This window comes from Nyctereutes procyonoides, unplaced genomic scaffold (assembly GCF_905146905.1).
Source record: "Nyctereutes procyonoides isolate TBG_1078 unplaced genomic scaffold, NYPRO_anot_genome, whole genome shotgun sequence".
In the NCBI taxonomy this organism is placed as follows: Eukaryota; Metazoa; Chordata; class Mammalia; order Carnivora; family Canidae; genus Nyctereutes; species Nyctereutes procyonoides.
Genome location: NW_026575052.1, coordinates 25,087,546 through 25,231,724, shown reverse-complemented (window position 1 = coordinate 25,231,724; position 144,179 = coordinate 25,087,546). Strand labels below are relative to the sequence as shown.

Below are 144,179 nucleotides of genomic sequence, written 5' to 3'. Positions count from 1 at the left end.
CTAGCTGAGCTGTCCGATCCCGGGAGGCGTGAACGGGTGCCCTCTAGGGCATGGATGGGAGAAAAGCTGCTTCATGCTCATCTTCAGGGCGACAGACCTGGAAGTACCAGGAGAGGCCATAAAGTCCCCAGAGCAGGTGGGTGGGATGGGCGAGGGGACAGAAGTGGGAATGTGAAGGTGGTCAGTGATGGCAGGGCAAGCAGTAGTCCACACTCTGTAGACCTCACAAAGAGTACCCCATGCCCGAGGCATAGCTTCTTCCTCCTTCTATACCCTCTACCCCCAAGGTGAAAGCTGAGTGGTCTTAGGGCAAGGGCAGGTGGTCTTATGGCAGGGGCAGGTAAGTCTTAAGGCAAGAGCAGGTGGTCTTGGGGCAAGAGAAGGTGGTCGTAACACCAGGGCGGGTGGTCTTAGGGCAAGAGAAGGTGGTCTTGGGGCAAGAGAAGGTGGTCGTAACACCAGGGCGGGTGGTCTTAATGCCAGGGTAGGTGGTCTTAGGGCAGGGGCAGGTGGTCTTATGGCAAGGGCAGGTGGTCTAGGGGCAAGGGCAGGGAAACTAGGGAGTGGGGCTCAGGGTAGTGATTTTTCTCTCCCCCCTCTTCATGGCAAACACCATCACGGTCTCCTTCTAGTTTCTTTTTTTTTTTCCCCAACATTTTTATTTACTTATTTGAGAAAGAGAGAGAGAGAGCACAAGTGGGAGAGGGACAGAAGAACAAGCAGACTCCCTATTCAGCCCGATGTGGGGCTTGATCCCAGGACACTGAGATCATGACCTGAGCCTGACCGACTGAGCCACCCAGGTGTCCCACCTTCTAGTTTTTAGGAGACTGCTGAGCCCTGGCTTCCCTGATATGATAAGCCAGCACAGTGACACTAACTTCCACACTAACTGAGTGGGGGCTTCAGATCCTGGCCCTGTCGCCTACTGGCTGTGTTACCTTGGGCTGACGTGTGCCCGTTTTCTCTTCTATATACAGTGGGGCTTATCGTAGTATTTATCTCACAGAGTAGTTGCAAGGCGTGAAAGCCTCATGACGATGAAGTGCCTCTGCAGTGTCTGGCATGCACTAAATACCCATGGGTCCTTGCAACATTTTTGGCAGTCCTTCCTTCATTGAGCATTTATTGGTTGTAAGTACCAAGTATTATTTCATATAACACTCACCATTATTATTATTATTTTAAGATTTTATTTATTTATTCATGAGAGGCACACAGAGAGAGGCAGAGACATAGGCAGAGGGAGAATTAGGCTTGTTGTGGGGGCCCCGATGTGGGACCTGATCCCAGGACCCAGGATCAGGACCTGAGCCAAAGGCAGATGCTCAACCACTGAGCCACCCAGGTTCCCCTACCACGCCTGCCCCCCCATTCTACAGTTTAAAGACTTGATGCGGGATCCCTGGGTGGCGCAGCGGTTTGGCGCCTGCCTTTGGCCCAGGGCGCGATCCTGGAGACCCGGGATCGAATCCCATGTCAGGCTCCCGGTGCATGGAGCCTGCTTCTCCCTCTGCCTGTGTCTCTGCCTCTCTCTCTCTCTGTGACTATCATAAATAAATAAATAAATAAATAAATAAATAAATAAATAAATACTTGATGCCGGCAATTGTTAAATGTTTTGTTCATGGTTGCATGGATAGGATGGGACAGAAAAGGGGAGTTTGAACCCAGATCTGGGCTGGCTCCAGGGCACACACTCTTACTCACTGTTCTTTCTGGGTGGCTCAGCATCTCCATCTCCGGTCCCCACCTTCCTCATCCTCCCCACCTCCTGACTGTCCCCCCACCGCCACACTAGCTCCCCATCTCAGCAGGGCCCTGTCCCCTCTGTGGCTGGGGACCTGGAGGCTGTGGCTGATGCAGCCTGAACAACAGCCTGGTCTGCTGGTAGCCACTGTCTTCTCCAGTCTTTCCTCCCACCCCGCTCCCCGACACCCACCGCACCCACTGCCTCTGGGACCTGCCCCAACACCACCCTCTCTCCTGTTTTCCTTCTCCTCCCCCCATTGCCGTCCTTTCCATCTGTCCAAGCCTCCTCCACTTAGTGCTGCATCCTGCTCACTTCCCCTCCTCCTGCAGCTCCAAGAACCCTCCCCTCGATGCCTCCAGCATCACCCCTGCCTCCCAAGTCACACAGGTTAGTGACAGAACAAGAACCTGGACCCTGGCTCCTGACACATGGTCCAGGGCTCCTCTTCCCACAGCCAAACAGCCCGCAGCCTCTCTGTGGGGCGTTTATCAGACTGGGCACACCTGAGGGCAGGAGACGTGGGATGGGGAAGCTGAGATGCGGAGCCAGGCCAGGAACATTCAGACGGGCCGGATCTGGGTGCTGATGGAGCCCAAGAGAGGTCAGCATCGGGTCACTCCTGCTTGTTCCAAGGGACAGTCGCGTGCTGCCCACAGAGAGGTGTGGGCTGGAGCTCCAATCGCCCTGGTGCTGCCCCAGCCCTGCCCCAGCACCCGCTATGCGTGCGTGGGGAGTGACTCATGCGGGGCCGACCTGCTGGCCTCAGAGGACAGGCCATCAGAGAGAAGGGGAGACCGTACTTCTATTGCGTGTGGCCCGAGAGCAGGCCTCGGAGCCCAGGACACCTGCTGCAGGGCTTCAGGGCCCGGGGGCCCGGGGGCACGGGAGACTCTCAGGGGCTGCGTTGGGAGGCCAAGGCTGCCCCCAGAGGCCTGACTGAGTGCTACCTGGGTTGTAGCAACAAATCCCAGCGTGGGGACTGTCTGCCTGACAGTGTCCTGGGCAGTCCTGGGGCTGGGGAAGGGGCCGTGCAAGGGCACGATGCTTCTCCCCAAGGTTTTCCAAATTTCACCAATCATTGCTATTCATTTTGTTAGTAATACTCCCTCCTTTTTTTCTCCCTGTCCTCTACCCCACTCCTAACAGGACCTCCTCTGACGCCCCAGATCACCCTGAGGCTGGGGCAGCCAGAGCTTAGAGGGGCCTCACCACACTCTGCTGAAGCAGAGTGGCCCAGCCAGTCACTGAGAGGGTCCGTGGTCAAGGGTCACACCAGTCCTACTCTAGGGGGACCTAGAATCAGACTGGGGGAGAGGCTGGCCACATTTCCCTGTCCCTTTAACCTTGACTGCTGAAAAGCAAGTTCCAACCTGGTCTCACGGCTGATCCCCATCTCACCAGAGGGAAGCTGGGCTTGGGGACCATCTTCCAGCCCAAACAGTGTCCAGTGCAATCGAAGGATGGCCTTTCTTCTCAGTTTATTTTTACATTTACCATCTAGTTATGACAATGATTTTGGTTTTCCACATATGATGGTGATAGAAAGTTTCTCTCATTATTTATGACTTTTAACTTTAAGATTTTTGAAAGAACGAAATATCTCAGGCTTTTGTAGGAAGACAGACATTGTAGAACAAACAGCTAGCTAGCTTCAGAAACAAAAACATTAGCGATATGATTGAAGTCTGTGTGTACTCCTTCCCAGGTATAACTCTCTCCTCCCTCCTGCCTGGCCAACCACTGTCCTTAAGTAGCATTGATTGTTCTCAAGTGTGAATCTATGCTTTCACTAGGTAGACAGACAGACAGACAGACAGATACAAAAATATATATGGGAGAAATATATATACATATATATACAAAAAATATATGTATCTCCTATACATAAGGAAATATATAAATATATATCCCTAAAATTATAAATGTGTATCCCTAAAATTATTACATATTGGCAGCTGACACTCAAACAATGCAGGTTTTTATTTCAGGTCCACTTACATGCTGATTTTTTACAATACAGTTTTGTGAATATATTTTTCTTCCTTAGGGTTTGTTTTCTTTCTTCCTTCCTTCCTTCTTTCTTTCTCTTTCTTTCTTTCTTTCTTTCTTTCTTTCTTTCTTTCTTTCTTTCTTTCTTTCTTTCAAAAATGATTTTATTTGTTTATTTGAGAGAGAGAGCATGAGCAGCGGGGAGAGGGAGAAGCAGGCTCCCCACAGAGCAGGAAGCCCAACGCAGGGCTCGATCCCAGGACCCTGGGATCATGACCTGAGCTGCAGGCAGATGCTTAACCAACTGAGCCACCTAGGCACCCCTTAGGATTTTCTTAATAACACTTTCTTTTCTCTAGCTTACTTTATTGAAAGCATACAGTACATAATTCATATAGCATACCAAATATGTGTTAACCAACTGTTGTGTGTTATTGGTAACGCTTCCATCAACAGTAGGCCATTAGTGATGGTCAAGGGTCAAGTCTTTGTGTATGTGCCTGTGAAGCTTAATACACACAGGAAAGTGCACTAATCACAAGTGCACTTCCTACATCCATAAAGTCGACACTCAGACCAGCACCCCAGAAGTCCCCTTTGTCCCCTCTCCGTAGTTTATATCCTCCATCCTCCCCCAAAAGTAACCACTCCCTTGACCTCTAATAGCATAGTCTCCTTTTGCCTGTCTAAACAATAGAAAGTATCATTTTGTGCATGTTTCAAGTTTATACAAACGGCATCATTCTGCTTGGCAAATGTTCTTGAGATGTTTCCATGTTGATACTTGAGCTTCCTTTTAAAAATAAATATATTTAATTAAGAAAAGTGAGTTGATTTCAAGGAGAAAACACCAAGGGCATCCTAGGACAAGCTGGACCTTGGGTGTCAGAATTTAGAAAACATCGAATCTGACTCCACTATCTTCCCCTTTTACAGGTGTGAAAACTGAGGCCAGAGGGGTGAGAGCCGGGGTCACTCTGCAAGTTCAGCTGGGACAAAGGCCTGCACCCCAAATGCTGGAGGCCAGGGATCTTTTCCACGATGTCAGGTTGGCAAGAAACATCTCCCTCCACCCAGCCCCGCAGCAACAGATAGCGACTCTATTTCCGAGCCAAGGTTAGTGCTTAACTTTGAACTGCAGAAAGTAAACTGTTTTCATTGAATTGTTTGAACATGAAGCCTGGGATGGGGGTGGTATGGTGTTGTGGGGACAAGTCAGCTGTCCAGCCTTCAAAGTTATGACAAGTCTTCCACTTGGCAGCCCACCTCGGTGACCTATATTTTAATATGTGCTATTAGATTATTGCTAATGAGACATTTTAGGGATAAAAGAATTATGCTCGCTGCTGGGGCTGCGGTAAAAGTACAATTGAATTAAGGGCTGAAATTGTTTAGGACTCTGCTAGACAACCTGTCCCCCAGGCTGGGCCTGAATGGAGAGATTAAGCTTTAGAAATTACACAGGAAAAATAAGTATAATTGATCTAAGGTAACTTCACTCGTCTAAATTAAATAATGTGATTGTTACCGGCAGAAAGGATCGGGATGAGGAGCTGGACGGAAAAGGCTCGCTATCTGCAAACAAAGTTATAAGTAAAAGCCCCAGGGAATTGACTTTTTCCTGACAAGCTGAACACCCTCCTGATGACTTTGAGAGTCCACTGGGGCATTAGCAGCAAATGGACCCAGTCTGAGTGTCCTAGAATCTGAGGTTTGGCAGGGACCCCCGAGCACCGTCCTCACCATCCCCTACCTAACACAGGAGCCCTCCCAGCCCCCCAGCTGGGTGCTGGTGCCGCCCCCATCCCTTGAGGCAGGCTGGCCAGTGTCATCACTCTTGGTTAGAGGACATTTCTCTGTGGGTGGCTGGCCGGCTGCTTTTGGGAAGCTTGTGTCCACCCACAAGAGTCCTGCCCCCAGACCACCAGAGGTCAGGTCCACCCAATAGCCCGCACAAGCTCCCGCTCCCCTCCCGTGCCGTCGCTGAGCACGGCACAGCTGCGTGTGCAGCGGCCGCCCGAGGCCAGCTCTCCGGCGGGTGCGACATTTGTCCACCTGCCGGAGACCCGAGGCTTATCTCCAGGGAGCTCAGCGGCTGAAGAAGAGAAGCGGCTCCCCTCTCTGGCCTAAGCGTTTGCACTCCACCACACTTCCCTTGATTCTAGGTCATTAGCGGGGGACGACATTAGTCCTGTGTTCATAAAATGGCAGATGCTGTCATCAGGAGTCTCCCTGCTAACCTGGGAGGGCAGGGACTTCTTGCCTCTTCCATCTGTCTCTGGTCAGCTACGCTGGCCTCCCCCGGCTCCTGCCTGTCCTACCCCTGGGCAACCTAGTGGGCTGCTTGGAGCATGAGGCTTGGGGACTCTCAACTTCCCCCTAAATATTGCCGCATGGAATGCCTTCGAGCCCACTGTTAACTCTTTTTTTTTTTTAATTCCAATTAGTTAATATACAGTGTTATATTAGTTGCAGGTATAGAATATAGTGATTTAACACTTCCATACGTTACTCAGTGTTCATCATGATAAATGGACTCAATCCCCATCACCTGTTTCACCTGCCCCCCCTCAACGCCCCCCCTGGTAACCATCAGTTTGTTCTCTGTAGTTAAGAGTCTGGGTTTCTTTGGGTTTTTTTCTGGCGTCCTTTTTCTTTGTTTGTTTCTTGAATTCCACTTGTGAGTGAAATCATCTGGTGTTTGTCTTTCTCTGGACTGACTAACTTCACTTAGCAGAACACTCTCTAGCTCCCTTCATGTTGCAAATGGCAAGATTTCATTCTTTTTGATGGCTAAGTTACATTCCACTGTATATATGTACCGCCTTTCTTCATCCATTCGTCAGTTGCTGGACACTTGGGCTGCTTTCATATCTTGGCTATTGTACATAATGCTGCTATCAACATACCGGTGCCTGTATCTTCCAAATTAGTGTTTCATAATCATTGTGTAAGTACTCAGTAGTGGGATTGCTGGATCATATGGTAATTCTATTTTTTAATTTACAGAGGAACCTTCATACTTTCTTCCATAACAGCTGCACCACTTTGCATTCCTACCAGCAGTGCACCAGTGTTCCCCTTTCTCCGCATCCTTGCCAATACCTGGTATTACTTGTGTTGTCGGTTTTAGCCATTCTGACAGGTGTGAAGTGATATCTCATTGTGGTTTTGATTTGCATTGCCCTGATGATAAGTGATGTTGAGCATCTTTTTATGTCTGTTGGCCATCTGGATGTCTTCTTTGGGAAAATGTCTGTTCATGTCTTCTGCCCTTTTTATATTGGATTATTTACGTTTTTGGTGTTGAGTTGTATCCATTCCTTATATATGTTAGATACTACCCCTTACCAGAGATGTCATTTGTAAATACCTTCTCCCATCCCGTAGGTTGCTTTTTTGTATTGTAGATGGTTTCCTCTGTGTCACCCTCCAGATTAGAGTACGTAGATACAGGGGAGTTCCTCCTTCCTGCCATCCTTTCTTTTTTCTTTTTTTTTTAATTTTTATTTATTTATGATAGAGAGAGAGAGAGAGAGAGAGGCAGAGACACAGGCAGAGGGAGAAGCAGGCTCCATGCACCGGGAGCCCGACGTGGGACTCGATCCCGGGTCTCCAGCACGCTGGGCCAAAGGCAGGCGCTAAACCGCTGCGCCACCCAGGGATCCCCCTGCCATCCTTTCTATTTTTCTTCTCCCCACCTCCCTTGGCCCCTTCCTCCCTCCTCCCTTCCTGAGGAACTGCTGTGTGTCAAGGACAGTGCTCTACACAGGACCATAGTGGTAAACAAGACAGTGAGGCCCCTGCTTAAACTCAAGGAGAGGGTAAAGTCTGAAACAAATAAACAAGCACCTGAATAAGACAGCAAGAGATATTGAGAAGTGCTTGAAGAGCCACACCAGGGTGTGGGGTAACTCAGAAAGCCTGGGAGGGGGCGCTCTGGGCTGGGCAGGCACTCACAGAAGCCTCTCTGGGGCCTCCCAACTTAAGAGACTGGAGGATGAGATGGCCTCAGCCCTCCAGAGAGCAGAGAGAAGAAACTGAGGCAGAGAAAGCTCGTGCAGGTGGAATGGGCCAAACAGCAGGAAGCGCAGGAGGGAAGGAGATGGCGGGAGAAGGGGGGAGCGGGCAGGAAATGGCCTGATTTTAAGGCACCTGTTGGCCACTGTGGGGAGGATGGCGCGTCCTGAGGAAGCCATCGGGAAGGCTGCGTGGAGGAGGACACGAGGGAGGATGTATTTAAAGAGTCTGGCTGGTGTGTGCAGAGTGTCCGGAGGTTCTGGAGTCACCAGGAGGGATGAGGGTCTGTGAGGAAGAACGGCTGAGGCCCTCCCAGGCAGGAGGAGGAGGACCGGCGGGAAAGCACAGTCTGGGGACATTTTCTGATTCTGAGAAAACGCAAAGAGTCACTTGGAGAGTAAGTGGATGTGCTCTCGCTAGTTCTTTAGAGACATGACTGCCCTGGCCCGGAAAACTGTCCACCTTGCCTTGCTGGGAAACCATCCTGGGGTCCCTTCTCTGCCCTTCAAAGAGAGACAAACTGGATCAGCTTCGAAGACGACCGGCCCCTCGGGCACCCAAGGGTGGTTCGCTCTTTGGATGGTTCTGTGAACAGGGCAGAGCGCAGATTTTGGCTGCTCCTAGCGTATCTCTAAATTTCGTCAACGAAAAAGTGTCAGTTTGTGGAACAGGAGGGACCTCTGTTCCTCCAAAGCCTGTTACTGCATTGGAGAGACTCTTGTAGGGAGTCCCAGAGAGATTGTCCCTTAAAGCAGAAACACAAGCTCGACCTTTATTTCTTTTTTTTATTTTTTAAAGATTTTGTTTATTTATTCATGAGAGACGCACAGAGAGAGAGGCAGAGACACAGGCAGAGAGAGAAGCAGGCTCCCTGCGAGGAGCCCAATGCGGGACTCGATCCCAGGACCCTAAGATCACATCCTAAGCGGAAGGCAGACGCTCAACCACTGAGCCCCCAGGTGCCCCCAAGCTCGACCTTTAGCAGAACTTCTTTCTCTGTGAATTCAGGAAGGAAAATGAATGGATTCAATCCTCCTGTGCACTTGGCACAGGGTCTACTCTTCAGGTCTCAGCTTTTCCATCTGTATAATGGGTAAAATGATTGTCAGTGTTCACTCCTGTCTGACATCTGTGTCCTTACTGAAAGGACAGACGAGTGGTAAACTTAGGGATATCATAACCAGGAGCAAAGTAGACAATTTTGAGCAAATGGTCAGCCGTCTGCCCATCTAATTATGTCCTGGGGTGGGGGGGCTGCCAGTGACCAGGCAAGACTCAAATGGGCAGGGCAGGCCAGGGGCAGGATGGGCTTGCTGCCACAGAGGACCCACATATCAATGTGTCGTTACATTTTCCCCACTTCTCCGGTTGGGGTCTTTGCAAAGCTTTCATTCTTTATCCATTGTCTGCTTTTCTTTTTATTTTTAATTTTTGTTGTTGTTGTTGTTAACCTTCTGACATTGATATTAGCTTGGTGACTCAGCCATTTGACATTAGTTCCAGACTCTGTGCCCTATCTGCCCTTTCTCTTTCCTGCTTCTCAGAAGCCCAGCTTGCACTTTGGCCCTTCGGGGGCCACAAATGTTGTCAACGACTCCCTGCTACCTTATTCTTTGAAGGGCTGTGGTTCTGCAGGTCTCCTTCCACTCATTGTATTTCATGAGCTGATGGCCCCAAGTCCCATTTTGAGAGTAGAAAGAGTATTCTGAAGTTGCTGCAAATTTTCTAAAACAACACCAAGATCTCCAAATAAAGCAGGTCAGTTGAACATCACAAGATAAATCACAAGATTTCTAGGACGGAGGCGGTGCCAGAGTTCATCCAAAAGTAGCATTTCCTCTCCACTATATCATCCCTGAGCAGTGGCCATTTAACATATGCTTGTATGCCTCCTAGGACAGAGTGCTTCCTTCTTGCAAAGGCAACCAGTTCCACCTTCAGAGAAGGTGGGAGTTGTTAGGGAGTCCTTTGGTCAAGCTGCTGGCCCTGGGTCTAGCCCTTGGAGCCACACGAAGAAAGGTGGCTCGCTCTTTCTATACAACAATGCTGCAGATATTGGAGGACAGGGATGCAAGTCTTTCTCCCCTACCCCAACAACCCCCACTCCAACCTTGGGTTCTATCTTCTCTGGGCCAAGCATCCAGCCCTGCTGCCTTTAAGTATTAAGAAACTTGATTCCAAATCACAACTTCTGGAGTTGTCTTTGGAATTCAGCAGCTGCCAGGGACATCAAGCCTAATGGCCTAAGAGGCCATGGGGACACATTCCTCCCCCGCCCCACCCCTGCCCCCCAACCCAGTCATTGACTTTCTCAGGTCTCGTTGATCCAGTTTGCATTGATCACATCCCAGTGAAACACAAACATTCACACCGCTCCACCAGCCCCGAGAGACCCGCCTGTCGTCTCCAACTGGGGACAGGCTATAACCATTTGTGATAGCTTACGAAGGTGCCCAAGGATCACTGAAGCAGCTGTGCCATTGATGGGCCAGATGTCAGGGTCAGTGATAGAAGGAGTCACCTGTTACAGGGAGCTCTGTCTGGCCACTCTGAGTTTTAAGGAAGGCACGAGCTTTCCAGTTGACTCCAGACTCCCTACTTCTCGTTGACCCTACATTTCTGCCCACCTCTGTGCTATTGGAGAGTCTGCAGCCCCTTCCCTGGCATTTCCACTTCTCTGGCCCCAGCATGGCACCATGGTGGTGGTGCTTTCTGAGAAAGACATGCCACTGTTCTCTGCAAGAGCACCCGGGGCTATCCATGCACACCCACCTCCCTAGCCATCCTTGGCTCTCCATTTGGACTCCTACTATGTGCGTGTTGCTGGGTGTTTCCTGACCAGGTCAAGTGCCTTTGGCCCTCCTGGTCTCTGCATATATCATGCCCTCTCCATAAGGCCCCTTCCCACCCCTCTGTCTGCTAAACACATAAACACCTGCGTGATCGGCTTTGAATGCGATTCCAGATTTTCCCTGAGTGCAGGGGCCATGCAGACCGTTTATTCTCTGAGCCCCCTTTGACCAAGAGGTGGGTTCACTCTTGCACTTCTCCCACATGGAAGCAAGAAAAAGCACAGACTGAGCACTCAACAGAACTTATCAGCTCCTTGTGATCTCAGACCCACACTAGTGAAAGATAAGAAAATACTATCTATTCGAATCACAGTTATTGTTACCCCTTAAAGGACTTGAGAGTTTTAGTGTGTATTCACATCCATGGTGTCCTTTAATATCATGCAAGTAGAAACTGGAGAAGCAAATGAGAAAAAGTAGGTCAGGCTACAGAACCAGAAGAAGTCTCCAGCGTGATGCCCCTCTGGGAGGAATATGGCCCATCTCAAGTGCGGGCCTGGTATTCCGAGGTCATGAAGGAAGACTGGGCCGACCTAACTCAGCATACCCCGATTCCTAAAAACCCTGTCTGGGGTGGCCTACCATGGGTAGCGAGATCCAGCCCAGGATCTAGGGCCTCTGAACTGGGGGTCCCAGTGTGAACCCTGGGGCATCCAGGCCAAACCTCGGGAGCAGTTGGCAACAGGCAGCTTCTCCACTTTGGTAAGTGAGACATAGACTGGGGACAGATGACATACTCAAATCTCCCGGCGGTTTCTTTGTGTATGGAAGTGTGGCCTCTACTATTTTGGGGGCAAGCAACAGTTTCTGTGAGCTGAGGTGAGGAGAGTAGCATTAGTCCTTGGGCCAGACCCACGCTTTGCTCTAGGAGGGAGCACTTTGGTTCTTCATCTTACAGATGGAAACTGAGCCCCCACCAACTGTTCTTAGGATGAACCAGTGAAGAAACGTAGACACAGAGGCTCACCTTTGAGAGGTGTTCACAGAATTGGTGTCTCTCGACAAGATCTTGCCCTGGTAGACTGACTGTTTTTCCCCTAAATGTGGAAGAAGTGAAGGTGCTGTATCTTTGGGTTTTAGGTCTTTTCTCACAACAGATTACAAGATCAGAGGGTTTCCTGTCCAGCAGCCCCTTGCCCAACACACACACATCAACTTCTGGTCTCTCCCTTGTGCTGGAGGAGAGGCTCCAGAAAGAACTGAACTTAGCATGGCGCGGCATTCCCTGATCTTATCTAAGGGGGAAGAGCCATGGTTGGGGGAATTGGGACTTATGGGATCGTCAGACCCAGGCTGTGAGGGGTAAAGAGGGGATGCACCCCTGAAGGAGCCCACTGCTCCCATCCACAACCCTGGGTCTCCACTGGGAGGAGGAGTGCTCCTCCTCCCTCTGGGCTCCTGGGGAGAAATGGGGGGTGCTGCAGGGCTCCCCTCTGAGGGAGTGAAGCCAGCCCACCACAGCGCCTGTGCTGAGTAAGGTGGTCAGTAAGTGTGGAAGAGCCTCCTGAATGGTGAGGCTCTGGAAACCAGTTTCAAGTATTTGTTTTCTGCTATCGAATTCCCTCCTCAAAGCCTCAAGATCTCAACATGTTTTGTAGAGCACAGCGCCTTGGTGTGAACTGTGCTTTGAGGAACCAGGGGATGGTGGTGTCCACTCTTGGGCAAAGAGCGTAGAGGCAGGGCAGTAGCCCTGGGGAGTGAAGAGGCTGGGTGGGGGCCAAAGGGAGGGGTGACAGGTGCCTGTAGGATGGATGGGCTGGATACGTATGCCCAACTTGGGGTTTCCCAGAAAGGCTAGGGCTCTCACCTCACAAGAAACATGGGTTTTTCATAGTTCCAAACAGCTGAGCCACCCAGGGATCCCCGGGTTTTTCATAGTTCCAGAAGATGAAGTCTTAACTGCTATCGTAGTTTGCTTTCCTAGCCTGTGACGCAGATTTGACACAGTAGGTTATATCTGGGAGGTGACCCGAGGAAGCAGGAGTGAGGGAAGAGGATGAGCGACCCAGGGAAACAAGAAAGGCCAATATAAGGGGGGGGGGGCAAAGAAAGAGGGGGTGTTATCAGTGTTTTGCTGTGAGCAGCAGGGGTTTAATTCTGCTAGTTCCTTCCAGAAGCTCTTTGCACAGAGGGGCCCCCAACATTGTCCCCTGAGATATGGAAGGCAGGACATGTACCAAACAGCTCCCACCATCCACCACCCGCCTTGGATGAGGGCCAACAGCATCAACTCCCCCTGCCCACAGATCAGGTCAGGAGGGCTCCCTGCCAGGCATCCCAGAAGATCATGGACAGAAAGCAGAAAGGTGCCCTGTGCCCTCTTGAGGTAATGTGCTGCCTGCAAAAGGTGAGTCTGGGCCCCCAAGAATGTGCTCCATTGCTGCTGAGGCTGAAATCAGAGGAGTGGCCATGATGCTGAGCATTAAATGTGTCCCCACCTGGCAACAAATACCAGAATCTTCCTCACTTCTAGCCTTTGCTGTCTCCCAGCTGATGGCCGAAGGATGACGTCAGTGACAAAAGCAGTTGAGGTGTTGCCACAAATGACCCAAGACGAACAGGACTCCCCAGAACCCTCTGGTCCACTCAGAGGTCCCTGAAGGGGTGAATATGGGTGCTGTCTGGTGTTCCCTCGTTCCGCTTGGCCTGTGTGCTGCTGCTCGAATGCACCGGCCTATCTGGGCCCAAAGCTGAGGACCCTGAGAGCTGCCATTTACTTTTTTCTTCCCTGAAGAGGAGAGAATGTTGTGAGAAGTTCCAGAGTAGGCTGGAGGCTTTCCGGTGGCTTTTCCTTTTTTTCAGAACCTCTGGTGCGATCCTAATTGGGAGTATTATTTTTTTCTTACATGACATGACCCCAGCCTTTGACTAAATCCACTCAGTTCAAATGATATATTGACCTTTGGATTTTTCTTCCCTCCTATTATTAGTTACAGAAAAAAATAACAAAGTTGATTCCTCTTGGAATGGATTTATTAGTGGATGTTGGGGATTAGCAAGAAGCCATCACCGAGCTTTCCTTTGAACTTAAGGGGGAAAAAAAATAATTGGTTTGATTCAAGCTTTAGAAAATAAGCTTGATTTTTTTTTTTTTTCCGCTACAGTGTGGAGTTCTGGTTCATGTCACATCCCATGTGATAAGACTGAAAAACGTGCTTGTTCTGAGGAAGACAATTTATATTCCTCAGAAATTGTTGATAGGGTGTTGAGTACCCAGCGCCTGGTACGTGGGGCGAGCTCCAGTGCCCCACCCACCACCCGGTCCACCTGCACCGAGAGCTGTTGCGTGGCCACACCTGGGCTCCATCCAAGTGTCCCTTCATTGTGTGTCTCCTTGGCTGCTGTCTGGAGGCGGTGAGAAGGCTGAGCTACTAGTCTTTCCCAGTCCCCCTGCTCTTACCTCTGCCTCTCTCAATACCTCCGTAAAAAGGGGGTCCCAGGGTATGAGAAGGACAACCTGGGCAAGATCTCTGCTGAACTCTGAGGTCCTTGGGAGGAAGATATCCCATTATAGTCATCTCAGTCCCCCGGTCTTCCAAAGCTCAGACAATGATGTCGGCTTTCAAGGTAAGACTCTATGTAGGATGTTATACTTTGAAAGGTTTTCTTTCTCATTCTCTCAGTCCCTGTCACTGGCTCTCTGTAGCGCATGCGCGCGCGCGCACACACACACACACACACACACACACACGGGTTTGGTCTGAACTGACTCGCTCAAGCTCAGGGACAGTATGCAGATAAATATCCCCTTTTTACTGAGAAGGACAATAAGTCACTGAATGATCACAGGGACTAGAATCTAAGTATCCTGACCCCACTCTCTTTTCTCTGCATTACAGGCCCACTTAGAAAACGGTGAGCCGAGGCCAGCATGGGGGGTGGGACTGGGGAGGCCTGAGCGCTCGTGCTGGCACCCCTGGACTCTGTCCCATGCTGTCATTCTCCGCAGCCTCTTGCAATGAGCGGGTCTCCCCCTCCCTCAGATGTGCGTAGAAGCCCTGGCCCCAAGCCTGGCCATCAAGCTCTCTGGAAACAAACAAATCTTTTCCTCCCAGCCCAGAACGCTCAATCTCTCCTCTTATGCTGACCCCACCCCGGGGAGCCATGCGTCATTGCTGTCATTGCTGTCAACAAGAGGCCCGGGCTGGGTGACCGCCACAGGAATTCATCCATAAATGCAGACAATGGCTGAGGAAATGCGGGCCTTTCATGTGGCTCAAGGGCAGCCTTGGGGGCGACCAGAGCAAAGGGGGTCTCCATCCCAGGTCAGATTACCACTCCCACCCTTGGCGCATGGCCTGTCTGGAGCCATCTCCTCTCATTGGCTCTCTCCAGGGGGCCTCTGAGGTAGACAAAGCCAGGATTAGGATTTCCTTTTAGAGATGCAGAGACTGAGGCTTGGAGGGAGAAATTGAAGCAGCTTGGGGTGCTGTGGGGGACTCAGAGCTGACTTGAGGTGTAGGGGACTTGGAAGCCTAGGCTGGCTCTGACCCTAGAGCAGAACCCAGCAGTGACTTCACCTCACAGGGTCCCCGCTTCCTCCTTTGCAAAAGGGGGGATTACTTCTTTTGAGACACAGCTTGGAGCCAAAGAAGTAACTTCTTTCTTGGCAGTACTTTGAGAATTATTTAAAAAAAAAAAATCATACCTCACTTTTTGGCCCCATTATTCAAATGACCTACTGAATCAGTGGATGAGTGAAGACACAGCCAAGGTGCATTTGTGGCTGTTCTGAGTGAGCTCAAGCTAAGAACACAATCATTCTCAGAAAATTCTCCTTTCTCGGAGGACCAGAGATCCATAGAACATACCATAGGACCAATGATCTGGTTCCTTCGGAGCCATTTATGGATTATGTCTAAACGTTCCCATAACTGTTCTCCATTTGCCAAAGATGATGGGGAAAGAGGTCATTTGGGCAGGTTTATAGGTGCCTCCCCAGCAGGTTGGGTTTCTGTTTCCGTACAATTTAAACAGTCAAGTTGTCACTGGGGAAGGTGACATTGCTCCTCTCTTGGGATTTCTATGTTTTTTTTTTTTTTTCCACTACAAAACCCTCAGGTTGAGAGTATATCATGAAATATCATGGCAAGGTGGAAAAAGGAATGATAGGCCTCCCTATGTGGTAGAATTTGGACGGGCGGACAATGCAGCATGGCAAGATGAGGCCAGGGCACTAGGGAGGGCGCAGGGATCAGTGAACAAGAATTGCATTTTACTGCAGATTGGCTTGTTTTTTTTTTTCCTTTAAGAGTTTATTTATTTATTCATGAGAGACACAGAGAGAGGCAGAGACATACACAGAGGGAGAAGCAGGGTCCCTGCAGGGAACCCGATGTGGGACTCCATCCCAGGACCCCAGGATCATGACCTGAGCCAAAGGCAGATGCTCAACCGCTGAGCTACCCAGGTGTCCCTTGATTTTTCTGAGACAATACCTGAGTTCAAATAAATGAGTTGTATCAGAAAGCTCTCTTAGCCTTCGGAGTTTTTCAGCAGGCCCATCAACGCTCCTCAAGGGCTTGTGTTTACCATTCAAGGGAAATGGTTTTTTCCTGACAATGATGTGGAGCACAGAGATTTCACTTTAATTAACTCAATTTAATTTGGAGCACCTTCTCCCTGAAAACCCTGGTTAGGAGATGACTGACCTCATGAAATCTGGAAAAATGTGCAAGTATAGTATATATTGTGAATATTTTTTCACTGAAGAAAACTCTATGTGTAGGTGGAAAATAAGTATTTAGGGAAAAAGACTGTCCAAGCGTCTGCCAGCAGAAGAATGGATAAGGCAATTAGGTAATTCTTAGAACAGAATCCTATCATGTGATAGTATTTGTCAATATAGATGAACTTCAGTTATATTCTGCAAAAGAGATTGGACAACAGAGTACATAAATTATGTGCAAAGTATGTACTTCATAATTTCATTTATAGGATTTTTTAGAACAGGCCAGCTAATCTGTAGTGATAGAAATTAAAAGATTGTTTTAATTCGGTCGTTTCTGTGGTGATGGGGATTGCTGAGGGTAAAGGGATTTTATGAGAACTTTTTGAGATAAGGGGAAGGTTCACATGAGGGTATCCAGTTAGATCTGTACATTTCAACATGCGTATATTTTATTTTAAATAACTATAAAAATTACAATAAAGTGCATGAATGACTTTTCCCTAAAGATTCAGCTGTTTTATAATATTCATTTTACTCTTTGCATTTCTGTGTTACAAGTTAATGCTCAACAACCTTTCGCTGTTTACCTCAATTCTCTTAATCTTTAGGTGTGTCTTAGATCTTCTGTTTTGAGTGTATTGAATGGAATGTATTATAAATTCTTACCGCTATCAAATACAAAAGAAATGAGTAACAAATATAAAATTCATTGGAAATGCATTTTGATAAGATAGGTAGGATTTCTCTCTACGTCATGCATCTGTTCACAAGTATTGCTTATTGCTACAATCATTCATGGTTCCTCATCAGTACATTCCTATTTTTATTTTTATGGATATAAACCCTGAAAAAAGCTTATTTGCATATGTAAGAGGTAGGAGTGGAAGGATTTGTTATAGAAAATTATTTTTAAGTTATTTGCCAAAAATCAGTTAGTAATCTATTATTAAAGATTTGAGGGGCGCCTGGGTGGTTGTCAGTTAAGCATCTGCCTTTGGCTCAGGTCATGAGCTCAGGCTCCTGGGATTAAGTCCCGCATCCTGCTGCGTATTCAGCAGGTCTACTCCCTCTCCCTCTGCCGCTGCCCCCCACTCATGTGCCCTCTCTCACTCTGCAATTTCCCTCAAATAAATAAATAAAATCTTTATTAAAAAAAGATTATTTGTAATGATCCACCAACTAACAAGTTGCTTGATCCTCCTTCAATTTCTTTGAAAGTAAATAATTAAAACCATTACCATTAAAGACATAAATAAATTAAATAACATCAAGTATTTTTTAATCAATTAGTTTCCCATTCACCTTCTTAATAACCCTATCAGTATTTCAAATCGTTCCTTTGTCCAGGTTCCAGATCCAAGGTATTCTTACTTACACACCTGGAGTAAGGTAGGATTTTAAGATTCAGAATAGGTGAGAGGCGCACTTTTTTTTTGTAAAGAATAGGACATGTAACTGGGGAAGAGGTCTCTTTGAAAGCAAAGCAATTAATTTTAAGAGGTCAGTGTCCCTGGTATCTTTCCACTCCAACCCAACTAGATTTCTGTGAATTCCATGAATAAGCCTTGGTTTCCCCTGTACATTTTGTTCTTTCTGGAAGAAACACGCCCTCCTCCCCTCTTCGACTTCTACTCCTCTTTCCTGACACAAGGAGGACTTCCTCCATCACGATCCATTACAGGTGTCTTTTTACATCTTCCCAATGTACCTGTACTTTCCTGTTCTGTAACCTCATCATGGTAGTTACTACTTCTTAATGATTTGTCTCCACAAGACTATGTATCCCATGAGGATAAGGACTGTTTGTTCTGTTCACCATTGTATCCTCGGGTATCTGTATCAGGACCTGGCAGTAATTACCTGCTCAATACATACTTATAACCTGAATTTAAATGAATGAAGAAGGTAAGAAGAGCAGAGTAGAGATCTTTCTCCAGGCTTGCTATTATTCCACGGTCCGCTTTATATTTGCACGATTTCACTTTGTATTAATTACTAAAGCTTTATAATACAGGTTTATATCAGATGTGGCAAGCCCCCATATCAAATGCATTCAAACTGTCTTTTCAATTCAGAACTTCTTACTATTTGTAACCCTCTGTACTTCTTATTCTTTTTTTTTTTAAAGATTTTATTTATTTATTTGACACAGAGAAAGAGAGCATAAGCAGGAGGAGTAGCGGGCAGAGGGAGAAGCAGACTTCCTGTAGAGTAGGGAGCTGGATGTGGGGTTTGATCCCAGGACTCTGCGATCATAACCTGAGCCCAAGGCAGACATTTAAACGACTGAGCCACCCAGGTGCCCCTAGTACTTCCATATACATTTTACAATAAGCTTTATAGAATCAGCTTGTCTGTTACACACACACACACACACACACACACACACACCCACCACAAAAGGATCTTGACTGTAATTGCTCAAATTTATAGAACTACTGGTGGAAATTTTTACATAGTTATCATATCAAGTCAGCCTATACATTTAATTAGATCTTCCTGTGCTTTCCATATGGTCCTTATCCAACATATTTTTACTCATATTTCATAATTTCATCCATAAAGATTTTACAAATATGTTTTAGATTTATTTTCAGATATCTTTCTTTTCAATATTTCCTTTCCTAGTGATTGATTACTAGTGCATAGAAATGCAATTTATGGATATCAGTCTCTCTTATTCATTCTAATAATTTATCTGTAGAGTCCCTTAAATTATTTATACCTTATATTTTCCTTGATCTTTTCCCAATTTGCCTATGCCTGCCAAGACCTCCACTCCAACAGTAACCAGAAGCAGTACAGCAGACATTCTTGTCTTCTTTCTGATTCTGAAGAAATGCTTTTATAATCCACTGTGATTTTGCTAGAGGTTTCTGGTAGATAATCAGGTTAAAGAATTTTCTTTCAGGACGCCTGGGTGGCTCAGCGGTTGAGCATCAGCCTTTGGCTCGGGGCATGAAGCAGGGAGCAGGCTCCCTGCAGGGATCCCAATGTGGGACTTGATCCTAGGAACCTGGGATCATGGCCTGAGCCAAAGACAGACGTTCAACCGCTGAGCCACCCAGGCGTCCCTAAATAAATAAAATCTTAAAAAAAGTAAAGAAGTTTCTTTCTGTTCCTAGATGGTCATGAAGAATAAAGCACAGATTTCTGGAAAACATCTTTTCTGAGTTTATTGTGATAATACAATTTTTATTTCATTACACATTTGTGGTGGGGAGCATAATAGCCACCCTCAAAAATGTCCATGTACTAATTCCTGGAACCTGTGAATATGTCTGTTGCTTTACATGGCAAAAGGGAATTAAAGTTGTAGATAGAATTAGAGTTGCTAATCAACTGACCTTAAAATCAAGACCTGGTGTGCCTTTTAAAGTGGAAGAAGAGGTCAGAATTATGTGATGTGAGAAAAGCCTATCTTTTCTAGCTTCAGAGATGGAAATGGGGGGCAGAAGCCAAAGAATATCGGTGACCTCTAGAAGCTGCAAATGGCAAAAAAAAGGTTCTCCTCTTCTGTCTCCAGAAGGAGGGAATATAGCCTTGCTGACACCTTGATTTTAGCCCAGTGGGGCCCAGTGACATCAAGAGTATGGTAACAAATTTGTATCATATAAGTCACTGAGCTTATGGTGAATTGTTATAGATGTGATAGGAAACTAATACAGTATTAATTTTATAAAAAATATTTTCTAATATTAAACTATCTTTGTATTCCTAGAATACATCCAAATTGATCATGAATTATTTGATACTTTGTTGGATTGGACATAATAATTGAATCTATATTCATACATAAGGCAGAATAATTACTGATCATTCTCATACTGGCCTCATATCAAGGTTATTTTTCTGTGTTAAAGTATGTATAATATTGGGATTCTCTGTTTCTTGAAGATTTATTTTTTTAATATTTTATTTATTTGTTATTAGAGAGAGAGAGGCAGAGACACAGGCAGAGGGAGAAGCAGGCTCCACGCAGGGAGCCTGACATGGGACCCGATCGCGGGTCTCCAGGATCACCCCGGGCTGAATGCAGGCACTAAACTGCTGAGCCAACCAGTCTGCCCCTGTTTCTTGAACATTTAAAACTTGTCTATAACACCACCTGTGGTTACTTGGGGGGTGATTTTTTCTTATTAAATTTCTATAATGATTATAGAACTATTCAGGATTTCTCTTTATTGAGTGTCTCAATTTGGCTAGCATCCTTAATAGAATGCTGAGTTTTGTTCTACTGGGTAGTTGATTTACTTGCAGATCATCACATAAACTTTAACCTAATCTTCACACCTATACAAGAATTAACTCAAAATCATCACAGATAATTATAAAATGTAAAATGCAAAACCATAAAACTTCCAGAGAAAAATATATGAGAAAGTCTTTGGGTTCTATGGGTAGGCAAAGAATTTTTAGATTTGACACCAACAAGCATAATTTTTTATAAAGCAAAGACTGACCAGCTGGGTATCATCAAAATCAAACTCTTTTTGCCATAAAAGACCTTAGAAGAAGATAAAAAGACAAGCTACACATTGGGAGAAAATACTTGCAAATCACATATCTGCCAAAGAAGTATCTAGAATATATAAAAAATTCCCAAAATCCAAGAGTAAAATCAAAATAAAATAATCCATTTAAAATAGGGGCATAAGATATGAAAAGACATTTACCATAGAGGATATACAGATGATAAATAAGCACCTGAAAAGATGTTCAACATTATTAGCCATGAGGAATAATTTTTTATTTAGAATATATAGGATATATAGAATAAAAAATATATTATTTTTATAGAATAAAAAATATATTATTTTTTATCCTAGCCACTCTGACAGATGGATATATGGCTAGAATAAAAAATAGTGGCCACACCAAATACTACAAGGATGTGGAGGAATGAGATCACTCATTGCTGGCATGAATGTAAAATGGTACAGCCACTGTGAATAGTTTGGTGGTTCCTTAAAAAAAAAAAAAAAAAAAAGAACATTCTATACAATGCTCTGTTAGTCAGCAATCTCACTTCTAGGCATTTATCCCAGAGAAATGAAAGCTTATGTTCACACAAAGCCTGTACATAAATATTTATAATAGTTTTACTCATAATAATAATAAATAGGAAACAGCCCAGATATCTATCAGTGGGTGAAGGCTGAAATAAACTGTGGTATGTCCATGTCATGGAATAGATAGGAAAAAATTCTTGATAGAATCAGCAACCTGAATGAATCTCCAGAGAAATACACTGAGCAAAAAGAACCAGTTCCCCCAAAGTTATATACTGTTTGATTCCATTGGTGTAATGTTCTTGAAGTGACAAAACTACAGACATGGAGAGTAGATGAGTGGTTGTCAGAGACTAAGGAGGGGTGGGAATGGGAGGGAAGGGGAGTGGCTATAAAGAGCAAAATGAGGACTCCTTGTGGTGGTGGAAATGTCCTGTGTCTTGACTGTATCAACGTCATTACCCTGGCTGTGATATTTGACAGTAGTTAAAATTGGGGAAAACCATAATAAAATTTCTCAACACTAGTACTAAAGAAAAAATGTAAAAAAAAAAAAATAAGTCTGATGATAAAAATACACTATATACAAGAGAACCATGAAGAGGATTATTTCTAATTTCTCATCAGACACAATGAAAGGAAGAGGACAACAGAATCTTTACAATATTGAAAGAAAAAAGGAAGTCAACACAGAATTCTGTATCTGGCAAAAACAAGTCTTCAATGCAAAATAAAGACATATTTAGACAAAGAAAGCAGAAGGAATTTATTGTCAGGAGTTTGGTACCTAAAGACTTTGTTCCAGGACATTCTTCAGGTTGAGGGAAAATGATGGAAGGGTGAAATCATAAAAAAAAAAAAATTGAAATAGGGTAGCCCGGGTGGCTCAGCTGTTTAGCGCCGCCTTCAGCCTAGGGCTTGATCCTGGAGACCCGGGATCGAGTCCCATATTGAACTCCCTGCGTGGAGCCTGCTTCTCCCTCTGCCTGTGTCTCTGCCTCTCTCTCTCTCTCTCTCTCTGTCTCTGTGTGTCTCTCATGAATAAATAAATAAAATCTTTAAAAAAATTGAAGTAGTGCTGGAAATATTAAATATGCAGATAAATAGACCTTTTTCTCAAGTTTTTACTTGACTGTTTAGAACAAAAATGATATGTGTCTTGTGGGGTTGGAAACACATCGAAGATATGTGACCATAGTACAAATGATAGGATGGGAGGGAATGGAAGCATATTGTAAGCTTCCTATGTTATAAGTGAAAAAATATGCTAATATTTGAAAGTAGACAATTAAGAGAAAGGTATGTTGTAAGCTTTGGAGTAACCACTACAAGTAAGTAAAATAAGTATTAGCTGATAAGCCAAAAGAAAATATGAAGTGACAAAATACTAAAAAAAAAATTAGTTCAGAAGTCCGAAAAGAGAAAAGATCAAAGAACAGATGGAACAAATAGAAAACAAAAAGCAAGATATAGACTCAGATCCAATCATATAAATGATTACATTAAATGAAAGTAGACCAAATGCTCCAGTTAGAAGACAGAAATTGCCAGGCAAGATAAAAAGTAAGAGCCGAGTGACCACAGAATGATCCACTCCTTTAAGAGATGCATAGTAAGTATAAAGACACAGATGGGTTAAAAGAAGGAAGGAAGGGGGCAGCCCCTGTGGCTCTGCGGTTTAGCACCACCTTCGGCCCAGGGCGTGATCCTGGAGACCCGGGATTGAGTCCCACATCAGGCTCCCCACAGGGAGCCTGCTTCTCCCTCTCTCTCTCTCTCTGTGTGTCTCTCATGAATAAATAAATAAAATCTTAAAAAAAAAAGAAGGAAGGAAAAAGATAAAGCATGCAAACACTAGTCCTAAGAAAGCTGGCATGGTTGAGCAATTACTTAATAACACGACAAGCAGTGTTACTGGAATAGAAGAGAAATACTCCTAATGACAAAAGGGTCAGGTAATCAAAGTGACATAACAATCAAAAATGATTATGAGACTAATGGCAGAACTTCAGACAAACTGACAGCTGATAAAACCATACTGCCAGAGATTTCACCATCCCTCTTTCAATAACTGCTAGAACAAATAGGTGAAAAAACTCAGCAAAGTCTAAGAGGACTTCTTGAGTTATCAACTAACTGGATTTTACTTATATTTATAGAACATTACCCAGCAATTGTAGGATCCTCATTCCTTACAAGTACCCAGGGGACATTTGCCAAGACGCACCGTAGTCTGGGCCATAAAATGAGTCTTAAGACATGGGATAAGGGACGCCTGGGTGGCTCAGTGGTTGAGCATCTGCCTTCAGCTCGGATTGTGATCCTGGGTCCCGGGATCGAGTCCCACTTTGGGCTCCCTGCGTGGAGCCTGCTTCTCCCTCTGCCTGTGTCTCTGCCTCTCTCTCTCTCTCTGTCTCTGTCTCTGTCTCTGTCTCTGTCTCTGTCTCTCATGAAAAAAACAAAAACACATGGAAAAGAACAGACAAGCAAAAAAATAAAAACGATCAGTGGGAAGGTTTTTTTTCACCCCCAGCCTAGAACCCGGGCCAAGACAGAAACATTTCCTCAGTCCTCCTTTGCCAGAAGCTGAATTCTTCTGGTCTAGTCTGTCCCCAAGAGGATAGCCCTTCCTATGTCCCCGGAGATCTGAGTCTCAAATCCCCACGTCACACGAGACCCTTGTCTTCTGCCTCGCAAGCCGCAAAATACCAAGCCTCTTTGTGATGGAGACTGACAGACGTCCCCGTGTCACCCGGAACCTTTAAGTTTTCGCATAGTTCTGGTTTCCCGACTCTTCATTTTTGGCCCTGCCAGGGTTTCCTTCGGTATTTTGCAGGCTCAGCTACGTCTCGGATGTGTTTGTGACATTTTGCTCAGCATTCTACGGGTTTTGTGGCCAGAGGGTTCTCAGATGATCTCGTGTATCCATGTTTTTGGAAACGGAAACCTGTCATATGATCCCTTAGTTATACTATGGGTTCCAGTTGCCTTGGCCTGATCAGAAGTCCCCTCACGTAAGGCCAGACAGCTGTGGGTCTGAGTTCCAGCCCTGGCACTTGCCGGTTTATGTAACTCGACTAAGCAGCCGCTGTGAGTCCAGTTCTACGGGAGCTGCAGGGATTTCGTAATGTCAGGAAACATTACATTTTGTTTGTAAAATTAAATGTTGTAAAGAGGACCTCTGCTCCATCTGATGCCAGGCACGATAAGGAAAACATTATCATTGTTCATTCACCACGTAGTGCTCGCTCATGTCGGGCATACCTTCTAAGCGGTGGGAGTAACAGGCAGTAAACATATAAACAATTTCTCAGAAGTTTAAGTCTAACAACGAGGGTAACAGGACTACAAACCTCTGAGACAGGGAGAGCTCATTTGCTCAGGCAGTGGGGGATTCCTATCTGAGGACATGACGTTTGATTTAAAATCGGAATAAACACAAACACCTTGGGGCACCTGGATGGCTCAGCGGTTGAGCGTCTGCCTTTGGCTCAGGTCATGATCCTGAGGTCCTGGGACCTAGTCCTGCATCGGGCTCCCTGTGGGGAACCTGCTTCTGCTTCTGCCTGTGTCTCTGCCTCTCTCTCTCTCTGTCTGTTTTTCATGAATACATAAAGTCTTTTTTTTTTTAATTTTTATTTATTTATGATAGGCACACAGTGAGAGAGAGAGAGGCAGAGACACAGGCAGAGGGAGAAGCAGGCTCCGTGCACCGGGAGCCTGACGTGGGATTCGATCCCGGGTCTCCAGGATCGCGCCCTGGGCCAAAGGCAGGCGCTAAACCGCTGCGCCACCCAGGGATCCCCGAATACATAAAGTCTTAAAAAAAAACCAAACATCTTAAAAATTAGGTTTGATGGTAGCCCAACTCTGAGCATACTTTTAAAAAAAAGCACTGAATTGCACACGTTAAATGGTTGAATTGTATGATGTGTGAATCATCTCAATGAAGCTTTTTATTTTTATTGTTATTATTTTTTAATCTGAATGAAGAAGAGAGAGCCAGGTGAGAAGACATCCAGTACAGAAACCCCTGAGGCTGGAAGGGGGTTTAGTCAATATGAGGAAAAGAAAGAGTGGGTGGTGAGAGTTTAGTGGATGGGGGACAGAAGACGGTTGAGATCTGGACCTCCAGAGGGGAGCCGGACCCCATAAGGCCTTGTGGACCATGTTGAATATTTGGGATTGCATCCAAATTGCAATGGGTGGCTTTTGAAAGAATTTAACTGGATAAATGATAACTGGTTTATGTTTTGGGCATCCACTGTACTCTGTCTGGCAAGGGAATTTATAGGAGGGCAATGGTATGAGCGAGAACAGCAAAGGGGATGCTCCACAACAATGAGAATGAAGGTCCTAGATATTCCAATCCTTAGTCTTTAATTCCCTCAAACTCAACCTTCTTGATCATGTAACATTATTCTGAGAGCAGAGATGTGACTAAAAGGGGACCCACAACAAAGGGACCCATAAAAAGTAGAGATCTTGGGCAGCCCTGGCGGCCCAGCGGTTTAGCGCTGCCTTCAGCCCGGGGCGTGATCCTGTAGACCCAGGACCGAGTCCCACGTCAGGCTCCCTGCATGGAGCCTGCTTCACCCTCTGCCTGTGTCTCTCCCTCTTGCTCTCTAAATAAATAAATAAATAAATAAATAAATAAATAAATAAATAAATAAATAAATAAATCTTTAAAAAAAAAAAGTAGATATCTCATGCTCCTTCACTATCCACAAAGGAAAAGATTATTCGCTAGGATCCTGAAGTTGATCTTGCCATTGGTTTACAGTAACTTGGATTATTCATAAGAGAAGGCATCTGGATTTTCAGCTGACCTATCCTGGGCCTCCTTCACATCTTTTCCCACTTCAACCACTGCTTCGAACCATTTTGAACTCTCTTCCATTTAAGAACTCAGTCAAGGAACACCTAGGTGGATCAGTGGTTGAGTGTTTGTTTGCCTTTGGCTCAGGGCATGATCCTTGGGTCCCGGGGTCTTGGGGTCTTAGGATCAAGTCCCACATTGGGCTCCCCTCAAGGAACCTGCTTGTCCCTCTGCTTATGTCTATGCCTCTCTCTCTCATGAACAAATAAATACAATCTTGAAAAAAAAAAAAAGAACTCAGTCAAAATTTGATATCTAGAACCCACATGTAGGAAAATATTTAGCAGACATTAATATATAAACTCTATAAAGATCAGGCAATGCAGGCAGCCCGGGCGGCACAGCGGTTTAGCACCACCTTCGGCCCGGGAGACCCGGGATCGAGTCCCACATCAGGCTCCCTGCATGAAGCCTGCTTCTCCCTCTGCCTGTGTCTCTGCCTCTCTCTCTCTGTGTGTCTCTCATGAATAAATGAATAAAATCTTAAAAAAAGATCAGGCAATGGTGATGCTATATGTAAATAATTAGAAGGGTGGCCTTTGTAGGCAGACAAAATTAGTATTCATTCCAAGCTCTGCCATTTAATGAATAGACTTAAGGATAATTCTAAACTTTGTTCAGTAAAACCAGGGACACCAGTACTTATGTTTCTAAGTCTTTAAATGAATTGATATTTGTAAATTATTTATCATAATACCTAATACATGTAAGCACTCCAGATTGTGGCCATTGTTGCTTTGTTATTACTTATTATAATAATTTGTCTCTTATTTTTACAAAGGGGAAAATAAATATTTTTTAAAAGATGACATATACTTACCTTTTTGGGGGAGGAGGGACAGAGGGAGCAAAAGAGAGAATCTTTAGAGACTCCATACCCCGTGCAGAACCCAGCTTGGGATTCGATTCCACAACCTTGAGATCATGACTTGAACCAAAATCAAGAGTTGGCTTCTTAACTGAGCCACCCAAATGCTCCAGAATGTACTTACCTTTCTTTTTTTCTTTCTTTCTTTCTCTTCTTTCTTTCTTTCTTTCTTTCTTTCTTTCTTTCTTTCTTTCTTTCTCTCTCTTCTTTCTTTCTTTCTTTCTTTCTTTCTTTCTTTCTTTCTCTTTCCTTCCTTCCTTCCTTCCTTCCTTCTTCCTTCCTTCCTTCTTCCTTCCTTCCTTCCTTCCTTCCTTCCTTCCTTCCTTTTTTTTCTCTCTCTCTCCCTTCCTTTCTTACTTTCTTTCCCTCCCTTCCTTCCTTCCTTCCTTCCTTCCTTCCTTCCTTCCTTCCTTTTTTTTTTTCTCTCTCTCCCTTCCTTTCTTACTTTCTCTCTCCCTTCCTTCCTTCATTTCTTTTTCTTTCTTTCTTTCTTTCTTTCTTTCTTTCTTTCTTTCTTTCTTTCCTTTCTTTTTCTCTTTCTTTCTTTCTTTCTTTCTTTCTTTCTTTCTTTCTTTCTTTCTTTCTTTCTTTCTTCTTTCTTTCTTTCTTTTTCTTTCAGATTTTATTTATTTGAGACAGAGCACAAGCAAGAGGAGCAGCATAGGGAGAGTGAGAAGCAGACTCCCTGCTGAGCAGGAGCTCGATGCAGGACTTGATCCCAGGACCCTGGAATCATGACCTAAGTTGAAGGCAGATGTTTGTTTTTTTTTTTTTTAATAAATTAATTTTTATTGGTGTTCAATTTACCAACATACAGAATAACACCCAGTGCTCATCCCGTCAAGTGTCCCCCTCAGTGCCCGTCACCCATTCACCCCCACCCCCCCCTCCTCCCCCTCCACCACCCCTAGTTCGTTTCCCAGAGTTAGGAGTCTTTATGTTCTGTGTCCCTTTCTGATATTTCCCACACATTTCTTCTCCCTTCCCTTATATTCCCTTTCACTATTATTGAAGGCAGATGTTTAATCAACTGTGCTACCTAGGTGCCCTTGTATTTACCTTTAAAAGACATGAACTTGTGACCTTCTATATGATGTTAAAATGACCATACTCTATATAATTTGGGATAACAGTATCAATTTTTTTTTTGAATTCAGAAAGCATAAATAAATCCCTTGGCAAACTATTCCTAATGATGAACCATTATGGGGTATTGAGTTATTTGTAATATATCACAAAATGAAAGCCAAACTCACATGTTCAGTAATAGAAGAATATTAAATATAGTGCCTATAGCTACCTGAAGGAATACTAGGGACACTGAAAAATTTACATTTACAGGATATTTTAATGGCCTTGTAAAAGGTTACATTCCAAGTTAAAAGAGCAGAATGTAAAGTAATGTATACATTGTTATCTTGAGACCATAAGAGTATCTAGAAAAAAGGGTGAAATAAAACATGTCAGAAAATTAGTAATTGTGGAATTGGGGTGATGGAAGCAACCATGGTTTTTTCTGTCCTTTTTTAAAAAAAATATTTTCTAATGTACATAGATTCTTTTATAAGCATGAAAAGAAAATGATACAGTTCACATGTTAGAAAAAAAATAGCAAACTGGTGTCCCAGTGTAGGAGAGCCAGCTTGTCAGAGCACGCTGCTCCTCACACATGCTTGAGAAGTTTATCGATTATCTAGAAACAAGTGCTACATTGAACAGACTAAAAGGAACACAAACTCTATTACCTTATTTCCTCAAGTTTGTGAGGTGTATATTGAATATATATCAAGCACTTTGTGCAGGCCTTCACCTCTATCAGACCACAAGTAGTACGGATTTAACACTCTGGCATAACAGATTAACAACACCAAAAAACCCTGAAGTGTATCCAAGAGAACAGAAAAGTGGGAGAAAAAGATCCTAAGTATGTCTGCTTTCCTAGGGAATGGTTTCTTACTGGTGACTTTTTATCCTATTTAGTGATTGCTATATACAAATACTCAAGGAAGTCTTACAATTTTTTAATGTTTTATTTTTAATGTCTTACAATTTTTAAAATATTTTATTTTATTGAGAGCACCTGAGCAGGGAGAGGGGCAGAGGGAGAGGGAGAACCTCAAGCAGACTGTTTCAAGCACAGAACCCAACTTGGACCTTCAGATCATGACCTGAACCCCAAAAATCAAGAGTGGGAAGTTGACCCAACTTAGCCATGCTGGCACCCCTACATAAGGATTTTTGGGGAAGGGAGCCCTCCTATCCACCCTGTTCAGAGTGCCAATTACCCACCTTGCATTTGTAATAGCGTGATGGGGACAGCTCCCGAGTCTGGGAATCTGGTATCTGTACTGCTGTGCCCCATGCCAACAGCAGCCTACATGACACAGTCTATTTTACGTATCTGTGATAGGTACCACCACTAGCAATCACAGCCAGCCTTCTAAAATTCTAGAAGCAGTGGCTGAGGAACATGAAATTCACATAATGCTAGCAGTTTGGTACATAAGCATGCAGCACCTCATTATCCTGCAACAGGGCTGTTCTGATTGAAATTTTTCTGACTTATAGGACTTAGGACCTAGTATTTCTCATTTCAAAGAGTAACCTATTTTTTTTCAAATGATTATAGGAAATCACAGTGCATTTAACTGACTTAATGAAATTTAATTCCTAACTTCAAGTTCTCAGAGGAGAACAGCCTCTCTGAAGGAAATCTTTGTTACCATGGCCTAAAGAAGAGGCCTAGGCTGTAGGGATACTGATGATCATGACTGTGTTATCACACACACCCCACCAGACAAAAGTCAACTTCCATGAGAATACTAACTATTGCAACTTTGGCTAAAATTTGAGTTTTTCATTAGAGCAACATCATGCCTGACATTTCAGAAAGCTTAAATGCAAACAAGAATGATTAATCGCAGTCATAAATATGCAAACACATTCAAACCACAATATTAAAAAGGTAATATTACCTTGGAGACAAAATGGTAAAACCAGAATTTTTTAATTGCCAAGAATTTCATATAGAAAGTTTGTTTATTCAGTAACATAATAAAATAGGAATATTACATTGGCAGAAGTGGACTTAAGGAGCATAAAATATTATTTGAAAATGGGAAAACAAGGGAATCATTTTCAAGAGCCTCATAGAAAACTTTCAATTTACAATGCTACTTTTTCACAATTAATGGGAGTAATATGTGGCTTTTCTATGATAAAAAGCAATCATGGTACCTGAGTAGTATATACATATGCAGACACTATTATAGAGGTAACTTTTCTAATTACTTAGGCAGTTGTTTGCAGTTCATTCAATACTCTGTCTAAACAGCTTTAAGACACACAAAAAGCAAACGATCCTATACATTTAAGGATAAAACGTTTTAGTAAGCAATTATCCAAATCCACTTATTAAATTAGAACACTCACAGCTTAACGTGTACAACTAGTTTGAAATGCTGACTCACCTCTCGTGACACTTCCCACCTTCACAAATGGCTTTAAAAAATGAATTTGGGGGTAATTCAGAAACACAACCAAAACAAAGAGATTGATTTCAAAAATCAGAAATGAACCGATTATTTTTGTACACTGTATTATATAAATTGGTTCTTTGTTCAAAATTTCAAACACAGTGACATTAACAACAAATAGGTATGCTGTGTGACATCCAATAAAAATAGCACTTGAGGGAATTATTGCCTGACCTAATGGAAAGAATGTTAAATTGCTGCCTCACCTTAATAAGGTTTTTGAGTTCTCTAGCTTTCAATACTTTGGGACCTTTTGTGTTTTCCCTGTAGATATCTCAGGCAAGCTCTAAAATTTGAGACGACACTTAACAAAATAAAACTCCCATTTGAATGGTAAAATGTATTCATTCTAATACTATATAAATGGATCAAATGTGACCCATTTGGTGGGCAAGCCCTGCCTTCTGAACTATCCAACTCAAACTAGACTCTGTGGCAAGTGATTCGTTTTCTCATTATGAAGTCAAGTTTACCTGCAATAAGGCAATTCCTACTCAGCCTTTAGCCATAGCCTTGGTCTTTAACACAAAGTTCTAAACTGTAGATCATGCAAAATGATACAGTTTCCTTAGTAGGTGGGTAAGGAAATCTGCAATAAAAAGAATTTGAGTTCTAAGAAGTCTCATTGAATTAATGGGAACTCCCCCTTCCAATTCACATTTAGTGATCCAAGAAACTGAACTGGAAATGAAATAATGCATCTGTGAAGTCAGAGGCAAAGAATCCTGCAATGTTCTTATATTCAGAATGGGAAAGTAACACTATTACTTCATTTCTTTAAAGGGAAGTAGATTGAAAAGTGTTTGCACTTTTTACAACTCTTTACAGTGTTGATTAATGCTCATCAGTAAACAAGTGAGACAATTTCATTCACCATTATTTGCAAATTAAACAGAAAAATCCATAAAGACATATTTATCACCAATCATATAGCACACAATATAACATAATAGAAAGGGAATATTACTTAATAATATACATAGGTGAATAAAAGCATTTTGATAAGGTAATCTATCATTTTTATTTTTAAAAAGCTTTCCATTTTGAAAATCATAATTACTCAGAAATCACTTGAAGAATGCTATCAATGAATCCCTTTATAGTTTCAAGGAAATGTCTTTTCTGACTGTGAATATTAGACTTCAGTCATCTTTTTTGTCTGAGGTACTCTCATCATGATTTTCGGGGCTGACTTTATTACTGGCAACCGAGGGAGTTGGCTGGACTTCCTTTGGTAATGAGAACACATGGCACGTCTGGAGGTCTAAGTAGGTTGTAAATATTTTAGCATATTCTGGGTGCTTTAGGGCAAAACTTTTAAATTCCTCTAAAAGGGGGAAAAACACAAACAAAATTCAATAAGTTGAGGCAAATCTTCTTTCAGCATAATACAGATTCATCTATGACTTTAATAATATAATTATTGCCAAATCCTATTACTTGACTCTTATAAACTGTCCAGGCACTTTGCAGGAGAGTTTTTCCATTATCTAGTAAAGCTGAGGATTCATGTACTCCATGACCCATTAATTCTATCCCAGAGTATATATCCTAGAGAAATGAGTGCATGCTGTCTTCTGGAGGACATGCCTGAGAATGTACACAGCAACACTGGTTATGACAGGTGAAAAATGGAAACCACTCAAGCTTGGTCAACAGCAGAAATAGAGACTTGTAGCATTTTCATGAGACATAATGGCTCCACAGCCATGAAGATGAAGGAACTGCTGTGTTGTAACACTGTGGACAAATCTTAAAGCCATAATGTTGAATGAAAACAGCCAGATACAAAACAACACATACTGTGGGAGTCCATTATACGAAGCTCAAAAACTCAAGCAAACCTAACACATAATATTTAAAGATTTTGTAGTGACATACTAAAAAGGAAATCAAAGTAGAGATTCCTTTTAAAATCAGGTCAGCCATGCCCCACTTTAGGAGAGAGGGAGTGGCTGTTGCTGGGAATGAGCACACAGATGTTTCCAGAGTTCTTAAAGAGTTCTGTTTCTTGACCCGAGCAGTAGTAATGCAAAGTGCTCACTTTATGAAACCTCGTTACACTTCACGTTTGTTTCACTCAGTTTTCTATATTGCTATAATTTTTTTTTGTAATACAAAGTGTTTAAAAATGCTACTACCTGTGACATTCTATTACTGGTTTTTAAAACCATTTTAACCCTTAATTCTGGTATACAAAGACACAGCCTTGAAAAGCTGAGCCCCGACTAATGATCAACAAAGGCCAGTAGAGTGTACAATATATAATAATTGTATTACGAGACCTCGGAGTAGCGGGCCTCTTTCTATCTTGGGTATTTTAGAATTAGGAATGGAGGTAGAGGTATAGAAGGCTAACTAAGTTAACCAGTGGAGTTTGAACATCAAGCCTCCAACAACCTAGAGTTTCTGAAATGTGTGGCTACCTTCCATTCTGAAATCCCTTTATCCTCTTCTGTTTGGACAGAGAAAAACTTTATTGAGCTGACACAGCATAAGGAGCCTAGACTTTGAATTAGCTACCTATCTGGCTCTATAGCAAAAGGATTTTTAACCCCATGTTCTATTTCTATTATTTTTTTAAATCATCTGATAACCCAGAGTCTACTTCACAGCACGTTAGACCAACTAACAAGTCTTGAAGACAGAAATAGGTCTCAGTGATGAGGAAGCCACTGGACTGAGCCCGAATCATTTTTGCAACTGCAACATTATTTTACACTAATAGACCATTATATGTTTCTGAATCAGGCAAGCTATTAACATGGTCTTTGGATATTTTTTCTTAACATCCAAAATAAAGGTTCACCTGCATGAGCCTGTCTCAGGATGGAGGCACATAAGTGACTTCTATGGAAAGTAAACATGAGAGCTGATTTACTGAAACCAAGGTCTGCAAGACTTGTGCTTTGTTCAAAAGATCAAGGTCTCTGTTTTCTTTGGAGAGGTTAGTGGCATTAAGAAGTGATTCATTTCAAAAAAAAAAAAAGTAACTCAATTCTAGAAGAAATTCTGTGAACTGGCTACTCTGTGGAATTAACTTGGCTAACAGAAAACTGAGAAGGAAAACAACTTAGATGGTCACATTCTGATACATTTCAATGGTTATTCTTTTATAAAAATCATACTTAAATACCTCCAAATATTCCTGCAAAAAAAGAAAATGACATAATATTGGGGGAGAGGGAGATATTCTTTATTCTTTTTAGAATAAAAGAAAAAGGTTGAACTCCGAAAAAGCAAAGCAGATTTCCCTAAAAAAAATTGTTAAAATCATAAAGTTATGTAAAGTAATTTACATGACATAAAGTAAAGTCATAATTGTAAAGTTATGACTACCTAACGAGTTGTTTCTGGTATAACTTCCAATGAAATGGTTACTCTAAATAGTTGTTCCAAATTTGGCAGCTCAGAGCAATAAAGAGTCTTACTTGTGAAAGGAAAATGGTCAGAGAATTAGTACACAAAGGGTTTATGACTCATATATTTTATCTTAGTATGTACTTCCCATTTTCCCTCCCTTACTCCTTCCTCTCTTCCTTCCCTTCTTTCTTTCCTTCCTTCCTTCTTTCCTTCCTTCCTCCCTCCCTCCCTCCTTCCTTCCCTTCCTCCCTCCCTCCCTTCCATGAACTCAATAGAGTAAGTGCTGTAGGCCCTTAATTACCTAAAATGGAATAAAGAGCAGCAGAATGATAGTAATTAAAAACAGACAGTGAGAGAAGTATGGGATCTCATTCCCCTATCCCATGGAAGTTAATAGCTGAAACTCTCTGAACACCATAAGGAAAGAGGCATTCCAGAGGAAACCCCCTGTAGCCTGTGTGAGTGTGTGGGGGGAAGGCTGGGGAAGATAAGCCAACCTGACCTCAATGACCACATCAAAGCTAAGGCAGGGAAGCAGTCACCTAGGCCTCTCCACCCAAGTGGGTTTTTCTCAACAACTGTACTGAGAAATATGTGGAAACTGGTGTACCATCCTTCAGACAGGGGTGGGTCTTGTGGTGATGTGTGGACTCAAGGCATACGGAGACAACTTGGTCCCTGATGGATGGACCTGCTGTAGTCTTCTTCCACCATGATGGTCCCGACCTCACCGGGTGCCATTCACAGGGCAGGAGAAAATAAGCCTATGTGACCTCACTAGGTGCCATCCAGAGGGCAGGAGAAAACGAGCCTATGTGAAAGCTTGCCTAAGCTGCTAATGGTAAATTGATAACGGATGGTTTAGCTGCTGTAGTTATTGTTGGTACTTTACCTGTACCCCTCTATCCTTCAGAGTTACAACCATTTTAGTTAACTTGCTCAGTTTTGCTTGGCCACAGTGATAGCAGAAAGGAAAAGACTCTTCCAGGAGGGGCAGCAGATGAGAAATAAGGTGGGGAGGGCAGAGATCCAGGCTCTAGAACCAGACTCTTGGTTTTTGAATCCTGGCTCTGACATTCTCTAGCTGATGTGACCTTAGGTAAGTTAAACTCCAGGCATCTCAATAAATTAATCATTAAGAGTACTGATTAAATAGGCTTGCTGTAAAGATGTATTAAAAAGTGTTTAGAAGAGTGCTTAGCATACAAGTGCTCAGTAAGTAGCTCTTATTCCTGTCATCATCATCATCACTCCTGTTATTTCTATTGTTAATGCAATTGGTAGAGGGAAATCACATTCCTGCCTGAGGGTCTGTCTGTGGTCAGATGCCCTCCTGGCAAACTAAGCCGAAACCAAACTGCCTACTCACCATAGGACACAGAATCCCCTTGGGCTATCTCCTTGAAGAGACCAGAAACATCCAGGTCGGGCACCCCAAGGGCCGCCTGTAAAATGGTGGAAAACTCTTCCTCTGTTATGTAGCCATCCTCATCAACATCAAAGAGCTGAAAGAAAGAGTAGATAAATATAAGGATGCATGTGGGCAGAGCAATAGTGGTACAGAGTAATCTCAGAAAATAAACTCTTAAATAATTCACACATCCAGGGATCCCTGGGTGGCTCAGCGGTTGAGCGTCTGCCTTCGGCCCAGGGCATGATCCCAGAGTCCCAGGATCGAGTCCCACATCGGGCTCCCTGCAGGGAACCTGTTTCTCCCTCTGTCTATGTCTCTGCCTCTCTCTGTGTCTCTCATGAATAAATAAAATCTTAAAAAACAAAATTCACACCTCTATTGTGCCAGGGGCTAGGGAGATGAATCTAAAGGAAGATTGGTCTCTGCCACCCTTGAGACATGTGGCTTGGTCGTGGGAAGAGAGAAAATGAAAATGGGGGCTGCAATAAGAGTAAGTCCAAAGGACATGGGAGTCCTGTAGAGAGCAAGATGAATCCTATGAGAGAGGTCAGGGAAAGCTATACTGAGTTGACTTGGGTCTTTGTTGAGTCAAAGGTTGAGTTGGGTCTTTGAACACAAAGAACACACGAGGACTGGCAGTGATTGCCAGGGGCTCAGACCAGGAGACTGACAGACAAGCAGGAATCACGCCATGATGGCTATATGACGTCTCACCTGACCCTGTGGGATTATGGCTGTAGGGGATGTGGTGTGATTATATGTGAACTGAGAGTGTGGAGGATGGATTAGACTCAATGTTGGAAAGACTAGAAGTGGGAAAAGCAATGAAGAGTATGAGGTGGAAGAGCAGGGAGCATGGGAGCAGAGTTTGGGAGGAAGCAAAGGCAGGGCCTGGCCAGGAATTGGGGCCTGTGGGGATGGCAAGGAGGAGTGAGGGTGGGCTGCGGTGCTTGGGCACCTGGGGAGAGTGGGGTCCGTTCCCCAGAGCAATAGACCAAAAGCTGGACCTGGAGAGGTGAGACTTGTCAGAGGTGCCAAGGGAAAATACGAGCCTGCAGCACCTCAGCTCAGGAGGGTGGTTGAGGCTCAAGCCGTGACTTCGGGTAAGAACTGCCAAGTCTGGGGGCGCTGGAGCTTCTCTGCAGAGAATGCACAAAGTGATGAGACGCCCTGGGAATGGCATGAATTGAAGTGTGTGCAGAGAAGAGGAGCTGGCAGAGAAAGACTCAGAAGAAGGCATCAGAGAGAATGGGAAATGAGGAGTGCACCTCTTTCTGGAAAGAGGGAGACCCCCTCTAAGTGGTAAGGGCCCAGGGAGTCAAACACCACAGAGAGGGCAGGCAAGAAGCAAAGAGCATTGCTGGGCTTGATAACCAGGAGATCTGGATGCCTTTGGGAAACACGGTTTGAGGGAATTGGGAGGCCAGGTGGTCATGGGACGGGAATGAAGAGAGGTGCGTGGCAGAGGCAACCAGCACGGGCTCTTTGAGAAACTGTGGAATAACAGGAAGGAGGTAAACAGGGCATTGGCTAAGCACAAAAGGAAGTCGTTGCTAGGAAGGGAGACTCTGAACATGTTTATAGGCCGAAAGGAAAAGGAGGTAGGTGGGACGGGTTGAAAGTCAAGTGGCAAAACAGTGATAATTGTTTTTTTTTTTTTTTTTTTGATAATTGTTAGATAATGAATATCTCATCTTCAAAATCTTCTCCTGGGCCTGGCATTAAGGTTTTTAAATGGATGCTGGCGCTGATTCCTTGCAGGCACTGATCCAGAGTGTTTGAATCACTTTCCTTGTGTTAACTGATTACTGTGCCCTCACCGTGGTCTTAGGCAGGGTAGGTGCTGTCAGTAGGTCTGTCTTCTGGATGACAAAGCTGAAGCATGAGATAGTTAGGTTCTTTTCCCAGGGCCACACAACTGGTTGGTGGTAGAGCCGGCATCCAAATCCAGGCAGGTGACATCTAGAGCTCCTGCCTTTAAGGTGTCACTTCTGACCAAACACATGACCAAAACCAGAAAACCAGAGGCGTAGATAAGGTATGATAATCATGAGCAGAACCACAAGCATAGTCTGACCAGGGTGGGAGGAGAACACTAGCCCTAAAGGTGGTTGATGTGTTGCCTCAGCTGAGGAAGCAGGGACTTTCCTATTTTTGATCACTTAGCCCCCAAGTGAAGGAGAAGACAGCCCCTGAGGAAAAAGTGGTTTAGCATTTGTTCATTTGCACAAACTGCGGCCCAGAGCTTTCTAGGGGCCTTGGACTTCTGGCAGTAACTGTGAGGAGATCCCGTCATACCCCACTTCTCACAAGTGTGAAGCTTTCTTGAGAGGCCTTCCATTCCCACACAGTCCTCAGCAATTCATTGGTCATATTCGGTGCTCGGTGGCTCTCACTTCTGTGGAAATTCCCTTCACCAGGCCCAGGCTGGGTGTTTCTACTTCCTCTCTATCTGGCCTTTGTCGCAACTACCCCAGGCTGTACCCCTCACTAAAACACTCACTTTCCCTCAATTACTCATCTCTCCCGATAATCTCTGTGCTACAGAGTACCCAGACCTCAGGTAAATCCCACACTCTGGACTCTGGTAGGAAGCTTAACACCCCAGCTGCTTTTGGAGGAACAATATCTGTCTACTACATGGAATATGGTGAGACCCTGAGCCCATACATCCAAGTCCTTCCAGCAAGCACATGGCTCACGGCCATCTGGACACTCCCTGGAATGTGACTGTGGGCAGAGCTGGGGGTGCTCCCACTAATACAGAGCAGTCCCTGCAGTAGGGTCCTCTGGAGTCCCTGTCACCAAGTCTATTCTGGAGCCATCTCCCTGGCCTTATGGTAGATTTCTCGGCCATAGCATATGCCCGTTGCTCACAGCTGAAGAACTCTACCTCTGCCGGTCTCTATGACGATGAAATGAGCTCAAGGATGGGGAGTTCACTGTGAAGTGCTTCCCAGATAAAAGGAAGCAACAGGATTCTGTGCATATAAAAGGATACGACTAAATGAAAAATAAAAGTGTGCCAAAGTATCTCCAAAAACATCAAACACTCCTGAAAAAGAATGTGGAAAAATAAGCAATGTAAAGCATGACCCCTGTCTTACTGGAAAAAGAGCTAATTATAGTTTTAGGTTCTCCTTGCTTCCCTCTTCTACACCAGACCAAGGTCTAGGCTAGAGAAAAATCTCACAACGTCTTTAAAAACAATAATTACTGTGACAGAGGGCCAAATTTTCTATCAGGTCTTTCATCGGTAAACCTAAAGTGACCATTTGCTCAGCTAAACTTATAATTAGGTATACAATCCCAAAACAGAAACAGAAATATCTGGATTGGAATAAGTTAGCTATGTGTATAATTTTAGGTTTTATGATGAATAAGTAAGTCTGTAAAAGCCAAACGTTTTAAACTTGGAAAAAGTTCTGGCCCTTGCCGTAGGACCATCTGCTAAGCATCAACCACTTAGGTTCTTTACAGGCCTCACAGTTAACTCAGTTTAAGCCAATCTGAAATTAAAAAAAAAAGGTAAGCCTGGGGACCTCTCTGTAAATGACAAAATGCATGAGCATTCCTAAGGCTTGCCCTGGTGGCCTCTAAAACGTGAGAAAGGACTCTTGGAGAAACAGTCTGTCTAGATGACACAGGAGAGAGGAAACCTGTCAGAATCACAGTGGGATATTTTCAGAAACCAGGAAAAGAGAAGAGTAGGAAACAGGAATGGAGACAGTCCTCCGTCGTCATGGTGGATGGAAGCAGGGAGACCGCCAAGTGGCTGAAGGTTGAGTCAGTACATATAGAGAGCTTGATACAAAGACAAGCATGGAAATCAAGTTTTTGGTTCACTTCAGAGTAGATGACACAACTTAGAACTGGAAGCGAACGTCCTACTTATTACTAATTAGATGAGGCACCTTTTATCTCTGAAAAATGAAAAACACACTTTAAGAATGGTTTTTTTCCCCTCCTCTTGGGCATGTGTGTGATAAATGGAGTCTTAAGTCCTAACAGTTCAGATCTGTGCTGAGTCCTGCTGGGGATGGGGCTATGGTGTTATTCACCGGCCAACCCTCCCTCCCCCACCGCCCTCTGCCCCTATGTCACTGTGAAAATATATGCAATACTACAGGGAGAACAGACCTGGTGGGAACTTGGGACACGTATCATGATGCTCACCAGCCACCACCACAACAAAACAAATTCCATCCGGAAAAGAGCACTTAAAATATCTCTGGCACACAGAGAAAATAAGGGTAGATGGGAACTTTCCAGGTGGTGAATTAGGATGGCTGGTGACAGGTGGTGTTTATTTATAAACTGTACTTTGGGGCTTCAAATGGAGAGGCTGGATAGAAATCACTTTTAAGACTAATTTGTTAAATCACCCGCTCTTCAATCTTGATGCCGTTAGCAGGGCGGCTCCCCAAGACATCCCCTGTGCTCAAATGGGTGCTTGTGTTTTCTTTATTCTCAGTAGCAATTGCTTTAATCGCATTACCCCCATGTACACGTTACAGCAGATCTATAAATCCATGTAACAGATTTCACTGATTTTCAGATAATACACTTAGAGTTGACACTTGTTCATGAGACTGACTAGGAGGCTCTCGGTAGGGCTGACAGTACCTTAAATGCCACCTGGATGATGTCCTCTGTATTGGCAGGGTTGCACAAGACAGCCAGGCCGATCACATACTCTCGGAAGTCAATACTGCCATCGTGGTTCTGCAGAAGGAGGGGAGAAATCAATTAGCAGGCCCATTAATTACTATTAATTACAGCCCCAAAGGTGAAATCCAGGTACGTCACATGACTGAACATCATCATGCACTGAGCCTATTTATTTATTTATTTATTATATAAATTTTATTTTATTTCTCTTTTAATTTTTATTTATTTATGATAGCCACACAGAGAGAGAGAGAGGCAGAGACACAGGCAGAGGGAGAAGCAGGCTCCATGCACCGGGAGCCCGACGTGGGATTCGATCCCGGGTCTCCAGGATCGCGCCCTGGGCCAAAGGCAGGTGCCAAACCGCTGCGCCACCCAGGGATCCCAACACTGAGCCTATTTAGAAGAAAGTTGGCACTGAGAGGGAAGAGCAAACAAAGGGCCTGCCTACCTATTCCCATTCAGGAGGAAGTAAAATATATTTGTTTAGTAATGAATATAAACATTTAATCAACAGAGGCCATTTGGTGGCTCTGTGGCACTCAGCATGGGTTCTTGAGCTCAGCCCCGGAGGTAGCCCTTCTGCGAGGCAGGATCTAGAATCTTGGTGGTGGCCCCAACCTGTACATGTAGACAAGGGAAGGGAAGGGAAGGGAAGGGAAAGGGCAAACTGAGGCAGTGATTGCAGATAGATTCTTTCTTTGTTGCGGGCTCCCTCTGTAATAAACCAGGAGCAAGGGAGTGAGCCTGAGCCATTTTAGTGGCGACCTGGTGATGGGAGGCCCCAGGAGATCCTGAACTTCTAAGCTTCTAACTAGTGTGATATGAGTATCTATATACCTCCCTACATATGAACTACTCGCGCCTAGACAGGAACACTAAGGACGAAGTGGGGAAAAGGAAAGAGAACTGTGACAAGCCCAGTGATGATGATCTCAGATGTTAGAAGCAATTTGGCAGTAAAATCTGCAAGTGATGAATTCCCACATAAAGTGTGAACTAGGACCAACGAAGCTAGCGTGGTACTTGACAGATGAACAAACAATGTTTGGCATCAATAAGAGTGGAATTTTTAACTGTGACTAAGTATCTACATTTCAACCATTAGGAGTTCCTTTAGAGCAAGGACTGTTCTCTTTGTGTGGTGGTGTATTTCCATTGCTCAGCACACTTAGGTAGGCACTAAAAATAAATACTACCTTTTCCTCCTTGACCTTTACCTATGACGCTGGGTTCACTTTAAAACTAAGGCAAGTGTTCTTCACTGGGGTTTTGTCGATGAGCTTGGGGGAAGGGGAGGCCCCGGATAAGGGGTGTGTACATTTTTGTGTGCAGTTTTGGTGTGTACATTTTTCTAGGGAAGAAAACTGCAGCTTTGTTCTGCTTCTCAAAGCAACCAAGACTCCAAAGATCAAGCGTCCCTTTTACCTTACTGTTTTATCTTACCACAGGGAACTAAAAAGAGGAATAACTTCACTTCTTAACTTCAGTTTCCCACCAGAGAAGGTAGAAACAAAGATATTTTAAGATTTCCCTTTAAGGAACAAGGGTTTATGCCTAAGGCAAAACTCAGGTCCTGTGACTTCCATTTTTGTTTGGTTACTTATAAAGGAGCTGTATTTCTACCATGCCCCCCCTTAAAAAAAAAAGCTTTATTTATTAGAGAGAGAGAGTCAACACAGAAATGGGGGGGGGCAGAGGGAGAGGGAGAGAGCCTCAAGCACACACCGCACTGAGTGCAGAGCCCAACCCAGGGCTGGATCCTATGACCTGAGCCGAAATCAAGAACTGGACACTTAACCCACTGAGGCACCCAGGTGCCCCTTTTCCTTTTCTTGAACCAAATTTTTTTTAAAGAAACTGATCTTTTTTTTTTTTTTTAAAGTATCATTTACATCCAATGAAAAGATCCATTTTAAGTGTATAGTTAACGTGTTTTGACAAATGTATGCACCAGGGTAACCACTACCACAAATAATAGCTACAAGATTTTCATCACCCTTGAAATTTCAAAGACAGTGGAGTTTTAAGTAACATGATTTCCTTCTTGTGCCACCACCATTCATTTCCTTACACATCACAGAAGGCTGTTGTTCATTAGCCTTAGAGGCTGAGCAGCTTATTGAATGATAGACCTATTGCTCACTTAGGTGCATTTGTTCCTCAATTGGCATTCTCTATGAAGCAACACAGAAGTCTTGAATGGAAGGTCTGAAGAACAGATAGAAGAATGAGCAGTAGACAATGAACCTACAATCATAGATTGTACAATTGGGAATATTCTTTTGAATTTATGTTGTCTCTTCATTGTGAGGCTCTAATTTTTATTTATACCACTGAACCCTATGTATAGCAGAGGTCAAGCATTATTACTCATTCTGTAGATGGACAAAGGGAAATGTAAAAGACCTTTCATATTACCACTACTCACAAAACAAAGTAATATTCTGAACCTCTAATATTCACTAGCAGTCTTATCTCTGAATGGTTTTGGTTGACAAAAAGAAGCAGACCCTTGGTAATCAATCACACAAGAAATTATAGGTAAGTTTTCATCTTAGTAATGTGAAGGGGGTAAAAAAGCAGTATGGAAATTAATTATTCTCAGATATTTTATTATTGGATCAATAAAATAATATATTGTTAAGTTTCCAAATTCAGAATAATAAAACTTTGAACTGGAAGGAATCTTTGAAGTTACCCATTCGACTAACTCATTTTGACTAAAGAGAGAGAGAGAGAGAGAGAGAAAGAGAGAGAGAGAGAGAGAGAGAACCCTATGACCCAGCGATTGCACTTGTAGGCATTTATCCAAAGGATAAAAATGTAGTGATCTGAAGGAGCACCTGCACCATAATGTTTATAGCAGCAATGTTCAGAATAGCCAAACTATGGAAAGCCTAGATGTCCATTGACAGATGAATGGATAAAGATATATATACAATGGGATATTACTCAGCATCAAAAAATAGAAATCTTGCTATTAGCAACAATGTGGATGCAACTAGAGGGTATTATGCTAAGTGAAATAAGTCAATCAGAGGAAGTCAAATACATGATTTTTACTCATATGTGGAATTTAAGGAACAAAACACATGGACAAAGGAGAAGGGAGGGGAAAAATAAAATAAGATGAAATCAGAGGGGAGACAAAGCATAAGAGACTCTTAACTCTGGGAAACACAGAGGGTTGCTCGAGGAGAGGAGGGTGGTGGGACGGGGTACTGGCAGACGGGCATTAAGGAGGGTATGTGATGTAACGAGCACTGGGTATTATATACAACCGATGAGTCACTAAACTCTATTTCTGAAACTAATAACATGCTATATGTTAATTGATTTTAAATAAAAAAATGAGACATAAAGTTTATTTGAGGTCATAAAACTTGCTATTACCATTAATTACAATGAAAATGTAAGTGATCGGACTCCAAATCATTCAAATTAAAGTAGCTTAATAAAATACATTCAAAAACAGATAATAAAAAAGTATACAACAAAATGCACTCCTTTAATTTTTTAATTTCAAACCAGTTCCATGATAAAAACTGTACTTCAAATCTGTGGGGTTTTTTTCTTTAAAAATCTATTGATCTTCTCAGGAAGAATTATAAACTTAAAAATCTAGACTTGAAAATATTTCAAGGCCACATTTCAAAGGAGGAGCCCAGCTTTCTGGAAGGAGACTCTAATCCCTCCATCATCTGTCCTAATCTGGAGGCCAGGACAGTCCCAAGGAGGAACTATAGATTTGTATTGGGTTACTGCAAAAGACAGGGTGACTGAACCTGCCTGACACTCTAGATGGTGGGATCTAGTGGTGGTTGGCAGGATCAGAAAAGTGTGGAAGTGAAGGGACCTCCTGGGGCCCTAGCACCTTGCCGTCCCCACAGTCACACAACACTGGCTTCTCAGACCAGTGGGAAGTTCCAGATCACATATTCAAATGTGGTCCATTTAAAATTCCAGAAGGAGGGGCACCTGGGTGGCTCAGTGGTTGAGGATCTGACTTTGGCTCAGGTCATGATCCTGGGGTCCTGGGATCTAGTCCTGCATCAGGCTCCCCACAGGGAGCCTGCTTCTTCCTCTGCCTATGTCTCTGCCTCTCTCTGTGTCTCTCATGAATAAATTAAACAAAATCTTAAAAAAAAAAAGAAAAATTGTCTAAAAAATAAATAAAATAAAAATCCAGAAGGAAATGAATGATGGTGTTCTTGTGTCTGATTCTCAGGTATCCAATCCCTAAGGCTTTTCTTAGTCCAATTTATTGAACATTTTTATTCCTACTGAGTTAAATACATTTTACAACCTTTAAAATTGTAAGGATACTTTAAAACTTTAAATTTTAAAGTTTTAAGGATACTGTTCTGAATATCTTTTGAGATGGTAAACTCCCAAGGATGAGGACTATATTGTCTTTGATGTGTTATAATTTGTATCATCCCTGCAAATAAGGGATAATCAATGCCATCAAAACAATTTAGAAATGTTTATATAAAACCAGAACCTATTCCGCAGCAGCCAAAGGGGAAAGGGCTTTGAGTTTTTGAAGATGCTTCATAAATCCAAAGGAGTACTATTATTAAAATACAGGAAATTTTGCCTGTATTTTCAGAGGAGACTGGGAAGAGGCATTCTGTTTACTCAAATATTCTTATTAAGAGCATGTTTCTACCCACATACACAATTGTATTACCAATTTTCTCAGAATTAAATTGCTTTAATCCACTTAACATTAAACACAGGCACTTTAAAGAAGTAATACTGAAAGCACCTCAAGATTGATAGACATGTTAAATATCAGGGCCCTGCAGGTGCATCTGTGAATATTTTTTTAAGGCCCCATGATGGGTTAGTCATGCAATATTACTGACAAAATTGCTAACTTAAAAAAAGTTTTTAAAAATAAATGCACTACTACTCAAAAGATATTTAATTTTTTTTTAAATTTATTTATTTATGATAGTCACAGAGAGAGAGAGAGAGAGAGAGGCAGAGACACAGGCAGAGGGAGCAGGCTCCATGCACCTGGAGCCTGACGTGGGATTCGATCCCGGGTCTCCAGGATCGCGCCCTGAGCCAAAGGCAGGCGCCAAACCGCTGCGCCACCCAGGGATCCCTCAAAAGATATTTAAAAAGTGACCTTTAAGATGATGTACCCATTCTGCATATTTTTGGAGGTCTGCTTTTCTTAGGTGTACAGCATGCATGCAGACATACAGAACTACATTCTTTTTTCCTGCAGTCACAGTTTATGGAATCCAGGGGCTTGTATTAACATAAAGATGTTTTTCAAAGTCATATGGGATGTTTTGAAATTTAAAAATGTAGATGGTACAATTTCAAATGCTTTATAAGATCATTGAGTATTATTTTCAACTTACTACATCGATTGTATTGCTTAATGTTAGAACTAAAAAATCATGGGATGGAATAGGAATCATATAAAGTCTTAGCCTATAAGCAAGCTTCCATGTAGAAATGGCAAAATTAAAAAAAATTACCATGTAAATATTCCCTCACACATTGAAAATGTCCCCTTAAAACATCAACTGTTAGATAAAAACTAAGAAATTCAATCATTCATTAGGCTAATGGTTCCACACAATGCCAAAGTTTTGAATACTTAAAAAAAGTCCAGAGTTTAGACTGGATTTTCTAGTGTCTACGCTAGTGACTGGGGTTACCTGTACAAGTTTTATACAAATCCAGAAGAGAAATGTACGTAATTTCAGGATGTTTGCCCTGTACAGGCAGGAAGTGAATCCTAAGAGCAGATAATCCCTTGACCCTAGGAGCAAGAAAAATACTTAATATCACCTCCAGCATGAGGTAACCGTCTTAACTTTCATAAAATATTTAGAATTAACTGAGGAAAAAAGGGTAAGGCTCTGCTGCCCTTTCTACAACTGTCATATGGAAAGGTTAAATAATAAACTTAATATTCTGAGACCTTAAAAGGCATCTTGGCAGCTTTCCCCTTTCTTGGCTATATTCCTATACTCATCTCTGATGTATGAATGGGTTGATTCTAAAATAAGGATCCTGATATTAATGTGTGGTTGCTGGCAGTGATCTCATTCTGATAGGACCATACCTGGTCTAAGTAGCACACCAGAGCAAACTTAAATTTACAAGTCCCTAGAGGAAGGCGGATGTGGTCTCTGTGCTTGGCTCAGTGCAGAATTATATGTGCGTGGTGTTGCATAAATATTATATGATGGTGATGATGGTGAGCGAGGAGGCCAAATGCCAACCTCTCCTGATTTCACTGGGGATTTCTCACATGCAGCTGTGGGCTGTTAACAGGAGAGTTATATCAGTTCCATAGTTAAACACTCCTCTAAATGAGTCCAAAGAGGAAGGAAGAATTTATCTTCAAACTCAGGAGGACCCTCTAAAGTAGCCTGGGAGAGAGAAGGAATGCATTAAGAGCCAGAGAAGCAGGAGGGGCTACTTCAATAGCAGGTGGGGGAGCTGAGCACTAGCAGACGCATGCCCTCAGGCTGAATCTACTTGCTGGAGGATTCTGGATTACGCCCACCATAACCTCCTGATCAAAACGAGAGGGCAAAACCAAGGGCCATACACAAGACAGAGACCACTGCTCTGGCATGGTGACCTTACCTGCTTATTGGATCACCTGGGGATAAAATACTCATCCCTGGGCCCCACCTCTCAAGATTCTCTGTTTACCAGTTTGGGGTGGGACTTAGGTGTCAGTATTCCTAAAGAGCTCTCCCTGTGATTCTGAATTGCAGTCAGCTGTGAGAAGCACTGTAACAGTCAACAATATTTATGTATCTTTATATATCTCTATATTCCTTTATAGACTACATAATTGGTTACAATTCATGCAACCCTTCCTTTTTTTTTTTTTTTCCTCCTTTGGTTACATTTCTTCTGTCTGCAGTTTTTCAAGAGGAACAACAACAAAAAAACCATTCCAAGCTCTGGGGCAGGGCAAGACATGACAAGAACCAGTCAGCCAACACGCGCCGGGCATGCCTGATTTTGTATGAAGCACATGTAAGAATGATTAAGAGTGACATTTTAGATTACGGATCCACCCTTTATTCTCCAATGCCCTAACCCTTTTTACAAACAAATCAAAGCAAAACAAGTTTGCTTCATGCTTATCTTACTAGAGAAACAGGACTAAAGAATTCTGGAATTTTAGACAGTTGCTCTACCATTAAAAATGTTTATCTACTTACCTTATGTGAAATTGCTTTTCTCATTTCTGAACCTGTTTCTATACGGTTAAATAGGTTTCCAGGAAAACACTTTTTATTTGTTTATTTATTTATTTACATAATGGAAAGACCAGATGTGAGGAAAAACAGATTTTGAACTTCTCTCCTCCTCACCTTTTTATTTTTATTTATTTATTTATTTTTTATTAAATATTTTATTTATTTATTCATGAGAGACACAGAGAGCGGCACAGGCAGAGAGAGAAGCAGGCTCCATGCAGGGAGCCCAACATGGGATTTGATCCCAGGTCTCCAGGATCACGCCCTGGGCTGAAGGCGGCACTAAACCGCTGAGCCACCCAGGCTTCCCCCTCCTCACCTTTTTAAAGGGGGAAAAAAAATAGATCTCTTGAGGGCTTTTTTGATTTATTCCAAGATTTTTTCAAAATTTCATTCTCAGTAACAACAAATTTCCTGCTCCTTGGAATTCACTCACCAAATAAGCAATGCTCTATTAAAATCTACTTGACTGGGGCTCTGCCCCACATTCCCCCGCCCCATCATATACATTCAGTATCTCAAAAACCTGACATACAAACCACCTGGAATATTTTTCATAAAAAATATGTTTTAATTAAGCGGTAAAGGACAGCCCCAGTTCGAAGCATGCAAGCTGGTGTAGGAGCTCACAGGAAACGACAGCTCCAGGACAGGGTATGAGCCAACGTGCAGACAGCATGGCTGGGCTTTCAGGAGTCCCGTCCTCGTTGGGCGCTGGCTTCTCGGCACCCACTTCAGGAGTACATGGTCAGCTGCAGCCATTCTTGGATGGACACTTGAACTAGGCCATCTGCATCTCTATCCAGGGATTTGAAGACACGGAACATGGCATCCAGGCGGACCAGGCAGCTGATGAAATTGTTGAAATCCATGCTTCCATCCTCATCGGCGAATCGGCGGATGATCATTTGGTAAAGTTGCTCGTTCAGCTGGAACCCGGCTGCCTGCAGAGCCGCGCGCACCTGAGAACTTCCTAGGGACCCAGAGCGGTCCCTGTCATACTGCTTATAAACGCACTGCCATTTCTTGATGTTGTTCCAGAGGTACTTAAACTCTTCGAAGCCCAGCTTGCCGGTCGTGTCACTGTCCATTACAGACACAATGCTCCGGCAGGTGTCCAGACTAAAGCCATCAGTCTTCAGATCCTTGTGTTTAGAAAGGACTTTGTTGAGAATATTCATCAGGTCAGTGGCGCCCACCTCCATGTCCGGTCCTGCCAGCTGTGCAAACTGTTGTCGAAACCGACGAACTTCCTCACTTTCGTTGGCCTCCACATTGGTGAAATGCTGCTGAGTGGGAGGTGGTTCCGGGGTGTACTGAGCTGCTGCAGCCTCACTGATGAAATTCACAATTCCTCCAACTATCCCTCCAATATTTCTTCCTCCTCCTCCTCCTCCTCTTCTCTGACCACCTCCTCCAAGAAGGCCTCCAAGGGCTTCTCCAAGGCCTCGATCTGCCCCTTCCAATAAAGCCTTTGCAAGAAACATGCTTTTGGTTTAAGGAGCAAGTGTAGAAGCTGCTGATGTTTTGGAGATGGTGTGGAGAGAGCTGAGATGGAGTCTCATTAGCTTACAGGTAGAAGAACTGGCTTTTCTGTACCTGCTTGCATGGTGCCACGCCCCATGGGGCAATGTCTTCCCTCCTACTAAAGGAGTAGGACTTCCATGAGGTCCTAGCACCTGCCAGCTTTTAGAGGGCCTCAATAAAATATTCGTAAGCTACTGTGTGTATGAATTACAAGAAATAATATTTTGAAATGTAATTTATTAAAATACTCATTTCTATACATCACTGATTTCTCCATACCTGAAAGATGATATGCATTTTCCTAACAGGAGAAGCTAAATGACTCAAAGATATCAAGAATTTCTTTTCTAAGGAATATTTATTGTTAGAGCAGAATGGAATTCTTGGGCATTGGGAGACTATTTCCCTAGTCCCTCTCTTTTAGCAAAGATCCTCAAATCCAATGCTCTTACGAAAAACTTGGAAGGGAGGGTTTTAAGATACAGGGTCCCCAGGTCCCATCCTCAGGGATTCTGATTCTGTAGTCTGCTGTCAGGCTGATGATCGACATTTTTGGAATCATTTTTTGGAGTGTAACAGGCACGGAGAAAACCGCACAAATCACAACTGTAGAGTGCAGAGAGGTTCACAAACTATACACACCCATGTCATAACAGCCAGATCAAGAGAGAGAATATTACCATATCCTAGAAGCTCTTCCTGCTTTCTAGTTACTCTTCCCTCCCAAGGGTAACCATTATCTTGACATCGAACACTATCAACTGATGGCTGTGCTGTAAATAAATGAAATCATACAGTATATATTTCTTTGTGTCTTGTTTTTAAAATTTGAATTGAATTTCTAAAAACTGTGGTAAAATACACATGATATAGAATTTACCATCATAACTATTTTTAAGAGTTCGGCTCAGTGGCATTAGATTCACTCACATTATCGTGCGATCATCACCACCATCTATGCCCAGAAACTTTTTCATCTTCCCAAATGGAAGCTCTGTCCCCATTAAACAGTAACTCCTCATTCCCTCCTCTTGTGAGGCCCTGGCAACCACCACTCCACCTTCCATCTCTGTGAATCTGACTGCTCCAGGGACATCACATAAGTGGAATCACGGAGGACTTGTCCTTTTGTGACCAGCTTATTTCACCTAGCATGATGTGTTCAAGGCTCAGTCGTGTTGTAGCAGGTGTCAGGATTTATTTACTTTTTTAAAGCTGAATAATATTCCACTGCACGTATAAAACACATTTTGCTTATCCACTCATCTGCTGGTGGATGCTTAGGTTGCTTCTGTCTCTCGGCTTCTGTGAATAATGCTATGAACACGGGCATACACATATTTCTTCACATCCCTACTTTCAATTCTTTTGGATGTATACCCAGATGCAGAACTATCTGATTAAATATTAATTTGGTTTTTAATTTTTTGAAGAACTGCCATACTGTTTTCCACAGTAGATATACCATTTTATATTTGTACCAACAGTGCACAAGTGTTCCAATTTCTCCACAGCCTGGTCAACACTCCTTCTTTCCCTCCTCCCCCTTTCCTCCCCTTCTCCTTCCTTTCTTCTTTTCTTCCTTCCTGACAGAGATCATCCTAATGGGCATGAGGTGGTAATAATCTCATCGTGGTTTTTATTTGCATTTCCCTAATGATTCATGATACATACAGTTGCTCATAGTACTCTCTAATATAATTTTACTTCTGTAAAATAGGAAGTACTGTTCTCCATTTCTGATTTTGTGGGTTTTTTTTTTTTCTCAAAATTACATTTGTGAGGTTTGATTTTATATTTTTAAATAAGTATCTGTAGAAGTCAGTCTATGGGGATCCCTGGGTGGCGCAGTGGTTTGGCGCCTGCCTTTGGCCCAGGGCGCGATCCTGGAGACCCAGGATCGAATCCCACGTCAGGCTCCCGGTGCATGGAGCCTGCTTCTCCCTCTGCCTGTGTCTCTGCCTCTCTCTCTCTCTCTCTGTGACTATCATTAAAAAAAAAAAAAAAAAAAAAGTCAGTCTATGACAAGTAGTCTCAAACAATACTTTGAGAAACCAACCCAACCTTTGATACTAGATAGAGAGACAAGATACCAGTCTTTCAGAGGTTTCTGGAAGTTCTGCTGGTGAACTCAGGAAAAGGCGCCAAGACATAACCACTAAGTCATTATATCACTTAGCATTTTGGAAATCAACCTCAAATCTGCCAAATGATGGTAATACTATCTCTCTGCCTACTTCATAATGATTCAATCTCACTTGTTAGGTATCAGGACTTGGATTCAGTATTTAGGAGACAAAGGTGAATACGTCAAGATTGCTGCACTTAAGGATCGAGGGAGGACACCCACCAAAAACTAATTCTAATTATAAGCTGACATCTATATTCACATTTTTACTTAATACCAAATATGACATTTGTATGCAGCATTCTTTGGTATTTAGGTTTCATAGAATTCCTCTGAAAGACAAAGTATTTGTGATAAAGAAAGAAAAACTCAGGGAAGGCAAGCTACTGAGGAAAGGTAGTGTACTGCATTATTAAGCCCTGTGAGTGCCCAAAAGGGGAGTGCGATGAATTCTGCCAACGAGAGAAGATTTACCTACAGAAGATGATGCGCAGGCCAGAGTTCTCCAAAAGATGGAGGATGTGAAGGGACAACACAGTAAAAATACAGAGAAGCTAAAGGATGTGTGGTCTTTAAGCAACCATCCACTGTGATGATGGTCCACTGCTGGGCATGACAGCAGAGAGGCCAATCTACAGAACAGACTCGGACTGGAAGGGGCTTTGAACCGCCATGTGACAATCTGTCTCACAGTGGGAACTACCCAGGCTCGAACAGGAAGTCAAAAGGAGATGAGATGTGAAATTACGCTGGGAGTTGTATAATTTCTAGAAGTGAATAACGATTGTTCTAGCTACTGTTAGGGAGAGAGCAGTAGCAGGGGACACTGCTCTGTTCAGGGCATGGGAGAAATGTCTCCTTCTGCCACACCCAGTGGTTTGGGTAAAACTCTCCAACCACTGGCTTTATGACACAATGACTCCAATAACTGGTCTCATGGGCACAATGAAATGGCCTCTGTGAACACCGAAGGCCAAATGTCTTTCTTCACCACACAGAAGAAAGAGCCACAAAAGGATTGTCTTCTTTTGAGGGGATCGCAGGGCCATCTGGCCTCAGACAGATGTAAACCCATTCATAGGAGCTTCTCTCAGAGGAAATTACATGGGCTTTGTTTTTATAATATTGCAAATTAACTTGATAGCAACCACTACCATATAAAACACGCCTCCTCATGCCCAGCTGAAGTGGTTTTCCCTGAGGTTTAAATCCAATTCCTCTCATTTATTTTCTGTGAAGATGGAGGGCATTTGGCTAACAGTTTCTCATAAGCCATCCTCGAATAAAAGACTGTTATTAGATTAGCAAGCCTTTTCTTCTCTGGACTACTGGATCCCCAGAGGCTATTTATTAGAACATTAATAGCAACTTTGGTTGCCATCTGGGGGAATTGACTGTCCAGATCAGCAGGGAAAAAGAGTAGAGGAAGATGACACATCTGATGGAAAATTTAGCCTCCATTCGAGGGGGAAAAGTCACTGAATTTAAAAAGTAGAGAAACATGATTGCTATTAGCAACATTATTCATAATGGCCCCAAAGTAGAAACAACCTGAGCGTCCGCCAATTGTTGAAAAAAAATGCAATATGTTCATATAATGGAGTACTTTTTGTCATTCAAAGAGGACAAAGTCCTGCTACAGCATGGATGAACTGCAAAAACATTATGCTACATTGACAGAAGCCAGACACACGAGACCATCTACTGTATGATTCCATTCCCTGAAACGTCCAGAAAAACCAAATCCACAGAGATAGGATGTCTTTCTTCTAGACCAGGCCTAGAGTCACACCAAAGGACTGACAACTCTGTCGTGGTTGCCTAGGGCTAGGAGACAGCTGGTGACAGAAGCTAACACTTAATGCTACCAGGAGACACAGTGGGGTGTCGGAAATTTTCTTAAGCTGCTCTGTGGTGATAGTTGCATGAACTTGGCAAATTTATTTAAAAAAAAAAATCACTGAATTGTAGGCTTGAAATGGGTGAGTGATAGGATATGTAAAAGATGCCTCAAGAAGCCCATATATATGTATATATATACAAAGTCAACAGTGACAGTTTGAAGTAAAAAGGATACTGACGAGCAATATCCTTCTAGTCTTCTAGTCTCAGGACTGCAACTAACCAGCTGTGTAGCTTTGAGCATGTCACTCCCTCTCTCCAGCTAGCTGCCTCTGTAAAATGGGGAAGGTGGGCAGTTGGATGGGAAAGGTCCTTTTAGCTCTGGAATTCTGGGAGTCTAGATCTTCATGTGCCCTGAAATAGTGGCAGTGACATCATTCTTATCTTGCATTTCCTTTCCTTCTCAGGCCCAAGTGTTTTTATGCTATATGTTGATTTAATTTAATCTTCCTTTTTCTTGGGTCTGCTTCCACCACTTTTAAGGACATACTCACCCTTATCCCTGCTTTGACATATCATCTGGTTTTGACAAGTATTCCTGGTGGCTCCCTAACAAGTATGGTGCTCCTCCAAACAGAATGCCAAGGTGGCGGTGCTGAATCCAGAAGGACATACAGCTCCTGCTTGCAGCAAACCCTTTCTTGTCAAGGGAGGCTTTCACCTAACTGCAGCATGATCTGGACCAGACCTTTCTCATTTATTGATGAGGATGTCATATTGGATGAACTCAAAAGCCTTCCTAGAGCCCATATAGATAATATCTATTTCTTCTTTGTTATCATCTTGGACTGTCACTCTGTCATAGGAGAAAATTAAATTGGTCTGACACAATTTGCTCTTTACAAAGCTCTGTTCTTTACTTCCTTATGCTCATGGGAGAGGCCCGTGGTTGCTCACTTATGCTTATAAAGAAAGTTAAGCTTTAACTCATGCAGCCTCCTTTCTGTTCCTTCTAAGCATCTCCTAGGTATATTTGCACAGAGGAGCCAAAAATAAAGCTTATAATTCTCACACTTCAGTGGAGATTCCTAATGTAACAACACGCTGTGAGAGAAAATACCATCATGGATTAAGTGGAGGAGTTCAGACAATCTGAGACAAGGACAGGGAAATGGTCAGGCATATAGGACCACCAAACATTTAGGCCAACTAGTACAACTGCATAGGAAAGTTATAGCCTTTTTCTGTTTATTGCATCATATAAGTTATGGGTACATTTCACATAACAAATCCTGATTAAATGAGATTGCAATCAATAGTTCTTTTCATGTGAACTATGAAACACTATATTACAAATCAAACCTGAACTGCAAATTTAAAGGATAGAAGACTTCACTGTTGCTTAGTAGTTGCCTCTGCCATTGTAGACAAAGCAGCCACAGGCAATACATAGACCAATGGACATAGCTCGTTTCAATAAAATTTTATTAACAAAACAGGCAGCGGGCTGGATTGTGCCCGCCAGCTGTTGTTTGCTGACTGTTGCTCTATTTCCTAAGCTGATGAAAACAGAGTATATTGGTAAGGTTTAAGGACTGAGATAGGCTGCAGTTAGTGCTTCGAGTGGCCGCTGTCGATTTGTAGGATACCCCACATCCGATTTACTAGCGATCACTCTGAATCTTTATTCTTGTCTGCTCTGTTTCTTACTGATAACTTCTCTCAGTTGTCCTAGTGTTGTACCATTTGTCTTTACAGATGAGAAAAACTGGTTTCTAACTCCTCAGTTATCTATCATCTAGCACAAACTCATTTCCTTTTTTTTATCAACAACACTGCAAAACAGGCCATCACCTGATATAATTTAGATAGGTGGGGACACCTGGGTGTCTCAGTGGTTGAGCATCTGCCTTCGGCTCAGGGCATGATCCCAGGGGCCTGGGATTGAGTTTCACATCGGGCTCCCTGCATGGAGCCTGCTTCTCCCTCTGCCTATGTCTCTGCCTCTCTCTCTCTCATGAATAAATAAATAAAATCTTAAAAAAAGATTTAGATAGGTGGTTATTCTTTCCATCTTGTAAAATAATTTTGAAACTTGTCATGATTCTTCCCCTTTCAGCCTTCTAACTAGCACTTAGTTCTGACATTTACTATGTTCTTTGTTTAAATATTAGACAAGAAAAGTGTGTGTGTACTTTAGCACTCTGACAATCCAGCATTTGGGCTATTGTAAACTTCTATAGATCTTCTATTACTGCTTCACATTATGTGGAATGAATGCATCTCTTTATCCCGAGTTCTTTTCCTGTCTGCCTGGTTCTTGGTATTAGTTCCACTGTTAAATGAGGTCCAACAATAACAAGTATCTTTGCCTGCCCCTTCCTGTTGGAGAAGGTAGGGTGCTGCAGCATGCAGATTTTTTGCTCATGCTGACAGTCAGGACAGGGCACTTTTGTGGCTTAAGTGACAGCGAGTAACAGAGAAATCTTTCTGAGTGGGATAAGATGAAGTTTTCTTTTTAGTTGTACAAGTTGCCCTGGAAGTTTGGGACCATACATGCTGCAAAGTAAAAAAAAAAAAAAAAAAAAAAAAAATTACTATCTGGCTCTATCAGAAAAAGTCTGCTGACCCTGAAGTAAGGCTTTGCCACTGGTGCATGTACATACTGTTATGGGGCTGATGAAATATTAGGCTGAGTATATCAGGAGATTCAAGAGGAGGATCGGGAGTTAGAAGAGATAGGCCTTGGAGCTAGTAAGAAGTTCAAGAGGCAGATAACATGGTGCTTTGTCAAGCCAGCAACAAAGGCAAGCTGTGTCCGGCAGTATCTGAGGACTTTGTCTTATTGATACATCAGATAGTGCTGGTGGGGCAGCATATGGTTCTGCTCGGTAACACAGCTCTGAGGAAGGATGCAATGAACAGGCATGCTGTTATGGACATTTTGAGATGTTGTTATAACTGTAGAAATGACTGTGCTATGACTTTGGGTTTAGCCAGCGTTGTTTCTTAATCCCATTAGGTATATTTCAATCACTTCAGGAGTGCTGGCAAAAAGTCTAGTATTTAAAACTGAATTAATGAATATCAACGATGTTGAGACACCACTGTTTTTACCCTATCATCTCAGCCTTCAACTCTGACTCATCTGGACATGTGACCAATCTGATGCAGACAGTTCAGAATATGTTTAAAAATAAAGAAGCTAAACTCAACACAAAGATGAAAAAGTTCTTTGTTCTTTTTCAGAGAGATAGGACCCCTCCAAATGACATGATCTCAAACTAGTGAACTATGCCGCGCTTTGGATGGACCTTACTCATCATCAGATACCAGAGAGTCTGAAAGGACAGGTCGGAATGTTCACAGGAGCTCAAGAGACAGTGCAATTTTTAGGGACAAACTGAGATAAGACCATTATGAAGTCTTTACAGACTAGCCAAGAATGTACATGGGAAGAAAGAGTAAGGGGATGTGAGGGAGGTCTTTCTCCCATCCCCCCAAATCCCAACACCACTTCATTAGACTTGAGGGGAGACAGAGAGGCTGAGGGCAGCTGTCTGCACTGCAAAAATGTACAGCTGCTGGAAGAACCACAGGAACACCCCCCGCCCTTTCTCGTTCCCACCCTTCCTCCTCCTACCCCCCACCCCTCATGAAGCATTGAGTTTAGCAAGATAAGCTACTCTGAGGGAAACAAACTATGGCATTACTGAACTTCTTGTCTTTCCCATGGAACATTCCCCAGCTAAATCACTTAAAGAGGTTGAGAAAACAAGCCTAGCCTGGAAGTTAAGTGGGTATGTGCATGGGGCGTGGTAACAATTGCATAATTCGCCTTCTCAAAACAAAGCAAATCTTGACAGGCGCAGACATGCAGATACATTAAAGACAGAAGAGGAAAGAAAGACAAAGACAGAAAGAGGAAAGAGGGAAAAAGGAAGGAAGGAGAGAAAGGAAGGTCATGTGCTTTGGTCCCCAATTCTCCAGGCTCTTTTCTTTACCTTCCAGTATGTTGGAGAGCAGAAAGAAAAGTACTGGAAAGACCCTCTTACGATCTATAGTGAAAGCCAAGTCACGCTATACAAAGAAGTGACAAGCACTCATGGTTGTAAGTGACGTGTGAACCAATGGAAGTGGTCCATGCGGATATGTGATTGGCCAACTTGGCTGCCAAGGCTCACTGTATCCTCTAGTTCAGAGTGAGTCAACCCCACTAACTGGGGGTTATTTTAATCCTTGTACCCTCCCTTCCCCACTTCCAAATCTTCCCATACTTAAAAGAGTGCCAGAGAAACACTGGGGATTATCAGTCACCAACAGAATGGTGACTGCTAGCGATGACAGTTTGACACCTGCAAGGGAGGGCAACCTCATAGATGTTAGTGCTAATCTTGATTGAAAATCCTGATGAGCACAAAGTCTAAGATGTGCTCTAAGCTTCCTCCTTGGTTCCCATTCCATGTCACTCCCCATTTTCCCATCTCCTTTCCTTAATTGTATATTCCTGCCATATTCCTTCCTGTCACAACGTTCCTATTCATAGAAGTTTCATTTAAAACTACTTGCCTGGTTCCTAGAGCCAAAGAGGGAGATGGTACATAAATCTCACAGAGAGATTGGTAATAGTACAAGTAAGAAGCTCTTCTGTTTTCCCAACTTGCACGGTTCCAGCCAATAATTTACTTCTCCTTTCTCCTAAGTCTTCATTACATTTTCTAGTAGTATGACTGCAATGACACAACACGTGATCATTTCACAGACAAAGGAAGATGATCTGTACACTGCAAGCAAGCCAAGGAAAGGGGACTGGGTACTACAGAGAGAAGAAGGTTGCTTTACTGCATCAGGTTAAAGAATGGTTCATCTTAAAGATCACAGAATGAATCATTAGGAACATCAGAGTGCTCTGGGTAAAGAGAAAAAGAAGCCCTGTCCTGGTTTCTGTCATCAAGCTATAATTTCTTTGAAAAATATCTTTTCCGACTGGTCAACAGAGAACAGGGACTTCTGGAGCCAGCCAGGATGGAATAAGCCCAATCGAGCCCATCTCTCCTTATGAGTACAAATTAGAAACTCTAATCGAAATTTGAAAAGCAACTACCTCTGGACAAAATACCAGAGCAGGAGAACTGGTGAGGAGAGCCAAAATGAAAGAACAATCAGTAAAGCAGGATAATCATGGATGACCTCATTATTAAATTGTTGAAAGGAAGAACCCTCAACTCTCTTCTATTCACAACGATATATCCTAGGAATGAATGCGAAATAAAGTCATTCTCAGATAAGAAAATAACAAGAGCACAATCCTAAGTATGTACTTGAGTGAAATAAAAGCCTAGATTTACACAAAAACCAACGCAGGAATATTCATAGTTTGTATTCATAATTGCCCCAAATTGTAAACAAGTCAAAATGCTCCTTAATTGGGGAATGGATATACACCAAGAATGGTGCGTCCATACAATGGAATACCACTCAGTAAGAAAAGGGGAAACTATTATTGATACATGCAACAACATGGCTGAATCTCAGATGTATTATGCCAAGTGAAAGAAGCCAAACTCAAAATCAAATAGTTGATTCTATTCATATGGCAAGGGCATAGAGATGGAGTGACTGCTGGGGGTTAAGGGTAGGACAAGGATTTGACTCGCAAGGGATGGCTTGCAAGGATTTGCAAGGCAAGGGATGGTTAAAGGGGATGCTATTTTGCAACTTTATGTGTCCTGAATGGAGTGGTAGTTCTAACCCTCAATGCATTATTACTCGTAAAACTGTAACCAAAAGAGTAAACTTTATTGTCAATGTTATATGTTAAAAAAACACATTAAAATTGAGAATCTGAAATCTTGGTATATTTTTCCTAAGGGAACTTCCTGACAATTCAGTTATCTAACTGCCTGTACTTACATGTTCATAAGCAGAAAATCCAATAGAATGGCCAACAGCCAAGGTTTAACTGGAATCTTTGTCTTAAAATGTTACTTGAAAATACAACCTACTTGGTTCTCATACATTTTGGGGGAAGTTGTGAACTCTTCAGGATAGAATAGTACCATCCTTGTCATCAGTGAATGAATTTTGACATAAAGATTTAGATTTTTGATAGTTATGGCAACCTTTCCAATTCTATATTACAAACATGGTTTTATGGCTACAATATTTATTTCTGACCTAGTGTTTAAAATAAGTAGATACCTTCATAACTGTTGTAATACACACAGGTGCACGCGTGCACACATACACAATTACATTACTACTACTACTACTACTTAAGGAGAGAAAACAAAATCATGAAATTAAACCATGGGCTCTGTCTTGCTTCTTCTAATAGTTACCTGCCAAGTTTTTCTAATGCCATACTGAATTATGCTCTGTAGAGACCAGCAGAGTAAAGATGTTGGTGTGTTAAAGACGTTTTAACATACCCTGTCAAAGAGTGCGAAGAGTTGTCTCAAGACATCTGAAACAGGCAGCTTCAAATACTCTGCAAATTCTTCAATTCCGATTCTTCCTCCTTTTGAAGAACTTGCAATTGTTGCATATTCATCCAAATGCTTACGAATACCATCCCAATCTAACCTGAACCAACAAAGAATCATAAATATGTGTTGTTAGACCTTTACAATCTACACAGACGTTTTATGAATGGTGTTTTATTCATTTGTCTGAGGAAACAATATTTTAAGTGTTACATTTGAAAATGAGAATAAAATGGGTATTTTAGAGTACTTATGGAACATGTATATAGGCTTCTGAGTTTTTTAAAGGCTATTAGTAAGATTAATTTTCCCAAATTCCTGAGGGAGAGAAAAGTAGCTGAGAAGAAGAGCAATGTGATAGAATAAGAAATGATTCATGAAAAGAATAGGAAATCATATTTTAATCTAAATTTTACTTAGTAAGTCAATAGTACTAATTGGGTTGTGAAAAAAATATGCAATTCTTGCTTTCAAAGGAGCTTTCAGGCTGATAATGAACTAACATTGCACAAAATGTTGTGACAGGGAGATTCAGTAGGCAATACAAACTTCTTCCAATATTATAAATATAAAACACTGAAACACCAAAACACCCGAAATGTACCATAGCTCACATCATATCCTGTCTTTGTTTTATACAATTAAACAGGTGACCTAACACATACTACTTTCTTCTGTATCCAATTTCAGTAACTATCCAAACTTTTCAAATTTATATGAATATTATGAATATAATATCAAAACACGTTCAATTAGAAGATATGAATCATATTTGCTTTATCGGTTATCAAAATATTATCTTTAAATATTGACCTTTAGTACAATAACTAGTTGTGCAGCTTTCTCCTATGGAGGATGCCAAAGCCTACTAAATCAATACATTCTGCAAATCCCCAATGGGGCTGAAAAGAGAATGAATGGTAATAAGAAGGGAATCGAAGGTTATACCTTTCATAGCAGATGGTTCAAAGCGATTGTTCATAAAAGCACAAAGGAGTGTTTTTGCCTTAAAAAAAAAATCTATGCACCCAGAAGAAAAAGGAGACCTAGGGTAAGCATTTAAAATTCAGTGGATGGTCAGAAGTGCTTCTCTACAAGTCAATTCATATTTCACATGAGAAGGTCTGACTACCACATGCCGGTACCATCAAATCATGCGATCCTTCTTGCAAGAGGGCAGCAGGAACACTAACTGCTCTGAAAGCTCTGTGCTGCTCCACATTTACTGTCTCTCAGGCTCCTCCTGTGACCAATACACATGCTTCTGACTTGACAATCTTGAAAAAACACAACTAGATAAGCTAAATGTGAGATAAATTCACAACTCTGGCTTCCTTAATAGACACCATGTAGATTCTAGAGCTGAGCATTAATGAAACCAGAGAAAATAAACATACAGGATTTTAGATCTCTTTGGGACGTCTTACTAAAAGTGGAGCAATTTAAAAATACACTTACTTCAATTTCCGGCTAATTTTGGTAAATTCCACCAACCCAGCTTCCATAGGCAATGTTAGCTGTCCTGCTGAAATCATCAATCTGCAGTCTTCATAGGTATGATCTGTTACTGGAATTCCCAAAGTTCTAAAGGCATTTGAAAGCAAACAAATTCCAATTTTTTTAAAGGTAATGAATTTTTCATCAGGCCTCAACTGGTCAACAAACAACAGTAAATGGGAAAGTATTTATTACTTTTTAAACCAGTAGCTTTGGCTTATTATTGCCAAAGAGACATATTTCTTCTCTGCACAGACTTCCTGTGGTTGAGTTAATCCCCTTATGTCTGCGTGCTTTGGTCAGGTGGTCATTTTGTTTTGTGTTTTAACTGTGACAGTGATACTAGCTGACTCCAATCTCCAGGAAAGCAGTATATTTATATTTCATTCCACTGGAGTTTCTTCCCAACCACGGACCTTTCAGCTCTTAACTAAGGCTCACTGCTGTCTGTACATAGGAATAATTATTTACTACACAGCATTCTTTATTGTAAAGACAAACTAAAGAGGCCTGTGGAAGTGCCATTTGAACAGATGAATGGCATCTATTCATCATGTAAGGGAATAATCCAAATGGCTAGCTATCCATGTTTTTCATCTCTCAAAACTGGCTATCACTTCTTGCTAACTATCTTCTGAAAATACTAAAGAGAACTGAGAATAAGCTCATTATTTCTTCCAAATCTAAACATCCTCCATCCTCAAAGGAGTGCATGATGTCTACTGGCTCCCTCCTGCTCAGAGGTCTAGTAATGAACTAGACTTGACAAAAATACATTATCAGTAACAACTTGAAAAACCACTGAGTACTAAGAAAAAAAGCCTGTGTAGTACATAAGATAATTTCTTAAAGATTCTTCTTCGCAAAACTTTTATTCACAGGTATTCAGTGAGAATCATCGTTCTGTCTTCAACTGTATTGGATTTTGTTGAATTCCGGCTGAGAATATTATATTTTCAATGGATGTGATGAGAATAAAACATTTTTTTCCTATCTACAGCAAGGCTATTTTTGAGTAACAAATATTTTAATGTAAGAATATTTTCATTTGGAAAATAAAAATTTTAAATATTTCAGGAATTTATTATTTATGATAGAGAATAGTAGAGCATGCCCATCAAGAGCTAGGACTCAGGTGGATTTGAGTGCCAGCCCAGACCCTCACTACCTGCCATGATCTTGGGCAAATGACTTCCTCTGAGTCTCAGTTTCCTTGCTTGGCTCCAAGAATTGCTGTGCAGATTATGTCAGATAACCCGAGTAAATCGGCCTGGCATGGTACTTGGTCACATTATAAGTCACAGTAACACCACCAGCTTGAGTCTTTACCACTTTCAAATGCTCCTGTCATATTCTTTCCTCTGTGAGACTCATGATCACCAAAACCATGAGAAAGGCAAGGCAAGGATGGTAACTACGACTTTACACACTAGGAGAAGGAGCCTCAGAGGGACTTGTCCATGGTTAGGCGGCCAATAGAGGTCTTTCTTACTCTTTATCCAAGGCCCTAATACCTCCATGCCTCCAAATTCAGATAAAGTCTGCCTCATCAAACCCCTGCTCTGCTTTTAGGCACATTTTGGGAAGTCAAACTATCTGGTATAAATTCCTCAGTTCCTAAAATTTATATGAGTTTCTAGCTTCTGGTATGAAAACAGAAGGAGAAAGGGAAGAAAACTACCTCAGAGCAAATTCTGTAGCCAGTCTAGAAACTGGGAAAATCAAGTACATGTACATACACATAGTAAAAGATTTTTTGAACTTTTGTTCTGTTGTGAAAATAAAGTTATTCTGCTGTGAAATATAAATGTATGAATATATAATCTTGCTTCTAATACTAGATTCAGCTATGAGGCTGGATTCAGATTTCTCATCTGAATTTTTGCTAGGAATACATGTTGCTGGCCTATCAGCACCAAGCCCACTACCAGAACGACACAGGAGGGTGGTGCCTGGTGTGGAGTACATACTAGGAAGGCTCTAGGGCTGCCTCGGTGGTAGGACAGCATAACACACATTCTTTCATTTATCCAATCAGAGTAATGGCCAGTTAAAACTTTCTTAAGCACAGGAAAATATCTGCCTTATGTTTGTGATTTACAAATTCTAAATTTACAGCCATCCCTTAACGAGATATTCATCTATTGCATTCTCTTGCAAACTTCTCCTTTTTGTGACTATAATCATCAATGCCTTTGAAACAACCAGCCTTGGCAGCTCTATGGAGGCTGGGGTACAGAAGGTGAGCCACGAATAACTTAGAGCATCACAAGGCTTTGTCTGACAGCGACAGGCCAGCTTAGGAGAATCCACCCTGTGGAATCCGCTGGCTGGCTGGTCTCTTCTGCTTATTGAATCCTCTCTGCTCCCCTTTTGGCAAAAACATATTTCCATTAGTTTAGGGCTGCATCTGGGGAAAATATTTATAGATTGTTTTACTGACCACATTTCCAGGCACATCATTTTACTTACCAAAAGGAGTTAGGGAACAAGGACCTCAGAATGAAAAAAACAAAAACAAAAACGCCTAAATTCCAAAACTATGAGAAATGTCATTGACCAATCCATTTAAAAACTATTTATTGAGTGTGATCACATAAAGATACTTACTTTGCCATTAAATTCCGGACTCTACCAGCAAAAAGGATGGGGTCGTTTTTTTCTTCATCATTTGGTACTTGAACAGGCATGAACTGAAAGACAAACATACCTTTCCATTACAACAGCTAGGCCTAAGACACGAAATGCTACATACATTAATTTATAAACTATCTATCTTTTTTTTAAGATTTTATTTATTTATTCATGAGAGACACACAGAGAGAGAGAGGGGCAGAGACACAGGCAGAGGGAGAAGCAGGCTCCATGCAGGAAGCCCCACGTGGGACTCGATCCTGGGTCTCCAGGATCATACCCTGGGCTGCAGGCGGCGCTAAATTGCTGCGCCACCGGGGCTGCCCTACACTATCTATCTTTATATTAAATCCCCCACCACCTTTCCAGCACTAGGTTACATGCTATAGTGAAAGGAACACGGCGATCTGCAACCAAGCCCTGAGTCTTCCTGTGTGTTCACTAGTATAACCCTCAAGTTTTATTCCCTGTCACCCGGACTCTGACAAGAGCCCTACCATCACCCAATCCCTTGGTTGTGATGAGGATGAACTGAGCCAGGGCTCGGAATTCTGGAAGCTGTAGAGCTATAGGTATGGAGATCTTATTCTCCGTGCTGCATTTCCTATGGCTTACGACGCTTTGTGTGAAAATGTTAGCATCAGTAGTAACTGGTCTTTTATAGTTTATCTTCTCTTCCCGCTCCTGTATCAGCTGCATTTTTATCATTTGTTCAAATGTCACGTTTTGTCATTTTTCTGGCTTTCTTTTAACTCTTAGTGTTGGCTGTTTGGCTTTTGCTGAAGAAGACTGTGTTTTCCTTTATCATTTAAAATTTTACTGTTCTCCCCCCTCCCCCCTTTGCTATTCGGTGGTGCCTCATTTGTGCTGTTCTGGTTTTATTTATAGTTCTTGAACACTAATGAGATTTTTGGTGCTATATTTAAGTCATTACATAGTTTTTGAGGACCTACTACATACCAGACCCAGATTAGCAGGGCTCTATTTCTGCTCCAAAAAAGATCCCTATTTTAATAGGATAGACCAACACAGCATGTGCTAAGTATCATTACCCTCAATGACAGGGCTTACAAGCTTCATTAGGTTAGCTTAGAGTCATACAGGTCACATGACCAGGACTCAGCTCAAGTTCTGTCAGATTCTAAAACCCTTGTTTTCCCCACTAAATCATCCTTCCTAGAGTATGAGAGTGAGGGAGAAGAAATGATTAATTTGGCCTGGGGGCAGGGAAAAGCAGCCAAAGAGGCTTTACAGAAGAGCTAATACTTGATCTTGGCTTTTTAAGGATAAACATGATCTTGCCAATAGCTACTATTCATTGAATTTTAACTATGAACCAGGAACCATGCTAGGTGCTTTATATGCATTATTTCATTTCACCAATCTTCCCAATTTTAGTCATTAGGACTGGGGTTCACAAAGATTGACATACTCAAGTATTCAGGTACTCAATGAATTCATTCATTGAATTCACTTACATTCAATGAGTGTTGCTTATACACCTACTGTATGCCAGGCACATGACAAAGGAGCCCCTGCCCTCGGGAGCCTCCATGTGGACCTGTTTTCAAATCTTGTTAACCATGTTAAGAAGCCTTTGGGCAAGGGGATATAGAGATGAAGTCTGAGCAAGGGAGCATTGTAACCAAGTCCAAGCTTTTCAGTGGAAACCTCGGTGGTAGGGAATAGCTTAACCAAAGAGGAAAAGGCTGAGAGCAAGGAGCAGCCCTGGAGGTTACTGCAATCACCCTGTGAGAGAAGGTAAGACCCCGAAGAGAGGGTGTGAGGATGCAGAAGACAGCAAGGGTGCAAGTAGCATTTTAGGATAACACGGAGAGGAAATCAGAGGAGAATGTGCTGTGTGATATGCATTGTCATTAACCTCTCCCAGGGGAGCAGTGGCAGGTTGCAGAAAGAGCCCTCAACCTTGTTGTGGCCTTGGCTTTGCCGCGAGATCCTGGAAGTCATTTGGCCTCGGTGGGACTTAGTCCCCTCTCTTGTCAAATGAAAAAGTTGGACTCGATGATCTCCAAGGCCCTCTCCAATGGGGATTCTGCGTCTAGCTTTTACTTAGTATCATTATTCTTTAAGATGGAAAAATAAACTAAGCCACCAGAGGTCCCCACATCACTTATCTATCCAGAGCAACAGCCCTTCTTTGCAATTATTTCTCAAAATTCCCTCCATCCTATTCTAGATTTTAATCTCTTGTATTTGCTTGGTATGAAACCCAAAGTAGAAAACGGCATGTCAAAATCAGTGTTCACAAAATCTTTAACAAAATAAAATGGCAAGTTTTAAATTGCCATATAATTCTTCATTATTTAAGAAAGCCACATGATCATTTGTAACACACGTAATTTGTGGGTCATAAAAGCACATCCAGAAAACCTTGAAAAAGAAATTTCTACTATACTGTTAGACAAACATAATGCAATGAACTGTGGGCTTAATTCCTTTTGGTGCAGGTAATATTTTCCACAAAATGATTTTTAATAACTTTCATGTTGGCACAGCCTTTTATTCTCAATGAAGAAAATTCCACTGAGAGTACAAAATAATTAAAAGCCTGTATTTGACCCTCACGGGCCTTTGAAGCCCCCCCACCATGCCTCCTGAGAAGGAATGCAATGGAAATTCTTATAAAAAGTTGTGTCTCCTTGCAGCAGACCTTGCCTTCTTTACCACATTTCTATTTTGTGTGCATTCATTCAAGACACAGCAAAAACACAGCCTCTCCTTGGGAAGGAAGATTGGCTCAAGACAGGGAAATGTGACTGCCATTGTCTGCTTATTACTGTCCCCTGACACACAGCTTGATACCTCAGTGACTTCAGAACATCAAATTTTCCTTTCCACATCCATCTTCTCTCATTATCCGTAGTAGCCACACGCATGGCTCATCTGACATGTTGAACTCACAGCCTCTTCACCTGGCCACAGGTGTTCTCATCTGTGCCTTGGCCACAGTGACACACATATGATGCTAATCTCCTGGGATGAGTTCTTGTTACTTCTCTGACCTGGTCCCTTGCAGACTGTGAGAACCTGCTGGTTTCTCTTACGGCATGCTGGTCTCCTTTCATCCACTCCCTCCCAGCAACAGCTGGCTGCCTGTCTCTATGGGACTTGAGGAGTCAGCTACTTCCATATAGACTGTCACCTAGACTGTCTTCCTTTTGCCACACCCACGGTGCCAACTGCAGACCCGTGATCACCTCTTCTTCCCCTGCCTTCCCATGCCTGCCAGAGACCATGGAGGGATGCTAGAGAAAGGTACACAAGCTCATGGGTTGAGTCTACTACAAATTCATGGTAAGCTCCATGGGGTCTTCACTGCTGTTTAAAAATTATGTTATTTTCCCAAGGTCATCACACCACCTCCAGACACAAAATAGTCCTGTTTACTTTGTTGAGCATCTTCCTTTAGCCTTTCAATCATGCAGCTGTGCCCCAACGTGTGATCTTCATATGGAGTCTGTTTCCTTAATGTCTATGTGACGGGTGAGGATCAAGTTACTGAACCGGCGGGACCTCGCAGCTGCTCAGCTGCTCAGGTATACCTTCCGGACCTGCTGCCATTTTATTTTAATGTTTCAGACATGGTTCATGCTTCTCAGGTTTCAATTCTACTTTCAACTCAATGGTACTTCACATTCAACTTTAGAAAGGAGTAAGTGAAGGAGTCAAGGACAGGCTACCGCATAGTGTACCACTTCAGTATGTTGATTATTTGGAGTTAGAGGCATTTGAAGAATAGCAAATGCACAGAGAGGCTTTCTCTCAATTTTCCTTATCCACCTAAAGGCAGCTCTTCCAAAAGGAACTCAGTTGTCATAAATTCCCTCCTGTGGAGTCTCCTCAAACAGGAACATGGACCCTTATCAAAGGAGATGCACATGCAGGTCGGTATCACACCCATACAAATTTTATCGCACGCTATCACAGCCCCCAGTCTATTCTTCCCAGGGCCCATTTGTCATTTCTAAAAATCACTGACTTGGGGCACCTAGGTTGCTCAGTGGTTGAGCGTCTGCCTTCAGCTCAGGGTGTGATCCTGGGGTCCTGGGATCAAGTTCTGCATCAGGCTCCCCGCAAGGAGCCTGCTTCTCCCTCTGCCTATGTCTCTGCTTCTGTGTCTTTCATGAATAAATAAATAAAATATTTTTTAAAAAAATGACTGACTCTGCCCTGAATGGCCAACACTGTCCCTCCCCTTCCTCATTTTTTTGGGTATTCAATTTTTGTTCACTAAGATGCTCTTGTGCACATATTAAAAAGTTAATAAATCTGTATACCTTTGGTTCTATTAATTTGACCGTTGTGAGGTTATTTCACAGATCCAGCTATGGAACTTAAATGGGTAGAGGGAAGGCTCTCCTCCCCCACAAAAGTCCACATGAATCCCTCCAATGCTTTTCTGTTGCCCCTGAGACTGGCTCCCAGCACATTTGCCCTCCTCCCTTCCGTGTGCTCTGTTCCTTTACTTGCTGGCTCGGCACCATCCTGCCCCATATAAGAGGGCAGCTAACTAACATGCTTCCCATAGGAATGCCACATTTGCCCTTCTGGTCCCAGAGTGCCCCACCATCTTTTGGGCCACAGGCAACATAGAAGAAAAAGTCAGAATTCTTCAGTCTATTTTGCAGGCGATCTGTTATCCAGAGCCAATCCTTCACATGAATACTTGGGACCAGTGAAACTGCTTTTATTCATTGTTTCCTGACCATATCGGGCACATTCCTTTCTACTAAATAAACGATTATAAAAAGGAGAAAGACTGATGAGTGACAGTACTATGATCAGCCTTTTCTTTTTCCAAGTAACAGAAAAGGATTTTGATGAGTCAGTCTCAACATATACACAGTTCTGGTTCTTCCCATGATTCTTCAGAAAGAGCAAATGTGAAAAAAGGAAGGTATTTATGAATCAACATTTGCTGCTTTCTTCCCAAATTCACAGAACAATTTAGATGGTAAGGGAAATGCAAGTGACTGCTTATTAAACACCTACCGTGTGCTAGCACTGCAATCACCTTATTAAATGCTAGCCACCCTATAAAAGAGGTGTTAGTATCCCATTTTACCAGTGAGAACACAGGCCAGGGGAGGCTTAAGTCATTTACCCAAGAACATACTGGTTGATGGTAGCAGAATTGGAACAAAATCCCAGCTAATACTCTTTTTTTATTTTTTTTTTTTATAACACTCCATTTCTCAGGGCACCTGGGTGGCTCGGTTGGTTAAGCATCTGATCTTTAATTTCAGCTCAGGTCATGATCTCAGGGTCATGAAATTGAGCCCTAGGTCAGGCTCTGTACTGGGCATGGAGCCTCTTAATATTCCCTCTCTCATTCTTCCACCTGGATCATGTACTCTCTCTCTCTCTCTTTCAAAAATATATTTATAAATAAAAGTAGATATAACACTCCATTTTTCTACTACTACTACTACTTAGAAATTTCAGAATTCTACTGAGTTCCAGAAGAAATTAGTTTTGTTAGAATAAGCACATATATGGGTTTTGTGTGTGTGTGTGCATGTGTATTCACGTGGCAGAGGTTTTTTAAAAGGTCTGTTCATTTTAGATTCAAAACTACAAATCATTTGAGTATATTTGGATATTTAAGTAAACTATATAAATATATTTGGACCTTCCCTAACTAATAAACTCTTTGGAGATTTAAAAAGTTGTATCTATCTACAGGTGTTGATCATAATACTCATTATGAAAATCCTTTCCTAGGTGATCCCTGGGTGGTGCAGTGGTTTAGCGCCTGCCTTTGGCCCAGGGCGCGATCCTGGAGACCCGGGATCGAGTCCCACATCGGGCTCCCGGTGCATGGAGCCTGCTTCTCCCTCTGCCTGTGTCTCTGCCTCTCTCTCTCTCTCTGTGACTATCATAAATAAATAAATTAAAAAATTAAAAAAAATTTAAGAAAATCCTTTCCTAAATCAGAATTGTTTTTTAATGAAAAACAATCCCTTTCTACTACTTATAGGAATTAGACCCACCACAAAGTATTATAGGTCTAATGCTAGCCACTAGAAGTTCCTTTTAAGCTTTGCAAAGGAATTTTACTAAAACAAAATATGTCCGTATGCCCTCAGATAAATCATTTGTATGTGCCTGTATTATAATGGGTGGTTCTGAATAGAAACGGAGATCTAGCCTATGAAAGAGGAAACAAACTAATGGTCACTGTGAATGCCCTGCTTCCATTCATAAACCAGCTGCTGCCCACATAATGCCTTATAGTCTAGTTTTGTGTGGATTCTCTCTCATGAGATACAACTAGTAGGCTGTTGATTTATGTCACATTCTGGGATGTTTCCTACTAGCTATCTCTTTCCATATGCCCCCAAGCCACTTGCTTATAATGACATGCTTGTGAAGTAGCTGGCCAATAAAAGTAACCACTAAAAGACACTTTAAACACACCCACTATGCCACTATGATCCAGAGAATAACTTGCAGTAGAACCTCTTTGGACACACATAACATCATTGTTCAAGAATGCCAGAAGACCAATTACAGAGGGCACGTGTTTTGGGATGGATTATATTTTTAAGATTCAAGAGTCAAGAAAATAATGGCCTTTTCAAAAATAAGTCTCTGTTGAGGAAGCAGAGAGGGATTGGGGAGAAGAGACAAGAAAACACCCCTCAATATTATACACCTAGATTTTAGCTATCCAAAGATTCTGGTAACTACGGAGTTGGAAAATCATCCTCAGCGAAGGATGACTTGTAAAAGATGAAAGAGTACTATGGCCTTCAACATCCTGCGATGTCCTACGACTCACCAAGGCATAGTGTCCAAAAGACACCAAATGATCCATTCAAAGTTCATTTTAAAAAGCACAAAACTAAGACCATATACTTGAATAATACATCTTCAATTAGGCTTATCTAGTTAATATTTAAGAAGTTCTAAAAACATATGTAAAAAAAATAATAACTAGGATTTCTAACAGTTTTTTGTTTTTAGGTAGGCTTCATGCACAGTGTGGAGCTCCACGAGGGGCTAGAACTCATGACTCCAAGTAAAAGACCTGAGCTGAGATCAAGAGTCAGATGCTTATCTGACTGAGCCACCCAAATGCCCAAGATTTCCATCAGTTTTAAAGAACACGAGGGTGAGGAGTGGGGGTGCTTCTGAACAACCAAAACACCTGATGTTTGTGCAACTAAGTACATGTGTGGCAGCTCAAGCCAGGTCTCCTTGGCCGTAGTAAAAAGCAAGAGCCTGTATGCAGTGCCCAGTTCTTGAGAGTCTTTTTTTTTTTTTTAAGTTCTTGAGAGTCTTGACCCAGGGTGTGGATACACCTAGCACCTGATAGGCTGTGGGATACATTTTTCAGTTGCACCCAACTAGGGGGAATTAAAATATTCAAAAGTCATAAAGTATTGAGGAGTGCCCTGGGTGAAAGGTAGCACCATAAATGTAAAATAAATATAAGCAAAATAAGAACACGAGGCTTGAACACCACAAATGCCCATCCTCTTGCCATAAGCCACAATTCTAATACACTGAATCTTACTGATTCAGCTCCTTTAAACAGGTTGTTAGCCATTTTGTTTGTGAATTTATCAAAGGATATACAGTCTTTGCTAGGAAATATTACCAAGACAGGTCTGGGAACTGGCTAGAGTTGTAATCAAAAGGAAAAAGAAAGAAGGAAAGAAGGAAAGAAGGAAAGAAGGAAAGAAGAAGGAAGGAAGGAAGAAAGGAAAGAAGGAAGGAAGGAAGGAAGGAAGGAAGGAAGGAAGGAAGGAAGGAAGGAAAGAAAGAAAAAGAAAGAAAGAAAGAAAGAAAGAAAGAAAGAAAGAAAGAAAGAAAGAAAGAAAGAAAGAAAGAAGAAAGAAAAAGAAAGATAGGTAGGCAGGCAGTCATGCCGGCCATGACACAGAAAGGAAATGTGGTAATAATGTTCAGGGCAAAGAAAAGAGGATTTTGCCTACCTCTGTTGTAACAGTTTGACCATGGACACATGTGCTAGACAAAAAAAGTAGAGTTCTCCTGCATTTCCACATCTGTTGCTAGATCTTGTTTTAGCTGGGGAAGGCAGCATATATACTATATACATAGTAGCTTTCAAGTTTGCACAGAAGACAGAGTGGCTGTTTTAAGTAGGAGTTTCTTCTTTTCATTTTTGTTTTAGAAAAAGAACACAGGGCTAGTCTACCTGAATAGCTATCAAGGACGGAAGAACATGCTCAGAATACTTAGAAATAATATAATATTTCTTCCTGACAGGGTTTCCCAAAACGTATTCTATGGAACACTGGCTCCAGAAGGAATCCAGAGAAAAAAAGAGTATTGTGTCCAAACCATCTCAAAGGCACTCACAGGTCTTCAGAAAAGAAATCTGATTAATTTTGTTTACCCTAGGATTTCTTAAAGTGATTATTAGGGCACATATTAGTGTTTTTCTCTAGGAACATCTATGTATATTCCAAGAACTAGTGTTCTTTTGTCACACTGAGTGATACTGAGCTGGTTTTAAACGTGGGGGAAGTGTGGTATATAATTAATAAAAAGATCTTTTCTTGGTAGGCAGACAACCTGCAAATCTCAAGAAAAATCTCAACCAAAGTGAAATTTATTTTGAAATATAATTTGCCTTCCTATGTCATTTGGAATTGCTGACAAGCTCTGCATGGCTAAATGACTAAGCTATATAACAAAGTGAAAAACAGTATTCTCATTACTTAAATTCCCTGTCCTGTCACTTGGAGTATGGGCCCTCACTCAGGACTCTGAACTACATACGCAGACTTAAAAGTTCTCTTTACACAATCTATGGATGCAATTGCAAAATGAAGTTGAGAGCCTGACTTACTATTCTGACCCTCTCTCTTTAGAGGCTACCTGAGAGTATCACTAAATCCAACTCGATTCTGCATATAGGGATCCATTCCACGTCACTCTAAGGTCTAAGAACGGTTCTGGAACCAACTTTCAGAGTCTTAAAAATCTCATCAGAATTTTCAGAAAGACCTAATCACTGCCCTACTCCCAGCCTGCTATTGCAATTCAAGCCAAAAGACTGCCCTATGAGTGGCCTCCAGATACAATTTTCTCAGGCCTTCTGTGTGCAGAATGATTCCAAAAGGGAGGGCTTCTGACCTCTGTGCCTCTCCACTTTGACAGAACATACTCTTTAAGGAGCTCTGGGGCTCCATCGCTCCTTTTGTTAGGATGTGAAGCATAACATCCAATTGGGCAGAGGTCAGCATTAAAAGGAATGAGATAGAAAGCAGTTACATAAATCTGGTCAGCCAGGGTGGTTACATATGGAAGTTCTCACAAGTTAGGGCTACTTCCTGGAATGATTGTAAGGGGGGGGAGCAGTGGGAATCTGAGAGCCAGGGGGACAATGTGTCAAAGACCAGGGCTTATTTTAAAGATGGTGGACTTGGGACGCCTGGGTGGCTCAGTGGTTGAGAGTCTGTCTTTGGCTCAGGTCTTGATCCCAAGTCTGGAGATCGAGTCCCATATTGGGCTCTCTGCAAGGAGCCTGCTTCTCCCTCTATGTCTCTGCCTCTCTGTGTCTCTCATGAATAAATAAATAAAATCTTTAATAAATAAATAAATAAATATAGTATATATGATTATATATATCATATATATATATACATATATAGTGTGTATATATATATATATATATATATATAGTGTATATATATATATAGTGGACTTAACTTCCAACCTTTGTACAGCTGGGGTCTCTAGACGAGAAGTTCAAATAAAAAGGAAAGGTCAAATCTCCAGTTCTAAGGCTGTGTTTTGAATGACTTACCTCAACTTCCACTTTTGTGAAGGGCTGGCAGAAAGTAAGCATACAAAGCTGAATGCTGAAGAGAAAAAATAGAGCAGCACATCTTTATATAGTAATACAAGTATTATCTAATATTATTACTCAACAATCCTTTCTTTATGCACAAGCGCTGCCATGTCACACTTCATATATATTCTGCATTTATAAATGTCACACAGCAGCTACTACACTCCTTGGGCTTGAACAAGTATTTGTGATATTCAAAAGTTAAATCACCAAATGCAACACCAAATATGTATTTGTGAGTCAGAGCTGCAGCTCAGCACACTACCCCCAAATGTGAAGTCCCCTGGACAACTCAGACTTGTAAGCCTAAGACCCTAGAGAAACAAGGCCACATTTTAAGGTACATAAATGTGTTTGTAGGAAAACTCTGGAGCAGAACATCACATTTTAAAACTCATTTCTGATATAAAAAAAAAATCAGAGGGCCTTTCCCTAAAAGCAGAAATTTTATCATAATTGTCCCAATTAATAATACATGTTTTAGTTATTATAGAGAAATTTTCTTTCATTGTAAAGCTAGACAAAGAACAAAGGCTTTCTTTAAAGTGATTATAACCAACCCTCTCAAAGATAATTTTTGAAATAGTTGTTTCTATGTACAGCTTTCTAATACATATTTAGACTCTTTGGATAAGACTTCTATAGGATTTTTTATTTCACCTCATTTAGACAGATGACCCAGAATGCTGACAGAGTGGATTAATCTACATGTTTAAGGAAACAACCAACCAGTTGCTATTAAGAAACTAAAATAGGATTTATCTATAAAAAATGAACTTAGTTTACACAAGAAACTTAGACATTTAAAGAAGGAATTTAGTTAAAAGAAGGAATTTAGGAAGTGGATATACCAATTTAACATAAGTATCAGTTCTTAAATTTTCCATCTGAGAGGAAAAAATCTTTTACTATCAACCCCAAGCAAACAAAATCAATACACATTATTTACCATAAAATAAATTGTTCTTGAATTATTTAAATTGAGCTTTGGAACTTAGTGATTCAAATAGATAAATCTGTTCTGAAAATTCTGAATGAAGAAAGAAAGAAAGAAAGAAAGAAAGAAAGAAAGAAAGAAAGAAAGAAAGAAAAAAACAGGCGTAAGATCTCATTAAAATTATGTTGTCTTCACTACACACAAACCAAACACCACTTCTTGGACCCAAACAAAACAGCTTTTCTATAGCTCCCCTTCTCTAAATGCATTTCCTAAGTTTATTATCCCTCTCCCTTAGGCTATCTGCCTTAGCATATAGACTCTCTTCCTTAGAATCTGTCTAGACTCAACCTTGGAGCAAGGGCAATTGAGAAAACAGACTTAAAAGTAACAGACATGGTGCTCAATATACCACGAAGCCCATGAGAAGATAAAAGCGGAAATGAGAGTTACCACAGGCAAGTGCAACGTGGCATCTGGACAAAACAAAGTTGTGCCTTTTGAGGTCTTCGTGTTTTTCAGCCCTAAGATATCTTTAACTCTGGGGAAAAAAAAATTCTCTCTCTTTTCTGAATTGTCTCCTATTTTCTTTTTCCCTTTATCACACGCTTCCTGGGTTAGAAGCCTAGATTACCAAACCACTCCATTTTCTACCCTGATCATCCTCCTGGGAAGGCCTTCTCCTACTTGACCTTCATGCCCACCTGGACTGCCACACAAGTTTAAACAAGTCATACTGACTGCAGAGAGAGCCTGATGTCACTGTCTCTGCAAGGAGCTTAAATTGTAAAGGGCCCAAGGATGACACATCTTGGGACATCTAACGATGTTCTGTACCCAGTTTCTAGGCACTTCCTTTTCTAAAATTTCTCACAGTATTTGTTTCTCCTCACTTGCCCTTCTATGAAAAGCTAAAAACCAGGATCAGTAGTGACATGAAATGTATCCCAGCCAAGATCACATAAGGCCCAGATACCCTTTTCAATTTATGGTCTTTATTTCCAGTGTCTTTGACTTAACTTTGGGTACAAAGGACCAAAGAGTAATAGGAATATATGTGTCTCACATCTTAATAAACAATAACATATGTCACTGGCCCATCAGTTACCCACTTTGATTTAAATTTATTATTTTGATGCAATTCACACACACAAAATAGAGAAAATCGGTATGCAGTATAAAAAACAATCTGACTTTCATATGTTGTTTGGATGATCTAAGGGGTATGTAAGGAAGTCACAAGGTACTTGAAGGCAAATGATCATTCCCTTTTAAAAACGTCCAAGCGGCTGTCTATGCATCAACAACGTTATGTGAACTCTCTTCGCTCAGTATCAAAAGACACTGCTGGGTAAGCCCCCAGGCAAAGTCCTCAAATCCAGTCATTTTACATGGTTCTCTCCACAGTATAAACTGGCTCAGACCTATCCAGGGGGAACTGGACAAAAGATCTTGAGAGAAAGTAAGATTCTACATGTTCTGTTCTTTCTGAAGCCTGTTTCACTTCAGCTTGCTTACTGGTGAGCTGTATTCCTCTCTTAAATGTTTATAGAAACTGCTGATCCCTATGCTTTTACGATCCAAGAACGGAACTGAAAGCTTAGCCACTTTCTCAGCTCAGATCAGACACATCACTGCTATTTCAGGCCATATGACGCAATGGCTCTGGACTGCTTAAACCGATAGAGCAAAGCAATAATGGAGACACCAGCTAATATGCTAAAATCTGCAATAGAAATAAAACTATGAGATTAAAGCTATGAAGGCTGAAAACCAGGTCACTGGACTGGTTCTTGAGAATTGGTAGACACACACTTGAGACCCATAAGAACATGGCAGGCATCTAGAATTCTGCACATGGGAGGGGCCAGGGGCTATCAGGCAAGATAGCAATGCTCTCTCCAGAGACTTCTCAGTGACAAGATTTTAGAATCTGACTAGAAATCTTTACTTTTAGGGATGCCTGGGTGACTCAGTCAGTTAAACATCTGACTCTTGATTTCGGCTCAGGTCATGATCTCAGGGTCATGAGATGGAGCCTTGTGTGGGGCTCCGTGTTCAGTGGGCAGAGTACGCTTGTCTCTCTTCTTGCCGCCCCCCACCCCTGCCCCTGCTTGCACATACACACATTCTCTCTCAAATGAATAAATAAATAAAATCTTTTAAAAAAAGAAACCTTTACTTCTGCAAAAAAAAGGCTTTTAAAAAAAAAAAAAAGGAATAAATGATCTTTTTCTTCACCCTAGTAAAATTTAAATAAAACAGCAGAGAGAAGTGACTTACAATGTATATCCTTGCCACGTCCACGTCACAGTATCCTATAGTAACAAAAGTATTTAGACTCTTAGTTCAGAGAAAAAATGCCAAATAAAACCAAAACCTTATTTCAATATTGGTAGTCATATACTTTCCTTCTGAATTAAAAACAGTATGTTGAAAAGTAAAACGAACCTATTAAACAGCAGTGAGCTGCTCTATGAATTCTTGGATTATATATCTACACAGCAAAAATCTGTTTTCCATATGTTACCCCTATCTTTTTATGGAATTAAGCTGTTCTTAATTTTTAATAAAACTATATGCATGCATAGCTATTTTTCTCCTAATATGAACATATCTGGATAATTAATTTGCTTACAAAACCCAGAATATATCCATTCTCAAAAGGGGGCAGGAGTATTTGGGAGAAAAGATTAAAGTAGTACATAGTGAAAGAATATGAGTAATGCCAAATAGGCAGAAGTATAATAAGTATATTTTGATAGATTTTAAATTTTTTTAACTACAGATGTCTAAAGTCAAGAAATCAAGATGTCTAAAGTCAGTCACTAAAAGTTGAATTGAGCAAGAACTCTTGATCTCAAATAACATAGATAATTAATCATGACAGCCTGCCTTTTTATGTAAAGTCTCTAGTACTGAAAGTTCCCCCTCAAAACCAAAACAGATTTCAAAAAACAAAACAAAACAAAACAAAACAAAAACAAAAACAAAAACAAAAACAAAAAAAACCACTTTCTTTAGGAAAATGGTGGCACAATGAATATCTAGGAGTCAGTGGTGTACCTGGCTAGAGCAGAGAGACTGTTTCCTAAGCCAAATGTGCACTTTCTATAGGATGACAGATTCTTTTCATATATCTCCTAAGTTAAGTAAGACAAGACTCACACAGCTAGTAATTACTCAGCCAGTAACAAAACACCAGGTCAATCCCAAGTTTATCTTGCGATACCAGTTATCCTTCCAGTATAAACCACTGAATCAGGAAAAGTCTCCTTATAGGCTTAGTGAAAATCACAACTTTATGCAAGTTTCCTGCTACCCAATCTAACAAGACTGTGAATCTGAAGCTTAACTGTACCATTACCATGACAACAGAGTAGAAACTAAGGGAAATGCCTTCCTGGGGCTTAGGAATAAGAGAGACAAAAATGTAATACTCCACAAATATGTGCCTATCTTGCAAACTTCTAAACACTAAATGTGTCAAGGGGAATGGGTTCTATCCATGTTCTTCTACCATTTGTCTATTCAGAGCTTTATTCAAAGATGAAAAGTGGTGCTAGAGAATCTGTGCCATTCGGAATGTCTGAGATTTTTCCCACAGTGAAATACTACGCTTACCAGCTTGTTTGGGTATCTGAGGAGGACAGGCTGTACTGGAACTCCTGGAATGAAGGCTCCTACAACCACATTGAAATATTAGAACATCTTCCTTATACGACTTTAAGGTTTACAATGAAGAAAGTTAATAATAAATAGCATACCTATCCTTACTGGTTTAAGAGTATACACAAACTATTTGCTAAATGTTGGTAAATCCCTAGCGCTTACCAAAACGAGAGTTCTAAAATTCAGAATGCTAAAACCAAAATATTAAATGTTACGCCCAAGTCACTGAAAATATCTCCACGTGTTTTCATTTTCCAAATACTGATCATTCAAAAGGATTTGTTAGAAAAGGTAATGACAAAGTCAAGACCAAGAGAAACTGAGGGAAACGAAATCTATACAAAGTGAAAACTTGTAGTAAGAACTACCCCACCTGCTAGATGTGAGTTCTACCTTTGGCTCTGAGCATTCTAGGAGCCGATACAAAAACACATTAAACCATTACCAGTTACTAGGAAATTCCGTATGAAATTACACATTATTATGAAATTCGTCACTTATAATATTAAAAAAAAAAGGAGTGAAGCATAGAAGGCATCTGAAAGCATCATGATCACTGAAATAGTTTTCTACTAGATAACACAGGACTTGGGGTGTCTGTGAGGGTATCCTTGGAGGAAAAGAAAAATCTGCCAGTGGTTTCTGTGTGTGTGTGTGTGTATCAAATATGGTTCATACACACTCGCTCACACACACACACACAACAAACCAAGGAAGAAGGGGTTATGATACCATAAGAGAATGTAAAGGAGTGAGTTCTGTGGATTTACAATGTTAAAAACTTTTTATTGGAAAAGACGCCCAGGACAAACTAACAAGTTGTTTTGTGTATTAGTATTAAATCATTTGAGAAATCGTCCATACTTTGTTATAGTACATAATTTAATTGATCTCACCTGGTTTAAAAGTAATCAAACAGGAACGATTAGTACAAGTACCTTCTGGGAAAACTAGTATCTTGGGAGAAAAGGAATACGTACATTTAATATTTCAGTCTAATCAATAGATTATCTCTTTACTCACTTTCTTATGACTTCACAAATAGCTGCCAATTCTTATAAAACAAAAGTGAAATAAAAGGCTAATAACTCGATTCTACAGAAACCTAGAATCAGATTATCCGGTTTTCCTCAAAAAGAACTGTCACCTGACCGTTGAGATAATGAGAAAATGGATTAAAGTTCTGAATAGAAAATGCACTTAAGTAAATGTTTCTTTTTTTTTTTTAAGTAAATGTTTCTTAATGACAATGCTGATGATGTGAATAAACTTAAAAGAAAATGCAGACCCAAAGTCATAGTCAAAGAGCATATTAAATTCTTTCCTCTACTGCTGTACATCCTTAACCAAAACATTCCTCCTTCCTTGTTTCTGTTTTCCCATTAAAGGATATTCACTTCTACAACATACAGCTTAGGGATATATGGTGGAGGGGCAAAGGAGGAAATACTTACAACATGCTTTATGCTTACTTGAGCTAGCAGACATATGGAATATGATTTAGTACCTTTATTTGAGAAAGTATTTTAGCTTTTAACATAGTCTTTTACGTTCTTCATGTGAGAGACATGCAGTGCAGTTAGTTTCCCCATTAACTGAACAGGCTGGATTTTCTGAAGCTTTTAGAATCAGCAATGAGTAAATTGCTAAGTACGTAAAATAAAAACAGAAAATCCCTGCATCCACAGCGGTTAGTATGTGCACTTAGTTGGTAGTCGTATTTTATAATAATTAGAAAGGGGAAACGTTATTAGGTGAAAGTGCCACCACGATGGGTTATTTGTAAAATAAAAATGGTAAGTGTATGCAATTTCATCCCTCAACTAAAAAACAGAATGGGTTTCCTATCACAACTGGATACGATATCTAATAAGGTTCAATCAATGGAAACTCTATAGCTACTCTATTAACAATGAGTGGATACAGAGTAAATCATGAAATCTCAGATCTGGAAGGAGCATTAAAGGCCATCCAGCACTGCCAATGCTTGAATTCTTTCTACAATATCCCCCCCAAGTGGTTGCTTAGCCAGTGCCTGAAAATTCTAGACAAGGATTTCAGATCAAACCAATCTCCATCTGGCCAGAAAGTTCCTTGAGATGAGTGATATGGGCTGAAATCTTACCTGTTTGTTAACTTTTGCCTACCAGTCCTAGATACAGTCCTTTGATCCAAAGAGAAAAATTGAATCCTTATTCCAAGTGCCATTTCTTCCTGGTCACCTTTTCAATCATTTCCTCACATGCCCTGGTTTCTAAAACCTCCTGGTGAGTCATACTTCTCTTGGTATTTTACACATCTACACATCACCATGGGTGGTATCTACACATCACCATGGGTGGCCAGCTCACAGCAGGAGCATTAGTCCTGCTGGAGGTCACCTGCTTACACCTGGGCCAAGGTAGAGCGATTCTTATCAGAATTACCCATGAGGCTCCCTTTATCCAATCAATGTTGCCCCTTCCTCACCTCCGAAAAACACCCTGGGGGATGGGGGTAATGAGATGGTAAAGTCTGAAAAAGTTCTCTAGGTGATTCTGATATAATCCCCTGAACAGAAAAGCCCTGTCTAAATATACTTTGGATAAGATTAAGATCATAATCGCTTTTTTCTAATAAACCTACCATATTGTTGAGTATAATTGAACTTTGCTATTTTGTCTTTAAGATAATACATGAATTCAGGGGTAGAGAATTACTTTTTATGACACAAAGTAAAAATTGTTTCAAAGAGTTGGGAAAATAAGAAAGAATGACACATTTAATCCCATGGAGTATCTCACAGGGAAGAGGACTTAAGACTCATACTGAGGACACCTAGCATAGGTATCCCCAGATGATGCCATCTGTGGATCCAAATAATCTGCATATATACAATAAGTAAACTCACAATATATCTAAATGAACAGCTTTTGTGTTTTTTTTTTGTTTGTTTGTTTGTTTGTTTGTTTTTGGTGCCGTGACTCGGATCAGCTCTTGTGTTTTACCTGTGGCCACTGCCCTCTTGATGTTGCTCGCCTTACTATTTCATTTATTGTGTTTTTTCGAGAATCCGGATCTATACGGGACACCAGCACTGGCTGCAGAGCTCGTAATAGTCCTTTAAAACAAACAAAAGGTCAGAGCCAAGTCATTTTTTGTGTGTGTAAAGCTACAACAGCAATGATACTGGATAAATAATAAAACAAATTGTATGTAAAGTTAAAATATAGCAAATCAAAGAGAACCTAAAAAAAAAAACCCTCTAATTCACAGTTTATTAGAACTTAGCTTCTGGTTTCAAAAGGAGAGGAGATTCTTCATACAAAGATTTCATTGATATAACAGAAGTTAGCAGCAAGAGTATAAGAGGAAGCAAATGCAATTTTCTCCCTAAAGTTCTTCTTCCTCAACTGACATTAAAGCTTTGGAAAATATACTGCAAGATGATCTTGTTTTATTTTAGAAATATGCTAAAAACTGATTATATGAATTCAGAGTACAGACGAATAGGGAGTCATTATTAATTCTACTAAAATTTTCAGCATGACAGTAGGTAGGTTCCTCACACATGCAAAAGAAACCTCAATATACCAAAAATCTATTGCTAAACAGCTTTTCAGGAAATGCCATGTTACACAAAGCAAGGCGGTTACACTGAAGAAAAAAAAAGAGAGAGAGAAAGAGAGAGGGGTGTGTGTGTGTGTGTTTTTCTTAGCTGAGTGATAAAGTGGCAGGAACTACTGCTATTTCTCCAGAGTGCCAAGGCAACATCAGGCAACTTCCACACCCACTCTGCCACCACTAGATGCTTGCAATAACCTTGGGACTTCGGACGACTGAGAGTGGTTACTTAGAGACCCACACCCTAGGGAGAAACCAAACCATCTGATGGGATACATATCTCACTTGCTTCATTATTTTTTAAGACAGGAGGCCTTATTCGTTCCACATCATAATTTTCAGAGTTTCATGTTGGTCTCTCATGGAGATTCCGGGGCAATAATAAGAAAACAGAGTTAAGACGAAAGACTTCGTGTGTCTATCAGCATAATATCCTAAAGAGAAATTAGTGAAATAGCACGTAACCAGTGTTTTCACAAATTCTTCCATTAAAAATGCTCTCTTGGAAAAATCAAGCATGTTTGGTACTTGAAAGCTGGTCTTTCTAGCTACACAGATGAATGAAAAGAAGTGACATTATAGTGATAAAGATAAGAATTTGAAAGAATTGTAAGGGTAGATAGAAAAGTCTCTAACCTTTATGTAAATTCATTCTTTTGGTATAGTTCCTCATTAAAAGTAAGGAAATAGCTTTGAAGTGTTTCATTATTTTAAAGCTTTTTAAAAAGCCTATCAATAAACTATGGATGGTTTTTAAATATTTATTTATTTATTTATTTATTTATTTATTGAGAGAGAGAGAGAGAGAGAGAGGGCATGCACAAGCAGTGGGGAGGGGCAGAGGGACAAACAGACTCCCCACTGAGCAGGGATTCCCCATTTGGGGCTCAATCCCAGGATCCTGGGATCATGATCTGAGCCAAGGCAGACACTTAACTGACTGAGCCACCCAGGTGCCCTTAAAAGAAATAGATGATCTTTTTTTTAAAAGGTGAACCATAAGCATGAAAATATCTGTGTTGTCTTAGAAGTACTTACTGCCAATCAGAGGGACCTGTACATTTTCCTTTCGAGATACCATAGAAGGCAATCCAGCTACGACACAGGCAATTCCATCAAAGAATGTTGAATGAGGGGCAGCAACAAAAATTGGGGCCTCCGCAGGACTTGCCACCTTTCCCTTCACAGTAACTATGAATCCCATTGAAAAGAACATGGCATGACCTAGAAACTTCAAAATTGGTTGAGTAATGTTCCTTTGGAAATTAAAAAAAAAAAAAAAAAAAAAAGAAAGAAAGAGAGAAAAGACACAATCAGCCTTGCTAATCTCAGCTAACAGCAGGGCTTTACTCTAAACACCAAACAAAAACCCAAACATGTCAGAACACTTCATTTTAAAACATGAACTAATAAGAACTGCTATCAGTTATATGTGGGGTTCTTTCCACCAGGCAGTATTTTAAATTCTTTACATATGTTAATTTCTTCAATCCTCAGCCCAATTTTATAAAATGTATATTATTTATTAGCACCTTCATTTTGCAGATGAGAAAACTGAGGTGCAGAGAACCAAATTTTCCAAGGACGTATGGCTAATAAGTGGCTCTATTATTCTGTGACTATAAAGGGATAAAAATGAATTTTCAACACACATCCCCTACTGAGAAATCCAAATCAGTACTGTTCTTCAGAGGAGTCACCTTGGGAATGTACATTTGGGTAACAAAGATGCTATCTACCCCAAACACTTTTAGAACTCTAATGCTGAATCTACCCTCAGAGTTATTTTAGGAATCATTTTCTAAAGCCTTATTACCTATACCGTTATAGCTCTTAGACATCATCAAAAATCTTTTTTTTTTTGTATTTTAAAAAATATTTTATTTATTTATTCTTGAGAGAGGCAGAGACAGACAGAGAGAGAAGCAGGCTCCTCCCAGGGAACCTGATGCAGAACTCGATCCCAGGACCCTGGGATCATGCCTGGAGCTGAAGGCAGATGCTTAACCACTGAGCCACCCAGGCGTCCCTCATCAAAAATCTTAAATGGTGAATTCTCCATCTCACGTCCCTGGAACATAAATGCACTTAAACAATTTCAGAAATCGAGCTGCTTACTTTTAAAAAAGAATTTGTGTCATTTAAGATTAATCAGTTCATCAAACTGTGCCAGGACCTGTGCTGGACACACAAGACACACACAGCCTCTGTCCTTGAGAAGCTCAACTGAGTAGAAAAACAGAAACACACTTCTAGAAACTCAAACACAGAAACTCAAACTCAGTGGACAACTAAGTATGTGAATAAGCATACAGCTTTTCATGAAAAACAAAACGTGTATTTCCCATAGGATATCTAATGAGAGCTTTAAAAATAGGCTTCCTGTCTAATTCTCTCAACAGTCTTGTCATAATACAGTGAGGGGCTGTGAAGCAACTAGCCACCGGGGAAGTTTCTCTGACTTTTATTAGATAGTGAGAAGAGGAGAGAAACAGAAAGCCAAAGCACTTTTCCAGGGGGCACAGGGAAATGACTGTATCTCTCCTTGCTCTTTCGAGTTCAGGTGTCTATTTACATAAGGATAAAAAATTCACCCCTTTACTGAATTTCCACACCACCTATTTTTGATTTACAATGATATAGATTCTGACAACCACATTCTAAAATATCCCAAATTCAGAGCTGTTAAACACTTCTATTTAAATGATTTATAAAAAACTAAGTTTGGTGCTGCACAATTACCTGTTTGAGAGGAAATAGAGATACTTGCTTAATTGACAGAAATAGAACATTGTCCCCCTAATATACGTTACATCTGTTTTCTGGATTCTCAAAGAGTGTTCCCTCCATAATTACAGGACTCCATAGCCATTAACAATAGAAACCAAAGAGGTAATTGAAAGGGATGGCATGTCATGAAAAAAATCTCTCATAAAGTATTTTTTAGTGCCATGCAACCTTGAGTTATAATACAAAGGAGTATGATTTGCAAGGATTGAAGTGGTAGTTGTTCTCTGGGGACACTGCCAGACTTGGATTCACTTCCACTTCAAACCAGCCTTGTGTTGAATATTGACATTTATTTACTAGAACATGAACTGAATAGCAAATTGCATATTTCTTTAAAAGTTCCTAGAACAGTGATTTTCAAAATTTTTGGAGGACATTTTCATTTGAGATTTGGATGAAAGGAATGGATCCTGTGTTCAAAGAAAAAAATGTGAACAATTTTAGAGAGTTCAATGGTGCCCTGAAACTCACCTATGCCTTCCTATTCCAAGGAGTCCACAGTGAAAGGCTTTACCCTCAGGACCTACATATGGCAACAAGTTGGCTCTGCCAAATGGGAGTGAACTTTTACCAATAACTTTGTTAATTTGTGATGAATCTGTCCTCTAATATCCTGTTAATTAGATAATGCTCAAGAAGCAATTCCATTCTGCCTCAATGCTAATGTTTTAAAAAGCTAGGCTATATTAAGAATTGTTATTAATAATAATCACTAAAGCATTAGTAAATACACTGTCACTGATTTGCTTAATTATACCACTGCAGAAAGTATGTAGTTACTATGGAGGGACAAAAGCAAATGTCAAGAATGAGGGAGAGCAGAAGAAAGTCAGGTATTTTTCAGCTATAATGCTTTCAGGTATACTAATCGGGTCTTCTAGAACCATGGACCTATCACTTTTCGGCAATAACTCAGAAAACAATGTTTTAATATTAGGAAATTACAACTTCAACAGAAGATTATCATAAGGTGCTTGGGCAGATTTCTACATATGATGAATTAGGAACCATTTCATCTGAGAAATAGAAATAAATGGTAAATACCAAGTAGGCAGCAGTAGAAAAAAACTATCAATCAATGACTAATGTTAAACTCTTATCCTGATTTACCTAACATTTAGACATTATTATTTCTTACCTCTTCCAACCAGTTACTGGATGGGTCAGCTTTTCAGGACAGCAAGCTGTTGAAAGTGCAGCAAATGGCCATGCCAATAATATAATTAATGCGACTAATAAGGCACGGATTGGAAGCAGGATAATTCCAAGAAAGAAAATCTGAAAGTCAAAGTTGATTAAAAAAAATATATGAATGGAGAGTATTTTAATGTTCTAGCTATCAAACAGAAACATGTAAGAGGAAGAGTTTTGTGTTACTCATGTGTTCATTAAAAGATGAATTGAACATTACCCTGCACCAGATATGAATCTAAGCACAAAGAAAAATAAAGTACTATATCTGGCGACACAACACCTACAATGGAGCAAAAACAACAGTGAAGAAATCCAGGTACTATAAGACAAGTCATCTATTTATCAAGGAAAGTGACTAGAAGATGCTGGGAAAACAAAGCGTCTGGACTTAGCAGTCAGGGAAAGCTTCCTAGAGGAGCCAAAGGCTGAATGATCTTGAAAGACAAAGAGAAGCTAGCCAAGGGAAGAGGGGGAAATCACTTTTTCAGAGATACCAGTAGAAGGAAGAGTGTTAATGAAGGAGTTAGGAGTGTGAAAGAATAAATGCCGTTATCTTATACACCTGCTGGTCCTTTATAACTAACAACAAGGAGATGGAGAAGGAAAAAAAGGAAATAAAAAATCAGTAAGAATAAGAATGAAAACTAATAAGAATAGCCAATAATATATAAATGCTTACTATGTAGCAGCCACTAGAAGCACTTGGCATATAGCAAACTATTTGATTCCTACAACCTTAAGCTGGAAAGGAAAGGAATGGCACACAGGGAGTTACGTGATGCTGCCTAAGATCACTAAGTGATAGGACCAGGGCTTGAACCCATCTTGGTGACAAAGCCCTTGCTCTTAATCCTATACCATTCTCACTTTTAAGTGAAATACACTGTCCTTATGCACACCAAATTATATTTCTTCTATTAGCCAATCACACTACTCAAACAGCACTGTCCTTCTGCCTCTCCTGGCCCTTACTGTGAATCTGAACATCATCAAATAATTTATGAGGAACACCAAAATGATTCTACCTTTCTGTCAAATGATTTAACATATAATTTGATCCTGTCAAATTACTTTATGCACGTGTGCATGTTTGAAGTCAAAATAACATATAAAGAAATGTACAGATCTTAAGTAGACAGTTCAGTGAGTTTTGATAAATGTCCATCTTGAACCTACCACCCCAACCAAGACACAGAACATCCAGTCATGTTGCACCTCTTCCAGTGAATCCCTACCCTCTTAGGCAACCAATGCCGGATTTCTATCACCACAGATTATTTTGTCTGTTCTTGAACGTCATATAAATGAATCATACATTATGCATTCTTACGTGTCTAGCTTCTTCTGCTTAACATAATGTTTTTGGAATTCAGCTATGTGACTTTGTAAATGAGTAATTCATTCTTTTTGATTGCAGAATATGATTCCACTGTATGCTATATGACAATTTATCTATTCCCTCTTTTTTTTTTAATTTATTTATGATAGTCACACACACAGAGAGAGAGAGAGAGAGAGAGAGGCAGAGACACAGGCAGAGGGAGAAGCAGGCTCCATGCACTGGGAGCCCGACGTGGGATTCGATCCCGGGTCTCCAGGATCGCGCCCTGGGCCAAAGGCAGGCGCCAAACCGCTGCGCCACCCAGGGATCCCTATCTATTCCCTCTTTGATGAATCTTTGGGTTGTTTCCAATTGTAGGCTCTTATGACTGAAGCCCCTATGAACATTCTTATGCAAACCTTTTTGTGGATATGTGTTTTCATTTCTCATTCTTGGGAATGGAATTGCTGGGTTACAGTTTAACTTGATAAGAAACTGCCAAACCAGTCTTCACAGTGGTTGTATCATTTTAAAGTGTCCCTCCCTGGCAATATATGAGAATTTAGGTCACTTAGACATCCTTGCCAACATTTGGTCTTAGTATTTTTTTAAAAAAATCAACCTTATCAAGGCATAATTTACATAAAATAAAATGCACCTACTTTAAGTGTACAGATTATGAGTTTTTCAAATATATATCCCTATGCAAGCACCACCACAATCAAGACAGAAAATAGTTCTATCACCCAATAAAGTTCCTTTGTGCCACTCGGCAGTCAGTATAACTTTCCTGGCCCTCGGCAACTAGTGACAGGTTCCTTTTCATCCCAGTTTTGCCTGTTCTAGATTGTCACAAAGAAATCACACAGTATGTATTCTTTTATGCCTGGCTTACTTCCCTTCATGTTTTTGAGATTTTATCATGTCATTGTTATATATCAGGAATAAAACTTTTTCAATTACAGAGTACTATTCCACTGTATGAATATATCATGATTAATTTATCCATTCATCTGTTCATGGGCACTTGGTCTATTTTAAGTTTTTAGCTATTATGAATATAGCTCTCATGGACATTAATGTTCAAAGTCTCTGTGTGGACATATATTTTTACTTCAGCAGGAGTGAAACTGTTGGGCCAGGGTATCGTTAACTTTATAAGAAACTGCTAAAATGTTTTCCACAGTGGTTGTATCATCTTACATCACCAACAAAATATGAAAGTCCCTTTTTTTTTTAAGATTTATTTGTCAGAGAGAGAGAGAGAGAGAGAGAGAGAGCCCATAAGCAGGGGGAACAGCAGGCAGAGGGAGAAGCAGGCTCTCTACCGAGCATGGAGCCCAATGCAGGGCTCAATCCCAGGACCTTGGAATCATGACCTGAGCTGAAGGTAGATGCTTAACCAACTGAGCCACCCAGGTTCCCCTAATTTATCAATTTTAATTTTTAGTTTTCTGGGTCCTTTCTAAGAAATCTTTACTTACCTCAAGGTCATGATGATATTTTATATTCTCTTCTAGAAGCTGTATGGTGTTAGCTTTTGTTTCAGTCTATAATCCATCTTAAATTACTTTCTGTGGTGGTATGCATTAGGGATCAAGGTTTGTTTTTATCTGTAGCTCTATCTAGTTGCTCCTGATATTCCAGGAAAAGACCTGATATTCCATAATGAATTTTCTTAGCAACTTTGTCAAAAATCAATCAAACACATATGTGTGGGCTCTCCATCATGTTTCACTGATTAGTTCATCTATTCTTCTTCTGCTGATACCCCATTCTCTCAACTTCTGTAGCTTTTTTTTTTTTTTTTTTAGTAAGTCTTGAAATCAGGTACTGTGTGTCCTACAGCTTTTTCTTCTTCAAATCTTTTTTGGGCTAATTTGGATCCTTTTCATTTCCACATACATTTCAGAATTAATTTGTCAGTTTCTATGCAAACAAAAAAGCCTATTGGGAATTTTACTAGGCTATCAATGAATCTATAGATCAATTTAGGAGGAATTTTCACCATAACAATATTGATTTTTCCAATTTATAAACATGATATATCTCTCCACTTATGCAAAGCTTCATTAATTTCTCACAACAGTGTCTGTGGTTTTCAGTGTTTTACATGTTTTGGCTAAATAAATTCCTAATTGTTTAATGCTATTTTATTGCTATTATAAATCAGATTATTTAATTTTATTTGGCAATTGTTTGCTACTAGTATTTAGACATGTAACTAATACTATGTTTTAATCTTATTTCCTCCAACCTAGCCAAGTTCACATATTAGTTTTAGTTGTTGGCCATTTTGTAGATTCTTTAGGATGTTCTGCATATAAACATGACATCTGTAAATAAATACTGTTACACTTTTCCTTATTTTTAACTTTTAAAATTTTATTTTAAAATCCAGTGTAGTAAACATACAGTGTCATATTAGTTTCAGATGTGCAATATAGTGATTCAACAATTCCATACATCACCCAGTGCTTATCAAAACAAGTGTATTTCTTAATCCCCAGATCATCTCTCTTGCCCATCCTCCCACTCACTTCCCCTTTAGTAACTATCAGTTTGTTCTCTATGGTTATGAGTCTCTTTCTTGGTTTGTCTCTCTTTACCCCTTTGCTCATTTTGTTTGTTATTGGTTTGTTTCTTAAATTCCACATATAAGAAATATCATATGGTATTTAATTTTCTCTGAGAAAACTCCCTTTCTAATCTTTATGTCTTTTGTTTCTTTCTCTTATTTTATCGCACTGGCTAGGATCCTCAGTACAATGTTAAACAGAAGTGTTGAGCAAGATTATCTGTCTTGTTCCCAACCTTTGGGGGAACAGCTTCGATATTCACTATTATCATGCTAGCTATAGGTGTTTCATAGATGCCCATTATTAGATTGAGAGTTCCCTCTTTTTTCTATTTTACCGAGAATTTTTTTTAAACATCAGTGGATGTTGAATTTTGTCAAATAAGCAACAAAACTCCTGCATCTACTGAAATGATCATATGCTTCTTATCCTATGTTTGGCTAATATGATAAATTACATTGAAATATAAATGTTTGTACGTTAAACCAACATTATATTCCTGGGGATAAACCAAACTCAGACACGATTATCCTTTCCACATGTTGCTGTATTTGATGTGCTAATATTTTGTTAAGGGTTTTTATATCTGTGATCATGAGGAAAACTGGTCTATACTTTCCTTTCCCTATAACATTTTTTTCACATTTTGGTATCAAGGTAATGCTAGCCACATATGTTTTTGTATACTGTCTTCATTTTCATTCATCTCAAAGTATTTACTAATTTTTCTTATGATTTCTTCTTTGGCTCATTGATTATTTAGGAGTAATTTAATTTCCAAATATTTGTGAATTCCCCAAATTTCTTGTTATTTTTTTTATTGCAATCCATTGTGGTTGGATAACATACATTATATTATTGTAATCCTTTAAAATTTTTTGAAACCTGTTTTATGGTCTACTATAATTGTCTGTCTTAGAGAATGTTCCATGGCACATGAGAAAAATGTGTTTTCTGCTGTTGCTGGATGGAGTTCTCTTTTTATATACTTCTTAGGTCTAGTTGAGTGTTATTCAAGACTTTCCCTTGTTTATATTCTGTCTCTTTGTTCTACCACTATTGGTAGAAAAAGTGGGGAACTGAAGTCTCTAACTACTATTGTTGAACTGTCCACTTCAGTCTGTTTTGCTTTCTGTATTTGGGGCTCTGTTGTTAGGTGCACATATGGTTCTAATTGTTATATTTTCTTGATGAAGCAACCCTTTTATCATTATAAAGTGTCTTCCTTTATCTCTAGTAACAATTTTTGTCTTAAAGTCTATTTTTTTAAAAGATTTTATTTATTTATTCATTAGAGACACAGAGAGAGAGAGGCAGAGACATAGGCAGAGGGAGAAGAGGGAGAAGCAGGCTCCATGCAGGAGCCTGATGTGGGACTCGATCCCAGTACTCCAGGACCACGCCCTGGGCCAAAGGAAGATGCCCAACCGCTGAGCCATCCAGGGATACCCGTTTTAAAGTCTATTTTATTTAATATTAATATAGCCCCTCCAGTTCTCTCCTGACTACTGTTTGCATGGTATATCTTTTTCTATCCTTTCACTTATTTCTTATTTTTAAAGATTTTATTTATTTGTTTGTGAGATACACAGAGAGAGGGGCAGAGATATAGGCAGAGGGAGGAGCAGGCTCCATGCAGGGAGCCTGATGTGGGACTCGATCCCAGGACTCCAGAATCATCCCTGAGCTAAAGGCAGACACTTAACCGCTGAGCCACTCAGGCATCCCTATCCTTTCACTTTCAACCTATTTGGGTCTTTGAATACAAAGTGTGTCTTAGATAGCATAGAGTTGGATTATATATTTTTATCCATTCTTCTAATCTCTGGCTTGTAATGTGTTTAATCCATTTATATTTATGTGATTATTGATAAGATTTACATTTGCTCTTTTGCTACTTGCTTTCTATATATCTATGTCTTTTTTGTTTCTCTATCTTTCCATGATTACCTTCTTTTATGTTAAATAGATATTTTCTAGTGAACCATTTTAATTCTCTTGTCACTTTTTAAAAACTTTATTTTCTTAGTGTTTGCCCTAAGTGTTCCCAAATTCATTTACAATAACCTAGTGTAGATTAATACCAACTTAATTATAATAGTAATTGTGCTCTTAGACATACAATGTATAAAGATGTAATTTATATGACAATAATAGCAAACAGGAGGAGGGAGGAAATAGAGCTCTAAGAGCACAGATTTCTAATCATTGCTTTTTGTAGTATTTTTTAATAGATTTATTTATCATAGAGAGAGAGCTTATGTGCACACAAGCTGGGGAGAGGGAGAGAAGAAGGCTCCCCACTGAGTGCTGAACCCAATGCAGGGCTCAATCCTAGGACACTGAGATCATGACCTGAGTTGAAATCAAGAGTTAGATGCTTAACTGACTAAGCCACTCAGGCACCCCCAGGGAGTTTTGTTTTAAATCACTTAGAAGACAAAAAAAAAAAAAAAAAATCACAAATAAAAATTATATTTATAGTCTTTTATATTTATACAGGTAGTTATCCTTAACAGTATTTTTATTTCTTCATGTGGACTGGAGTTACTCTCTAGTGTCCTTTCAACCAGAGGCCTCCCTGTAGTATCTCTTTCAGGGCATGTGTGCTAGTGACAAATTCTCTCAATTTTTGTTAATTTCTCTTTATTTTGAAGGATAGTTTTTCTGACTCTATAATTCCTGGTTGACAGTCTTCTACTTTCAACACTTTGAGTATATATCATCCTACTGCCTTCTAGCCTCCATGGTTCCTGATGAACAATCAGACATTTATCTTATTCAGGATCCCTTTGTGTATGATGAGTTAGTTATCTCTTTCTGCTTTCAAGATTCTCTCTTTTTCTTTGTCTTTTAACAGTTTGATTATATGTCTAGGGACGAACATCTTTGGGTTTATTACATTTGGAAGTCATTAAGCTTCTTGAATGTGTAAATTAATGTTTTTCACCAAATTTGGCAAGTTTTCAGCCACTTTGCCTTCAAATATTCTTTGCCTCCTTCTGTGACTCCTATTATGCTTATGTTGATACACGTGATCATGTTCTACAGGTCTCTGAGGTTCTGTTCACTTTTCTGCATCCTTTTTTCTTTCTGTTCCTCATACTAATTAATCCTAAATTGATCTATCTTTAAATGTACTGATTCTTCTGTTTGCTCAAGTCTGCTGTTGAGCCCCTCTAGTGAATTTTTCATCTCAGCTATCGTAGTTCTACTTGGTTCTTTTTTATAATTTCACTCTCCTGATAATTTCTATTTGGTGATTCACTATCTCATATTTTCCTTTAGTTCTTTTGACATGGTTTCCTTTAGTTATTTGAACATATTTCAAATATCTGATTTCAAGTTTTTGGATAGTAGGTCCAACATCTGGGCTTCCTTGAATATAGTTTGTATCAACTGCTATTTTTCTTATTTATGGGACACACTTTATTGTTTGTTGTATAGCTTACAATTTTTTAATTGAAAAACAAACATTTTAAATAATACAACTCTGAAAATCAGATTCTCTTCCATCACCAGGATTTACTGTTGTTGCTGTTTGTTGTTGTTATTTTGTTCAGTGACTATTATGGAGTAATTCTTTAAAGGCTGTGGTCTTTGTCATATGTCAGGTGTGGTTACTTAAGTCTCTGACCAATTAGTTTGGTAGTCAGCTAATGATAAGATTTCCTTAAATGCCTGGAAGCAATAAGTTCCCCAGCATTATGTGAAGAGTCTCTGTGTGCATTCTGGAGCATACCTTCAATACACAGCCAAGTGGAAGTTCACAGTTATCCTTTAGCTTTTACCTCCTGTTTGTACAAAGCCTGATGGTTAGCTAGAGGTGAGAGCTTAGAATATTCTCATTTTTTTGTTGTTGTTGGGTTTTTTTCAGGTCATGTGCATAGCCCTGGGTATACACAGAGACCTATACATGTGTATACCCTTTTAGATTCCCATAAATATGACAAAGCTTTTCAAAGTTCCCTATGGACATCTCATTCCCTAGCTTCTTCTTGCAAGATGTTTGGTTAAGTCTACTGTTTGCTTCAATCATCATTCACTGCCTCAGACAGTTGTCATGTTAAACAATCACCTCTGATTGTTTCTGACAAACATCCCTGGAGAAAAGACTGCAATGGGTGACCTTCAAGGCAGGTTAAATAAGGCTTGCAAACAGCCTTGCAAATTACCTAGAAATAATCTTTACTGCAAGAAAGGACCATAGCAGACTCTGAAAATAGAGTTAGAATAAGGTTATAGTATATTCATAGAAGATTTACTCACATTCACAATGAGTAGCTAATATGGATTTTAATTCAGTTGTCAAATATTGGACAACTTTTCTTTCCTGTACCATTTCCAGGTTTGCAACAAATAATAGTATGTAGCAGTAAATAAACAAATTTGGAGTAACTCTTAGACAAATTAAGATGATTCTCCCTTGTATTTCCATTTGGTAATACATCATCTCTGTAGGAAGGCCTTCTTTCAACACTCTATCAGGGTTATCTTCTCTGGATTTTCTTCATAGTACTACTAAAACAGAAAACTGCATATTTTTCTACTTGTCTGTTTAACTTTTTTCAGTGAAACTTAAGCTTTAGATAGGCAGGGTTCTTATTCCTCTTGTTCACTGCTGTATCTCCAGAAATTAGCATTGTGCTTGGTATATAATAGACATTCAATAATTTCTTTTGGCCTGGTAAGTGACCCACAATTACTACCACTTATTTCAATTCCATATTCTATTGAGGAAATGAAAGCTAGACTACTTGTTTCTACACCACTAAGTAGTAGACCTTTAAATTGTCAAAAAAAAAAAAAAAAAGAAGGGGAAGGGCAAAGCTAAGTTCGACAATGAGATACAAAATTGACAACAGTCCTTAAGCAAGATGATATTGATCATTATTCAAGGCTAAGTTTAGTCTGTATTGATCAGAGTAAGTCATACTTAAATGAAAGGATATACATCTTTTAAGCTTGATAATACAAGTTTAAAATACAAACAACATTGTTTTTCAATCATGTTTAGTTAAATACAAGTTTAAAATACAAACAACATTGTTTTTCAATCATGTTTAGTTAAATTTGCCCAGACTGTTCAAGCCATTGAAACCTCTTTGGTATCTCTAGTCTATATTTTTAATTAAAGAACAAACAACCTAGACTTATTCAATTCCATTCAATACAAGCAGTAAATTTTAAGGACAGTATAAAATTTGTAGACAACAAATATCTTAATCAATATTAAGATCAGCAAACAATCCAGATTCTTTCATGCATTATCTCATGTAATTTTAACCCTCCTTTGATGTAAGACTATTCCAATTTAATAAAGGAAGAAAGTGAACTTCAGACAGGTTAAGTGATTTGGCCATAGTCATACTAGTAATAAATGGCCTGAGCAGGGTTTCTGACTAAGACTGGTGATCTTTGCATTATACTACAGTTCTTGTAGCGTTATTTGAAAGTGCTCTCCAAACAGTAATAGGCCATGCTAGGTGTGTATGCATAAAACCAACAATTCCCCCCCTTTCTCTACACACACACACACACACACACACACACACACACACATATGCCACTTTGACCATCTCTCCAAATATGAAGCCAAATAGATATACTTTCATTTAAGGATGACTAATTTGACCAAATCAAACTAAAATTAACCTTGAGTGATAGTCAATGCATTTAGAAGTGCTTCAGAAGTTTTAAGATACAAAAGGGATATCTATTTAAAGACATGAAGGTCAAGTTTTTAAACATTTAGTTTCTTTGCAAAGAGGTATTACTACATTATCTTCCTCTTCCTCTCTCACACCCTTCTTCAACAGATGCACATTTACGGTTACTCTAACCTGTCTCCATTGTTCAGGACAATGGTCTCAGTGCACGTAAGTGAGCTATGCAAAAAATAACACTATTCCAAATCCAAGGTAAAGAAATGCATGAGATGGACAGGAAAACATCAAAACTTTTTTTTGTCATGCAGAACACACAGGACAAATCCAGCTTGCACCCTCTATCTTGTTCTTTGATCGCTAATTTCACCAAAGAGGAAGTCCACAGAGCACGAAGTTGTAACTGCTAATGGTAAAAGCAGCGTTTTACAAGAAAAAGGAAAGAAAAGGAAACTTCCTTTATGTATTCAGCAGTTTTTAACAGTCGGAGAAAAGTTTAGAGAAGTGTTGCATCTAGCAGTGTTTGAGTGAAGACTGATTAGGGACTGATGCAGGGTGAAGACTTCTGAACACCTTACACTGACCATTGTCCCTTTCCTAGGTTCTGAATTCCTCCCCTCCATGCCCCTTCTCCCCAGCTCATCCCCCTAGTCTTGCTTGTTCTAATTCCAGACCTGGGTTCTATGCCTTTGCCCTCACATTTCATCCTAGACTGACTCCTCTCCTTCCCTGAGGCAAAAAAAAAAAAAAAAAAAGACTTCCCCAATTCCATTCTCCTACAGATTGCCCACCCCTCCAACCTAACAAACTCAAACTCAAACTGAAGCTCTGTCACAGATTCCTCTCCCTTCTCAAAATGGCATGTTTCCTCTTCCACTGGTGTGCTCGCCCCTCTCCTGTTTAGGACCTGCCTCTAAGGCCCACATGCTTTTTGCATTTTCTCTTCTCTTACACCCTCACACCATCCTCCGGGCCCTCAATTCTCATACCCACATCTCTTCCCCTTCCAGGGTCATGGTCCCCTCAAAAGCCCTCACCTCGCAGATCTGCATCTGATTCTTTTACTAGGCCTTGCTTCTCAGACTCCTGCCCCCCACCTCCAATACCTCCCCATCACAGGAGTACTCCCCTCAGACAAAAGCCCACAGAAGATGCAGGCCCCTTTGCTGGATCTGCCTCCTCTCTCAGACCCACCTCCTTCCCCTAGATCTGTCTCCTCTCTCAGACCCGCATCCCTTCCCTAGATCTGCCTCCTCCCTCAGACCCACCTTCCTCCCCTAGATCTGCCTCCTCCCTCAGGCCCACCTTCCTCCCCAGAATCTGCCTCCTCCCTCAGACCCACCTTCTTCCCCTAGATCTGCCTCTTCCCTCAGACCCACCTTCTTCCCCAGAATCTGCCACCTCCCTCTCCTAGATCTGCCTCCTCCCTCAGACCCACCTCCCTCTCCTAGATCTGCCTCCTCCCTCAAACCCACCTTCCTCCCCTAGATCTGCCTCCTCTCTCAGACCCACCTTCTTCCCCTAGATCTACCTTCCTCTCCTAGATCTGCCTCCTCCCTCAGATCCACCTCCCTCTCCTAGATCTGCCTCCTCCCTCAGGCCCACCTTCCTCTCCTAGATCTGCCTCCTCCCTCAGACCCACCTTCCTCCCCTAGATCTGCCTCCTCTCTCAGACCCACCTTCTTCCCCTAGATCTACCTCCCTCTCCTAGATCTGCCTCCTCCCTCAGGCCCACCTTCCTCTCCTAGATCTGCCTCCTCCCTCAGACCCACCTTTCTCCCCTAGATCTGCCTCCTCTCTCAGACCCACCTTCTTCCCCTAGATCTACCTTCCTCCCCTAGATCTGCCTCCTCTCTCAGACCCACCTCCCTCCCCTAGATTTGCCTCCTCTCTCTGACCTCCCTCCCTCCCTCCCCAGAATCTGCCTCCTCTCTCAGACCCACCTCCCTCTCCTAGATCTGCCTCCTCCCTCAGGCCCACCTCCCTCACCTGTCTCACCTGTCTCCGCCCCCCGTCGGATCCACGCCCCTCCCCGGATCTGCCTCCTCCCTCCGTCCCCATCCCTCCCCGTGATCTACCCCCCGTCAGCCCCACGCCCCTCCCGCGGTTCCGTCTCCTGCCCTCGGCCCACGCGCTCACCTGGAGGCGCCTCGCCGCGCCCATCCGCGTCTGCTGCACGAAGGGGTTGGGCACGGGCGGCGGGAAGAAGGACGCCTGGCGGGGCACCATGGGCGGCCGCAGCCCGGATTTCCCCATGTCCGCGCCGGGCACCGTGGCGGCCACCGCCGCCGCCTCCGCGCATTGGCTCATGGCCGGCGTCGGACCGGCCCCGGCGACCCAGGCGGAGCAGACCCAGGGGGAGCGGCACCCGCGTCCCAGCGCGCGGCGCTGCTGCCGGGCGTCCGCGCAGGCGCGAGCCACCTCGCCCCGGCCGGCCCCGCCCCGCCCCGGCCGGCCCCGCCCCTCTGGCTCCGAACCCCTCCCCCAGCCTCCGCTCTAGCTCCACCCCCGAGCGCTAGCCACGCCCCCTTAGGTATCAGGCTCTTCCTCCTGGGTCCTACAGCTCCGCCCCCTGGAGGTGTCTCCCTCTTGGAGCAGGGCACCCCAAGGACAGGGTGGGGCGCGTTCTCTGCTTGAGGGTCATGCCCACCTGGAGTACCATTCTCTTTTACGGGCTTTGTGACAGATGTTGGCTAAATCGGTGTCTCCACGAGCCTCAGTTGGCCTCTTCTGTAAAATGGGGATAAACAGAACTCAGATAAACAGAACCCAGGTCCAGCCAGCCCCAGGCTGTTCCATTTAAGTGCGTTAGTATCTCCAGCATGGGTTTTATGTGTTTGATTTCTGGCATATGTTTTGGTTTCGCTTAAACCAGTTTGAGGTGGATGTTTGTCAGTAACAGGTGAAAAGAAAAGTCCTGACAACGGAGATACTGGTAACTGGGATGGAATCTTGTCCTCAAAACACGACTGATGATGGAAGATACTGAGCTTTTCCAATGCAGAAACTATTGCCTTTCACACTTGATGAGGAGCCTGGCCCCCATGAGGGAAATGAGTTGGATTGCGGTTCCATTTCTCTCTGAGGAAGGTCTGGGACCTATCTGGACCAATGGGGGTGGTGGTGGGGTTGGGGAAAACAGGAAGGGAGGCCCTGAGGTCAGTTGGTCAAGCCCTGAGTGCTGAGAAGCAGAGGCTGGAGATGGGGAACATCTTACAATTACCGGTCAGCTGCTCACATCAGGCTGGAGGGCATGGCGAGATTCTGAATCTGGGCCCTTGGACAGCTGATGCTTCACATTTAGCTCCTGCAGAATCTGAAAATTTTCCAACCCCACTAGATAGATGTGTGGCTTTCTGCTCCTCACTTAACCTCTCTGAGCTTGTACTCTCATCTAAGAATGGGAAAAGATTAATTTCTACCTCATAGGGTTGTAGTAACAATTAAAAGAATGTGTAGGGTTCATAGAAAAGCAGTCAAGAAATGGCACCTTAGAGGTCTCATGTTGTGGAGCAGTTGAATGTTCTCAGTGTAACAGAGCATGTTAATAATAGTGTATTATCATCATGATATAAGCGTGGGGGTCTTCAAATAGTGGCTGACAGTCCCTTGTGGCTCTTTAGCCAGAAACTTGCCCCAAAAGCGATCTCTTTAGGACCCTCAAGGATCTGAGCCATTGGGCAGGCCACAGGAGAAAAGATGCCTCCTGGCCCACTAAGGTCACCTCCAGAGAGTCCTGTCTACTCATCCCGAGAGCCCAGCCATGAGAGGCCTGAAGCAGAAAGTCTAACAGAGCCAAGTGGGGCCTCTGAAATAATCCCAGGCCTTAAAATTGTTTTCCAGCAGCTCCAGGATTTCTGTATCAAAGGGGCTGAGGAGAGGGCAATATGGTGGGAAGATGGGGATAAAGAGCTTAATCATTAACAGAAGCTTAATCATTAACACATGCCTTCTAAACACAGTGGAGGGTAATGCTGCTGATGGAGACTCAGGCTGAGGGCCGGAGCTCCTCCTGTAAGTCATCTTTGGCCTTGACTTGGGCTGTCACCTAACAGCTGCGGTACCCTGGGCACATTTCTTTTCTCTGGGCCTCAGTGTCTTCATCTGTAAGCACTGGGCGAATTGTAGCTTCCTCCTCTAAGCTTAGGTTGTTGGAAAGGTTACACAAGTGATGCATGTCAAGTGCCCGGCCCCCATCAGCACTCTGTTAATGGAGGGGGTGTTACTGTTGTTCACTGTTGGTGGTATTAGTGTTAGAACAGGTGTTATTGTCAATGAGAAAACTGAGAGTCAGGAAGGAAGGGAGCCTTGAATGAGACCCTGCCAGCAACATGAAAGAACCACTGCTATTGCAAGGCTCTTTCCACGGGACAGAGGGACTCCAGCTCACCCACTTGGAGGGTCTCTTGCTATTTATTTTGGCAGCTCTGACCTTTGCAGCAAAAGTCACCTGAGCCCTGGAGGGAATAGAGATTTAAACTTTTTGTTTTTTTTTTTCCTCTGCCTGGGGCCCAGGGGCCATCGCCCCTCCCCAGGCTCTGCAAAAAAAGCCCACAAACACCCGCCACTCAATTGGTGTCTTTATTCATACTCTGTTGACATTTCCCATGGGGAACTGTTGAAGGGGAGGGGGCGGGGCTGAGCGGGGAGCCGAGGCTGGCTTTTTCCTCCAGCCAGTGGAGGAATGGATGGGGGAGGGCTGTACTAAATAGATGGAACAAGAGAACCATCCCTATGTGGGCTGAGATGCATCGTGGAGTGACTTCAGACAACCTGAGTCCTTCGGTCAAGAAATTCAATCACAAAGTGGAAAAATAAACATCGAAAGAAAAGAACAAAGTGCATACAAAGCAAACTGCTAATGTAGGAGAGGTCCTAAGGCAGCCAGCAGTGAGAAGCCAGGTGTGTGGGGCGGCCACATCCGCGCCCCTGTCCCACTGCCCCATGCCACGCCCGGGCTGTCAGGCCACCAGTGCCCTCTTGAGACAGTTTCTGTCTGTTGGCTCCGAGGGTGCTGTGAGCCACAGAAAATCGTGGCAGGGGAAGAGCCTGAAGTGTGTGACAGCACCAAGGCAGCCCAAGGCAGGGCTGCATTGAGAATATCAAGGCATCTCTTTGGGGGTGGCTCTGGGGGGCTGGTGGGATACGGGGTGGGGGGGGTGAGGGCAGTTGGGAGGGGTACAATCAGCACCGTTCCTTGGGCACAGGGCAGAGCCACTCTCCAGAATCTTAAATTACCAGGGAGGGGTGAGCACGCCCATTTAACTACAGAGCTGAAGGCTGCCAGGCCCATCCGGGTCCTTCCCTGGCGCTCAGGGCCCGGTGTGCAGAAGGCAATGTGGGGGGGCAGGGCCTGGGGGAGCCAGAGCCTGCTCAGCAGCCCAGCCAGTCGGATTTGATGCTTCCAAATTTCACGCTTTTCAGACTTTGGTTCTCCAGCTTCAGGTAATACGCACCCTTGAAGAAGTAGCTATGACCTGGGATGAGAAAGAGGGGAGGCTGTCACCACCCCACCCTGAGACATGGAAGGTTCCTGGGAGCTTTGAGAGCCACCTGCCATAGGGGACAGGCTTTTCAACCAGAGAAGATCCCTCTGAGGCCAGAGGGAAGGGAATGGCTGGGGAAGTCCACTCCCTGAGTCCCTGTTTTTCATCTTGAATGGGAATTAAGATACCGACCTCTTAGAGCTTGTGGCGAGGACTACATCAGATAACATATGCTATTCAGCACTCCACTGAGCATGGGTACAAACTAAGCAAGTCCCAGAGACCAGAGGTAGCAAACTAGGAGGCTTCTCAATCCATCAGGCCTGCAGAGGGGTTTTATTTGGCTTGCACAAATATTTTGTTTTGTTTTGTTCTGAATTCTAAGTTGCCAACACATAAACATCTGGAAACTTCACACGAAAATATACATTTCTTGCTTCCTCTTAAAACAGCTAGGATAGGGACGCCTGGGTGGCTCAGCGGTTGAGCTCAAGGCTCAGCGGTCTGCCTTCTGCTCAGGGTGTGATCCTGGGGTCCCAGGATTGAGTCCCACATCAGGCTCCCCACAGGGAGCCTGCTTTCCCCTCTGTCTATATCTCTGCCTCTCTCGCTCTCATGAATAAATAAATAAAATCTTAGAAAAATAAAATAAAATAAAGCAGCTAGGATATCTAGCAGCACTGGGTCCCGTTCTTGCAGCAGCCTCAAGAAGCAGATGATTGTGAAGAAGCTATGTGCCTTCTGGTTCACCACAGACTCCACCCCTCCCTCCTGTCTGCCTTGTCTGCTTCACTCATTGGTGCTACTGGCCCAGCCCCTATGGGCTTTAAGATGTGTGACTCCTGACATCGATGATCTTGTTTGCCTCCTTTAAAAGCCCGGCACCTGAGAGGGACTCCATAGATGTTTATTCTTGAAGAGAACCCTTAACCAGGCCCCTGGATTATACTTTGCTCTTTCTTGGACACATGAGACCTTTCGCCACAGGAGGTTTGGGCCGTGCGCTTCGCATATGATAGGGGCTCAATAGAAATCATTGTGGAATTTAATTGCAACCTCCTCTGAAAAGCCAAACTGGACTCATTCCCAGGACCCTGCAGACCTCACAGAAGCCTCCTCAGGAATATGTTTTTCCAACCCCAAATCCTATCCCTTGCTGATACTTGGTTGTATTTTACTCAGCGAGGGATGGAGTTGAGTGGGACATCTTTGCCACATCAGCAACAGGGCATGACAAAGTTTGTCCTGTCTCAAATGGAGCCATCCTTCTGCTAATGGGAGGCAGTCACAAGGCCTCCTGTGGAACCTGAAAGGGCCTGGACCAAACCCCAGAATGAATGCAGGGCACAGAGCCATGTTTCCTGTTCCAGCAGGCCTCCTGCCCTTCCCTTCCCTGGCTCCAGGCCCTGCAGCTGTGAGAGGCCTTTCTGGGTCTTACTGCCTGGAGCCGGCTGAGTGCACAGAGGTCAGGGGTCTGGATGCCTTCCCAGTACTGGGCTGAAGGGGCTGGTTTGTTCCCCGCCCCCGCCCCAGCACCACTTGCCTCCCTACACAATGAGGGAGTGTGTGCTTGTGGGGAGCTGGGCCCTGGCTGGGGGTGGGGAGGCCTGTCCTAGAAAGCGGACAGGGCTCTGGGCAGCTCACCACTGCCTTGCAGGTCCACCACGGCGTCCAGGTTATCCGGGATGGCGTTCCAGGCATCTGCGATGAGCTTGGGGAAGCCAGGATCCATCTTCTTCTTGACTTCATTGTATCTGCAAGCAAGCGGATCTGAGGGACCAGTGGGACCTCCTGGAGGCCAGCCCTCCTCCCACCTTGATGGGAGGGTCCAGCCCAGGGAAACCAGCCCTAGCCCTGCCTGGAGGCAGCCGGCTGGAGTGGAAGGCCAGGGAGTCAGACTGGGGTCTGGATCCCAACTCCACTACTCATTATTAATTACGTGACTTAAACAGTCCCATAAGAGCAATCTTGTGATTATTGCTAAAGTGTAACCAGTGTGTTAACCACTTTCCATATACTTTCTCAGTCAATCCTTGTGACAATCGCAAGGACACAGTTATTACCTTAATACCAATTTTACAGGCCAGAGGCTTAGAAAGGGCACCCAGCTTCCAAGGAGTAATCCAACCCAGGCCTGTCTGGCTCCAGGGCTGTAAATTGCTTTCCAAACCTCCACTTTACCAACTATAAAATGGGGTTGTAGTTAATGTTTTTAATTGACATATATAAGAATTGAAAGAACATATATGCAAAGTGCCTATCTCCATATCTGGTACTTAGTAGATATTTGGGAAATGTTAGTCCCTTTACAAACTTCTGATCCCTGCTATGGTATGAAGAGCACTGGACTAGGAACCTAGGGACAAATTCCAGCCTCAGCAACCTTTCACTGAGAGGCTTTGGACAAACTGCTGTTTCTTTATCCATCATGTGGAGGTAACAATCCACATCCTGGGAGATGATCTCATCTGGGATGGTCAGGTTAACAGTGCAGGTATGTGGGTGGAAGCTCTGTTAGTCAGGGGGCAGGCCTCCCGCCACTGGAGTCCCTGCTGCTGCTAACAGGGTGAGTAGTTATCCTGGTCTGTGCCTTTTATCCAGGTAGTTACCTGGGGTATTAGCTGGCATATTCTTCTTCCTGGCTAGCAATGTCTCCATCTTTTTCAATTTGGGGAGAATTTCTTAAATGCTAGGCTCACTTAGATTCCTTTGCTTCTCTATTTACACACAACCTATTATTCCCTAAATATTTAATGAGCTCCTCCTCTCTGATTGTCAGTGGATATTGCAATAATCAAGACAGTGCTCGCTTCGGCAGCATATACTAAAATCCAGATAAAGTCTTGCCCTTGTGGAGCTAACTTTCTAGACAGACCCATGGTTGAATGCCATTCTAGTGACAGCCAGGCTTTCCTCTGCTGTGCCTCAGAGTGGATCCTCTTCCCCATGGCCACCCCAACACCACAATAATTTCTCCTGTAAGTTCCCTTCTCCAGGGGGGTTTGCTTCCCCCTTTCTCCGTCACTCTGAGAAACTGCCAGAAAAGCCTTCCTTGATCCCAGCTGCATCATAAGACTGCTTGCAAAACCTAACATGCTTCCTCGTGACCTGGTGTACCAAAGCCAAGTTTGCAGCTCAAAATCCCAGCCCTCCATCCACATCATCCACATGGCCTTCACTGAAGCCCCACCCCCGACCCAGAGCTATGTGCCCTATGTTTGCATCCAGCCTAGCCACAGAGGGTGGGCAGGGCAGGAAGCCACCTCATTTTATAGATGTGGAAACCGAGGCTCAGGGGAGAGAACCAATTTGGTTCCAAGTTCTTTTCCTCTGGGAAGGGCCCTACATCATGACATCAGAAGGTGCTGGCTCTGCAGGGGCTCGAAGCTCTTCATTCGGCTCTCTGTCCCCAGGCTCCTACAGTGTTTCCTGCTGGCTGTCTTAAAAGGTTTCTTTCTCTGCAACACCCTGTACTTCCCCGCAGCTGTGGAAACTGGCAGTGTAGAACAGGTGTTAAGAACACAGACGCTTCCATCCTAGCTTTTCTTCGGGTGTATCCTTGAGCCACTTCAGCCTCAGTTTCTACACCCGGAAAATGGGGCTAAAGATAGTATCTACCCTACGTGAAAAATAAAGGCGAAATGCACATATGTCTATTTCCCTCATTCTACCATAAATTTTGCAAGGAAAAGTGTGACTATTTCTTGACCACTGTCTTCCAGCACCTGGCTTTATATAGAAGATATCAAATATACATTTAGAACATAGAAGATATCGAATATACATTCGTGGGCTTAGTGGAAGCTTCCAGAAGCAAGGGCTGATTACTCCCTGGATTAAACTAGGGGATGTCAGGCTGGAGGCAGCAGCTTTGTCCTCTGTCATTGGGGGTGTCTGTCCTTCTCCTGCAGGGAGGCCTCCAAGTCCCCTGCACACTCAGCTCCAGTAACAGTGTCTCATATTCACTAATGACCTTTTTCAGGAGATGCATCGGTCTCTTCAGGAAACCCAGCCCTGAGATTCCGATAAGGCCTTTGGCTCTGCTGCTTTTAAGTAAGTTTCACTGGCCTACAGCAGCGCATCCTGGACCCCAGCTTTGGAAGGTGGGCTTATTGCAGAGAAGGACTGAGAAACAGGTAACCCTGCCCAAAACCCAGCCAGGCTCCACCACAGCCGAGCGTCCTCGTGTATGTGCACACATGTGCATGTGCTCACTCGCATTCACATGTGGTCGCATCTGTCATATGTGTTTTTATCCACGGGGTGGGGAACATTGGAGGGAGATTATAGAAGTCCTTCCAATACCCTGAATCGTCGACACCAGTGCTTGAAGATTCTAAGATTCACGTTTCTATGTGTCTGTGTCTTTCGCCGTCTGGGTTCTAAGATTTAGAGATTCAGGGCACCTACCAGGCTGAGAGGCCATTTGTAGTATGTGCTAGTGCTGAGGAGTGTTCCGGAGCCTCTGGGCAGAAAGCCGGCCCCAAGGTTTCCTGGCTGACTGTGTTCTTTCTTGAGGTTTGAGATATCCATCAGTTTGAGCTGCTAAGTATCTTAGAAATACGTCTGGAATTCCTCCCTGACACAGGCAAATAGCTTCCGCATGCAGAGCCTCTGGGGGCAGGGTGGTGGGGAGCAGGGCAAGGGGAGAAGAGAGTAGCCTGGGAGGGAAGCTGGAATGTTCCAGGGAAGGCAGACAAAGGGCCCCAGATGCAGTTGCAGCCACAGGAGGAATGCAGGAACCACCCCCTGCACCTCCCATGCCTCCCTACTGCCCAAATGACCCTCAGGGTCCCGTGGAGGGGTGTGGGGTTATGGGACTAGAGAAGCAGTTATCATCCCGGCTCTGTGGTCAGCACACTTGCACTTAAATAATGTAGACCAAGTTATTTCTTTTCTTTGGGCCACAGTTTCCTTGTCTGGGAAAAGTGAAGAATTATAATCAAACTCCAGAAGTCTGGATGGCCTTTCACTGACCATTCCTGGACACTGGACTCCCTGACCCATAGCCCTGATCATGGCCTCTTGGAACTGAACCCTTCCCTTTTGATGACCAGGAGCAGGGAGCTACCTGCTTCCAAACTAGCCCCCTGCCAGTCTGCACCCAGAGACACTGGACTGGTGGCAGACACGCCAGAGAGTGCCTGCTGCTTCCCATGGGACCTGATTTGGAAGTTCCTGCCGGGTCCTCAGCGCCACCCCCCGCCTTCATCACCCCTATTTCTTCACACCCCGCTATCTAAGGTATAGTAGTGAATAGTGAGGAATAAATAGCATAGTCTCTGGGAGCCAGAATTCCAAGGTTCAAGTCCCAACCTGCCATGACCTGGCTGTGTGACTTTAAGCGAGATGCTTCCCCTCATCTGTAAAATGTGAATAGGAGTAACGACATTTTCTCGTAAAGTCCACAGAATAGTGTCTGGTGGAGAGTGTGAGTAGTAGCAGTAATTAGCTTTATTTTTATTACCGCCTTCTTCAGCAAGGCACCCCCAAATGAGAGGTTCCAGACAGGCAGACAGGGGCCCCATCCAAAGACTTCAGAAAAGGAAAGGAGGTTCTGACCACCTTGCACCAGAAACGTGCCCAAGGATGGTTGATCCTTTGGGGACCTCTCAGAGGTCGGAGGGGGAACCCATGGCCCCAAACCACCGACTCTGCCCCAGGAAGCAGGAAACCGCAGCACGTCTTCTCCACGCACACACAGCTGGCTGTGCTGTCCCCCTTTCTACCGCCCACACCGCCAAGCCCTTACCTCCAGAACTTGTCTCCGGCAAAGATGTAGGTCTTCTTGTTCTTGCTCCAATTAAAGGCAGCATCCACGCGCTGAACGTCAGGGGGCAGCCCCAGGCTGGTCAGCGGCTTGGGGTACCCTCGCTCCAGGGTGCTGGCTGAGTACACCCAGTACTCATTCCCTGGGGAGGGAGCAAAGCGGGCATTGGTGGCTGGTGCTGAAGCCCCTCAGCCTGGCCTCTTCTGCCTATCGTCTGTCTGTCGGGGATGCCACCGTGGCCGCTCTCGATGGGGACACGAGGTCCTGCTCACTTCTGCTTCAGTGCCCAGGACCGGGACTCACATATATGGTTTTACAACCTGCCTCTAGAAGCAGCCCTTGCTATTCACACGCTAAGTGCCACACTTGCCATGAACACCTTCTCCTAATTGGTGCCACTGCCCAGGACCACTCTGGGATGGAGGGGGTGGGGAGCTGGCTGGTGGAACACGTACCTGTCTGATGCCCCAGGAAGCCGTCCCTGTGCCCACACCTCAGACCAGGGCAAGGTCCAGTTGGTCCTCCCTGCCCTGCCATAGCCCTACTGCATTTCCTCACAGCCTGCTTTTCTGTCTCCCCCACCAACTTGTGAGCTCCATGAGGGCAGCGGCTGGATCCCTGGCACGTGGTAGGTTCAGATGCTGAATGAGCAGGTTTCCCAAGTGTTAGCCACGTGACCCTACCCCTGGTAATTTTTACCATTTACAGAGACTTTCCGTCCTCTTATTGACCTCCTATTCTGTTTTCGAGGAATTCATCTTGAATTCATCTTGAAATCCATGGAGATAAATTTTTTTGGAAATCAATTTATTTTAAATGTTATAAGTGAGATCATCTTAGAAAAAGTTCTAGCTAAAATCGTTGTCTGCCAAAGGCTCCAGCATTAGAAAAGTGTTAGGGACACCAGCACACAGGCACTAAACTGTGATTTTCCTTCTAGAAGAGGATCAGGATTGGAAATTAAAAGGTAATGGAATGTTCACTCTGTGGGCTAGTGCTGTTTGATGCTGGGTGTCTGAGCCAATCACCCAGAGGAATCCCACGCTTTTGGAACTGATGGTTGAAAGAACAGATCCTGAAAGGACAGGGAGTACCCACAGGTACACAGGAACCACGGTGCAGAGCCCCAGGGATCTGAGGGCGAGGCAGAGACCTTCCCACGCACCTGCAAAGAATATAGCCTTCTCCTCCTGTGGGGCCTCATACACAGCATCGATCTTTTCCGGGAGCTCAGGCCAGAATGTGGCTACCAGCAGGGGCCCCATGGGCTTGTTCCGTGGTGTCACTGTCCGCCAAATGAACCTGCAGTGGGGGCAGGGGACACAGGAAACCACACTCTGGGTCACTCTGCAGCTGTTACCACAAGCCCACCCAAAAACTTCCCATTGATGATGCCTTCAGACAGGAAGGCCAGGTCAAGGGCACGTGGGGGCAGGACTGGAGAATGAGCAGAGCTCTGCCCACCTGATCTGCAAGATACCGGGGCTGAGAAGCCATGTTGTTTGCCCCTGTCTTGCTCCTTCCTCCAGGAAGCCTTCCCTAACTACCTCCGTCATACCACATTCTTCCTCCTCAACACGAGTGTCTGGAATAGCAGTTTGATGATTTTTTTAAGATGGTTTATCTCTCTTATTAGCTCAGATGTCCATTGAGGCAGGGGCTGATGGGACTCAAATCATCTCCTGAATTGAAATGGAATGGACTCGTGTACTTTGGCAGGGGCGAGAGCTCTTATTTACGGACAGCCTACAAAGCACCACGCCCTTTGTGTGTCTTGTAAAATGAAATCTTCACAATGTGACAAGATAATATGCACTCCTGGTGGTCTATGAGCATCCATGATACATTTATTTCCCTATCATCCTTCTTCACACAACTTCCATATTTATTTTATTTTTTTTTAATTTTTATTTATTTATGATAGTCACAGAGAGAGAGAGAGAGAGGGAGAGAGGCAGAGACATAGGCAGAGGGAGAAGCTGGCTCCATGCACCGGGAGCCCGACGTGGGATTCGATCCCGGGTCTCCAGGATCACGCCCTGGGCCAAAGGCAGGCGCCAAACCACTGCGCCACCCAGGGATCCCAACTTCCATATTTATGATCCGAGCTTGCCCACCGGCAGACCCATCCCCATTCTGATGAGCTTAAGCCACTGGTCTCGAGGTACGATTCCCAGGCCAGTAGCATGAGCATCATCTGGGAACTTTGTTGGGGCCCACTCGAGACCTATGCACCAGACTCTCTGGGCTTGGGGCCCAGCAATCTGCTTTAACAAGCCTTCCAGATGATCCTAATTCATGCCAACATTTGAGAACCACTGGTCTAAGCCTATCAGAGCTTAGAGTTTCCTAGAAATTGGCATGGATTCAGCAGTTACTGTATGATTCATGTGGGCCCAATGAGATTGAACAGACAGACTTGTAATTCACAGCTGGGGAATCTCTCACTCTCTCCTGCTGGATATGGCCAAGGAAGCCTGCAGCCCCCACGGCCCCTGGCAGTCATTGTCTGACCATGAGGGACCCAGCCTCGAGAGGATGGCAGTGGACAAAGATATCATTAAGTCACTGAGCTTCTTTCTGCCCTTAGAGGCAACCCTACCCCTGGAGTTCATACCACGTGACAGCAATTTCTGTCTGTTGTTTAAGCTGGTTTGAGCTGGGGTTCCCCGTTATCTGCAGCCCAAACACCCTGCTGCAGGAAGGTACCATCAACTTTATTGGGCAAATGAAGCTCAGAGAGATCACAATATTATCAGGATTTGAATCCAGACCTGACTCCAAAGTTCTGGGTTTAACTATCTTGCAATATTACCTTTCTCCATCCCCCATTTTGCACCTGATCAGGGCTTAAATATTTGCTGGTTAATTCAACAAACCCATCAACACTCATCACTTTCCTTCTGAAATTATGCTGTATCAGGCCAGGGATGGCTTTAAACCTGGGCCTGGGCTCTGTACCCTTTTCTAGGTCTGCATTTCTCAGATCTAAATGTGTGGTCAGGGTTTCCTTATGGGGAGGTGCTCCAGGCTAAGGACAGTCCTGGGGAGTGGGGCCCCCTGACTTACCTCTTCCCCATCCCCATAATGGGGGCTGCTGGAAAGCACTGGCATCTTTTGTTACACTTCCAGGTTTGGGCATTCAAGTCAGTACCTGACTTCTCACTGCATTCTGGGTCTCCTAGCTATCTCGGCATTTTGGCCATCTCCCTGTTGGCCAGAAGACTCTGCAAAAAGCAGGGCATCCTCCCTGCGGCACAGAGCCCAGTGCCTGGACCAGAGGAGGACGTGCTTCACAAAAGTTCATGGAACATCTTCCAGCCTCATCAGGCTCTTTCCGTCCCTCCCCTCTGCAAGCCAGGAAGTCTCACATCTCTACAGCTCTGCTCTGATCTGCTCCTGTGGGGCCCCCTGCCCAAATACCCTTCCAATCTGTCAGCTCGTCACTCCCACATGATTCAGTTCTTTAAAGGCCCGCTGAAGGGCTGCTTCCTTTTCAGAGCCTTCCCTGACTTGCAGGTGTCCAGGCAAGCATTTTCAAAATACTTCTGCAAGTCCATTCCTTTCATCCGGCTGTGGATTGCTGTCAGGTCTCCCTGCCTGTTTCCCAAATCAGACTGCTGCTGCTCACACTTCAATGAATATAAGAATCATAGGGGAATTTGTGAAAATGCAGATGCCTGGGGCCCACTCCCAGAGATTTCAGAGGGCCTGGGGGTGGGCACAGAAACCCACACTCCTAATATTTACACCCTTTGGGGCTTTGGTGTAGGAGGCCCATGGACCTCTCTAGGCATTAGGCAGCCCATCTGCTCTCAGCAAGCCAACTCCCACCCCAGCTCCTAAAGCAAAGTAGTTGGCACAATAGATGCCAAGTGATTGTTTGTTGATAATACTAGCTAGTATGATCCAATACACTTGCCTTGTGTCAGGCATGAGTCTAAGCATCTAATCTTACAACATCTAATCTCTACAACAGCCCCATGATGCAGGTTAGAATACTATTCCCATTTTATAGATGAGAAAATGGAGGTACCAAGGACACACATAATTAACTTGCCTATAATCGTGCAACTATTAAGCACCAGATCCAGGATTCCAACCCAGGCAATCTGGCTCCAGAGCCCATTCTGTCAACTACCACACTTTCTGAATGGTTGGATGGATGAAAGGATGGAGGAATGAAGACAGGCTAATGGATAATAGATAAAGAATAATAGATGGATAGATGACGGACAAATAGATGAATGATGGATGGGTATATGTATACATGCATATATGTACAGTCACATGATGGACAGACCCTTCAATGCGGTCCTAGATACTGTCTGCCATTCTCTGGGAGGGCTAGGGTAGCTGGGTGAGTTTCAGCTCTTGGTTGATTGAATGGGGGGCCTTTATCTATAGCATAGATAGATATATAGTAGGATACCACCCCTCCCCTGTGGTTACTTGCTCCCCATACAAAGCACAATTTGGCTATCCGGGGTCAAGGCCATTCCAGGGGAAAGCCTGTGGGAACCTGGATTGTTGTTCCCAATTCTTCCCTCCACCCCTTTTTAGAATGACACATCCACGTGCATTTGCTATGTGACCTCACAAATACTACCCTCTATAGCAGGTGTTGGGCTTGGCCATGTGATTTGCTTCAGTCAGTGGAACATTCTCAGCCGTGTTGTGAGTGAAGGCTTTAAATGTTCTTGTGTGATTTGATTTGGCCTCTTGTGCTTGTCATCTGGCACGAGTAGCTGCTAACCCCAGGAGAATGAGAGACATGCAGAACGTACCCAAACCCAAACCATAGCCTGAAGCCAAGACACCTAGCAGACCCACAGACTAGGATAGAGCAAAAGAAATGTCTGGTGTGGTAAGCCACTGACATCTGGAGGCTGCCCAATACACGGGACAAACTGTCTATACAGGCCATTCTGTGAAGCCTCCAGTGGGCTCCCAGACCACGAGAATAACAGAGGGAATGGGCAGAAGGCAGGACAAGAAGCAAGCTCCTGCACTCACCGGTCCTTGAAGAAGAAGATCTCCCCACGGATCTGAGAGATGCCATCAAAGACAATGTCCTGTTTGCAGATCTCAGGAGTGACAGGTCCCAGAGTTGGGGTGGGGCCAGTGCCCGTGCCAGCATCAGGGGAGGCCCCTGGAGGAGGACATGACCTCAGACTCTCCCCACCAGGCTGAGCCCCCGGGGCTGCCCACTCAACCTGCTAAGGGTCAGAAGAAATAGTATTCTGGCCTTGGATTGAGCCCAGGTGAGACACAGAAATGATGCCTGGATGTGATGGGTGGGGGACAGGAAAGAGAAACCAGAACCCCCAGCACCTGGTCCTTTACAAATGCTCTTCACCAACATCACCCGAACCAGTCCTCATCATAGTACTTCCATTTTACAGATGAGGAAACTGAGGCCCACCAAGGTTAAATGACTCACCCAATCATTCAACTCCAACGCTCGGGTCCTTAAGCCCACAGGAGAGTCAGAGTCAGCAGCGGGCACTTTCTCAAGGACTCATCCCTTTGCTCCTCATGACAACCGGCCACAGTGCAAACTGAGTCCAGGGAGGTAAAGTCCTGCTCCATCGCTTGTTGTGCGTGAGTGGCAGAGGCCCTCAAACTCCACACCTCTACCTCGAGCCGGTGTTCCTTCCCAAATCCGTGCGCCCCCAGCTGTCACCCAGCACCACTTCCACTACTTTGACTTGGTCCAGGACCATCTTATAGCCACTTTTTTTTTTTTTAAATGGACCCACTCTAGCCTCATTGTAAGTAATAGTAAATAAATCACTAGTTTCAAGCTCTGGTTCCATTGTGCCCATTACACATTAAAATAAAAGAACAGGTAGGAAAACTAGACATTTTCATCTCTCCATGTCATCAGGGTCTTTCCACATGCTGAGCAATTCTGTCCTGGGTTTTAGCTCATTCTCCTGAATTCTAAACCTAACTTGGTGGCTCAAACCTGGCGACCCTGTGCCAGAAGGGAACCTTAGTCAGGCCTCAGTGTACCCACCTTGAAAACGTGGAGCCAGTTTCTCCCTGCTGAGCTCACGGAGTGGCTCCGGGAAGCCAAGAGGGACATGAATATTGATATTATTTGGAAAGGAACAGGACCATCCAAAGGAAGGGGACTAACCCTTGAGGAGCTGCTCTGATATGCTCAGAACAGATCAATGCTCCTGCCTCCATCTCCTGCAGCTCTGGAAAGATGGGACCTTGCTGGTTCCCAAGCCCCAAGCCTCCACCCCAGGCTGCATAACCTCCCCAGACTCCCATCCCGAGACTCCCACGCTGCGGGTTACCATAGAGCTCTTGAATGCCCTTGATGTCGTCATGGGACAGACGGAAGTTCTTGGTGTAGGTGTAAATGGGTGCCATCAGGGCTCCAGGGTCCTCAGAGTGCTCCAGTCCCATTGCATGGCCAAACTCATGGGCTGCGACCAGGAATAAGCTGTACCCTAAGGGCCGCAGTGGGGGAGAGCGGTAGAGACAGGGAGAGAGATGAGAGAGGAGCGAGGCTCTGGCCCCAGTGATGCTGACTTTGAGGACATGCCCACAGTAGGGGGCAGAGAGCCCTGCAAGTGGCACATATTAATTCTCTCTTCTCCTGAGAATTCTGGGTCTGATAGACTATGCCAATTGCTTTCAAGGAGGGTCAGCCAAAGTTCCTTTGTCCCTTCCAGGCTGGGCTTCATGCAAGCTCTAGAGGAGACCAGGAACAGCTGTAAATCCTCTACTTAAAGTCTCATTTGTTAAAAATCTGGTTTTCTGCCTTTATGTTTTTCTACAAAGAGTAGGGTCTCCAAGAGGTAAGAGAGTGGGTCCCCTGTTTCTTCCCCAGAGGAAGCCATAAAATCCAGTCTCACTTGGAGTGGCTGCCCAGGCTCAGTCACAGAGAGCAAACCCCATTTCATACTCTGTTGTAGGATGAATTGAGTCTCCCCAAAAGATAAGTTCATTCCTAACCCCAAGCACCTATGAATGCAAACTTATTTGGAAATAGCACCTTTGCAGATAAATTAAGTTAAAATGAGGTCGTACCAGGGTAGGGTGGGCCCTTAATCCACTGTGACCTGTGTCGTTCTAAGAAGAGAAGATACTTAGAAGGTCATGTAAGAACAGAGGCAGAGATTGGAGCAATGCAGTCTTCAGAGGGAATGTGGCCCTACGAATGCCTCGACTTTAGACTTATGGCCTCCAAAGTGCATGAGAATAATTTTCTGTTGTTTTAAGACACCCAGTTTGTGGCACTTGGTTATGGGCACCCCCAGGAAACTAATACATGCTATGAGTGTGCCACACGAGCTCTGGAGCCTTAAGCCCTCCCAGCAGATGGAGAATCCCACCTTTAGGCAGAAGCTGGAGCAGAGCACGTAATACCAAGCTATGTCCTAGCCTGGCATTCGGTAGGGGTTAAGGAAAACTCTTTTGGCTGGCCTCTGGCAGTTAATGCAATTCAAACTCCATCTCATTGTGAGTAAACAAGAAAAGTAACCTAGAAAGAGGCTGATTGAATTCTGGCCAGCCCTGCAGCAACCCTCTCCCCTGTCCATCTGGGGCCATTAGGGAGCTTTGGGCCCAATGCCACCCGGCCCTGCAGACTAGAGTGGGCATGGTGCCCCCAGGCACCCCTCTACTCCCTGCATTGACCACATAGTAAGGTCATGGCCTATCTCCTGGTCACTCTCTTGCCCCAGCCTGTGTGCCCTGGAGGGCAAAGAGCTGTGTCAGGCAGCTGTCCTCAGCACTCAGCACTGTCAGAGACCCTCCCCACCATTAACAACTTGGCAAAGGGACAAGGAGGGCTCTGGGGGCTCTCTCGTGCTGCCTGGAGGGTGGCTTTGGACGATGAGACTACTTCTGTTTTCTTCACATCTCCTGCCCACCCAGCTCCTTGAAGGCAGCTCTTCGTTGGAGCAGGAATGCCTTGTAGGGGAATCGTTCTCTGGTATAGGATACCCTGTGCCCAGCACTGAATGTTTTGGGCAGGAACCACCCCATCTAGAGGGGTAGTCAAGGTGGAGGGAAAGCACAGCGTCTCCAGGGATGGGCAGGACCTCAGTCAACATACTGTCTCTACCAGCACAGGTGGGTGTGTGGGGCTGGTGTCTGTGCCTGAGGTGGGTGGCCAGTGGGGCGATGGCGGGGAGGGCAGGAAGGTTTCCGGTGCAGGGGCGGGATGGGGTCTGGTGTTTCTGCCCAATGGTCAGAACCTTGTACCTTGGTCGGGGCAGAAGCCCCATTTGCGGTCATCATCATAGTTGGCCGTGGTGGCGCACCACACCTTCCCATCGCTACGGCCCGCGCTGGTGCAGCTCTCATGCTTGTTGCCCAAGAAGGTGAAGGGGAAGACACAGGGGGCGCCTTCCGAGTTCCCACCAATAGTGGACATGGCTGTGGAGTGAGGGACATGGGTCAGGGGGCAGTGAGGAACCCGAGGCTACCACTAGGGAATGACACGATGCAGACAGTTAACAAACCATGATTACTGAGTACTCACTTGCTCAGGCCTGGGCACTGGAGCAAACACCTTATACACATTTCTACAACCCTGTGCAGTAGGGAGCATAACCTACCCCCTACCCCCACCCCACCATTTCATGGATGGGAAACTGGAACTCAGAGAAATGAAAAAACTTGCCTGAGCAGCTACTGCTAGAAGTGTCAGGGATAAGATTCACACCCACGCAGCCAGATTCCAGAGCTTTGATTAGCCTCCCATGGACCAGGCCAGAGGGACCAGAGGCAAAGGGGGCTGGGCAGAGCTAGAAGCACCCACATACTCCCGTAGACCAGGAGCTCCCTCACGCAGGGTCCTGCAAAGACCTACCCGTGTCTCCTGCAGAAAGCAGGTGCTCAGTAAAGATGGGCCAGGGAAGCAAGCAGGAAGCAAGGGAGGGAGGGAGGAGGAAAGGAGGCAGGGAGTCCTTACTGAAAAACAGACAATGAAGGCCAGAGATGCAGACAGGAGCAAAGAAAGGCAGGGAAGAGAGACTTCAAGAGGAGACAGAGAAAGAGAAATGATCGCAAAGGAAATCGACGGAAGGTGGACCATTCAGACCGGTCCCGAGCTGGTGCGACATCAGGCATTTCCCAGACGGCTCAACTGGCTACGGGTGCCCGCCGACCGTTCAGATTTGGGTGCCCAACTGTCCCAGCTGCTAAGCACTCTGACTGCCACCCCTTGTCCTGGGAAAGGAGGTGGGAGGTGGGGAGGGCGCTCTGGGAGGTTCTGTGTGCAGGGCAGGCTGCCGGCCGAGGTGAGGGGCGGCGGGGGGGGGGGACACCCACCGGTCTCGGGGCAGAAGCCATACTTCTTGTCGCGGTCATAGTCTTCCGTGGTCCCACACCAGCGGTAGCCGTCCGTGCGGCCCTCCGTGGTACAGCTGTCGTAGGAGGTGCCCTGGAAGCGGAACGGGAACTTGCAGGGCTGTCCGTCAGCGTTGCCACCCATGGTGAACAGGGCTGGGGGCGGGGGAGAGAGGGGAGGGTGTGAATGTGAGCGGCCACCGCCTGCCTGCCTGGGGGTCAGCTGGCCGCCGCGTGGACCCAGCCCTGGCTGGTCGCCAACCGCCGGGTCACGCCAGTGAGGTCATAGCATCGTTAAAATATTCAAAACCCATCTCTAGCCGTTGGTCAACTGCTGCTTCTCTGGGCTCCTGGAGAGTACTCCTGTCCCCCCTGGCCACCTCAGTCCCTCCCCTGGGACCTTAAGGACACCTCCCTTAACCCACCCAAACTCCCTCCTCCCAACAAGGAGATGGTAAAACCTGAGGCACGTGGGGCTTCCAGAGCCCTGCCCACACCCAAGGGTCTCTGTCCCCGATGCTTGGTCCATGCCCACGCCACGTAGATCGTGGTTGGCAGGACCACAAGAGGCTTTCCATTCGAGAGACAGGAAAGCGGTTCTGCGAAGGCTCACTCTGGAACTGCTCGTGGTCATCTCTCTCTTGCTTACACAGTCTTTGTCTCTCTCTCTCTCTCTCTCTCTCACACACTCACACACACACACACACACACACACACACACACACACACACAGAGGAAGCTTCACCTCCCTTTCAACCTCAGGCACTTTCCTGGATGGCCCTGCTGTGGTCCCTGCAGGGGAGAGAGGAGGAGAGGGGGAAAGGATAACATACACTTTGTTCTCCCGTTCTAACTTTCCCAAGATGTGAGGCTATGACTGGAGAATTTGGGGAGAGTGGGATTCGGAGTCTGGGTTTTGGTCTCTCTTAGGTTCTTCTCCTGCTCCCCCAATGCCTTCATCCACCCTAAAGCTACAAAATGGTGTGTCTCTGGAATTGCCAACTAGCAAAACCACAAGTGCGTAACAAGGACCATCTGTGCGCAACGGCGCCAGAGGTGACCTCATCAACCCCCATTAACTCCACCATGACCAAAATGTGGGCCAGAGATGGCAGGATCAGGGCCCCATATCCTCACTACTCTCCTCTTCCCAACCAAGAGACCTTCCCCCACAATGCCAGAAACAACAAGACTCAGAAAGAGCCAAAACTGAAGCCACATGTCTTGGTGGCCTCAGAGAAGGAAAGGCACAGTGTCAACCTCTGTGGAGGCCAGCCTCTGCTTCTGGCCTCCCAACAGCTGCATTTTTACCACCCAGAAAGCCCCATCTCCTTTCAGATCCTACCCCCAACAAGGATAAAGGGAAAAGGACACTGACTCAGCAGTCAGGAGGGGCTGAGTAACCAGAACCTCTATTCCAAGACCCAAACACGCGCGTGTTATACGTACTTGCATCTGGCTAAAGATCAAGTATATGGCTAATGTCCAATGCAGGGAAAAACCAAACTTAAGAATTACAGCTGTTTCCACTTCTACAATCAAGGCATTTTGTTTTAATCACAGGGACTGACACATGGCAGGGTTAACTCTGATTGAATCCCTATTGGGAAATGCAAGATACATAAAATATTTTTGTTTAAAAATTTCTGACTTATTAATGGTCAGTGGTTTGAGCTCTTACTTAATACAAAGTATTGTGTGAGCTTGGTATTAAAAGCATAAACAGGAACAGATTAACTAGATCTTTGTTCCTTTCCTTCTGTTAAGATGGCTGGTACTCAATGTCCAGTAGCTATGAAGTCATAACAAACATGTAAAATTACAGCCGAAAAAACACAGGGATATATAGATCAAAGAGTCTTTATGGGGATGGAAAAGAAACAAATATTTACAAAATGAATTTTTGGATTTTCTCCCATTTCCCTCCAGTTTTCTGGGCTTTTGACTTCTAGAATCATCCAGTATGATGATGTGACAAGTATAAAAACGTACATGCTGTCTTCTTATGATTTCCAGTTATGAAGTGTGTCTCATGGTAAAGGATATATTAAAAAAAGATTGAGTATGTCAATACCTTGACCACTTTAAAAAACTTTTCCCTCTGTATGGTTTCAAAACATCTGAAAATGTTAATGTCTCAAGCATTGGCAAAAACACTTACAAAAATACTGAGTCAGGCCTAATGCCTTTGCCAAGACACAGAGATGCAGACACAAGCAGAAACAAAAACCCAGAGAGGCAGATAAGGAAGAGGCCCCACACCCAGACATGTGTACACACCCAGGTGTGTGTGCAGGAGCATGGGAGTCCGTGTCCACATGCATGCACACACACACACACTGGAAAAGTCGGTCAGAACCGGGAACAATGGCTGAAATTCCCAGGGCCGGTGTCCCCAAACCAGGTTGGGTATCAGCCTCTGTGTCTGAGTCTTGCTTCCCAAGCTTGCTAGGCTTCCAAGCCATCCTCCACAGCCTCTTCTTAAGTCCTTGAAGCCCCCATCCTGGCCTGGGGCTAGAGACTGGTTCTAGAGAGAATCACTGGGCATTTTAGTAGTTCTAAATTCATTCTCACGCACATTAGAAAAAAAGTAATTAGTACAACAAGCCAGTGATTTGGGGCACCCAGGTGGCCCAATGGCTGAGCATCTGCCTTTGGTTCAGGGCGTGATCCCTGGGTCCTGGGATCCAGTCCCTCATCGGGCTCCCTGCTCAGCCTGGGAACCTGCTTCTCCCTCTGCCTAAGTCTCGGCCCCTCTCTCTGTGCCTTTCATGAATAAATAAAATATATATTTTTTAAAAGCCTGTGATTTCACAAATGCTATTGCTAATGACAAAACCAACAAACCGATTTAATGAAAGTATTGTGTAAATAATCGTGCAGATGAGAAGGACACAACCATGGCTCACACGAGGGTGGTGGGGCCTGAATGAATGGAGTGGGGACATGCTGGCTGGCTGGCAGTGTCAGGCCTGTGGAGGAGTAGGGAGGGCAGGGGGAGAGTGGGGAGCCTGGCAAGGTAGAGGCTGAGGAGGAAAGCCTAGGGCCAGGTGGAAGCTCACCTTCGTGGGGGCAGAAGCCGTATTTGCCATCCTTTTCAAAATTGTAGGTGGTGGAGCACCAGAGGAAGCCGTCACTGCGGCCAGTGTCTGTGCAGCTGGTGTACTCTCTGCCATTGAACAGGAAGGGGAACTTGCAGTACTCTCCGTCGGCATTCCCATACTTCACACGGACCACTGCGTACGGTAACACGGGGTGGACTGTCAGCGTCTCCAGACCCTTCTTTGGAGACCAGGATTCTGACTCAGTCAGGAATGTGACCTCCCTCCCATGGCCAGCTCTCTGATCGGAGAGAGATGGAGGTGTCTGGGGTTGCCAGGGAAGCCACGGTCCTTGTTGCTAGGGACAGCAAGGCATGCAGAGGACCCGAGAGGAGACCCAGCATGTAGATGTTCGCTCTCTTACCTTGCCCTTCTCCCAGGGTCCACAGCTCATCGTCATCAAAGTGGGAGTCTCCCCCAACACCAGGGCCCGGGGCAAAGGCATGAGCCAGGAGCCCGTCCTTGCCATCAAAGGGGTATCCATCTCCATGCTCTGCAATACACAGGGTCTCAGCTTCTAGCTGCCCCAGCGGGGCCCTAACCCAGCCACATCCCTGTCCATGGTCCCTCAACCCTAACATCCATCCCTTTCCCTGTCCTGGTACGGTCATCCAGCCCTGGGAACACAGAGTCTCAGTAGAGTTCCTGACTTGATTATAACTATCCTATGGTCTACACTACCCACCCACCCCAAGTCTATACAGTCCCCAGGATCTCTACCGCTGACTTTCATTGTCTATACTACCGCCAGTGACATCATACCTATCCACATACTAATGTGCCACACCCTCATCCTCACCACTCTCTCATTGTCCCATCTATACCATTGTCCAGATCACCTACCCCACATCCATACTGTCAATTTAACCCTATATCTGACCCTCAACTCATACCATTACCACTATCCGCAATGTTTTTTTTTTTTTTTTTGTTTTGTTTTGTTTTTTTCACTATCCGCAATGTTAACCCACAAGTCTACTTTGCCACCCAGGTGCATACCACCCACCCACATGTTAACACTGTTGCCTCTGCCATTCACCCACATCGCAATACCACTCACAATCTCCACATTACCTACCTTCGTGTCTATACTACTGCCAGTGTTCATAATACCAACCCACATGGCATCCTTGATGCCAGGTTCTAGCCCATTTCCTCTCAAGTCTACACTACTCTGCTGTTTCTGACCCTCTCTCACATCTAGAATTCCTCAGTGTCCACCAGCTTTAGCCAACAGAACTTTCTGTGACGATGAGGAGATTCTTTGTGCCATTCAATTCAATAGCCATGAATCTCATGTGGCCACTGAGGAGCTGAAGTGTCGCTAGTGTGACTGAATTTTAAGTTTAATTTAATTTTAACTAATTTAAATTAAAATGGCCCAATGTACCTAGTGACTACCACGTTGGGGGATGCAGGTGGACCACCTGCTTTCAGGATTACACTGCATCCAGGATAAACCCACTGTCAAATCATCTGCCCCCACATCAATGTGGCTCTCCAGTATCTACACATCTTCTACTTTCCTGTCTAAGCTCTGCTCAGGACCCCGTGCCCCTCCAATGGCCAGACTGCCTTCTGCTGACCCCTCTTCTGCCTACCCCAGCGGCCAAAGTTGATCATGATGTCAGCCTCTCCATCGTGGATACGAGAAAACCGCAGCGGAGTTACATCACTCCAGACTTGGAAGGCACGAGCAAAGGCATCATCCACTGTCTCAGGGTCCAGATCAGGTGTGTAGCCAATGATCCTGCAGGGGGTGGAGATGCATGTGAGTGTGTCTGGGTGTACAAGGGAACAGGAGTGTGCATATGCACACGAGCATGCAAGTACATGTACAAGCGTGTGTGTGACCATGCATGAATGTGTGCAAATGTGCGTGCATGTATGCAGGTATGTAAGTTTGTGCCTAAGCGTGTAAGGGGTGCATAGGTTTCTGCAGGCATGTATGAGTGTGCATGACTGTGTATGCAAAAGCAGGTATATGTGTGTGCATGTGGAGCAGAGCTAAGAGAACAGTCCACCCAGAATGCCTTGGGCTTCTGTGGAGTCCTAGACCAGCCCACATCTCCACACCTGGCTCAAGAGTCTCCTTTCTCACCTCCGGCTGGTGGGCGGCGGGGCGGGGGGGGGTGGGGGGGGAATGAATAGTGCATTGAGGGCTATGAGGCAGAGATCTCACCCGTGGAATCCAACATGAGCATTCAGAGGGAGCTCTCAGCCCAATTAACAACCGATAATAACAACTCTATAATACCATATAAAACTCAATTAACAACCAATCATCAAATTCCTTCACCCACCCTATGAGCCCCTCTAATAAGGACAGTGACTGGCATTCCTTACACTCTCACTGTATGCTGGGTGCTAGGATATCCCTTTATATCGGTGACCAAGCTTAGTTTCCAACAAACCTAAGAGGAGGTTGTGTTTTAGCCCCATTTTATACACTGGAAAGCCAAGGCTCAGAGCACTGCAAGCCAAGCAGCCCGCTGCCCCCAGGCTAGTGTGAGATTCAAGTTCTGGTCTCACTCCAGTTCCTAAGAACTTTGAACTCAACTTCTGAAGATGCCAGGCTGTCACTGGATACACCCTGGGTCCCCACGAAGGAGAAGGCAAGGCCCAAGGACACTCAGTGTCCCCCAGCTCTGGGGCCCCACTGCCTGCAGCCCTGCCTCGGCACCTGTATGTGATCTGGTTCTTGTCCCACTTGGGCTTTCGGGGGAAAAAGTTGTAGTTGGCCACATCAGGGTTGCCACAGCGTGGCTTCCGCATGGTTTCGATGGTGCTCTGGTCAAGCTCCCCAGTCTGGGGCAGCCCAAAGAACTTCTGCATTTTCTTCAGTGTGTCCTTTAGCACAAACAGGTTGCATCTCTCTTTGGGGCAGCCGTAGTAGGTGTTCAGGTATTGCTGGAAGAAACAAACAGCCCGAGGCAAGCAGCCATGTTAGGATAACATAATGTTGACCAAAATAGTCAGGAACCTAATGGCACTGGGATAGAATCCCAGGTTCCCAAACCAGCTCTGTCACTCACTAACTGAGTGACCTGAAAGCTGTAACGACACATGGCTGGGGGCACGTGTTGGGAGCTTACTAGATGCCCCTAGAGCAACTCTGAATGCAGTTACTCTTGCTATCTCCCCCATAGAGAGAAAGAAATTAAATCACAGGGGAGGGGGGACCTGGGTGGCTCAGCAGTTGAGTGTCTGCCTTCGTTTGGCTCAGGTCATGATCCCAGGGTCCTGGGATCGAGTCCCGCATGGGACTCCCCTTAGGGAGCCTGCTTCTCCCTCTGCCTACGTCTCTGCCTCTCTTTGTGTGTCTCTCATGAATAAATAAGTAACATCTTTAAATAAATAAGTAAAGCACAGAGAGGTCGGGAAATTTGCCTACGATCCCACAGCTCGCAAATGGCAGAGGGTGGATTTGAACCCAAGCAATCTGGCTCTGGAGCCCAGACTCGGAAGTATAACTCTCTGCCTCTCCTCTTTACCTCCACCATCTCTTTTAATTCACCTAACTACGGAAGACAGAGGGATTTGGTTTTGTCACTTTCCTTAGAAGGATATTCAAGGCTCATGTGCATGGATTCCTGTAGCAGACAGACCTGTGTTCAAATCCTAGAGCTGTAATTTCCAAAAAGAAGATCATCCTGTCCTCAGCTGGCTCCGTGCTCGCTGAGGCCTAAACTAAACAGGCCCCTAGGGAGTTTCAGGGACCAACCAGCTCAGGTTTTTGCCTCCCTGCCATGTGCCAGGACCTGTGTGCCTCAGTACTCGGGAGAGACTGGTGAACATGACAGGTGTTTCTAGTCTCCAGGGTGCAAATCCCAGCGTGGGGAGGTGGATGGACCACAGTCTGTGCAAAATTGGATGTGTGAGGTGTGTTATGTTGGAATGGTGAAAAGAGCCCAGAGACTTTATTACAGAGGCCCTAACCCTGTTTGGGTGGGGGTAGCTAGGAAAGGGAAAGAGAGAGTATAATAATAGTGACAATGAGAATAATGACCATGGTTATCACCCGCTGAGGCTTTACCATGGACCAAGGGCCCTTCAAGGTTTCTATGATGGCCTCACCCTTAACTCTGAGACCCACTCTCAATGCTGTTTGCAGAAGCAGCTGAGACTGTGAAATGAAGTCACTTGCCCAAGGAGGCTGGCCACTCATGACGCCCTGATGAGAGGCCAGGCAGCCTAAGCCCAGAGGCTGCCCCTCAAGCCTCCTACTGCATGGCCTTGGGGCAACATGGACTTCCGTGTGCTGTAGGAGGTGTGGGGACCCAGGGAGCTCTGTCAGTGTTGCAAAGCCCAGCCCCAGGCAACAGCCACATCATCAGGCATGCCAGCTCCAGATCCTTGAAATGAGTAGCCCCCTAAAAATGTAAGGTCTCTCGGGGCACCTGGGTGGCTCAGTGGTTGAGCGTCTGCCTTCAGCTCAGGGCATGATCCTGGGGTCCCGGGATCAAACTCCGCATCGGGGTCCCCAGAGGGAGCCTGCTTCTCCCTCTGCCTGTGTCTCTGCCTCTCTCTGTGTGTCTCTCATGAATAAATAAATAAAATCTTAAAAAGAAAAAAGACAAGTATGATCTCCCAACCTATTTATCCAGCAGGGACAGAAGCTTATATGCAGGGAGAGGGAGTGGTGGCGTCACATTCTGAGAAGGGGTTCCTAGGGTGACCAGGGGGTACAAAAGTCCTGTCCTGGGCAGGTTGAGGGCCAGGATGAAGGAGAATAATAAAGAAGCAGATGTCTCGTGGGCTGGGAGGTACCCCTGGAGGCTCCAGGCGCCTACAGGGTGAGAGGAAGCGCCCCTCTGATGCCCCCAGCCCCCTCGAGTAACGCTGCGGCCGGCCGGTCCAGGGAGCTCCGCCGCCAGGCGAGCGCGCTGGCAAAACCACCTCCGAGCCACAGCTCGGATCCCCGCCCGGAGGGAGGACCGGCTGGCGGCTCTCCCACCAGCACGGGGCTCAGTCCGCCCCCGCCCCCGCCCCACGCGCCGGGGCCCCTCGTGCGCCTGCCCCTCCCTGCGCCTGGCCCGCCAGCTCTCTCCCCGGTTCTCCAAGCCTCTGGAGAAGTTCGAGGAAACTTTCCAGGTGCAACGCTTGACCCTCCGGGCCAACTGTCCATTAAGCCAGGTGAAAAGGATGCGCTCTTTGCTCCCCTCCGGCCCACGAATACTTGCCAAAAGATCCCTCCAAGGCCTCTCTCCAGATGTGTGCCGAAGGTTCCCTGGCGTTGGCCAAGCTCTGCTTTGCCCTGAGTTCCTATCCATGTGTGTGCCAAAGTTAACCCAAACTGGGCGCCAAGGGACCCTCTTCTCAAAGTCTCACGCGGGATCAAAAGACCCTCCATTTTCAAGAGGCCCCTTTCAGACCTCTGGCCAAAGGCCGAGCAAGACGCTTGCCAAGGGCCAAGGGCTCGTAGCCAACCCCCCAGATGTGTCCAAAAGTTGTTTACAAAGCGGGCCCCCTTGCCAAATCCCCCAGTTACAAGACAATGCCCCTTTATTTACAAAGGAGGTCCCTTCCAGCTGTTGGCCAAAGCATCCCCGGCCCTGCCACCGCTGGCTCCTCGCCCACCCTGCGGGGCCTCAAAGTTGCCAAGTTGTTTACCCAAGGCCTTCTCCGATTACCAAGGGGCTGCAAGAGATCCCGCCTTCCGCCGGCCGAAGACCACCCCCCACCCAGCGGTTTCCAGAAGCTCCTCCCCACGCCGCGCGCCCACCGCGGGGGTGGCTGTTCCGGAGACCCCCCCGCCCCACCCCCACCCCGAGCCTCGGCCTCCGGAGTTTCTCCCAACTCGCCTCCCTCCCGGGGCCGGGCCGCAACTCACCACAGCCAGCTCTTTGTCCGTCTTGGGGGCGACATCTCCAGGGAACTTGATGATGGGCGACGGCGCGGCGGCGGCGCGGCCCAACAGGCAGCCCAGGACGCAGAGCGCCCGCAGCGGGCCGGCCAGCGCGCCCCGGGCCCCGCGCGCCGGGGTCATCGCGCTCCCGGGCCCCGCGCGTCGCCCGGGGGGTCGCTGGTCGGTGCGTGCGGCCGCGGCGCCGCCCGCCTGGCGCTGCGCTGCGCTCCGAGGGGCCGCGCGACTCGGTGGGCTCGGCTCGCCCGGCTCAGCGGCGCATGGTCCGCCCCGCGCCCCGGCCCGCGCCCCGGCCCGCGCCCGCGCCCCAGCCCGCGCCGCCGCCGCCGCCGCCCGTAGCCGCTTTGTACGGCTCCAGCCCCAGATGCGCAGCCTCCAGCCGCCGCCTGGGGAAGTCTGGATGCAGCGGAAACACGGGACGGGGCGGCCGCCAGATGTGGCCTGCGGGGCTGGGAGGGCGCGGGCGGCGCAGGGAGGGGGCGCGCTCGGCCCGCCCCGCGCCGCCCCGGCGCGGCCCTCCCCTCCTCCCCTCCTCCCCTCCTCCCCCTTCCTCCTCCCCTCCTCCCCTCCTCCCCCGCCCCGGAGCCCCGCGCCCGGCCTCGGGACCCCCGCGCCCCGCGGGAGACAGCGGGCGCGACCCCCCTGGACCGTGGGCGCCCGAGGTCGGGGAGCAGCGGGGCTGGGAGCGCGGCCCGCGGCGGGGGCGAGGGCGCGAGGGGCCGCGCGGAGACGGGGACGCCAGCTCAGAAACGGACGGTCAGCGGCGCCGACAGAACTCCAGACATAAGGACAGAGCGGCGAAGACCTGGGCAGAAAAGGAAAGAGCAAGAGATGTGGCAACAGAGAAGGTGGAGGGTCGCGCCTTCTCCTCCCCTCGTCCTTCCCGCTTCCTTTCCTTCCTTTCTTCCTACTGCAGATATCGGAGCGTTTGCTTGGCGTCCCGGCGTGATGCTGGGTGCGAGATGCATACTTGGAAACACAGGGGTTCTGGTCCCTGCCCAAGGGGGGGGGGGATGTCCCCTCCCTCTCTCAGGAAAGACAATTAAGTGCTAAGGGGGAACTCTGGAGGGCTGTGAGAACATCTGTCCTCAGCCCCTAAACTAGTATAGGTGGTCAGGGGAGGCTTCCTGGGAGAAGGGACTTCTGAGCTACCACCTACAGAGACACGGGAGTGTTGGGTGGGGGTTGCGGTGGGAAGGACGTTTCAGGCACAGTCTGGGGCACCCTGAGTGCAAAGGTCCAGAGAGGGAAGACCGCAAGCCGCCCTGGAGAAGGGAGTTTCCCTCTATCTAAAAAGGGTGGCGGTGTTGAAGGGCAGGGTCAAGAGATGGGACTGGGATCAGCAGGGACCAATCTGAGGACCAAAGCCATGGGCTCCAAGGGCCAGCAGCAATCTTCCAGTGAGGGCCTTCAGGGCTCATGGTGACAAGTCTGGACTTTTCTCTTGAGAACCGGAAAAGCCTCAGAAGCTTGGGTCTCAGTGGGCTTCAGACATGCATGGGCTTGCCTGGCAGCGGTGTGCTACGTGCCTGCCAGCACTCAATCTGAAAGGAGGCCTGAGGGAGGGACTTAGCCCCACAGGAGGGAGCCAGACCCATGGGCCTGACCTGAGCAGAAGCCCTGGCTATCTGAGGGAGGGTGAGGCTGAGGTCAGTGGGGGAGGGGGATTGTTCCTGGCTCTGCCCCCTTGGACACATGTCCATGTCCCGTGGGCAGCCAGAGAGTCAAGCTGCAGAGTGGACAGCTGGGAAGATGGAAAAAGTTGTCTCACTAAAGCCGGGCTTGCAGACTCGTGGCCTGTGGGCTGAATCCAGCCTGGACAGCATTTTGAAACTTGGGAGACTTCATGTAGAAATCTGACTTTCTGGTTTTCTTTCAAAAATGCCCAAAGGTCTGGCAATCCTGGGTGCCAATTTTCACATGGCAACCGGTAGCTGGCGATAAATCACAGCTGCCCCGTTTAGATGAGGCGTGGGCTTTGGTTTGCCACAGTCTCCACTGTTCCCTGTTGCCTCGCATGGGGCTTGGCTCAGTTGTGCTCATAGATATTGCTGGCCCCATTCAGGGTTTAACCATTTCCCAGAAGGCTTTGTAAGACACTGCAGCCTAAACAACATAGCTTTGGGGCTCCTCTGCAGAGGGCAGCTTTAGCTGAGCAACTTTTTTCTTTTTTTTTTTTAAGATTTTATTTATTTGAGAGAGAGAGAGAATGTGCACACAAGTCAGGAGGAGAGGCAGAGGGAGAAGCGGGCTCCTGACTGAGCAGGGAGCTGACGCAGGGCTCGATCCCAGGACTCCAGGATCAGGACCTGAACCGAAGGCAGACGCTTAACCAACTGAGCCACCCAGGCGCCCTGACTGTGACTCTCTACAACATGCATGGCTTTGGCATTCCGGGGCGTCGGTGTCCAGTGTAGGTGCTTGGTGCGCATTTAGAAATGGCATCAGCTGGGGATCCCTGGGTGGCGCAGCGGTTTGGCGCCTGCCTTTGGCCCAGGGTGCGATCCTGGAGACCCGGGATCGAGTCCCACGTCGGGCTCCCGGTGCATGGAGCCTGCTTCTACCTCTGCCTCTCTCTCTCTCTCTCTCTCTCTGTGTGTGTGTGTGTGTGTGTGACTATCATAAATAAATAAATAAACTTTAAAAAAAAAAAAAAAGAAATGGCATCAGCTGCAGAAGTGAGGGAGGAGTGGCAGTGCCCGGCAGTGACTAGGGCCCAAGGTGCCTGGAGAGCACAGGCAGTCTAGTGGCAATGGACTTGTGGGTGACCACATGAGATCCCTGTGTATCCCTTTCACCGCCTGCCATTAAGAGCCTGCCGTGGTAATCCCAGTAACCCCATGTGGATGTGGGGGAACCATTAAATGAAAGCAACCAGACAAACTCTTGCATAATAACCACCAAGATCGGGATCCCTGGGTGGTGCAGCGGTTTGGCGCCTGCCTTTGGCCCAGGGCGTGATCCTGGAGACCCGGGATTGAATCCCACATCGGGGTCCTGGTGCATGGAGCCTGCTTCTCCCTCTGCCTGTGTCTCTGCCTCTCTCTCTCTCTGTGTGACTATCATAAATAAATTTAAAAAAAATTTTAAAATAACCACCAAGATCAGGTATTATGTTTGAGACTGCAGCATCTTTTAGCCGGTCTTAATGCCGGTTGTGTAAAGGGGCTCTGTAGTGGGGAGAACTGTGCCCCCCCCAAAGGATATGTTCAAATCCTACCCTCTAGTACCTGTAATAAATGTGTGCTCCCTCGGGTATATAGTTGGCTCATGAACAACATGACCCTTAAACTGTGTGGATCCACCATTGATATGCAGATTTTTTCCCAATAATACAGTGTAGGGCTGTAAATGTATCTTCTCTTCTTTATGATTTTCTTTTTTATTTATTTATTTTTGTTTTTTTTATTTTCTTTTTTAAAAAAAGATTTTATTTATTTATCAGAGACACAGAGAGGCAGAGACATAGGCAGAGGGAGAAGCAGGCTCCCTGCAGGGAGCCCTGATGAGGGACTCGATCTCCAGACCCCAGGATCACGCCCTGAGCCCAAGGCAGACACTCAACTGCTGAGCCACCCAGGTGTCCCTCCTTTATGATCTTCTTAATGACATTTCCTTCCGTCGGGCTTACTTATTGTAAGAACATAGCACATAACACACAGAACATCAGAATAGCTTTCATTTGTTGTCTATGACATCAGTAACGTATCTATATCTGTAGCATCTATGATGACGGTAGCGGTTGAGTTCTGGGGGGGGGGGGGCGAGTCACAAGTTGTACTCAGGGTTTTGACTACACGTGCGGCCGTTGTCCCTGCCTGATCCCAGAGCTGTTCATGGGTCAGCTGTAGTCTTTGCAGATGTAATCAGGTTAAAAGTTTAGAATGTCTTGGTCGCATGATAAGGAATGCCAAGAATTGTCAGGAGCCACCAGAAACTGGAAGAGGCGAGGAAGGATTCTTTCTGGAGCCTGCAGAAGGAGCACAGCCCTTGCCAACACCTTGATTTTGGATTTCTAGCCTCCAGGACTGTGGGAGAATACATTTTGGATGTCTTAAGCCTCCCAGTTTGTGCTGCCTTCTTACAGGAGCCCTAGAAAATTGATACAGGCTACGCTTAGGAGTCACCAGGATGCGGCATGAATTTCTGTAAGCCCTTTATTCATTTAGGAAAACTTTCCTGAGCCCAATTCCAGGTGCTGGGATACCAAGCACCAAGATAAAGGTGGTATTGAGGAAGAAGGAAAACAACAATGTGAGATTCCAAGCCTAGGATGGTCCTGGGGGAGGGGGTGGCCATCTGTGGAATGTGCCTTCCAAACACCCTCACCTCTCTTAGTTTTGGAAGCTGGCCCTTTATTTTTTCTTTGGGGAATTTCTACTCCTTGGCTCTAGGGTCTGTGAGGTTCAGTGGACGAGACCTACCTTCTGGCTCCTGGGCCCAGTACCACTGGCTGGGTGATGGTTCAGAGATCGGTTTCTGAGTCCCTCGGAGCTGATGAAAATGAAATCTGAGGCTTTCACTGGAGATGTTGGAGATACAGCCTACACTATGTACTATTAAGGAGGTTGGCGTGACGTAAGGGTGGAGGTGCCCTTAAGGACAGAGGCTTCTTGAGATGAAGCTATATCAAAGAAAACAGAAATGGTGACCCTGAGCGCCTGCTGTCAGCAACTGAACTCCTAGATCCAGCTGTGCCTGCAGCCGGAGTATCCTGAGCTTTCTTTTTTTGTTTGAGCCAGTACGTCTTCTCCATCAAACTTTGTGTTTTGTTTTGCTTTGCTTAAGCCTGTCTGGGTTGAGTGTCCGTCCCTCACCACCGGAGAGTTGCTACTGACGCGGTGGAAGACTTAGCTGAGGACCCAGGACCCGTGAGCCCCTCTGCTTGAGATCATGGGCTGTTCTCATTTTGTACTGAGTTCTGGTCCCGGGAACATCAGAGAAGCACTCTGGGGGACACACGGGTGTGTCAGCATACACAGCATACACAGAGGGGCAGAGGCAGGACCTTTCCTGGGGCCAGGAAATCCAGGTCCCTTTGGGTTTTCTGTCAGGACCCCCACCCCAGACCCAGGCCTATGGATTCCAGGTTCGGAGGCTCAGAAGGCTTTGCGCTCTTCTCTGCTTAAAACCTTTGCCAACTAACCTACTTCCTTGCCACGGCCTGCAGAACCCCACGTGACCTGCTGTGGCCTGTCCCTGTAGTCAAGAACCCAGGAGGGAGCAGATGGCACCCCCGGGGAAGATAATTCTAGGAAAGCTTATTGACAGAGGGATTAAAACCAAAGCACGTGTGTGGGGTGCTGGGGGAGCCAGCCTGTGGTGCAGGAACCAGACCAGATGCTCCAGCACTGAGACCACTGCAGGCCCAGAGGGGTGACAGGAGATGGCTTGCAGGAGCCAAAAGGAGACAGACTGGCACAGAGCAGGTGCTTTGAACAACACAGCCAGCCCGAGAGCCCCTCTGGTGGTGGTGGGAGCAGGGATCCAGGAACTAGTTCCCTCATGGTGTTCTCCTTCCTCCAATACCTTGCTGGGCTCCCCCAGCCCAATGTCAGGGGGCGCAGAGCTGGGCTGTGAAATCCGGGATGGGGGCGGAGCATGGTGGGGGGGGGGGGGGGGGGGCTGCAAGCTTCTGTTCTGTTAGGTCTCAGCTCAAATGCAGCCTCCTCTGTGAAGCCTTCCTGGACTGACCAGAAGGATTCCCCCGCTTGCCGTTGTGACTTAATTTTTTAAAATTTTTAAGATCTTATTTTTATTTATTCATGAGAGACACAGAGGGAGAAGCAGGCCCCTGTGGGGAGTCTGATGCGGGACTCGATCCCAGGACCCCAGGTCACACCCTGAGCTGAAGGCAGACACTCAACCACTGAGCCACCCAGGTACCCCCGTTTTTGGGACTTTAATTTCTTATTTGTTTCTTGATTCCTGCACTAGAAGGTCAGCTGCTGTTCCGAGACCTAGAATAGGGTTTTTCACAAAGTAGGTACTCAATAAATATTTGTCAAATAAATGGTTGAATTAATTTATGAATTACTCCTAGATGCGGGGAGGTGGGAAGAAAGGCTTAGTAAGCAGGGGAGGGGTGGTGGGGTGGCCCCCGGAGTGGAAGGAAAGGCCAGAATGAACACCTGAGGGCTCCGAATTGGGTTATCTCAAAGTCATTTTAGATGATTCAAAGCTCTGGGGCTTCCCTTGTCTTACAAAGGCCAGGACACTGCCCTAGGTTCTCCTGCCACCTGGAGTGAGGGGAGGTGAGGACAGACCACCTGAGACTCCGGGGAATCTGTGGGCAGAGTTGTTAAATGGTGACCAACAGCAGGAGACATTTAGGGCAGACTTCAGGTAGGACTTTGCAGCAGTGAAAAACACGGAGCCAGGCCTTAAGGCGCCGGTGAGGGAGGCTGAGGCAGTTGCCTCCGCAAGAGGCAGAGACCGAGGAGAGGCTAAGCCATGTTTGGGTGAACACAAGGGCCTTCAGATGGACTTAAAGATCCCGACCGGGCAGGGGAGGACAAGTGGGCCGTTGGCTTCCTTCCCTGCTGCCCCTCGCTGCCCGCGGGCCCTTCCTTCTCTCCCCCCACGTTGAGGCCCACGTTGAAGTCTCTGAGGCCCTGAGTCACTGCCTCCTCCGGGGCGCCCTGCCCACCTCCCCCTCTCTCCCCCTGTGCTTTTAGCCACAGCCTCTGTTTTTGTCCAGATGTGTGGTCTCTGGCTGGGACGGTTGGGGCAGGACACATGCTCTTTCTGCTGCTCTGCATCATTTCCAGCCTTCTGCTCACAGCACAGCGAGCTCTGCTTGGGGCGCCCCAACCCCCGTCCCCCCGCCCCGTGGCCCAGGGACCGCAGGGCCGGCTCTATCCGAGGGGGTAAGGGCTGCCTCAGGGCGGAGGGGGCCCTGCTGGAGAGCCCAGATCTAGCTTTACCTGAAACCCATATCGCCTTGGGTTTCTCCCTTTGAGGAGTCCTGTTCCACGTAATCCGATTTGCGTAGCTCTGTTATTTGTACCTAAAATCGTGGGGGAGGGGGGACGCTTGTGACGTCTGTGAATGGCCCCCACCGGGCTGCTCCCCCCCCCCCCCCCCCGCCAAGCGGCCCAGCGGGGGGGCGTCCTCCGCGGGCTGCTTTGCTCGGTGCCCCTCCCCCCCGCTCCCCCCTCCCCCCTTCCCCCCCCCCCCCCCGCAGCGCGCGGCCCGCGGACGCAGTGCGCTCCCAGTGCGCTCCCGGGGCCGGGCGGGACGTGTCTGGCGGCTGCGCTCCGGCGTCGCGGGGGCTGCGGGGGCTGCGGGGGCTGCGGAGGCTGCGGGGACCGCGAACCGCCCTGGGCCCGAGCACCCCCCGCTCCCCGTCCGCCCTCTGGGGCGTCGCCCCCGCCGGCTGCCTCCGCTGGGCGCGGCTCAAGCTCACACCCCAACACGGAGCCCTTGCACCCCACCGCCAACCCTGGGGAGAGGTGGGGAAACTGAGGCACAGCGAAGGATTTGCTCCGGCCACGTTACAAGGGAAAGAAAAATAAGCGACCCCGAGGGGCTCACTTTGAACCGGGAACCGTGGCGGGTCAGGCCTCCCGATGGACCTGGCACCACGAGGACTGACAGGGAAAGTGAGCCCAGAGAAGTTAAGAAACTCGACGGAGGACGCACAGCCTGTAGGCGGCCCTGGAACCTGGGCCCATTGACCCCCCACCCCCCCGCGGCTGCGTCCTCGGCCAGCAGGCTCTGCACCCCCTACGGCACCCCTGCAGCCCAGCATCTCCTGCGTCTCCAGCACCCTCAGCACCCTGGTTCCCCCGTTGCTCAGGGCTGTTCTCCAACGCCCTCCCTCTGCCAGGCACGACTCTACCCCACTTTGCAGCCTGCGCAGAACTCACCTCCAGGAAGCCCTCCTTGGTTTCAGAGCCCTTGCTCTGCCAGGGCGCTGCGGTGCTGCCTACGGCTTCCTGACCCCTGATGAACCCCATGGAGCCTCCTCCGCCTTGGGTGTCCAGTAATCACGAGAACCATCTCAGGGCTGTGGCGGGCGGCGGAGGATTTGTTGGAGTGTAGTAGATACTTAACACAGTGCCTGGCGTGCATGCAGTAGGCACTTAATAGGTAAGCGATGACGGGCTTTATCACAGAGGTCACCCAGCAGGCCTGTGTGTGTGTCTTCCCAAGTGATCAAGTCTTTATTGAGCACCTACTGAGTGCAGGGCCTTTACCCTGGGAGCAAGGGCTAAGACCACCGCAGACGGGACGCTGTCGCACAGGGGGCCGGCCCCCCGCGGCCTGAGCTAAGCTGGGCCTCCCCGGGCTCCGCGCTGTCCGCGCGGCTAAACCCTCCTTAGCAGGGAGGGAGCGCGCGCACCACCGACTCCCCTCCCGCCCCCGCGGACGGGCGGCTCCTTCCGAGGACGGGTGGCGCCACCTGCTGGCCACGTGTGGCGAAGCAGCCTCGGGGCTCTGCGCGGCCCGGCTCGGACCAGTTCTCTGGGCGCGTGGCTCCATCTAGTGTCCATCATGCGCAATCACAGTTTATCCGTTGGGTCCTGAAACTCCGGGAAGCTGTTCTTGGAACCTTCCAGGATTCCACGTTAGAGCTACTCAATCAGAATTGGTGATGGGGGCGGTCGGGCCGCCGCGGCGCGCAGAGACGGACCCCGGCCGTGGAGCTGGGGCTCGCGGGCCGCCGGGCGCTCGTCACGGGGGCGGGCAAAGGCATCGGGCGCAGCACGGTCCAGGCGCTGCAGCCGCGGGGGTGCAGGTGGTGGCGGTGAGCCGGAGCCAGGCCCACCTGGACAGCCTGGTCCGCGAGTGTCCCGGGGTGGAGCCCGTGTGTGTGGACCTGGCTGACCGGGAGGCCACCGAGCGGGCACTGGGCAGCGTGCGCCCCGTGGACCTGCTGGTGAACAACGCTGCGTGGCGCTGCTGCAGCCCTTCCTGGGGGTCACCAAGGAAGCATCCTTCGACGTGAACCTGCGGGCCGTCATCCAAGTGTCCCAGATTGTGGCCCGCGGCTTAATAGCCAGGGGAGCCCCAGGGTCCATGTGAACATCTCCAGCCAGGCCTCGCAGCGAGCAATAGCCAACCACAGCGTCTGCTGCCCCACCAAGGGTGCCATGGACTGCGGACCAAGGTGATGGCTCTGGAGCTTGGGCCACACGAGATCCGCGTGAACACGGTGAACCCCACAGTGGTGATGACCCCCATGGGCCAGGCCAATTGGAGCAACCCTCAGAAGGCCAAGACCATGCTGGATCGAATCCCACTTGGCAAGTTTGCAGAGGTGGAGAACGTGGTGGACACCATCCTCTTCCTGCTGAGTGACCGGAGCAGCATGACCACGGGTTCCGCTATGCCGGTGGATGGGGGCTTCCTGGTCACCTGAGTCTCTACATGACACCCCTGCTCCATGCAGAACCACCCCCCCCCCCGCCACCCAGTTTCTCCAATAAACATGAGTCTTCTGCTCAAAAAAAAAAAAAAAAAAAAAAAAGAATTGGTGATGGGGGTGGGGCAGGGCGGGGGAGGGAAATGCTTCCTTAGAACCTACCTTTTAGATGACATTTCCAGGTTATTATAACTGTGGGAAACGTGAAGTTGGAGAAGCATGACTTTACTTTTTTAAAAAAGATTTTATTTATAAAAGACACACAGAGAGAGGCAGAGACACAGGCAGAGGGAGAAGCAGGCTCCCCATGGGGAGTCCAATGTGGGATTTGATTCTGGGACTCCAGGATCACGCCCTGGGCCAAAGGCAGATGGGCCCAACCACTGAGGCACCCAGGCGTCTGGAGAAGCATGACTTTAAAGGGACTTCTGCAAATGTATTTGTCGCCGCTCCCACCTGTTCAGTCATAAAATCGTCACTCACTTTAGATCTGGAGTTCTCTTTTCCAAGATGAGGAGACTGAGGCACAATTAGTGAGCGCTGACCCAGGCAACCTGCTATGGAGCCCATGCTCCTAGCCAGCTGACACTCAATGCCCCAGAGCAGGCAAAGTTTGGCTTCTGCACCCTAAGTGCCATCACGGTCTCGTTTCCAGGCATCCTTGGCCAGACCACTTGCTCCTTGTCTGGGATTCTTTGTTCCTATTTGCTTATTTAGCTGCTAAAGGCTTATTAAGCCCTGTGCCGGGCCCTGGATCTACAGCAATGACTAATTGCAGTCACTGCTTTCATGGTGCTTCCACCCTAGTGGAAGGAGGCAGAGAACACAGAGCGGACACATTCATAGAAGAAGTCATCCTGGATGGTGGGAAGACCTGTGAAGGATGGTATCTAGATGATCGGATAGGGAAAACTTGAGAAGAGGTGGTGGGAGTGGGAGGCTTTGAGAGGAATTGATTTCTGAAGAAAGACAAAGAAGCAGACATGTGCAGAACTAAGGGAAGAGTGTTTCCAGTAGAGAGAATGGCAGATGCAAAGGCCCTGTGGCAGGTGCAAGCTTATTGTATTTGAGGAACAAAAGGGACAAAAAGAAGAGCGTCATGGCTGCCATAGAGTGAGTGAAGGGCACAGTGGACGTTTGTGGGTTTGATCACCAAGCATGTGTCTCCTCTTCCTCTGGAGGAGTTCTGTCCTTTCCATTGAGGATAGTGTTACTGGGAAGGTAAACTGGGTTACTTGCCTTCTGTCTTCAGCAGCCAGGTGGGTCCTTGAAGCCTTCTTGGGCCAGGGCTTTCCTCTGGCTACCCTATGGGTGGGCTTGTGATCTGGGCTCAGCCAACGGGATGCCCATGACATCTTGAGTGACATAAACACAAAGAGTGCTGGCCACCCAAGTGTGCTGCTGCAGGGCCCATGGACTGGTATCCCTCCTCCCTTCTGTTGTCACCCCAATAACCCCCATTGCTCTTAAGTGAGTCAGGGTGTATTTCTGTTGCTTGCACCCAAATAACCCTAAGGGTTCAGTGTGGTAATACTGGAAGGTGAAGTTGGGGGGGGGGTCAGTGGGGCCAGATCATGCTGTTTGGCTGAGCCAAGGAGTTGGGTTGTGCTCTGAGGACAATGAGATGCAGCTGGCTTGGCCCTTCTGAGACCCTAGGACCGGGTGTCGGTGGCTTCTTACCCGCCGGGATGGCCTTATCCCACCAGCCCCCAACCAGAAGGCCGTCCTTCCTCACCCAAGCCCAGGCCTGTCCCCACTCTACAGCTAGCAAGCCGTTGCCTTCAGCAGGTGCCCAGGGGCCTGCTGTGGGGTGTCTGCCTGGCTCCTGGAAGTGCCTCTAAGGCTTTATCCCCACCACACACCCCAGCAAAAGAAGAGCAAAGTGAGAAGGAAGGAGAAACAGGCAATCAGAACATCTTATACATTGTGGGACACCAGGGGGGCTGGGGAGAGGGTTAGGGGGCCCGAGGGTCAGCCGGTGTCCCCAAGTGCCTCCTGCGCTCGAATTCTGAAGCATCGGGAACCAATCGCAGTACCAAAGAACCAGCTGGTGACCCCAATCCTTCTGCCCCAGCAACAAGCCCTGGCTATTGTTTTTCTAGGAATCCAGAAAATCCCTTTCCTGTAAGCAGCACCCCCACCTCCGCCTCCCCAGGGCTGGCTGCAGATGCCACTTGCCTCCTCTGTGCTGCCTGGGGCTCCAGCTCCCTCCTGCCCCTCAGCTTGACTTCAATCCACTGTCCTCCCCGCCACAGCCCAGAGACACACAGACCCCATCCGGGCTCCTGGAGCCAGGGTGATGCCCTGAGTCGGTCTCCAAATCTGGAACGTTCTCCATGTCCTGTTCCTGCTCGTCAAACTCGCCTGGTCCTTGCCTCCCTTACTGGTGGAGGCTCACTGGAACAAGTGGCTCTGTGGCAGGATCCAAGAGGGACTTAGGGCAGAATCTCAGATGAGCAGGCCTCGGGGAGGGATGGGGGGTGGCCACAGTGCACCTTACGAGCCACGCCCCATCCCCTTGAGGAATATTCGCCAGGCATCACCCCCAGCGGGGCAATGTGGGAGTGAGGGAGGCCGCCTCCTTCTACACCTTTAGGAACCAGCTTGATTTGAATTCCCAGAGGACCCTGGCACCTGCCACTTCTTCAGAGGCACCACCTCTCCTCCTTGACCCCTGTCACATAGCCTGTGGGCACCCACATGGGTGGCAGGTGAGCACCCCTCCTTGCTCACGTGGTATGGTGGGGAGTGACAGACAGGTGCCAAGGGACCCCCAGGACAGGACAGAAGCCAAGGAAGGGGGCTCCAAGGGCTTCAAGGGTTTCAGAAAGAACAATCTCAGTCAAGGGTGTGGATCCAGGAGGACTTCGCAGAGGAGGCATCACTAGAATGGAGCCTTGAAGGCCGAGGAAGGGGAAGGACATTCCAAACTGGCAGATGGGTCGATAACACCTAGGCTGATTCAAGTTCTGACATATGTCACGCTTAGCCTTGAACCAAGGGCCCCGGCTGGGGTGTTGATGCGGCGCACATCCAGCTAAGACAAGCCCTGACGCTGCACCTGCCCGCAGGGAGCCGTTTCTAACTCACATAGCAGCAAGGCCTGGTGACAGAGGGAGATAAAGCTGCAGGGTCCAGCTTGAGAGCCCACCTGGAGCCCCGAGGCTCGCTGCCCTCTGAGGCAGGGATGCAGGCCCAGGGTAGGACGTACCAGGGGCTGGAGGACCGGGTGCCACCTGCCCGAGCGCTCTGCTCCATCCCCAGAGGCTTCCAGCCACGCTGTATGCCCAGGGGAGAGGTTGCAGTTTCGAGCCTTGGGGTTCAGAGCTGTTGGGGGACTGGGGAGAGACAGCTGGGTTGGGGCCTGCTGAACACACAGGCGGGCCCCTGGTCGTGGGTGAGTAGGGGGACTGAGCACTGAGGCCACAGAGGCCCCTGCAGTCGGCCCCACCTGCTGCCCTCCTGCCCTCCTGCAGGAAGGTCAAGGTCGGAGCAGGTGGCAGGTGTGACATGCTTAGGTGTCCTCTCCTCTCCCTGACCCAGCAGCTTAGAACTGAGCCCTCCTTGATGCCTGGTGAGCCAGAAACGTTTACTGAGCCTCAGGTCCCTCTATTTGCAGGTGTGGGGGGTAGGGGCGGTGGTTGACGAGAGGAGGGATGACAGCATAGAGTTGCTTTTTATTTTTATTTTATTATGTATGTATGTGTGTGTTTATTTATTTATTTATTTTAAAGATTTTATCTATTCATGAGAGACACACAGAGAGGCAGAGGCACAGGCAGAGGGTGAAGAAGATTCCCCACAGGGAGCCTGATGTGGGACTCGATCGATCCTAGGACCCCGGGATCACACCCTGAGCTGAAGCCAGATGTTCAGCCACTGAGCCACCCAGGTGCCCCTATTTTTATTTTTTAAAAGGTTTTGTTTATTAGAGAGAGAGAAAGAGAGTGAGCACGAGCAGGGGGAGGAGCAGACGGAGAAACAGACTCTCTGCTGAGCAGGGCGCCCAATGTGGGGCTCGATCCTGTGACTCCGGGACTGAGCCACTCAGATGCCCCTGAAGTTGTTTTTTAAAATAGGAGTTAATTATTGTATCAGTTAGCTATCACCACCTAACCAGTGACTCCAGAACTCAGTGGCGTGGAACAAGAGACATTCCTTATTTTCCGTTAGTCTGCAGGCTGGCCGGCTGGCGGGTGGGGTCTGGGCTCCTTCTTGTTTCTGCAAAGCTGCAGGCCAGCCGGGTGGGCTGCGCTGGTCTAGGTGGGCCAGGCTGGGACTCGTCCTCAGGGCGGAGACAGACTCCCAGGGGTAGACGGTGGAAGCGTGCGAGGCCCCTGAAGGCCAGGCTCTGTCACAGTCCAGGAGATGTCGGTGAGCAGATTCGGTGGTGGGGGTGAGGACTCCAACACGTCACGGGAGGGGCTACCAAGTCACGTGTAAAGGACATGACGACAGCAAAGGGTAGGACGATGTCTGCAATCAATCTACAAATTTCTAGCTTCTTATAACAAGCTGGGGGGTCCGGAATCTCTGTCCACCGTGGGCTGGAGCCAAGTAGTGGCTACCCCTTTTGACAGGGCGTGCTTCCTCTGGCTTCTACAACCTCTCCAGGCCTGTGTTACCTGTCTGTAGGCAAAAGAGTTGCCTACGTCTTTCTCCAAGACCACTGATTCATGTTCATGAACCATCCGTGGCTCCTCATTGACTTCAGGAGAAGGTCTAAGCCCCTCAGCTCGGCTTAATGGAGATAACACCTCGAATATACTTAGTACGATGCCTGGAACATAGTAGATGCTCAGCAAATATTTGTTGTGTGAACCAGCGAGGCTCAACCCCAGGTCCTTTGCAGCTCTGCTGCCTCCCCCCACGCCCTCCCCAGCGATACCCACAAAACCCTCTTCAGTTCCTCCTTGACAACAGCATTTCTGTTCTCGGGTCCATGTCAACTTTTTAATCACTTTGCGAGGATGGAGGGAGGGACGCAAAACATGCCTACAAAGTAATTTAAATTATTGCCATTCAGGGATCAGAAGACAAAGATTAGTTGTCTGTTTTTGTCTCACAAACAAATTAACGGAGTGGCAGCTTCTGGTGCAAAATATGATTCTTGTCGAAAGGATTAGGCATACTAAATCCAACTAGAATATGCTATGATGTGTGTGTGTGTGTGTGTGTGTGCGTGTTTCAGCAAAGCCGCAATAATCATAAATTTACAACTAATAAATTGGGTCTTTTAATTCCTCTGCAATAAGTCTTTGAAATATAATCTGTCATTTCAGTCTTACAGAACATGACTTTTCATAATTATAATTCTCCAGCACACATTACTACTTATAATTAAATTCGCTTTTAAGAAATCCAAAATGCTTTTTTTAAAGATTATCTATTTGTACGATGTCCTGATGGTAAAATTAATGTATAACCTGCTGAATAAATGCAGCTAGTTCTTATATAAGGTATACGCGCTCTGCTATCGATCAAAAGCTGGAAAGCAGGTAAGATGAACAAAAAGTATGCTATTTCTTAGCAACAGGCTCACACAAAAGCAGAGCAAGCCCAAGCCTCCCTCCCCATCCCTGCCTCTCAAAAAGAGTGGCTAGCCCCACAAAAGGAGATTGTTTGACTGAATTGAAAGAGCACAAATGTTAAATTATGGCTGAGTTATCGGCTAAAGAAGAGGCAGAGCCACGAGTTTGGAAAAAACAGTGGAATATAGACCTCAGGCTGGATGATCAGAAAACACAGCCTCAGAGGCCCCAAATCCGTGAATATGGGCAGGAGTGTAGACCTACAATCTATGACACACAGAAAAAGATAAGCAGGTGTTTGTGGTGTAGTAGGAGCATCCTGAGCTCTTCATTCAGAATCACCTAGAAGCTATGTTGCAGTTTTACAACCCCAGACATAGCTGAGCCAGTGCTTTATTAGACAACCCAAGGTCAAGGCTGGTGGCACCCACAAACGGATGTGCCCTGTTCTTATGCCTCAAGGGAAGTAAATGCTTTCTCAAACAACAGACTTCCGGAATGATAGGAATTGTCGGTGCAAATGTCTTTCCAGAGAGAGATCCTGCTAAACAGTGATGGTTTTTCCCAAGGGGCGGCTTGAATGACAGTCAAGTATTTAGCACGAACTGGGTTCCTTGGACAGAGGTGTGAGAGAAACAGCATCTCCTGCACCTGGGACAGCAAGTTTGAGTGGGAGGCCTGGGTGCATTGCTGTATGAGTGGCATCTAGGAACTGGAAGCTGAAGTGGGGGGGGGGGCGTGTGTGTGTGCGTGTCCATGTATGTGTGCATGTGTGCACATGTGCCTGTTCTCCATGTGATTGTGCGTCTGCATGTGAATGTGGGTCCGTATGTATCTGTATCTGAGAGTATGTGTATGCATGCATCTGTGTGTCTCTCCGTGTGTGTGTGTGTGTGTGTGTGTGTGTGTGTAGATGGTAAGAGGGAGAAGAGAGCAACAGGCTTCAGATGAATTCCTTCTCTTCTCTGATTCTTAATTGCCCATCAGCAAAATGGTTTTTCCCCCATAGGCCAGTCACTCTGCAAATGTTCGCTTACTATGTGCAGCCTCTGTGCTGGGTACTGGGAATGTAGAAGTGACAAGTCAAGGTCCCTGTCCTTGCAAGGTTGTCAGCAACATCAGGTGGGGAACAAATAGGACTGGCATCTTCCCAAGGGCCTGGCCCCAACAACGAGGAAGCCCACCACCTATAGAGCAGGGTCTGCCTTGCTTGTGCTGTTGGGGGGCCCCACACCCCTGCACCCCCACCCCTGCCATACACAGGGACAGATGGGCATGCCAGGACACAGCAGGAGTGTCCCTCTTAGCAAAAAGCTCTTCTGACTGTAGTCCAGGGAGTCACTTATCTCTGAGGAGATGATGGATGCCACTTCCCCATGTTCTCCTTTGACTAAAAGCATAAAATGCAGCAATTCAACAATTACAGAGGCATTTTCTGTGGTTATGGTCCAGGCAGGACAGAGGCAGGAAGTCCTGACAGATTCAGACAGGTGAGCGTCACCAGAGGTTATATTAACACAAAAGTTACCATGGGCCTGGGGCCTCGAGTGAGGTCACTAACCAGACCAGAAATGGTCACTGTGACAATTTAGAGTCTCATAAAAGATTCTTCAGCTTGTGCTATGAGAAAGAAGAGAAGGTATTAATCCAAGGTCATATGCAACTTTGAAGCCAAGATAGATCCATTGAAAAAGGTTGCCTTTTAATTCCTGGACTGTACTTAACACACACACAATATAATTTAAATACTGTATCTGGCTACCTTGCTCTCTCAAGCCAAGAGATAGGACCAGAATGGGACTGGAGATAAGACTGGACTTGCCCTTAGAATCATTTGTTTCTCTCCTATTAGCTTGGCACCTGGAGGCATTAGTGAATATTCAATGGCTGGTTGCATGGATGGATATAGAGATTAAGGAAGGGACGTGCCTGGGACCTCATAGTCCCCTCCCAGGACTGAAATTTATCCACACATGTTTTACTTTGGTCATACGTTGATCCATGCAGAAGTTTTAAATATTTAATAAGTAGCCAATACGAAGTCATGAGACTTCACATTTGAAAAATGCAGATTTCTGGATTTTCTTTTAAAAAAAAAAATCAGAAGGGGGGCACTTTGGCGGCTCAGTGGTTGACCGTCTGCCTTTGGCTCAGGTCATGATCCCGGAGTCCTGGGATCAAGTCCCGCATCGGGCTCCCCTCAGGAAGCCTGCTTCTCCCTCTGCCTGTGTCTCTACCTGTATCTCTGTGTCTCTCATGAATAAGTAAATAAAATCTTAAAAATAAATTGGAAGGCGTAGTGATACCAGGTTTGCACTCCCACGTGTAAACAATCTCCAAACTGAGTAGCAACTGTTCCTTTTGAAGGGAAAATGATTTCTAGCTCTTGGCAATCCCCACCACCCCCTTGTACTCTGCACCTCCCCCACTTCCTCAATTATGTCCTTTGTCTAGCCCCATAAGTATCTGCATTTTCAATTCCTGAGTTAAAATTTTCCTGGGTTCACTGATGCTGCACCCAACTGACCTGAAGCTGAGGTTTTCTCTCATTTCCCCCTACCTTTCCAGCCCACCCCTTGTTCTGCGGTTCTGGGTTATGCACCCAGGTAATGATCGTCCATGCCTTCAACTCAAGATACAGAGAAGCCTCAAGCAAGAATCTGCAGCCCACCTTCCTCCAGTCTCCCATGGGGATGGTTGGGGTCTGGACGAGGGCTCCCCCATGGCAGAGTAGAAGGGTGGCTTGAGTACCTGCACTGAGTGGCCAAGCTGGTGGGCTTGAGGGAAGGAGCAGCCAGCCAGCCGGAAGTTAAAAGGGAATGATTTCTGAGAATGTCCCCCATGCACTTTTGTATTTCATTGACATTTTAATTAAGACTGGAGCACTCTTTGGGGAGCTCAGCTCTGAAGTTGAAATCACTTTAATATGCTGCCCTAGCATAAAGCTAGAGATGAATGGAAGCCTGGGGTTCTCATATGTTTCATGGTACTTAGCGATTCTTTTTCACAATGCATTATGATGTTAAGACGGTTTATGAGTTTCTATTGGCTACGTACAGCCATATCAAATTATAATTTTACCCAGTGGATTTTGCTCTAAGAAGATCAAAGGGCACCCAGGCCTTTCCCTGTGGGAAGGAGGTCCCAGGATCATCTGGAGCCCAAGGAAAGTCCCAGGAGTTCACATTCTGCTGGTGAGGGGAACTCCAATTGAGAAGGCAAATGTCTGGTTATGTTAAGACTGTCTGGTCACAGTCTTAACAGGTGTTCTAGATGGTGTGAATCCACATGTCCTGAGACTTTAAGCTTCCATGAGAACCGCTTCGGTCCTTGGGTTACAAGTTTTTGTTTACAGAACTATGCACTTTGATGTCTTGTTTTAGTATTCAAATGTTTCCACCTCCTGTCTGAAAGCTGAACACAACCAAAGGTTCATGATGGGAAGTATTCTCATCATGCTTTTGTTGATAGCATCGGTTTGGTGTAGCTCTCTAGTGGGTGCATCCTCACAGTGCTTCTTCCTTATCAAAATTGTTTTATCTGTATTGCTTCCATCATGTGCAAGATGGTTCCCACAAGCATTGTGAATGACATTGGAATAATTATATAGCCTCTGAACAATGAGATAAATGTAGAATGTTGCAACAGTCCAAGGTTTGGGCATTTCAAAGCAGTAGGGAGAAAGATGGCTTTATTTAATAAATGTCTTTGGATTAATGAGTGGTCATCTAGAGAAAATATAAAATTGGTCCCCTACCTCACAACATATATCCCAAAAGATTTCAGATGAATCCATGTTTGCATACATTCAATAATACATAAATGAACTGGAAGGAAATGTGGAGGAACTTCAAAAAAATATCAGAATGGTTAAGAGTTTTCAAAATATGGCCAAAATACCAGAAGCTATAATAAAATTGATCAGTTGGCCTACAAAGAAATATTTTTAAGGCTACATAACAAAAAACCAAAGAGTAAGGGTGATCTAGATATGCAAAAAATATTTGTATCTCATATCATACAGAGATGAATTTACTGAATATATGAGGAGTCCCTATAAGTCAATAAGAAAAATCATATGACTGAACAGAAAATATTTGAAGATTATGAACATGCAATTCAAGAAAAATACTATTTTTCTTTTTTAAAGAAAGCTTTTATTTATTTATTTGAGAGAGAGAGAGAGGAAGAGAGAGAGAGAAAGGATAAGCAGAGGGAGAGGGGGAAGAAGATTCTCCACTAAGCAGGGACCCCAATGTGGGGCTCAATCCCAGAACCCTGGGATAATGACCTAAGCCAAAGGAAGATGCTTAAAGAACTGAGCCACCCAGGCACCTGAAAAATACTCCTTTTCATTGATCAGAGTGGCAAATATAATAAAGTTTGATAATATTTGTTTTGGGGAGGTTCTGGAGAAATAAGCAGTCTCTTGTTTTATGCTTCACATTTTCCAGATGGACTTATGAGAACATCAGGCCAATGTCTCTGAGGAGAGAAACTGGGTAGCTGGCTGAGACATACTTTTTATGACTTAGAAGTTTGGTGGGTTTTTTAAAACCTTATGCATGTATCACCTACTAAAATAGAAGATGGATGTCTACATCTAGACTTTCAGGTACATCTATATCCATGGTACTGCTGGCTTGATGCCTGAACTTATTTTTCTAATAATGGTTGACAATAGAAGCTCTAGCTCAAGAAAAAAACATTTTTGGATTCAGTTACACA

The 144,179-nt window shown here is 44.9% G+C and overlaps 3 protein-coding genes and 1 pseudogene across 3 annotated transcripts; 1 reads left to right on the top strand and 3 right to left on the bottom strand.

The window, feature by feature from the left end:
• Positions 1 to 30,034: 30,034 nt before the first annotated feature.
• LPCAT2 (lysophosphatidylcholine acyltransferase 2) lies at positions 30,035 to 97,420 on the bottom strand. The gene is made up of 14 exons (XM_055331524.1): positions 97,149 to 97,420; positions 85,388 to 85,527; positions 82,498 to 82,715; positions 80,844 to 80,956; positions 78,753 to 78,813; positions 77,809 to 77,867; positions 76,468 to 76,502; positions 73,203 to 73,257; positions 63,374 to 63,456; positions 60,725 to 60,850; positions 59,213 to 59,366; positions 39,984 to 40,082; positions 35,313 to 35,448; positions 30,035 to 31,907 (listed from the first exon to the last, which is right to left on the bottom strand). The coding sequence occupies exons 1-14, from the start codon at positions 97,317 to 97,319 to the stop codon at positions 31,723 to 31,725; spliced, it is 1,635 nt and encodes a 544-aa protein (XP_055187499.1). The 5' UTR covers positions 97,320 to 97,420; the 3' UTR covers positions 30,035 to 31,722.
• Positions 46,889 to 49,086, bottom strand: CAPNS2 (calpain small subunit 2). Its single transcript, XM_055331525.1, has one exon. It carries the CDS (start codon positions 48,769 to 48,771, stop codon positions 48,019 to 48,021), a length of 753 nt encoding a protein of 250 aa, XP_055187500.1. The 5' UTR covers positions 48,772 to 49,086; the 3' UTR covers positions 46,889 to 48,018.
• A 2,157-nt stretch (positions 97,421 to 99,577) lies between the features above and the next one.
• On the bottom strand, positions 99,578 to 124,816 carry MMP2 (matrix metallopeptidase 2). The gene is made up of 13 exons (XM_055331943.1): positions 124,518 to 124,816; positions 121,368 to 121,594; positions 120,286 to 120,434; positions 119,049 to 119,177; positions 118,646 to 118,819; positions 115,566 to 115,739; positions 114,495 to 114,668; positions 112,577 to 112,732; positions 111,282 to 111,417; positions 107,431 to 107,567; positions 106,248 to 106,407; positions 102,140 to 102,249; positions 99,578 to 100,486 (listed from the first exon to the last, which is right to left on the bottom strand). Exons 1-13 carry the CDS (start codon positions 124,671 to 124,673, stop codon positions 100,383 to 100,385), a joined length of 1,986 nt encoding a protein of 661 aa, XP_055187918.1. The 5' UTR covers positions 124,674 to 124,816; the 3' UTR covers positions 99,578 to 100,382.
• A 6,472-nt stretch (positions 124,817 to 131,288) lies between these two features.
• Positions 131,289 to 133,917, top strand: LOC129514077 (L-xylulose reductase-like; annotated as a pseudogene).
• The last annotated feature ends 10,262 nt before the right edge of the window (positions 133,918 to 144,179 follow it).

Excerpts from the sequence above, each read along its gene's own strand:
- LPCAT2 (XM_055331524.1), bottom strand. The coding sequence starts at position 97,319 with ATGAGCCAATGCGCGGAGGCGGCGGCGGTGGCCGCCACGGTGCCCGGC. Across the intron at positions 82,716-85,387 it reads CCAGTAACTGGTTGGAAGAG|GAACATTACTCAACCAATTT; the intron begins GTAAGAAATAAT and ends TAATTTCCAAAG. Across the intron at positions 40,083-59,212 it reads TCTTCGCACTCTTTGACAGG|AACCACGATGGCAGTATTGA; the intron begins GTATGTTAAAAC and ends CTCCTTCTGCAG.
- MMP2 (XM_055331943.1), bottom strand. The coding sequence starts at position 124,673 with ATGACCCCGGCGCGCGGGGCCCGGGGCGCGCTGGCCGGCCCGCTGCGG. Across the intron at positions 115,740-118,645 it reads CGGCTTCTGCCCCCACGAAG|CCCTGTTCACCATGGGTGGC; the intron begins GTGAGCTTCCAC and ends CCCCGCCCCCAG. Across the intron at positions 111,418-112,576 it reads GGGCATTCAAGAGCTCTATG|GGGCCTCCCCTGATGCTGGC; the intron begins GTAACCCGCAGC and ends GTCCTCCTCCAG.
- CAPNS2 (XM_055331525.1), bottom strand. The coding sequence starts at position 48,771 with ATGTTTCTTGCAAAGGCTTTATTGGAAGGGGCAGATCGAGGCCTTGGA.